We start from the raw sequence: 124,503 nt of genomic DNA, 5'->3' as shown, positions 1-124,503 counted from the left end.
AATGTGCTCAGATTCCTCTATTTGACTGAAAACATCCTTTCTCTGGCAGTCTGCTGTTGCCTTCTTCTCAACATCTAGATAGAACGATAACTTGATCACAAAAACGTTAATGAAAGGGGCACATGAGTGAAAGAAAGATAGAAAATATTACACTCTCCACCCTGTCATCTCTCAGCTTTATTCTCTAATCTCACTATTAAAGATTGGTTGTGTAGGCTGGAAGTCATCTCGCATGATTTTGGACAACCATGAGGTAGATGTCACCCTAGACTGAATTTTTTCCTAGTGAATAAACCAGGCAGTTTTAAGGAGAGAAAAAAATCACAACATTTATTTGAGGTTTACAGTAGGTTGCAAGATTTGTTGTAAGGTTACAGTAAATCATGAATGAAGAAAGAATCTCAGCATTGGTTCAGATCTAGATGTTGATGTTGGCATCTGTGGTCAGAAAAATCACATCCAAGAGAACTACCAGTGTGTCACAGAGGCTGCAAAAGCAGAGGGGCAAGGCCTGGGACTTCAGTCCCCAGGTTGCACATTTAATGCCACCAGTGTCAGAGGATGCAGGGGAAGGTTGTCTTCATCACTGCCTCACAGCTGAGGCACCTGGGGGACCTGTCAGTTTGTGTAGAGAATCAAGAAGTAAATAAGGAAACTCAATAATGATACTTAAGATGAACTCGCTCAAAATCTCATATCCTGGTTGTTTGGAATTTTTATTGATTCTAACTCTATAATATGTCTAAGGTACCACCTTTCCCATCTTCACAAAGCCAACATCTTAATTTGGGCTCAACATTCTTGATTTTGATTCCACTTTTCTCTGATTTTTCCCAGCTCGTAGATCTCCAGGGTGATGTTCAGGGCTCATCTCTCTACTTTGCCCTCTGCACTGTACCTCCAGCACTACACATTCCTTTACTGACCTGGTTAACTTCTCTTCACCTTCCAAATCCTACCCCCTATGCCTACCATACTTCATATACCACTTAACATTTAGTGTCTAAACTTGTTACATAGACCTGATTATGTCTCTTAATTTGAAATACCTCTCAGTACCATTCTCCACTTAAAGCTTAATAGTTTTTCAGGCAAGTACACTATGAGCAGAACTGATATTGTGTTAGTGCTGTGTCTTTTCATTTGCCTACAACAGTCTGTTGGGGGTTTTTTCTTCTATAGAGACTTTAAAACTGTTTGGGACAAGTTCAGAGTTTTCATTCATGTTTGGACAACACTTTGTCCTCAAGATTAGTGCTTCTGGCCATTACAGAAAAATAAAAATACTGATAAGCTATAGTAATCACAACTCTATGATGGCTTAAATAATATCCTTAGATTTGTATATTTCAGTCTTTTATGAGGTCTGAACTAAATACTGCTCATTGTGAAGTACAGAAGGGATGCCTAAAAGAAGAGCACAATGAGTCTGTATTAACGCCAGAGAGCCTGGCTTCTGCCTGTTTTTCTGAAGTGATAGACTCATCCTAAAAAAATGATAAAAACAAGCTCCAAACCCCTTAGAAAAACTGAGTTTTGCCTGTGAAGTGTTTAGTGGCTAAGATGAATGTATACAAATATGTACATCTATTTTTCCCCCTGCAATATTGACTTTGAAGGCAGTGAAAGCATTTTGTGTTCCACTCATCAATGACTCCTGGTTCTATTGACTTACTGCACATCAGCTCTGGTCCTTCTTTTATTTCTAGCCTTTTAGTCATAAACTCTACTAATTTTGCAGTTACACGTGGCAGCATAGGTACTGAGAGAGGAAATATAGACACATGAGAAATCCTGCTCATCACACCATTCCAGCCCTGCAATTTCCCTGGGTGGTGCAATGTGAGATATAAAAACTGAAGAACCAGAGCCCTGTGGTTTTTGAAGGTCATATCTGACTGCCCACTTGCTCTATTAATAGAGGTGCCCGTTTGCAGTGCAGCTGCAGCCCACTGATGAGAAAATGTCCTTTTTGCTGTTGATGTGCTCTGTAAAAAGGTGCCAGGTGGCTCTGCTCTCATTTATTCTAGCACAAATCAGAAGCATTTCCTCTGAAGCCAAAAGCTTTATTCCAAGCCCACAGTGACACTACACACAATTTAATTTGGTGCTTTGGCACCATGACAAAAAATTATCTTTTGCTGCTGTTAACTTTGCTGTTAGTGTTCTCTTCAACTGTAGCAAAGGGAGGTCAATTTTCCTGAGAAAGAATCAGTAAGTTGCTTGAAAATGGGCTCTGAGGAGGTTTGTGAGTACCTGCCCTGGAGCCCCAGCTGGCTCTCCCTGCTCTTGCAGCATGCACCCAGGTTAATATGCCTGCCTGTATCCAGTAGCATGGGGATGCTCTGGTAAGACAGAAACAATAAAGTAGAAACAGCAGTACCAGCATTATTCAGTATTTCCTTTATCGTTTATATCCTATATCCTTTATTTATGAGGATCGCAGACCCATATAGCCCCAGCCAACAAAGAGCAGTTCACATGGCAAGAGCACCAAGGAGAATCCAGAGCTGCAAGATGGAGAAAAGGCTCAACTCTGACTCAATCAGACATAGCCATAGAAAGTAATTGAATAATTGTGTAGGGCAGGTTATAATACTTATACTAAGAATATATATGAATTTAAAGAGGTAGAATGAATGTTGTTCTGGATTAGATTTGAAATAGGCTCTCCATGCTCTGCAGGAGTGGGATGGTGCACAGCATACACTGGACCTGCACTTCATGGTACCACAGTTAAATGTCATAAGGATGCTCTTTCCTTCTGTTTTCCCTATTTTCCCTTTTTTTTTTTACTCTTTATTTCCCTTTCTCTCTCCTTTTTATATATAATCCCTTTTCCTACATGCTCCAACTCTCTCCTCTGTAAGCTGACATCCTGTTGACCACAGGTTTCCCTCTCTGATGACAGCACACAGGTCATTGCCCCCAGGGACATCAGTGCCACTACCAAGAGACAGCCCTCTGGGAATAATCCCCATGGTTACCAGTGACACAGGGAGCACGGGGCACCCCAGCCAACACTCTGCAGAAGCACTTGTGGGGATGAGGGAAACTGCTGATAAAATACCCAGTGAGCTCTGCCTGTCCAGCAAGGACACACCCACTGCTTCCCTGTGTTCATCTGACTTATCACAAAGTTCATTTTATTTAATTACCTGAGTGCTTTGTCCAGGCATGGCACTGTGCCAGCCCCCCTGTTTTCTACAATGGCAATGAACCATGACCTGTGGCCAAGGGTTGTTTGTGATCCTAACAGAACAACACTGTCACTATTCAATATTAAAATAATTAGAGGTCTGTGCTTTCATTTTGCTGCTTTTGTGCAACACTTCTTTCTCATCTTGGCTGAAGGGCATTTCTCATCCCTGTGACTTCTCACTGGGGTTTGTCCAAGTATGTAATCAGAGCTATAAGCTCCTAGTATCCTTTTCCAGTACCCACAGGAAAATACTCTTATTTACCTGACCAAAAGGGAGAAATGTTGCTTCTTGTGATGGTACTTTTCCCTTCCTAAGTTGCCCTGAACTGCCCCTCAGGAATCATTGAATCAAAAAGACCCACAGAGTTCTACAATAGTTTGGGTTGGAAGGGACCTTAAAGATAATCTAGTGCCAACCCTCTTGCATGGCCAGGGACACCTCCCACTAGACCACGTTGCTCAAAGCCCCATCCATCCTGTCCTTGAGCACTTCCAGGGAGCCCATTTTCCTGGGCAACCTGTGCCAGTGTCTCACCACCCTCACAGTGAAGTTTCTTCCTACCATCTAATATAAATCTACTCTCTTTCAGCTTAAAACCATTCCCCTGATCTATCACTACACTTCCTGATGAATATTCTCCCCTCATCCTGTAGGCCCCTTCTGGGTACTGGAAGATGCTCCAAGGTCTTCCTAGAGACTTCTTCAGGCTGAACAACCCCAAGTCTCTCAGCATGTCTTCATAGGAAAGGTGCTTCAGCCCTCTGACCATCTTTGTGTCCCTCCTCTGGACTTGCTGCAACAGCTCCATGTTAGGAGCACAGCTTGTGTTAGGAGCTCCAGAACTGGACACAGGACTCCAGGCTGGGTGTCACAGGAGTGGAGCAGAGGGGAAGAACCACCACCCTTGAACTTCTGGACACACTTCTTTTGATGCAGCCCAGGATACAGTTGGCTTTCTGGGCTGTAAGTGCCCATTGCCAGCTCATGTTGAGCTCCTTATCAATCCACACCCCCAAGCCCTTTTCCTCAGGACTGGTCTCAATCCCTTCTCTACCCAGTCTGTAATTGTGGTTGGGATTTCCTGACCCTGGTGCAGGACCTTGCACTTCAGTAGTGAAGCCTTCAGTAAAGAAGAGCAAATATTGGGAATATCATGAAGAAACATGCATCTTGCCAAAAAACACCCATTGCATTTTTAAAGCTATTGAACATTTCCAGCAGGGAATGTTTCTGTAGTCCAGGGTGGTGTTTTTTTCCCTTAGAGACATGTGGCACAGCCAAGTAACCCATGAGAGACTGAAACCTCCTGTGAGAGGGATGAATGAGGAGCACAACAGTCAAGAGGTTAAGAGGAATCATGAAGTTGTTTTTCTTTTTATTAAAGGGGCACCATCCTCTCTAGCCATTTGCACCAGGGTTTGTGCCAAAAGAACAAAAAAAAAGAGAAAATCAATAGTAGTTTTGTGTGCGTATTTGTAATGTTACTAACATGTTCATGAGGCCAGGTTTGTAGGCAGAATCACTTGTTTGCTAGTAAAAATACTCACTTTGCTTATATCAGAGGAACTCATATATGTGAAAAAAATTGGAAATTTGGAAGTACAGTTGGTCTTCAGATCCTGAGGTCTGTGTGTTTTTTCTAGCTGGTGCTGGCTGGTTGAAGAAAGGATAACCCATCATCTTGCTGACCTGAAGTTGTTAGTTTTGGCTGACTGTGGGACAGAACAGTATGTTAAATCTCCACATAGCTTATGTAGCAGAAGGGTCCAAGGCAATTAGAGCAGTATTTCCCAAAGTGGTAAGTGCCTTCAGACATTCCTTAGAATTTCTCATGTTTCTAAAAGGGATTCTCTGCTTACACAGATGGCTGCATCACAAAAATTTCACTAAACTGAAGCAATCTATGTCTTCAAACTATTTATACTTTTCTACTCCTATGTTCACTGGAAGGCAGCTTCAAGGCTTTTTTGATGGTGAGGGGATGCCAAAGAAGGTGGACTTCAAGCATTTTTGTTTGCTGTGTAACTTTAGGTACAGAAAAGAGACATTTTCTATGTCTTTCCTCAGAAAGGTACATTGTGAAAAGACATAAACAGTCTGTCTCCACCCTTGGAGATCTGCCATCTCCATCCTTGGAAATATTCAAAAGCAATCTGGGCATGGTCCTGGGCAGCTTTGTCCAGATAGCCTTGGACCAGATAACCTTTGGCGGTCTTTGCCAACCTCAGCAGCTTTGTGATTGTCTTGCTCCATGAAGGACTGTGATACCCTGGAGAGGAATAACAGCACAGCACTGGTGTGGCTCAGGGGCAACTGCTCTGCCCTTTGCTCCAAGCACTGTGGTGATATTAGCAGTAGTGGCACGGTGTTGTTGTGGGGTTTGGTGCCTGTGGCAGAGCTGGCTTGAGTCAGAGCTCCTCCACAGTCAGCATGAGGAAGACATCAAAAAGCCAGACTTTAAAAGATGAACAAAATGTCCAATGTATGCTGCTGTCATTCCTTGGTGGTGTAATCCATTCTTTATATTAGGGTGTGGGCCTAAATTGAGCTAAGGGCAGGACATGCATTAACTCTGTGATGATGGCAGGACTCCAGAGGCTGGGGAGAAAGGCAAGAACATGGGGAAGTGTTAAGAGAGAAGGTACTGGGTGGAGACAAGATCATAAAAGAGCTAGGTGAGAGATGATCCTGCACACATAAAAAAAATAAAAACCTGGAGGGCCTCCTCCAGCAGGCACATCTTGCCCTGTACAACACCAAGGCTTGGTACCTGCATCTTGCCCCACTGGCAGCACAGGAAGGCAATGAAACACCAGCTATGTGGCTGTGAGAAGGAACCTGGTGAGAGTCTAAGCATGAAATGCAGACCTGGAAAGCTGAAACAGTGCATGGAGGACAGCTGTTTCAGCTTTTTAAATGTCTGCTTCTGTTGTGGTTTATGGCTATTATGAATTAAGGATACACATCCCTATGGCCTGTCAGAAACACTGCTGCCTCTTCCCTGCAAGAAGTGCTTTTTGAAAGAGACAGGAATTCTCCTAAGTGTAGTTTATTATTTTTATAACAGCGCATGTCTGGTGGTAGCTTGTATCAGGTATCCTCCTCCCAGCATAAGCTCAACAGAAAAAAGCAGCTGATGTTGTGCCAAGCTTTTTCACCAGCTGATATTAAATGAACTGGATGCTTTTACTTGTGAGAAAGCAAACTAGAAAACCATTTGGATTTGTACAGCAGTCAGAGGAATGTTCAGTGGTTGCTGAATTCACCCAGGACATTGCAGATCCAGTTGCAACCTTCTTTCACTGGTGGGATGAATTTGCCCCTGGGTGAGGAGGGGGAAGCAGATACCCAGCTGCCAGGCTAGCCTGGTATTCCCCTTCCAGAGTCTGCCTCCACCACTATTCATGCTCTGAATGATAGGTAGGTTAGCTGAGATCACTGCATCTCATCCTGAGCATCCCAGTCCCACTACACCCTTGGCCTTGGTCATGCTTCCCACCCCTCTCTGCTGAGCCAGCACCAGCACTTTCACAGCCATGAGTGAGAGGTTTCAGCATCTGGCTGGGAGCCACTTGGCATTTTTTTGCTCCCCTATATGTCTGCTTGTCTAGCCAGGCCTTAGATAAAGGAACAAATCACCACGGAGCATCTCATCACTGCGTGTTGCATGTGAACTCCCCTGCCCAGTGCCTGGCACCCTGGGGAGGATGAAAACTGATGGCGGGAGGCTCAGCAGACGCCTGGGCTGACACCAAGACCAGGCTCAATTCTGTCCTGCTGAACAGCTGATCGACAGCACCCTGTTGCTGCCAGGATTTTTTTTTTTATCTAAATACTTCAAAGTGTTCCATGAGGATTTTGATAATTTTTGAGTGAGTGTAGTATCTTCAGTCCTCAGGGCTGCAAAGCAAAACTTCAAAACTACTCAAAAATCAGAGGCCAAATAAGGACAACTCGAGTTTACCACCTTTTGTAAAATTCTTTCCCTTTTTGAGAGCCTGAGTTATGATTTTTAAATCCCCCAGAAGAGCACGATCGTGCTTTTTGGCTAGCAGGGCACTTTTTTAAAAAAGCAGCTGTTGCAAAACACCTCGTGGGCAGTAAGTCACCGCACGAACTTCTTGTCTCTGGGTTTGTGCTCCTTTCCTCGCTCTTTGTCTGATTTCTCTTGCTGGTGAGATTAGGAGCCCTGCTGGGCAGGGCAGGTCCCTGTCTGTGTATTTGCAGCGTGTCTTGCCACTTGTAAAGGAAGCGAGTAATCATCACCCTTGCTGCTTTCGTGTCTACTTGCACAATGGAAATAATTAAGAATAATAGCAAAGCTTTGCCTATCTGCGGCTCTTTTCATCTGAAGACCTAAAAGTGCTTGACAAGCATTAACTAAATTAGCTTCCAAATACCTGGAGAGGGAGTCAGATATAATAATCCCCACTTTGCAGATGAGCACACCCGAGGAGAAGCCAAGGTTAACTGAGTGTTTACAGTTAGTCAGCTAAAACCAAGTTTCCTTTGCTGGAGGAGGTTGCTCAGCACTTCTTTGAGGCTCAGGCTTTTTCCTCAGGTGCCCAAAGGTGCTGTTTTGTGTCCACTTTTTACTTCCAAAACATGCAGACTGTGTGATCTGCCCCAAGTCCTACAGAAGCTACAGAGGCATTTCAGGCACTATGATTCATGAAGTTTCCCATTCAAATTAGCCTGGCATGGGAAAGGAGGAACATCTCACACTGTATCAGCATCACTGTGAGCAGGCAAAGCCAGGGTGACTTTGGCTTGGTGCTGATTTCAGAAATATAAGTGGACTCTGGTGCAGAAACACTCCAGCTCTGCCCCAGGGGTGCTGCAGCCACATTTGTATGGTGCTGCCTTTCACAGATCTTCCTCCACCCCTCCTTGCAGAGAGAGATCTGAATCTGGCTTCACAGTCTTCATTCAGTCTTGTATGCGTGCTGTGGGCTTACCAAGCTGCACCTCTGCCATGGGGTTCATAAGCCCTCACTGGAAAGATGCCAAAAGCCCTGACCCAGCTCCAGAATCTTAATCCACAGTCACTTTGTCTTCTGCAAGTTCTGTTAAAAGAAGGGTGCTCTGCACCACCCAGGGTTGTACCCAGCAGGGAAAAGGGGAGATTAGGCAAGACCTGGGCAAAGGATACAAGAAATTCTCAGTAGGGACTATATACAATTCAGGGAATGATAGAACAGAAGCAAATGGTGTTTTGGAAGAAAACAGCAAGCTCTTAAACATGATGAGAGGTTGATGGTAATAGGTTGGTGTAAGGGGGAGAATTTTTTTTAATAGACTTTGAATTTTCTACTTCTGTAAACATTTTTTCCTCTGTAGTACTTGGTCTGAAAGGTTTCCACTCCATCCAACTGCAGTCTGACTGTAATGTAAGATTCTTCAAATAGGAAGCAACAGGGTCCCAAAAGAGTTTCAGGGCTGCTCTTTATTACATGGCTTTGCAGACACAGGCAGAAGACACTAAAAGAGTTGTCAGCCACCTGCAGATACCATAAATCCCAACATTCTGCTGTGAGCAGCTATCCAGAGTTGCACAAGGTCATCACATTTTCCCCACCTCCTCCTTTTCAGGCAGGGTAATGGGACAGAATAACTTGTTTGGACAGCAGATAGTTCTGTTATCTCCTTCACTGCACACAACACACTTCCATTTAAATAAACGTGCTCCAAGCAAAGTGTCACAAGTCTGCTGGGAATCTGGAGGTTTGTAACACTGCTGGGAATGGCAGACATGAGTTTGCAACACTTTGGAAGCCATTTGTCTGGATGCAATCACTTCTTTCTTTACTTCCCTCAATGCTTGACACCTTCCATTCTTCTACCTGCTTTAAATAGTCACAGAATCACAGAATTGTTTGGGTTGGAAGGGACCTTAAAGACCATTGTGTTCTAACTCACCTGCCATGAGCAGGGACACCTCCCACCAGCCCAGGCTGCTCAAAGCCCCATCCATCCTGTCCTTGAGCACTACCAGGGAGGGGACATCCACAACCTCCCTGGACAACCTGTGCCAGTGTCTCACCACCCTCACGGTCAAGAATTTCTTCCTACTATCCAATCCAAATCTCCCCTGTTTCAGCTTTACACCATTCCCCATTCTTCTACCATTTCATGGCTTTTTAGAAGTCCCTCCAGCTTTCCTGTAGCCCCCTCAGATACTGGAAGCCTGTTATAAGGTCTTCTTGAATCCTTTCTTTCTCCAGGCTGAAACAGTCCTAATTCTTTAAGCCTGTCCTCACAGGAGAGGTGCTCCAGCCCTTTGACCATCTTCATGGTCCTCCTTGGGACCTCATTCCAGCAGCTCATGTCCTTCTTGTATTGGGGGCTCCAGAAGTAGACACAGTGCTCCAGGTGGGGTCTCTGCAGAGAGGAGCAGAGGAGGAAAATCACCTCCCTCAACACTCTGTCCATGCTTCTCTTGATGCAGCCCAGGACACAGATGCCTTTCTGGTCCTGATTACTTTTCCAGTGCTGGGATTTCTTACTGTAACTCTTCTATTTAGCCAGAGAGAAAATGGAGCAATGATCTCATAGGAGGAATACAAAAGGGCCACATTTCCTCTAGAGTTAGTTTTGGGTCAGAGCTGCCAGATGTGATGGAAGAGGATCCCATGATGCCCAAGAGGTTGCTGGGGGAGCTGGAAAGGCAGTGGAGCTGCTCTGGAGAGAGCCACTGTGCCTTGGCACTGGCACTTGGCAGGCAGGCACCAAAGATGGGTATAAAAGGGTTTCACCATGCAACCAGGTCACAGAATCACCCACAAAGAATAAAAGTTCAATGAGACAGTAGCCCCTCTGCCCTCATGCACAGAAGGAAGGTGGTGGAGCAGGACTGTCACCTTGCTTCCAATACCAGGTGGGAAACCAGGAGCCTGGGCTGTCTTCCTGCACAAAAGCCTGGAAGTTACTGAGCCTTTCTCTTTCTTCATTTGTATAATAATAGTGTTAATAAACATGCTCTGCCTCACAGTGATGATGTAAAGTTAAACTCTTTCATGTTTGTTAGGTGCTACAATGGGCAGCACTGTAGAAACCCATAAATAATATACCTTGAAGTTCTGTTGCGGTATTAACCTTGTTTTTACAGTGCAGATGTTCCATGAGTTACTACATGCAATAAGCTTCTTTTAATTAGGATCAAAACTTCCTTTTTTTAGCTTTGCTGTAATAGCTTGTGAGGCTGAACACATTGCACTTGCCTTCTCTATCTGGCAATTTATTACAATCCTTTCAAGCTTGCAGCTCCTTTCAGTACACTGTTAAATGCCTTCTTTTTCATTGTTGCATGTCTTTACAATCTTCTAATCGAAATATCTTTTTTTTCCCCAGTATATAATTTATTTTCTAAAGTCTAATTTCAGCTCTTGTATCACACTTTGCCACTGGTGTGGCAGATACAGGATTTGGCTCAAGCCCATGAGGGAAAAGAGAGATCTGCGAGCTGCCTCTGATGTAACAGGAACTCTTTTTTCCATTTCACACTTTGGCTCAAGATTTTTCCACAGTTTGTAATGTACCAGAGCAGCTCTTTCTGCGTAAGAGCATCTTCACAGGGATGTACAGAGAAAATTATTCTGCCCTAATGATCTCCAGACAATCACTGTGGTAAATGCCAAATGTAACCCTAAGCTGGGTGCATGGACTGGGACCAAATGACTGGAGGGCAAAGTCCAGGAGCCATGCGGGCTCTGACGTGGGAATCTATAGGGCTGGGTTCAGAATCCAGCCTGCCACAAGGACATCTGGGCACATGTAAGGCAAGTCCACACTGGACCACCTGTAATACAGGATACAGCTGCCTTTTTATTAATCTCAGTGATCACAGACCCTTGGAGTCTCAGCAGTTTTTTGTCCTTCTGTCTCCAACTGTCTCAGTGCTCAGACTTGGAGTGCTCCTGGGAATCCTTCCTCACCAAGGTGCTACACTGAATTGCAAAGAGAAGGGGTAGAAGCCTTCAGGGCAGATGGCTTTTGAGATTTACAACATACCAGAGTGAACTCAAAAGGTTCACTAATTCAGATACAGATGGTGTGACTATCCCAGACCATAACATGTGGTTTGCCTTCTGCTAAATACTGTTGCAAATCAGAAAATTATTAGAAAGTGCAAATGAAACTATTTCACAGATGTACTATGAGGCTTTTGTATTTAATATGTATTAGTGGCTGGAGAGTGTGGGAAAGCTGAGGATGGGGAAGGATGGCTTTGTTAAAAGAGTGGTGTGAACTTGGGAGGATGTAACTCAGTCCCCAGCTTCACTACAGGCACCCTTTGCCACCTTGGGATGGTCTCATGCCAGAAACAAGCAGACTAATTCCCCAATCTGGATTGCAATGCAAACACAAATCAACACAGCCGAGGGATAGGGAATAAGTGTGTATGAACAGTAACTATCAAGAAGCAGAGAGAATAGGTAGCCAATACGCTTGAACATCAGCTCATCATCTGCTTAATGAAGAACGCAAGCTGGGTTTCACTAGTAGGCAGTCTGAATAAAATGCTCGACTCTGAACTCATGTCCCTAATTTCAAGGCACTGAGGTACAGTCAATGCAGAGGATCAGCACATCCAACATATCTCTTCATTGTCCTTGTGGCCATCTCCAGGTTAATTTGGGCATTCTGGTTAATTCATTAACATTAGTTGACGCAAATCTGAGCTTTAGTGGATTGCCTGAAACCAATTCTCAGTCGTTCCTGATGTGCTTAAAAGGAAAGCTCCATTGGTGAGACCTTTCAGGGCTCAATCCCAAACTGGTACTCATGATGTTTGCCCTTCAGACCTATGAACACTCCTCATTACAAAACTTCGAAACCCAGCCATGCACTAATTTTAGCTTTCAGAGGGACAGAAAGTCTTAGAGGAACAAGTAACCTTTCGCTGAAAGGATCCTGAACAAAGGGACAAACTTGATCCTATTACCCCACTGCCAGAGGGGAGCTTCCCAGAAATTTTCCTGATGCAAGGGCAAAACAGCTGTTCTTTCATCTTGTTCTGAGTCATGCCTACAGCACCTCTCCAGAACGCAAATGTGCCTGGGTTTAATGATGTGACAAAGTAATTAAGTGTTAATGTGTGGATGCAAAGGGTACACAAGTTGCCAGATCTAGCAAATGCTGAAGCCAAGCTAAGGCGTTTACCAGCCTTACAACACATTGCTGATACAGGGTGCTAATGTCCACACATTATTCCTGTTACACAAATGATTTTTTTACAGTAATAGACAAAGAAATTAACTTCATGTTTGAATTTTGAATAGCTGTTCCAGCAGGAAATCAACCAGGACCCAATCCTGGGCACATGAGAAGCAATAGAAAAACTAGGTCACAGCACCATTATTATTTAAATTACTATAGAGTAGTCAGGAGCCAGGTCAGAAATGGGCACTCCCCCTTCCTATTCTCCATTAGCTCAATCCACTTGAGTTATATAAATCCATATTTATCTAGATTTATTTTAAGCATATAACAGAATTCTTTACAAAGAAACAAACAGACAGAAGGACATACCAAACCTGTACCTGGTCTTTAAATATGTCTAATGCCATGCAAATGGATGATTTGAGCAACTGAGCTCTGCACAGGCTAATTCAAAGTACATGTTACTTTCCTATTCACATGCAAGTGTTAATATGTTATAACACTGAACATTTGCATAACAGGCACCCAGTTCTGTAAACTCAGGTGCTTAGAGACAGGAGCTCAAGCTCCAAGTTTGCCCTGGCTCAGGACAGCTACTCCAGACAAGGGATGTATTTCACTCCAGGAGGCTGCAGGGTCCCAGACCCCATGCAAAGATCACAGTGGGAACCTGCTAACCTGTCAAAATCCCACATTAGCCTTTCCACAGTTTCATAGCCCACCAGCTGACCCATCAGTCCCATCACAGTTGGATGTTTGACAGCTGTGCTGTCAGCTGGCAAAGCCTCTTCCTGTCCTGCAGTCAGTGTCTTTTCTTTTGCTTTTCTAATTATTCCTTTTAGGATCACAGTACTATTAGTTGGCATCATTTGAATTACTGAGTGACACAACAACGCAGTGGAAAAGGAAGATGATCTTTAACTGCTGGTATTTTAGAAGACAGGATGCAGGCTGATGTGAGAAGCTGAGAGGCAGAGTGTGTGGTTTGCAGCAGCACAATGAAGAGATGAACAAGGACTTCCAGGTTTTCAAGAAGTCTGTGGGTGTCACTTCTGAGGGTCAGGATTTCTCTGCATCTCTATTACCTGATCACTCCTCCTCCTTCTCATTGTTCACCAGTTATCTGACCTGAGAAAACAGACACCAGCATGGATCAGAGAGCAGCTTACAGCTGAGGGACTCTTGCTTTTACATCTATGCTAAGCTGACCACTGCCCTCTCTGCAAGTGTTCACGGCCAGGTTGGATGGGGCTTTGAGCAGCCTGGTGTAGTGGGACATGTCTTTACCCATGATGGGGGGAATTAGAAGTGGATGATCTTTAAAGTACCTTCCAACCCAAACCACCCTGTAATCCTGTGATTCTATGAGTATTTACAACTCCCTGCCCGTGTTCTTACCACCTATACTGAGATTCTAGTCCTCACAGCTGAAGGGATGCAGTACATAGCCTAAAGAAACAGAAAGCTTCTTCATTAAGATACTCTGTGTGTCAGTGTCCCTTGTGTCTGAAGTTAGATGAGATGTGGCTGGAGGCTGGGATGTTGTAAACCCCACGTGCTTATTGATTTCAACCTGTGACTTCAAAGCCACCTGCTTTGAGAAAACCACCAGTGATGGTGAGAGGTGGTCAGCACAGCTGAATGTATGTGAAGCTGTTGGTGTTACAGGACAAGCTGAATGTCAGGCCACTGCCATGCAAAAACACTCCCATCACTGAGCTAGGTTTTGACTGATGAGGTTTAACCTGTGGCTACCGAGTTAATTTGAGAAACCTTTTACACTCCTAGCTGTGACTAACCATTAGCTTCAATGGGAAGAGGTCAGATGGTTCTGGAGCTGGAAGGGGAATTTCACAACTGTTACACCTGGCAATGAGCCTCAAGTGTAATGTTGTGTTCCAGAAGTAAAACTTCTTAATGTCTTTAGCCAGGTAAAAATGAGTAAAAAAGCAGTATGCATTTTCACTGTTTTGCCACCCAGGGAATATTACCTAAAAGGCTTAAACTATCCTATCAATTCATACTTGTACAGGTTTACAGGTTGCTTTGCCAAGATGGTAACATGATGTCCTCTTAGAGGAGGCTAAGCTATAAAGAGAGGGGCTGATTTTTCTATGTGGGCACTTGAATTACAAAGTTTTATAATCTTTATGTGCCTCAATTCCTAGGTGTCCAAATGGAAAGACTTTACAAGGGCTCTAATTTCCAGAAAGGTTTGTAAAAGTGGGTCTCATTTTGGGCACTTTTAAACTGAATACATGCAGATCACTTGTCATCCTATTAATGGGTCAGGAAATCCTAGAAATTGGGGAGGTGCCACAGAATTCTCTTTCTCTGCTAATGCTGAATTGTAAAATAGTGTTATGCCACTAGAAAAAAACTAAAGAAGACATCAGGCTGCTAGTTTTAAAGATCTCAGGCATGATAAAAGTGTTAAATTAAAACAAAACAAAACAAAACAAAAAGAAGGCATTTTGAGAGGGATGGCAAAAATAATCAACAGAAAGCTGCTCCAATATGCCATATCACCTACTCTGGAAAAAGGAGGGAAAAAAAAATTTGAAACTTCCTAAAAGCCCCAACTGTCTCTATCCTGGACAGGTAAATGAGCAATTTAAGCACTCACCAAAGGATTGGCAAATGTCCTGCCAGGGCAGCAACCTCCTCCCTAGCCCTGCTCTGCATTGCTGGGCTCTCTACCTATCCCAGTCTTACCTGCTGGAGAGGAGGAGCTTTGCTCTGCCCATTCCTTATTTATAACTTGTCTAGAACTGGGAGGGAGGGGTGAGCTCTCTGTGGTGCATCCTGCTGCTGTTTGCCTGCTGCCAGCCTTAGGATCACAACCACAAATGCCTCCAGCCTGGCGTGGTGGCTGCCTTCATGTTCTTGGGTTCCTCTGGTTGTTTGCAGTGGTGGAAACAAAGACCAGAACCTATTACCTCGGGATTGTGGAAGAGAACTGGGACTATGCACCATCTGGGAAAAATCTGATCACAGGACAAAGCCTCTTAGAGGACAAGTAAGTCACTGGGGTCTCTGATAAACTGAGATGTATGGAGAGCTCCAAAGAAAATTAGAAAACTGGCTAACATGGTTAATATTGTTGTAAACATCATAAGATGGCCTTTTCCTTGTATTTCTTCCAATGATGTTGTCATAGGGAGGATTTCAGCTTCAAGTAGCCTTCGGTTGCATACTCTTCCATTTGTGGTTGGTTAAGCAAGGTGAAAATGTGTATTTGAAGGTGACATTAAGGAACTGGTATTTCTCAAGACTGTGTCAGGTAACCCAAATTCCCCTGTGTGTTTTTTCATGGAGATGCAGGCATTTCTGTGACTTGTGCAATAGCAAATTGCAACTTTACCACAATCAAACACAGCTCTTTGCAATAAAACATAGAAGTCTGCTTAACTGGCAAAAAGATTGTGAATTTTCTCCCTTTGAGATGATAAAAGTTGGGGGCTTGGTATAACATATCGAAATCCAGATATGTATAGTACCTATGAATGAGATACAAGTGGGTGGTCCATATATTCCTGTAATGTATCCAACCACGGAGATCTCCATTTGGGAAATCTATTTGGATGAGTGCTTAAATATGCAGTGGTGAATGGTAACACTGAAGTTGAGCTGCTCACCTGTGCTGAAGGTGGGAACTTTGGTAAGAATGGTGAGAAATTGTGCCTCATCCAGTGGAAAACAGGAATCTGTTCTTGTGCTCGCACTGCTGGGGTTCACCGCGTGTCCCTCCTGCATCAGGAGAGCTGTTCTGGACAGTGGGTGGGGATGGCACAGACCCTTGTGTGGGGACACTTTTAAGATTTCATTGATATCTCTGACAGCCTGGAGATAGTTTGGATGTCCTTCTTTTGAGCTGAGGCTTGGGGTGGGAGCTGTGAATGGGTGAGGAGGTCCTGGTGTTTGTACCAGGTCTGGAGTTACACTGGGAGCTGGATGCTGTGTCCCAGGAATTAGAAATGGAAGTGTCCTTCCTGACTTTTCAGGAAGTCCCAAGCAACGCTGAAGTTTTCTCTAGTGGCCACTGAGTTCAGAATTACTCTCAGATGGATTTCATAAAGGAAATCGTTTTAACACAAACAAAAAGCAAGAAAGTTTTATTTTTCAAAACAAACTCATGCTTATGTTCTTAACAACTGGAGGTCCCAGAGAATATGCAAGTCACTAGGTGTTACCTTTATAGTTAATATTCAGAGTATTAGTTTGTTTCCAGCCCATGAAAATAGGCTGTGCTGGAAAAGCTATTCTTCAGTTGTGTTACATGCTTGATTTTCTCACTTTCCTATTCTTTTTCATAGAAGATTTCTTCCTCCACTCCTTAAACTGGAAGATTTATCACTAAAAATAGTTCAGCTTTAAGTGAAGGGCAAGTATGTCTAAATTTACCCTGATACCACAGAGCAATATGTTCTGTAAATTGTGCTTTTAAGGCTGTCTGCACTATGTGTTCCTTGAACATCAATAGCACATTTACTTCAAAGTCTGTGACACAAATGTGATGCCTTTACATGGCAGGACAGGGAAGGATGATAGCTGAAGTCTTCAGTCATCGCTGCAATGTAATAATTAGAGAATGTTAATTTCAAAGTTCACCGACAGAAAAAATGTAATTTGGATTTTAGGTTAGATTGTACATACAAATCTGAGGAGGTGTTTGTAACAAGCTCCCTACACAAAGTCTTCTACTGCAGAAGAATAAAGAGTTTCCTGCAATGTTTATTCCATTTCCAAACCATGTTGAATTGAGCCAGATCCATGTGCTATATTCTGGAATAATAGTGTGTCTGAATAAGCATGTGGACTAAAAAGTGAACCATTAATAGTTCATTCTAGAATGAGACCAAGATTATTTATGTCTTTAGGATAACCTCTAATGTAAATTTAAAGCTGATGGGTTACTTTTCAGCTAATTAATTTGTTCCCGTGGATATTTTAAAAAAACATAGATCTGTAAACAAAATTTAAGGATCAGTTCCCCAGTAGAGACAGGAATGCATTTGGAGCCAGGTGTGCTCTGTGAGCAGCAATAGCTGGGCTAGCTGAGCCCAGCACTTCTCACCTTGTGACGCATCCTCACAGCACCCATCTGATGGGGCTCTGTCCCAGGGGTATTGGTAGGGAAGTGAAGATAAAGAGGTTGCAGATAAACTGATTATCTCTTTAAAAGAGTGGGTGCATATACATAAAGGAATCTCCCTTTGATTCCAGCTAGACCACAGAGATATAATCAAAACCACTTATTCTTCACTAATTAATAAAATGCTGAATGAGCAAGTCTGTACTGGAAAGTGTTACTCTACTTGGACCAGACAGTGAGATTTAAGAGATGATTTTCAATGTTGCTGTGGCAAAGTCAATGATGCTTTCCTCAGCCTTTGGTTTTTAGCAGTGGAGAAAAGAGACTTTGGTAGCTGAGGCACAGGGCTGGAAATGAGGTGGGCTGGTTCTGACAGAGCCAGGGCTGTGCTGGTGCTGAGTGAGCTGTCTCTCGAGCCAGGAGCCCTGGAGCTGCATCAGCATCTCCCTGGGTGTGAGCTGGAAAGGCTGCCTCTCACCAGAGCTGATTAACCCAAACACAGCCCTGTGTTAGTGTAACTATTCTGCTTGGATGCTAATTTTTATTATGCTGCAGTGCTCAAGGGCCAGCCAGTTGCTTGCACAGAGCAAATACCTTGCTTTGTATCACTGCTTCCTCTGTAAAGAGAGTAATGAGGCTGCTCACCTCTGCCTTTTGTCCTGTCTACTCGAAGCCTCAAGCTGTTCCACTAATTCTCATCATTTGGAGTGTTATGAATGAAACCAAGACATTTCAATCTGGGCTCTTCCTTTGCAAATTCAGCTGACACTTTCTAGGTGAAGCACCTAGGACTTTGAAAATCAGAGATTATGTTCACTGAGTAAAAATGAGCTGGGAGAGTGCTCAGCATCCCCTCCCAAACTGATTTAGCTTGTGAAAGTTTACATCATTGAACCATGGTGGACTGGACACAGGTGCAAGGTGCTGTCAGTGCTGCTGGACATGCTGCAGATTCCAGGGAGGTTTTGTGGGTTAGGACATGAATATGTCTGCAGTAGGAGGTGAGCTGAGATGTTGCCTGCTCCCTTTAATGGTCACACAGACTTTTTTGAGAGAAAAATACACCTAGGTGTTGTGGGGTTGACATATATCAATATTTCCCTCCCTATTGTGGCTCAGTCCTCAGGATTAGAGTTTGGTTGAATATTTCTTTAAAATTAATTTGGTATCAGTTTATATGATGGACATCACTCTGCTGGTGGTAGATGTTATTAAGTTTTGCCTGATGTAACAGCTCATCCCCTCTCCTTAGGGCACTAATCCTACATTTATCTGGGCCAAGTCTTGCACCCACCAACACTAACGGGTGTTTTTTTGTTACCACAGCATCAGACACAGTTTGTGCAATTTGCCTGTGAGGAGATGCCACCCAGATAAATGGCAGTGAAACTGTCATAATAAATGCTAAACTAATGGCTGAGTCATCATGTGGCCAAATGACCCAATTGCATCAGCAGAGATCATCGTGGGAAGAGTCAATATCAAAAGGGCACTTGAGGTGAAATTCTGGTTTTAATTAGAGGAGTTCAGGAGAAGGAGAGGTTTTTTTCTAGGAAAGAAATCATTATAGCCATACTGAACACTTCAGAGCTTCATCTAAGATTTTATGGGTCTAATTTACCTCTTCCATGTCTGGTATGGGTCACAAAAGTCCCAGAGCATCCTTTGAGGGTACTATGTCTCTTGCTCTTGAGGACACACAATTTTGTTTTTTGGTTCTTTGTGGTCAGGATACAATCTACAAATACAAGTTGGCACCACTGGTGCCTCTCCACTGACCAAACCTCCAGCAGAGACACTGCAGTGGCCTTAGCATGGGAGCCATGGCTTGGCAGAGGTTTTCCCTGAACAGCTTACATGATCCAGGAGTTAAAATGATTAGGGCAGCCTGGGGCCATGAGCACTGTCCTGGATTGCTGCAGCTATAGGAAAGGTGGGTAACTCAGGGGAAAAACCCAGCCCTAGAGTGTGTGAAGAGGCCAGAGTGTAAGGAAATGTTTCTCCACCAACAGATTTTAAGGAACAATCACATAAAGATAGTTGTTTATGTTGTTGTCAGTGTAAAATCTATGGAATAATGGTAATAAAAGAAAGTTTCCATTTGTCTACAGTTGCACCCAGGAGTGCACAGAGACTCTTTAATATATTAACATGAGAGAGAAAGTTTCTCTGCCAGAGAAAATTTGAGACTCCACATCTGGTAGTTAGTTATTCAATGTGCTGATTTTTCAGTGATGGTTACAGTGGTAAACAAATAAATTCATCAGGCATCAAAACCATGTCAGAGAGGGATCTGGCTACAGCCTAGTGAGGCTACAACTTCTAGTTCATTCCTTATTGCACACTAACATAGCATTCATGCAAGCACCTCTTGAAAAAAACCGGTTAGGTTGTAGCTCTGTGTCTTCAGATCAAAGGTAACATAAACACAGTAAAAATGTTGGCAAAATACTTCTTCTGTGTGACAAAAGAAATAGGTGTAGAAATTACACTAAGCTCATGGTCCTACCCTAACTCATGGTCTTATCCTGAGATGGCAGATTATCTGCATGCCTCGTCTTGATTTGAAGTAGAAGCTATATGACACTCTTTTATTCTTTCTCTCTTTTGGAAGAGTCACAGTGCTCATCATTGCAGGGGGATGGATGTCTGTAATTATGTTAATTAGAGATAATTCCCTATTAATAACTCCCTGTCCCACTCTTGTACATCGCCTACTTTTCTTGGAGCTTAAAAACTGCTGAGAGTGGTCAATTGGCAAAATGAAATCAGTCACAGAAATAAAGGCAGGATTTGCATGGTTTTCCTAGTTTGAACAGGGTTTTTTATGCCCTGATTAACAAGCCTGCTTATGTCTATCTGTAACCTCAAAACTGGCCTGACTAGAAGAGATGGAGGGGATTTAGGGAGCTTGAGAGAGTACAGCTCTAGAGGATGGAATGTTCCCCTTTCCTATAAGAAGTGGGACTGGCGATCATCATGACTTTCTGCATATGATGTGCAGGCTGAGGACTGACTTATGGGGAAATATTAAGGATTTAGAAGAACAGCTCTTAAATCTGAACAAGACTAGAGAGATAGAAGAGGCTCACAAAGCTGCCAGGAGGATGAGGCAGTTGGAAGTGAGCAGTGGAGAGTGAAGAATCAGGGAGGAGGTTTGTCTTCTTAAGATGAGAGGAATGACAGACAAGAGATGTTTTGGCAGGGGTGCACAGTAGAATAGGCACTGGAAAAAAGAGTCAAAGGCAGATTCAGAGAACTGGATGTTTAACCATTACATCATTCAGGGGAAGTGGTGTATTCTTTGGAAACTTGGGAAAGTTGAGTCTCAGCTCAATATGAGACATAGCATATAAGAAATAATATTAGAAGGGTAGGACCAGGTGATCCTTGAGGTCCCTTCCAACCTAACAATCTATGATTCTATGATCATTTGGATAAACCATTGCTGTAAATAATATCTTGGAAAGACAGTGGGTGGGAAAGTCAGTGGGTGGGAAAGGATGACACAGGAGATGCAGCTGAAGGGGAGGTTTAAGTCAGTGACTAAAAATATTAAGTGGTTCTCAGGAAGGAAGCAGATGCCATAAAAAAAAAGACAGGGATCAGTGTTTGAGAACTGTTGTCAAAGGCTGGAGATGAAAGGTCAGCAGGACACTATCCTGAAGACAAAAATGTCTCTGAAGGTCTCTGAAAATGCATGGTAAGGAAGTGCTGGTTGGGAGATGTCCTGGTACAAATGTCACTGGCAGAGACTTCACAGTGCACGGAGAAGAAGCTCTTGCCAAATGAAAGAAGGTAGGGATGGACCTCTGTGTCCCACTGATGGAGCAGCAGGGGCTGTGGTACTAAGCCTGTGCCAGCTCCCTCCAGTACAACCACTGTCTGCATTGTGTTACCTCACTGGGTAGAGATACCAGCCCTACAGTGTGGCCACATGCCCATGATCCAGGCATCTGGGATAGAAGAGAAGTCACTCACACTCAAGCATCCTTTCTATGAACTTCCTTTGGCTGATAACACTAGTTCCAGCTTGGGCAGTCTTTCTGCAAAGTACTTTAAACACTGTAATGTGCAACCCAGCAACACTTGTAAAGAGCTAACAACTACTTGCAAGGCTGACATGGGCATCCAAAAGTCCTCATGGGTAAAATGAGGAAGCCTGAACACTTTGAGTGGGACTCAGGGCAAACAGTGTGCTCTTTTCTCGAGTGCTGAGGGCAGTCAAAGATGTGTTGAAAATACATGTCTGTCTATGCAGAAGAACTGGACTCTACTCCTCCTAAACAGAAAGAGTGACCCTCATGTGTCTGCACTCCATTAAACTCTGAAACATCAGGGAATTTTTGGTAGGAAACTCTTCTGCCCTTTGGAGAGTGTGGATCTAGAAGGTAAGGAAGGAATGAAAGAGCCTGAATCTGTAGTACAACAGCAAGACCATCAGTGGCACGTAGGATTTGTCTCCTAGATTTGATTAGATGTTCTCTTTAGGACAATGATTAAACGAAACTCAAAATTACCCAGGGTGAAGAGGACAAGTTGCTCCTTCAATACCTTCTTGGCTCCATGACTTTTGCATTGCTTGGTGCTCTTCATGGAAGAGCATCACAAACACTGTGACTGGCTGCAGGTGATGTCCATTGGACAGAGAGTGGGCAGGAGGATTTTCCTTTCAGAAAGCTGTTGCTAAAAACACTCCTGGATGGCTTTAAGTAGGAGACAGGCACAGATCTAGCCAACATGGTTGTTACAGCATGGCTTTAGGCACAGAGGAAGTCTCAGGGTGAGTTCTTTAATGCTGATCCCAAACTGCATTTTGGCATCCCTTGATCTATGCATTTCAAGGAGTTAGGCTCATGTCAAGCATTAACAACACCTGATCAAGAAATGCATTTTCTGGTGCTCAGTTCTCCTTCTGCAGGAAGGATGGGGTACCCCAGGGGTACCATTTGGTGGCTGATAAAAATTGAAAAAAAAAAATCTGCTGAAAAATTATTTCCAAATATAACTATTTTCTCAAAGAAAAAGTTGATTTTTTCTAGAAAATATTTCTTATAAATCATCTTAAAAATTCTTTACAATTTGAATTAGGGCATTGCATACATTCCTGAGGTAAGCAAATGCATTTACACTGCACTACTACTGCCACCACCTCCTACTCTGTGATAAGGGCTATTGTAGCAGGAATTGTCCCCAGGCAGTGGAAGTTGTCTCCTCATCAGTGAGCATGGTGTGACTTTCCAGGTCTTGCTGTGCACATAGATTCTGCAGACTAGGAAGGTTGGTTCACTGAAAATCCAGACTTCTTGGCAAGTAATTTCTTGATCAAGATTTTTGGGTGTATTTGTCTTACATACATTACTCAGTGAAGAAGCAGATTGAGAAGCTTCCTCCCCTTCATCCAAGCCAACTGTTTCTGCCACAGCAATATAAACAGTGACATTTTTATTTGTGCTAAAATTGCTCTGGGCTTGTTATCAATCCCATTTTGAAATGGAAAAAGTTTTCTTTTTGGAGGCTTTTGTATCTGGGTCACTGCAGGGATCTGATTCAGACAGTGGTCCTGAAGGAGCAATGACCACAGATGGGGAGTGGTTTGAGTTCTGGTGTCCAGCAGAGATGCCTTACAAAGGGGGAGTAATGGATCTGATGATGAAAAAATTATAGCAACTCATACAGTCAACTCATGTGACATCCAACAATTCATTTTTTGGTACAAAAGCAGCTTAACAAAATGGGTTCAATCAGGTGAACTGACCAGTCACAAAAATTCACTATAAATATCAAATTGTTATATTTCTGCCTGGGGTACTTCAGGAAAAGCTTTTTTTATATGGTTTTATTATGAAGTGTGAAAGTTTGAACAATATTCCAAGGACGAAAAACTCACAGAGCAGCCAAATGTGGTGAAACTGGTCATACATGCCACTACTGGTTGTGTGGTTGTGTAGCAACTAATTCCAAGTTGTGTAAGAAATATTGACTGGGAGCACCTCTGGCTTTAGGTGGAATATTACTTGCCTGCTGTGAGAAGTTCTCTTGTTTAGACTTCAAAAGAGATAGAGAAATATTATAAGGCTTTCAGAAAAGACCTTCAGGAAAGATTTGTGACATAAATAAATTTAGTGTACTTGGTTTGTCCAGAAGAAGGGTAGGAGGAAATTTAAAACTCAGTTATTTAAAACTCATGCAAGTGTTTGCATAGAAAAGAGGCTCTCAATAGTATGTGGCTCCTTTGATCCAAGTGAGAGCTCAGTGGGAACCAGTGACTGGAGTGTGGAGCTGGATGATATTGGACTACAGATACAATTCAGGATTTGAAGGAAGCAGGTATTTAGTAGCTATAATATAACCACTGATCATATGGTGAGTTCTCCATCACTTGAAGTTGTTATAAACATTGATGATGGAACGTAGAAATGCCTTTTGTGCTCTGCTGGGGTATCAAACTAGTTGATTAGAATTGTTCTTCCTGGCTTTTGAAAAATTTAGTTTGGTTTTCTTCTTCTTCTGAACAGTCATGCTTCCAGATGTGAGGGTTTCAGACCATCAAAAGAGGGAGAAGCTGGTAAAGCTGTACAGAAAGGCCTGAGTGTCTGCTCCTCATGTGAAGACTTGCAGTAACTCTGCTAAAGCCCAGACCTGCAAATAGGATGGATGTCATGGGACAGAAAGGGGTTTGGACCCTGCTAGTACTATCCTGGTTTACTCCTCAGCTTTTTGTTCCACCAGCTATGGGATGTATCCCAGGGAACTACTTACCTGCACTGCAAACACCAGTTATTTGATCAGTTCTGAAAGGTGGTAGTTTTTTGTCTCTAAATTATTTTCCCTTCCCCATACCAGGTTTGCAAGGGTGTATGCAACAAGAGGACCCAACCGGATAGGACGTGTGTACAAAAAAGCTATTTTTAGGCAATTCACAGATGACACTTACTCCCAGGAGATCCCCAAGGCAGCATGGCTGGGGTTCCTTGGGCCAGTCCTAAAGGCAGAAGAAGAAGATGTCTTTATCATCCATCTAAAAAATTTTGCTTCCCGCCCATACTCCGTACATCCTCATGGGGTCTTCTATGACAAGGACTCTGAAGGTAAAAGCTGCTTTGTCCTTTCTTTTTTATCTTTCCCTTTCTTTTTCCCCTGGAGAAGCTAAAACTTTGTCCAGATATTGACTGTTCTGGCCATTGATATCAGAGGACTTGAGATCATCCTCTCAAAAACTCATCAGTAGTTGCAGCTGATGATTGCAAACAGGAACAGCCCCATCTTTTAAAACTTTTGCTACAAACTGACAATTCCTGGGATAAATCCAGTATTGAAGCAGTAGGTCTTTTTCCCTGGATTACTTTCCTGAATTATAAGTCACTGTAGCATATTCCAACTTTCCTTCTACTTCTACCCTGTTTGAATGGATGGAGTTCTTGAAGAAAGTGTGTTCCTTGCTTATAGGGCTGTATCAGGCATGAATAAATTTTCAGAATCCCAAACCTATGCATGTGCATTTTGGTTAGAAAATTGTGTAGATTTCCCTACATTCATTGCTCTCATTGGTTTTCTGTGAGAAGATCCAAAGTGTTAGCTGACAAAATGTGTAGATGCCTGATGAGAGTTACAAGCCAAAGAAAAATTAGTCCCTATTAATGCATTCTTAAAACTTTGTCTACAGATACATAGCAAATTTAAACTTGCAACATTTTTTGATGGTTTTACCAAAACATCTGAATTTTTTCACAATTTCTCAAGAGATTCTGTGTTATTATTTTATAGATACATAATAGAAGAAATCACACATTTATTTAAGGAAAAGTTAAGTGGGTGGATACCAAAATCTTCCTTTTTCTTTTTAATATATTAGGAGCACTTTACCCTGATGGAACTGGTGGTAAAAGCAAAGAGGACGACTTCGTGGTTCCCGGTGGAAATTACACATACACATGGCCAGTAAGGAAAGATTACTCCCCAACTTTGGCAGACTCAAACTGCTTGACTTGGATTTACCATTCTCACATTGACACACCAAGAGATATTGCATCTGGTTTAATTGGGCCACTGCTGGTTTGTAAAAAAGGTACTGAGCTAGAAATAGCAATGAAGCAAGTCCCTCTGCCAAGCTTGGCATCTTAACAGTAATTTTTGCTTACAGGTATAAACTTGATGGTCTAGAGTCTATCCCTACATAGCCCATAAAAAGGGGCAAGGAATAGCTGGGCCATTCCAGGAGCATCCCAGGGTAGGTATTGTAGCTCTGGGACAACCCCCTTCCTGCTCCCTTTTGGCTTCATGAGAGATTTGCCTTGGCTGGTGGAGGGACTGCAACGTGCTCTATGGCAGCCACTTATGGCCAAGACCAAAAATAAATGTCCCCATACTTGGATAACTTCAGGACGAGCAAAGGACTCATTGCCTAGGAAACAAAGTTAGGTCTGGGTGATTGGGTGCTGGGTGACAGCACTGCCAGTTCCACGTGTGAAACCCCAGTGATCTTTATAATGTTTTTTTCCCCATATGGATTATATATTTATTTTAGCTCACAAGTTGTATATCACAACCATATGGGAACATGTGCTGAGTAGCTGAGGTGACAGCCTGTCCCATTTTATAGCCTGCTCATTTTGTAGTGGGGCCAACAGGGACCAGTTACCAGCCCTCTCCTTCCTATCAGCTGAGCCATCATTCCCTTTGCCACCAGCACCTCTAACAGTACAAAACCAGCCCTGAATCTCTACAGAACATGCAAGTAAAGCAAGTTTTATTAATAAAGAAGAGAAAGACTTCATCGTGTAAAGGACAGGCCTGGCCTCCAGCTTAACTCACATAGTTTAAATGCCTCAGACTTTTTTCTCATGGGAAACCTTTGAAATCTGCAGAACTACTTCAATATGTGAAACTGAGGTGATAACTACAGGGTAATACATGAAACTAGGTGATAGCACACTCAAAATAATCCTAGCCTGAAAGGTCAGGTTATTTGCATACTCAGTCTTGAATTCAACAACGTGGAAATCTGCAGGATGCTTCTGCTGTAGTCCTCACCCAGCAAGGCTCTGGGGCTCCCTCCCAGGGGATACAGAGGAAGGAAAATTTTCATGGGTTCAGAAGTGGATCCAACAATTAGATGAAATCTAAACCTGCCAACAGTTCATAAAAGACTACTCAATTTAACCGCTCCTGCAGTCTCAGGTTGTTCCCTAAAAGGCCACTCAGATAATATAACTGAATTTAGCATGAACAGAGCATAGTCATCCTGCCCTCAGCCTTTTAAAATGTTAGTATCTATTCCTAGATGATCCTCAAGGCTTCCTCATTAGCCCATGGAGGGTGAGCCATGTTTAGTTGCTCAGTTCAACAGAATTTTTACTAATTCTTAGTAAAAAAGTCACTAGCTTCTGGCTGCATCAGGCCTGTGATCTGGCTCACTGGCCTGTACAGGCACAGAGATGCTGATACTGATCAAAGGGTAGGGTTGAGTGCAGTGGACTAAAGATGGGAAAAGTGTGACCAGAGGCATTGGCAGCTACTGGTGCATCAAATGAAGGAGATCCTGAAAAATCAGCTCGACTTAGATGAGATAATCTGCCTTCTGGAGATGCTCATCTGCTCAAAGTTTGGGTGGGTGTGTCAGGATGTCTCAGAAGAGCAAAATTAGGTGAGATTCATCCTTCCCTGTGGATCAGGGGCAGAGCACTGTGTTTCCTTGAGTGCTCCAAAGTTATTATCACTTTTAAATTCAATCCCCTCCAAGGCATTTTTTAGCACTTTCCTTTTCGTTTGCAATTTAGGAACTGCAGATGAGACCTCAATAGAAGGGACTGGTGCTGCTAACGCTTTTGCCCTGATGTTTAGCATTATAGATGAAAACTTCAGCTGGTACCTCGATGAGAATATAAACACCTTCTGCTTAGAACCAGCCACGGTTGACAAAGAGGATGAAGGTTTCCAGACCAGCAACAGAATGCACGGTGAGCAAATGGGGATTTACAGCTGTGACCTGGCTCTTTTCAGCAGGACTTGTGGTATCTCTCCTTTCTTTGTGTTAGCATTAAGTGGGTCAGGATATTGATCTACTGTGCTGATAAAAAGCCTCTCCCTAAATCCAGCACAACACTCGGGCTTGCAGACAGGAGATTTGGCTTTCAGAGCCAGCTCTGCCACCTGCTTAATGTTTTATCTTAGGCAACAGATTTAAGCCATTTGGTGACTGCTTAGCTCCTAGAAAAGGAGTCTGCAGAGCACTTTTGGATGTGTGTATTGGAAGAATTAAGCATTTCTCAAAAGGCCTTGAGGATGGTGGGCTGGCTGGCACAGCCACTCCTGCCCTTGAGATCCATTGGCCAATAGTACTTTGTGCCATCTGGAGATCTGGTGTAAGAAGATAAATCCAGATATTTCTCTGTGTTTTGGTTGTTCCATGGAGCCTAGGAGCAAAAATATTTTGCAAAATATGAGTCTCATTCTCCAAATGTCCTGGCGTATTCTCAGATATGAAAGCTGAGGAAGAAGGAGCTGACTAGACTAGCTTGACTGATAAAATAAATTTCAAATCTAAATTGCTTAAGCCTGTCATATAATAGTATATTTATGACTGAGAATAAGAGAGAATGGGTTTCAGACATGCTAAATAGCTACAGAACAAGTTAAGCTTATTATTAGGCTTTCTTGGTGATGGCTTTGCCTTTGCAATATATTAAAAGCACCCAGGAAACTTTTCACAGACCCAACTAGAGAATTTGGACCATCTGATCATCCAGAGCTGTAAGATAGCTGTTCAAAAACATTTTTCTTCAAGGAGCCTGTGAGGGCCTCACTCAGTGTAGAAATTCAGAGAGCTTCTTTTCCAGGTCAGGAAAGGTTAGAAATGAATCAGAGACACTTGGCACTTCTCTTTCACCTCTCATAAAGTTTCATACTTTTGTTTTTAGCCATTAATGGTTACATTTATGGCAATCTCCCCGGCCTGGAGATGTGTGCTGACAGTCCCATGTCCTGGCACTTGTTTGGCATGGGCAGTGAGATAGATATCCACGCTGCCTACTTCTACGGCCACACGTTCAGCAGCAGAGATCAGAGGGCAGATGTCATCGGGCTGTTCCCAGCAACATTCATCACAGCAGAGATGACTCCTGGGAGCCCTGGGAGGTGGCTGATAACCTGCCAGGTTAATGAGCACCTAAGAGGTATGGTGTTACAAATCCCCCTGACCTTTTCAGGACAAAGAAGTTCCAGTCACCCTTTTGCTTGGAAAAGAAAACGGAGAGGTGTTTCAAGGGGAAGTGGGATTTGACACTGGTATCTGACTAACTGAACATGTTGGAACTATTTCACCATATAAATGTCATGAATATGAGTTTAGTCACTGGTAGAAGTTACGTGTATTGGGCCAAATCTTCAGCCTGTGTAATTCATATGGGGAAGGCTTGCTAGACCCAGTGCTGGCACCACACTTGCTGTGTAAAATGGAGATGTTGATGAATGTTGAGAGAAGCCCTTGTCATAACTTTTCATTGTAAGGGATGTCTTTAGAAGCAGAATTTTCCCATAGTGATTGTGTGCAATTCCCATAAGCTCCTAGAGAGTTTTTAATGTGCATTTATATGAGTGAGATTGCTGGCTATGCATTTGGCCAAGGACTGTCTCCAGTCTCTTTCTCCTCCCAGGTGGCATGGAGGCACTGTATGATGTTCAGATCTGCCAAAAAAACCTGTCTCATCCTTCACCACTCAGCCACAAGAGAAGATATTATATTGCTGCTGAAGAAGTACTCTGGAATTACGGACCTGACGGTTATGATAAATTCACTGGGCAGGGTTTAAATGCCACTGGCAGGTAAGATTTCTTGTCCTCTCCTCTTGTGCTTTAACTTCAGGAGGTTAGGAGTCTGGGTGAGAGTTTCCCAGTGATTCACCAGGGCTACATCCTGCACTGTTATTAATTTCAATTGAAAGGGGCAGGGAGGAATGGATTTAAACAGTCCTGTCAGGAAGTAAGATTCATAACTGCAGTGCTCGGAGCTGCCTTCTGGAAACACTTATCTCCTTCCATTAGGTCCATGTCCCCATGTCTCCATGTCCCTAAGTCAGCCTAAAGTCAGCCTAAGTCAGTGAGATATGGAAAGTTTAACAGAATTCATGACCCTACATAGAGACTCCTCAGGCAGCTTTCACATTTACAACTGGCATACCTTGAGGTGCCCTAATCATAGCTTTCCCCCCCTGTTATTACTGATGGTGGTGAAATGTACTACAGTATCTGCCTGGGAAACTAAGGAGGATTAGAGATGCTCTGTGCACAGGTAATGGCACAGGTCTTGCCCTAAGTTCATTAGAGTTAAGTTGACATAGATGTCTCCCTGAGTAAACTGGGGTTACACATCTGAGGGTCTAATCATAAACTCATAGCATCATTTTAGTTTGAAAAGACTTGATAAGATCATCAGGTCCATCCATGGACCTAACTACCCATTCAGGTGCTAAAAGCCATCATGTTCCTAGGCATCTACATGACTTTTAAACACCTTCAGGGATGGCGGGATGGTAATTCAACCACCACCCTGGGCAACCCTTCCAGCATTTGATAATCCTTTCAGTGAAAAAGTGTCTTCTAATATCCAACCTAAACCTCCCCTGGCACAACTTGAGGCCATTACCCATTTGCTAGCTAATTTATAACTGTAGTTTAGACCAGTAATATCACCCTTTGTCTACTAGAAATGAATATGCAAACTAATAACTTGGGGTTCATTTCTCTTGGGCCTGGAGTAATAACTTTGTCTGAAATTAAGGGTTCTACCTGAACCTGCTGTTATTTAACCAGTCCAATTTTTTAATTTCACAGCGAATCTGCAACATATTTCACACAAGGGATTGACAGAATAGGAGGGCAGTACTGGAAAGTTCACTATGTGGAATATACTGATGCAACTTTCAGTACAAAGAAAATTCTGTCAGAGAAGATGAAGCACCTGGGAATACTTGGTACAGTAGTATATTATATTATGTTATATTATATTATATTATATTATATTATATTATATTATATTATATTATATATAAAACGTTATATAGTATATAATATTTTTCCTTTCTGTCATTATATCAGGTTTGAATGCAGATCCACTTGGATCCAGAGGGCAATTTTGCTCCTGAAGCTCCCAAGCAGCCTTCTCTTATATAGGTGGAAAGAAATTGAGAGCAGTTCTTCTAATACCTCCCTTGTTTGGTTTTTTTAAGGGCCTGTTATAAAAGCTGAAGTGGGAGATACAGTGCTGGTTACCTTTGCCAACAAAGCCAGAAGGAGCTATAGCATTATGGCCCATGGTGTGAGCTTCAGCAAGCTGTCAGAGGGTGCTCCCTATGCAGATGGTAAGTTTTGATAGTTCTGCTGTGTTCTCACATCCAGAATACCTGAGCCTAAAAATCTGTTGTTTCTCTTTGCTCTTTTTGTGGATGCTAAGGCACAGAAGGGGTGATTTGATAAGCTTGCCTCTACTCCATGTGTCTCAGCCCACAGTACTCCCCAGTCTGTCAATCTTCTGTTTTTTCCCATGGACCCATACCAGACAAGGCATCTAAAACTAGCTGAACTCCACATTGAGCAAAAGTCATAATCCAGTTTATATCAGTTCTAATCTAATATTGCTCACTGCAGTCAGTGGATCTCCTCTGGGCATGCTCCAGAATGATGAAGCTTAGATTCTGGCATGACGCCCCTGCTGAGTATTTGGATATATCTATCCACATAGTCTGGGTTGCTTCAATCCTGATTCTCCAGGGCAGGCATTGCTCTTGCTTCCCTGTCAGGATAGTCAGTGTCAGAAACGTCTTTTATCTGAGTGATCTGGAATGTGAAGCAGTCATATCCTTATTAATCCTCATAAATATGCAGATGCTGAAGTGGAACATATACCAAAGTCTCCCTCTCATTCTGTGCAAGAACAGGATCTTTATCACCTAAGCTTAATTATTAAATGTTAAATGTCACATTTAATTGGAAGGTATCCTTTTCTGTCAGTGACAAGAAACAATTCCTACAGAGAATAAGAAGTTCCATTTACTTTAAACATCTTTCTTTAGAAGACAGTAGGTGACAGTCTGGAGAAGTCTTTCTGGCTCTGTTGGTACAGAAGCAGCATAGAGTTTGGGTTAGGGACTAAGCTTAAGAAGGCTGAAGTACAGTGAGCTGAATCCCATCCATGTGTCTACAGAGATAATATTATGGTCTCTGAAAAAGTTGGTGCATTTTCAGCATTAAAAATAAAGGTAGGTTTCTATTTGTCTAAATTGCTTTGTTTCCACCACAACAAATCAGAAAGAAACTCACAAGACATAATGACTCTTTTGAGAAGTATACTAAGAATTAGGTCAACATGTACAACTCCTAATGTCATACAATAAAAGCAGTACAAAAGGCTTTATTAAATTCTGTTGTCTCTGTCTGCTGACTTTGCAACACAACAAATTTGCCAGCAGAGCTTATTGTACCCTGAAAAAAATGGCCTGAGATCAGCCTTGGAGTCACCTGCATACATCAGATAGAGTGACACTTCATTTAACACTCCCCATAAAAGCACCCATCAGCATTGCACCCTTTGGCATGGAACAAAATCAAACCAAATCCTGCAATTCAGCAGCAGTGTGTGCTGCCCATCTCTGGGGCTTTGGAGAGGACCCTGACTCGAGATACATCTCCTCCTAACAATCTTTTTGCCCCTTCTTCTCTCCCTGTAGCCCTTGGGGTTTGGATTTCTGTCATCCTTATCTACAAGTATAGGCAGGTAAAGCTCTTACAGGGTCTGTAGGCTTGAAATGAAGGTAAATGATTTTTCAAAGTTTTTTTATTGTCTGAATGCAGCTTATTCATGGAAAATACTACATAAACATATGTAGAGGCATCTACAGGTGTCAACAGGCATCTTTTTTCTTAACTTTTCTCTCAGGAGATATTCTTTTGAGTTGCATATGACAGTGGTCCATTGTCAGAAAGCTTTTAGCACCAAATCAATGTTCTTCTCCTTCCTGATCACTGTTGCAGGATGACTCCAGTAGCATCAGATAATGTTGCAGGAGTGCTCTACTTTGTATTGCAGTCTGTGGCAAACACCATGTGTGTAAATGTAATACTGGTATTTTCACTCATGAAAAGTTTCCAAGAGGATTCTCTTGGTGTATTACAAAGACCAGCAAAGTCTGCTGCTTCCAGACACATCTGGCTCTGCTAAAAAAATCCAGCCATGGGTATTTAAGTGTTAAACAAAATTTCTGGTTTGGTCTTCCTCATAGTGAAAACCAGAAAGATAACTTAATACTTTTTTCTTTCTTAAAAGGGTGCAGGGATAACTCCTTTTCCTGAATTTCCTTTCAAATCCCTTTTGTAAGTCCTCATTGAGAGGGTACTGATGCTCCTTTATGGTGTCTAAATCACATGAGTGGTGCTACATCCACCCTGTGCACGGCAGCAGACAATGGCCCAAATCCTTTAAAAGCAGCTTCTGAAAACAATAGCAACTGCTCTCTGGAGATTTTGTCCATTGCTACAAAATAAAAAATAAGCAATTACCAGGATCAGATTTGTTCTGAATTTCTAAGCATCCCCAAGAGCAGCTCTGCTCGCTGATGTAATCGCTTTGTTGGTGCTTAATGAAAAGTCTGTGTTTGTGTTGCAGATGAACCTCAAGATAGGGCAGGTAAGCTACAAACATTAGAAGAAGCTACTTAAGCACAAGGATGAGCTCTTTATGTCTTGTCTGACCGAATCCAGATAATTCAGATAGCGTCAGGAGGCGTCTGGGTGAAGCAGCTAAACTTGTTCTGCAGGGAACGGGCTTGGTTGTCCCCATGGCACAGGACTTCAGTGAGATGTCCTCCTGGCATAAGTGCCCAGACTATGAGATGGTGCTTGAGCTGCGGCTGCAGGGGGGAGCTTGTTCACAGAAACCAGCAGCTATGTCTGTCTCCCAGCTAGTGGTTATATTCAGGAAGACAAAACCTTCCCATAACCTCGATGCTTCTCAATTTTCTCCCTGCAGGATATCTGAAGCCAGGAGCCCATGTTAAACCAGGTGAAACCTTCACATACAAGTGGAGGGTGCCTGAAAATGGAGGTCCAGTAGGCAGAGACCCCCCGTGCCTGACCTATCTGTACTACTCAGCTACTGATGCTGTCAAGGACACCAACTCTGGTCTTGTGGGCCCTTTGCTGGTCTGTCGGAAGAATGCACTAAATCACGACGGGACACAGGTGCTCAGCCTGGACATCTGCCCATCCCTAAGAGCAGGATGGTGCTCTCTGGGGGGAGCTCCACATGGGCCAGTTTGCCTAGTTCCTAGCTCAGTTTTAAGAAATAAACCACATGGTAGTCTTCAGGGTAAAAGCTGACCTAAAGGGATGGTTACGAAGATAAAACTGTCATTCCCCAGTATTCTGGCTCACCCCGTAGTTTTCCTTCTTTTCCATACACTTCTTAGCCATGAATACATCTTTTCATCCTAAATAAGTAATGGTCACTTCATTTATCCTTCTGTCTGAGAGAAGAGTGCCAATCCCTGTCCCTTCAGGGTCACAGTGAGAAGGTGGCTGCAATTCTGGGGGGAAAGGAAAGCTTTGTTAAAAAAAATAGTAATTTTTACTTGGGTAATTCTGCACAGCCTGTTTTTAATGTCTTGGGTTCCTTCTTGGCTACAGAAAGGAATAGACAGAGAATTTTACCTCCTCTTTTCAATCTTTGATGAGAATGACAGCTGGTATCTGGACAAGAATATCGAAACATTTACTGGAGACCCTTCAAAAGTAGATAAAAATGATGCAGATTTCCAGGAATCCAACAAAATGCATGGTATGAAATGAATATCTTTTCATTATACCTTTTCTTCAGTGATATTAGAAAGACAAGTTGGCAGATTTTCTCATTGTTCCTGGCAGACTGGAGCACACTGGAGTGCATGTAGAAACCTCAGTCACATTGGCAATGAATGCACCCACCTACCAACCACACCTAGAGACAGGGAACAGCACTTAGCTTTTAGCTACAAACCTTGGGTCTATAAAAAGGCCTAATCCCAGAGTCAGGCACCAGCTTCAGAAGAGGCCAATGTTCACTGGTGATTTAAATTTCACTGCTGGCCTTGGCATTGACTCAGAACATGAAGATCTGCCTGCTCTGCTCTGTCAGCTCCCACCTAGGCAGTGACCACCTCCCACAGAAGAAAGGCAAAGACTAAGGGGGGTGGGCAATAATATTTTAAAATGTCACTTTTTGATCTAAGTATCTGACTACAGCATGGGCCTCCTCCAAATTATGCCTGACATGAGAGACTTGAGCACATCACATAACCTCTCCTTGCTCTAATCTTCTGAAGAGCACTGAGAAAATTTATTGTCAGAGAAACTCAGGACTTTCTGGACCCCTCTATTTTGTTCTTCCTTCATAAGGTGGCATCTCAAACTTCTTTCTGCCATTATATCTTTCACCCAGTGACCATACTGTTTGAGGATTAGGAAGTTTAGCCTCATAACACCTGTGAAAACATAACACTTGTGAACAGAGACACATTTTTGGAAGTATAAATAGAACTGAAAATCACATAGAAGTCTCCATCAGAGCTGAACTTGTAACTCAGACCCTTTTTGGCACACTTAATGGCCTTAATGAGCTGCTTATACATTCTCCTGAATGAAAGGTAGGCTGAAAGAAGGCACCTAATTTCTATAATGAACTGGTTTCTGTGCAGCACCCTGAAAAACTCAGGAGAAGTACTACATCATCACAAAGGGCTATTACAAGATTTCACAGGCTTTAAAAAAAGTAGAAACTCAGAGTTTGTAGGAACAGCACTGAGGCATAGTTGTGGTCTCCAGCGCTACCTTTGCTTCACAAAAAGCCCCTTGAACTAATTCTGTGACTTGCTGAGTCACGAGTCTCTTGCCAGAGATGCAGGAGGAGGATCTGGGATGAGTTTCCATCGACTGCTGCCAACCAGGCTCTTTCTTTCTTTCTCCTCCAGCTGTCAATGGCTTCTTGTTTGGTAACCTGCCAGGTCTGGCCATGTGCAAGGATGAGAAGGTCTCCTGGCACCTCATCGGGCTGGGTAGTCACTACGACATGCACGGGGTTCATTTCCAAGGAAATACCATCGACCTGAGGGGCACAACGAGGGACGGGCTGGCCTTGTTTCCTCATTTATCGGGGACAGCGCTGATGCAGCCAGACCGTGTGGGTACGTCCATCAATTTATCTTGCAGAAATCAGGCACCCAAAATAACCATTGGTGAGCTGCTCTGCTCTGCATGAGGGAGCCTGAAAGCATGGAGACTGTGGGCATTTGGCTTGGCTACTTTTCTTATTCTATAAATCAAATAGATATGTGCATCGAAGAGCAGAGGCCCTGAGGATCTTGGGACAGGCAGAGAGATTAACTAACAGGATGCTCACAGAATTACCATAAATTTTGAAACAGGCTTTTTTTTAGCAAAGATAAAGTTCATTGTGATGTAGCTAGTCACCACAATTTAAGAAATTTTAGGATTTAAATAGCAGGTTTGCAATACTATTAGTTCTTTAGAAGTGAATACATTAAAGGTAATATTAATTCCCATGTATAATCCAGTAATACATTCTTCAAACTCAGAGAATGTTTGTTTGTTGTAGATACCATGTAATATTTATTTAAGAATATTTACTTATGTAATATATATTTATGAAAAACAGTGCAACATTATCTGCTGCATTAGTGCAACACTGTTTAAATCAACACAGTCATCAGAGTTGTGCAAAGCTCTGCCAAAGCACCTGACAGAAATACCTTCTGGCCTTGTTGGACATACCAGGTTAGACCTCTGGCCCCTGTGCCTTTAGGAGAGCAGATTCTTCTCTTATGCATATTCTATACATTTCTACCATCTGCCATGAAACTGCACTGCAGGACTCACATTTACCAATATATTCTTGGAGACTTTTAATGTTTACCAGCTAACCTTCTGCTGGTAATAAAGGAAACTGAACAGTTTAGCATATCTTTACAATCACCAACATATGTTATTTTCTTTAACTGCATGCTGGTTTACATTTTTCAAAACTTTTGCCCTAGAAGCATAAGGAGTGAATTGAGATCCAGCCTGAAAAGAGCTATGGTTCTAATTTAGGTTCCATCACCAACTCACACACAAAACAGCTGTGAAAGTTCTTTCCTCCTTCACAAGAGTGCTAGCAGCTGGAGCTACACAGGGCTACTTTGTGGCCAGCTTCTTCTTGAGTAAATGAGAAGGAAGTACAAGTGTTAAAATCTTCCCATGGCATGCCAAAAGATGCCCCCACTGTCACTTCAGCTTTTGGCCATCAGAGCCACTAAACAAAACAAAAATAAAAACAGCAACAAAACAAGTCCATAGTGGTTTGGCCTTTCATGGAGGGAGAGAAAGAATCAGAAAGCTGCAGTTTAAATCAGCTGGTTTTATACTATGTAGGTGCACATAAATAAATAGTTAAGCAGCATGTTCCTGTTTGTCACAGGTATCCTCATATAATGGGTCTGTACCTGTCCTGAAAAGTCTCACAGAGGCCTCTATCAGCCTGCTTAGACAGAACAACTGCAGGGGTTCAGTGGGGAATCTCATGTCCCCAAGGCTGGCTCAGGGACAAGGAAACAGCATCTCTGAAGCACACACCCTGTTTCTCTCTGCCTTTATCAGTATTTGCACTCTCCCCTAAATCTTTTTGTGCTCCCTGTGGGCATCTCTGCAGGCTGGGTAGCACAGGTGAAGGCCAGACATCAAACTGATTCCTTCTCAGAGCTCCTTTGGCTAAATTAATCTAACTTAATGAGATAGAAATAATTTATGGAGATTTTTGGAGCAAAGATGGAGTAGTCTAGAGCTTCTGATGGAGCAGAAAGTTACATGCTGACTTATGGATCTCCATTAGTGCCTGCAGTCACGTTTTGCATTTAGCTGAAGAGCCTGTTGTAATGCTACAGCTCCCAGCCCTGCAGCGTCTTGCGTGCAAGTTTGGTTTTGAGCCTGAGAATGTCTGCTTGAATCCTAATCCTTTTATGTCTTTGGATCATGGCATACGTGGTGACTAAAAGAGATGAGTGGTCCATACCCATTTTGTCAGCTAGTTTCTTCTTCAGTCCCCTTACTTTTCCAAATCCAGCAGGCTCTGAGGTGAGCAGCTCTGGTGCCAGGACGATCCACAGGGAAGGGCAGGCAACTCAGAAGGACCACAAGTATGTCATGGGATCATGCAGGAAGGAAATTAGAAGGTGCAAAGCCCAAACAGAACTTAATCTGACTATTGCTGTTAAAGACAATAAAAAATGTTTCTATAAATACATTAGGAACAAAAGAAAGATTAAGAGAATCTTCATACTTTTCTGGTTGTCCAAGGAAACAGTGACAAAGGATGGGCACCTGGAATAAAATGAGGCTTACTAGCTCCCTTGGCTAAGTTAACCTAACTCTAATAGATGTGAATCCGATGAAGGGTGTAGAGCACAAGTCTCATGAGGAACATCTGAGGGAACTGTAGTTGTTTAGCTTGGAGAAAAGTAGGCTGAGGGGAGAGCTTATTGCTCTCTACAAGTACCTGAAAGGAGGTTGTAGCAAGGTGAGCGCTGGTCTCTGCAAAGCAACAAGTGATTGGACAAGAGGAAATGGCCTCAGGCCGGGTCAGGGGACGTTTGGATTGGATATTTGGAAAAATGTCTCACCAAAAGGGTTGTCATGCACTGAGATGGGCTAGCCCAGGAAGTGATGGAGTCAACATCCCTGAAAATATGGTAAGAGGTGTGTAGATGTGGTGCATAGGGGCATGGTTTAATGGCATGTGATGCCACATGGGGGCATGTGATGGGTTAACAGCTGAACTTGATGATCTTACAGGTCTTTTCCAACCAAAATGATTTTATCAATCTGTACAAGCATTCCCTTGCTTTACTTTCCATACAGCATCACAGATCAGGCTTAGCTGAGAAGAGATCAAAGATGTACGAAGCACAGGACCTAACTTGCTAAACTGCTCTTAAAAGTTTTATAAATTGCCTTAATCTCATGTGTTTTCCTTTCCAGGCACATTCAAAGTGGTTTGCAGGACTTTTGATCACTTTGTTGGTGGAATGAAACATCTTTATGAGGTCAGCAGCTGTCGTAATACCACCCAAGCCAAGAAGCAGAATGGAGCCATAAGGCTCTACTACATTGCTGCAGAGGAGGTGGAGTGGGATTATGTTTCAAATAAGAGCTCAGCACCCAAGATTTACAATGTCAGCAGCAATGAGGAAAGGTACCCAAAGAAAAAAATGCTTGTGTTCATGGGGCAAATTCATAGTGAAGGAGAAACTTTGTAGCATCCTTTCATGAAACCAGACTTGTACTTTTTAGGAGGTACTCTTAGCCAAACAAAAGAGAAAATATATTTATAAGTAACAACCCAACCTCTCAGATGATATTAGTTCATAGGCAGCATTTTGAAATGTTCTCTCAGAGAGCTGTAATGCTGTTGAACCCAAGAAGGCCTCCAAGTCCCTAAATCTATGTCCTGACTCACCTTTAGAGTAATGCTCCCCAGCTCCCTCCTTCCTCTCTCCCCAATCTCCCCATCCCAGTGCTCATAAAGAAGAAACCCTGTCCCAGACAAGAGCCCTCAAGCAGTGCAGAAGGATTAGGGAGGTGCTGAGCTGCTTCACTACAGTGCAGCATCCCCTGGAAAAGTCAGAACACAATAACCACAGCAAGTGCACCATGTCTACACTTCACTCTGTTAAGGAATAAAAAGCATGTGTAGAATTTACAGGTTCCAGATCATGCTGCATAGTGGGGTCTCTGATACCACCTTGGGGAAAGCAAAACGGAACAAGGAATATATTTTTAAAACAAACATTGGAAAAGTTGCTGAGTAGCTGCACCCTATAAAGAGGAAGACTTTACAAAAAATCTTCCTTTACAAAAAATATACCTGAATAGTCACAAGTGACAAAATGTATATAAAGAAAATACTAAGTTCAGTCTTGTCAAAGGCTGCTGCTGCACACACAATATATGATTACCATAAGCATCATTCCTGGGGCATGTTTTGCTTTTATCTAGTATGTTGTGAGCCAACCTCACAACCTTGGAGATGAGGTGCCAGGAGACTGAGCTGCTCTGGGCAGAGGGTGCAGGCTCTGCTCTGCAGCTGGTGCCGAGTGTCCTCTGCTGGCCAGGCAGCCTGCACAACAAACTGGGTGACTGCACAAACCTGGAGGGCACAAAAAAAGCATCTTCTGCCAGATGCAGAAAGAAAAATACACATCTCACTTTATTTTCATGCTGAGAAAGCATCCAGCCCTGCACAGTGCGCAGCAGCAGGAGGAAAGGGTAAATCACCCCCTCCCTTAACTCAGGTGATGGCATTTGCTTTTGCAAGGTCAGGCTTCAGTTTTCATCTGCCTGCAGCAGAGAGAAAAAGCAGCCATGGTGATAAGAGGATTCAGGTGTGCAGGGACAGAGTATATTTTGTTGAAGCAGAGGATGGAGCTGCAGGGAGTGGGTAAATCCACTTATAGCTTGAACCTCATCTCTATTCTGATAGCTCTGGTGAAGGATTTGTGTTCCCAAAAGTTTGTGGTGAGTGCCAAGATATGCTCAGATTTATTTGTTTGAAGAGGGTGTGCATTTAGTGAGGATTAGCACTGTTATTATTTGTTGTTTATAACCTCTTGCATCACCCAGGGTGTCATGTCACTCAGCACATTGATCCAAGCCATAAATTCTTATCACATCCATGGTGAATGACACAACAATTACTAGCCTTTAGATATGTATCATGCTTCTAATTTTGGCCTTTTTATTTTGCAGCTATGGGCATATTTTCTTGAGCCAAGAAGAAGATCTGATTGGCTCAAAATACAGGAAAGTGGTTTATAGGGAGTACACAAATGGCAACTTCACGCAGCACAAAGTGAGGACAGAGGAGGAGGAACATTTGGAAATTCTGGGCAAGTATCTCTTGTGGCTCACAGACAGAGCCTGATTATTGGATTTATTTCCAAAACTGGTTTTCCAGCTTTTTTAACATGGAAAAGAAGAAGTAATGCCTATTCCAGGTTATCAGTGATTATACACCCCATTTGTATAACTGCTGAGTGTAAAGATGCTTCCTAAATTAGAGAATTAATTCTCAAACATTAACAAGGAGCTTTCTAATCAGTACTAACAGGGAGGATGACAAAATGGCAGTCCCAGAATTCACCTTAACATCAGAGCATATAACATGGGGAAAGTCTTGTAGGCAGGTTAAATCAATATTAGGGGCTGGATACGTACCTGAAATTGGGCAAGACAAAATTTTATGTGTGTCAAAAAAACCCCATCAGCTTATGGTTTTTTTTGTGGGATGGATGATGAGGTCAACAGCTGATCATAAAGTAATCAACACTCTCTAGGAATACATTTGACATTTCCTTTTTTGCAGTACAAAAGTAAAAGAGTAGTCTTAAAAAAAAAACAAAAAACTGCTGCCAGTTGAAGAAATACACAAAAACCACCCATGAGAGTTTTCCTTAAAAACAAGCTGTCCAAAGACCTGTTCAGAGTGAACTCTTCCCATTGACTGAAAAGAAAAAATATTGGTTTTATATGTAGAGAGTTTTTAATCAGCCAAGAAAACAAACTGATTTTGATAGATTTGCTGAAAGAATGAGAAAATGTTGAAAGCTGAAGGGTTTTGAGAAAGACCTTGGATTCTCTCCCAGGCCAAGCTATTGAAAGTTTGTGAAATTCAGAAAATTAGCATTAATGACCAGCATCTTTTGTTTTAGGGCCATTACTCCACGCTGAGGTTGGTGACTCTGTACTGATTGTGTTTAAGAACAAAGCCACCAGGCCTTATTCGATAAGTGCACATGGGGTAGAAGAAGTGGGTTGTGAAGAACAACCTGAGACACCAATTACTCTTCCTGGTAAGGCTCCCTCCACTCTCCCACTCTCCCCCCCCCCTTTTTTTTTTTACCTTGGAGATAAAAAGACTGTATGTAAAAGCATTTAAACAGATGATAATCCCTCCTTCAAGCTTACACTTGTTTTTCCAGGGACAATATGCTCGATGTTTTTTTTCAGATTTGATTCCATGTTGTTATACATGGAGGTTCTTGATCAAAGGGGCATGTTTGGGCAGAGAATGAGCCTTTGTCCTTATCAGGGGTAGAAACAGGAATATAACACCACTTGATAAAAAAACAAAAACAGACTCATAATCATGGCAAGAGAACTACATGCAAGTGCTGCATTTGCTGTAGACTGAAACTGTAACTAAATGTTTTAAAAACTGAGAAACTTACTGGTAGAGTTGCTGCTGGCAGTGTTAATTGTGCCTTTATCTACACTGAACGGGTTCTTGCATTCAGAGCTGAGGTGTAATGTGCAAAATGTCACTGTCAAGTGATTTACATGTCTTTGAAAAAGTGTACCAAATATGCCTCAGTTTCTACTGTAGAAAATAGTGGGAAATAGTTTTCACAGAACTGGGATTTTTCATATAGAAAAATACCTGTTAAAATTTTTATCGGGTTTTATATTCTACTAGGAAGCCAAACTCAAACCCAGGCATTGTCACAGAATGTTTGGGGTTGGAAGGGACCTCTGGAGATCATGTAGTCCTATCCCCCTGCTAGGGCAGGTTCACTTGGAGCAGGTTGCACAGGATGGTGTCCAGGTGGGGTTTTAATGTCTCCAGAGATGCAGACTCCATCACCTCTTTGGGCAACCTGTTCCAGTGCTCTGCTTCCCTCTAAGTAACAAAGTTTCTCTTAGTGGGTGGAACTTTCTATGTTCAAGCTTGTTCGAGTTATCTCTTGTTCTGTCAGTGGACACCAGTGACAGAATTCTGCCTCTACCCTCTTGACAGTCATATGCGAAGTATTTATAAGCATTGGCAAAATCCCCCCCTCAGTCTTCTCCAGACTAAGAAGACCCAAGTCTCTCAGCCTTGCCTCATAAGAGAGATGTGCTAATCTCCTAATCCCCTTTGTAGACCTTTGCTGAACCGGGGGGCCCAGAGCTGGATGCAGTATTCCAGATGCAGCCTCACTAGGGCAGAGCAGAGGAAGAGGTGAACCTCTCTCGACCTGCTGGCCACACTCTGCTTGATGCATTCCAGGTTGCCATTGGCCTTTTTGGCCACAAGGGCACACTGCTGGCTTATAACAATCATGGGCACACTGTTGGCTTATGGTCACCCTGTTGCCCACCAGGATTCCCAGGTCTTTATCCACAGAGCTGCTTTCTAGCAGGTCACTTACAGTCAGCTCAAAATGTGCATACGTTTTCTTTCCATCACCCATGCACTATTTTCTATGGTGTTTGTGAGATTCAGTGTGAAGCTAAATGAAAAGAAATTCTTATGTAGTAAACCTCTCTGGAAGCTGAAATCTCTTTCCTGTAGGTAGCTGTATTGATACAGTGCAATCACAAGCAAGTTCATGGCCAAACATGAACCAGCATCTACTTTGCTGAAGTCTGATGAATGTGGTTAATATATGGGGAGGTGGGGGAGTGAAAAAGGCAGCTGATTTACATGATTTCCTTGTTTTGTTATCTGTTTTATGATTTATTGAACATATGTTTATTAAACATTGTTTATTAAAACAATGCTGTTTTATTGAGGTGTAACACTGAGAACACCACTGTCATGTCTTCTGTGTCCACATGGGAGCAGGCTTGGGACGAGTTAGGCCAGGGAAGGTGTGTGACAGTAAGACAAAAGAAAGGATTCTTCAGCAAGAGCCGTGACTTTTCCTTAGGAATTTGGAAACAGCAGTTAACAGGGAAAACAAGTCTCACAAAACAATAATAGTTCCTGGGCACTTCAGTCCCCACAACAATCATCTTGAAATTGTGGCTCTCTTCCTAGGACAGGCTTGACTGCTCCCCAAAGGCTCCCCAGAACCCATTTAGTTCTATTAAATCCTGAACCAGTCATCAGTCAGATTTATGGCCTGCTAAACTGTGCTCCTGAGAACATTGCAAGCTCCTTAGGATATTTGGGTGGTGTAGTAAAGAGGTGCACAGAGCAGATCCAAAGCAGCCTAATCCAACACAGCTCTGCTGAAACAGCTTTGACCTCACCCTGTCCATTATACCATTTACTCACCAGTAAAAAGGAAGAAAACATCCATTTTCCTCTTGTTTGTCAATCTTTCCCATGGTTATGCTTCATTTGCACTTCAAAGGTACATTTTTTATGTCATCTGAAGTGTCTCAGGCTTTAAGCAGAATGGGGATTTTTTTCCATCTACAGCCTCCATACATTCTGAATTAAGGAATAAAAAGCAAAGTAGTGGTAAATGACCATTACCAGGATCAATCCTCACATCACACACCTCTAAAAAGGTGATGCAGAACATCCATATGTTGATGGATGACATACTCCTCCTTGATGTGTGTCTCCATGGCATGCATGCCTCTGAGACTGAGAGGTTTCTTGCTCAGGTTTTCTGTCCTATTAGCATAGTGTTGTGTCCTGTTTCTGATCTCCCCTGAAGTACATGAGCCCATGCTGTAATGAACAGAAGGTGCTTGCCCTGCAAGATTAAAAGATGTCACAGCATTTACCTGACACTCATCTCATACAGTGTATTTCAGAGTCACCATTCCTTTTCTTTTTTTTTTTTTTTTTTTTTTTTTTTTTTTTTTTTTTGTAGTTATTGCTGTACAATAAACCCTACTATTGTATGATCCATCAGAGCAGTGTGACACAAGAGTAGGCTCAGTCACTTCATAACTGTTTGAGCTTGAAACCTCCCCCTGAAGCAGGCAGCTGTTGGCAGCTGTTGGGCTATGGCTGTACTAAGACTGTGGCCATGTGAGTTCCTTGTTTTCTGCTGGCTTGTTGCCTGTCCCCAGCTGCTCATGGCCCTTGTCACCCTGGAAGGCTTTTGGGCTGCCTGGCTTAACATTTTCCCACCACTTGAAAGGGAAAGTTGTTGATCACACCTTATAATCATAGAACAGCTTTGGTTAGAAAAGAACTTTAAGAACATCAAGTCCAACCATTAACCTAGCACTGCCAAGTCCACCACTAAACCATGTCCCTGTGCACCACATCTACACATCTTTTGAATATCTCCAGGGATAGTGACTAAACCACTTCCCTGGGCAGCGTATTCCAATGCTTGACAACCCTGTTAGTGAAGAAATTTTTCCCAATATCTGATCTTAACCTCCCCTGGCACAACCTGAGGCCATTTCCTCTTGTTCTATGACTTGTTACTTGGGAGAAGAGACCAACAACCACATCAATAAAACCTCAAGTAATTGTAGAGGCCTCCTACCCTTCCCTGCAGTACCATCAAAAAAACAGATGAAAAATCAAGCTGGGAAACACAGGAGAGACAGAGACAGACAGCTCATCTAAACACAGGTGTGTTTGTGTTCAGTGCAGAGAACTGGTCCTCCCCCAGTTCCCCATCAGATTGTTCTGTTCTTTTAAATCAGAGGTGGGGAATCTCTATTCAGGGAGGATGCAGCAGGGCTGATGTTTCTTGGAAAGGCACAGGGGTTCTTTGGCAATTGCTAGGGAGAGGGGACTTAGCTGGAAGAGGGAAGTAAACCCCTGTCCTCCCAGTCTGCATGATGATTTATATTCAGTTCTCCTCTCTTGACCCAGAGCTGTTACACTTCTGCAGCACTGTCTGCAAAATCCCAGGGACAACTGCACAACTCAGTGCCCTTTTCAATTGAGAAAATCCAGGAAATATTTTCTGGAGCTTAGCTCCTGACACTTTCAACTGATATTAAGCATCTACATCCAAGATCATTGATCCACTACAAGTTTTGCCTCCAGAGAAAGATGAAACTTTCTCCAAACTTCCCTCCAAGCGTTGCCACTGTTGCCAGCACCATTTGCAGACCTCCTTTTCTGGGGGCCATCTGCCCTCATTTACCCCACTGGAATCTCAGTGACCTCCTGAAAGGCAGAATCTCACCCGTATCCCATTCCTGCCTGCTTTCACAGATAGCTTTGATGCAGATCATATTTTGATGAGCAGATCTCAGTAACATACTATTCAAAGCTTCTCATACCCAGCTGTTTGTGATAAAATTGTTCTCTCTATTTCAGGGGAAATAAACACCTACAGGTGGAACGTCCCAGAACGATCTGGCCCTGGTAAAACAGACCCAAACTGTATCACTTGGGTTTATTATTCAACAGTGAATTTTGTAAAGGTAACCAAGAAATGGTCATTAAAGATTACATTGCTCTGGATAAAGCCTCACGCCTTGCATAGTGGTTCTGAAAGGATCCTGATTCTCATTTCTGTGTGGACCACAAGGATTTATAATTTATAGAGCTGGATGCTGGATGCTTTGTCATCTTTGATAGCAGTTGCATATACCTGGGTAACTGAATCTGCTGAAATACCCAGGGATATACCATGGTAATATCATTCCTTCCTTAAAGAACGGTTGAAGGGATTTTGAGTTAAACCAAAGCATTGCTTTGGTACATTAACATAGAGATATGTAGAAAAAGCTATCTCTAATCAGACAGTCCTGATTTTTTATCATCTGATAGGAAAATGGAAATTCAGCTTTATTTAATCTCTAATTAGACTATGTAATATCTTATATACATATCTATGTAATATCTATGTAAATTTTCTATGTAATAGAAAATTTGTAATGCATATATTTGTTTTATTTCAGGACACATACAGTGGTCTGATTGGGCCTCTTGTAGTTTGCAGAAAAGGAATCCTAGATGAAAGAGGTCTAAGGAAGGACATTGATCGTGAATTTACCCTTCTGTTTATGGTGTTTGATGAAAATGAATCCTGGTATTTGAAAGAAAATATTGAAACATACCTTCATAAGAATCCTGATGATTTTAATTCCACTAAGGACTTTGTAGAAGGCAACAGCATGCATGGTATGAAGGACTCGGTGGCAACAGCCAAGAGACTCTGGGAAGTAACTCTGGAAATAAAAAGATTTCATGAGGGCCAGCCAAGATATTTTTATATCAAGACTGAATCTAGGACAGCGAAGAGGCTGCCCTGCCAGACTTCCCTTACCATTTGGGAGATGTGATCCTTGTGGGTTTGTTCAGTAGGATTGTAAGGATGACATTTTAAAACCATGGCTGTAGTAGTAACCAGATCAGGAGCCAGGCAGAACAGACTGGACAGGGGGAGGAATAGCCCTGGGAAAGTGAACTTACATTTCTACAAATAGTACTCATTGTAGGCAACAACTCTATTCCCTCTTTTTCCAACGTGGCTTCTCAGATGATCCTGTGTGTTCAGGATTTTGATCTCAACTGGTAAAAAGCCTACTTGATGCTTTTCAAAACAGAATAAATGGTTGTTGCTGTATGGTTAGGTGATTTGGAAACTGCAACAAAAATGTGGCTGGCTCCCTGAAATGGCAGTGGTCACTATGGAGAGCCCTTGTTGAGGCCACATGTGTCTGTCCCCTCTGCTTGGGCACCACAGAAAAAATGTGAAGAATGCCTGAAGTGTAGGTTATCATCACCCATGCCATGGCCAGTTATTAATCAGTCCTATTTTTATTTTCTTCCAGCAATCAATGGGAAGATCTATAATGGTCTCCTGGGTCTAACAATGAATGAAGGTGATCGGACAAACTGGTATTTGATAGGAATGGGCAATGAAGTGGATATACATACAGTCCACTTCCATGCACAGACCTTCATCTTTAAGGTTGGTAAAATTAATCAAAGTAAAACCTTTACTGTGTAATGGGAATTTTCTGCAAAAAAGTCCAGGTTCTGGCTGGGTTTTGGAGCTTGGGTATGGAACTTGGGCCTGCTGCTGAGATCAGTGGGGTTTTTGCATGTGAAGAAAACACAAAATGAATTAGATCTTTGCAAAGCTTTTACCACTCTGAACCAGTCATGAAACATGAATAAATGTCACTGTTAGAGGACATGATTAGGTGGGTAAAAATATGTATATAGCCATGAGGGAGGAAATCAGAGGGTTTTGCCTGTTTACAGTAGTGTTTCATGTTGTGACAGAGTGACAGGAACAAGATTATCCTTGTTTCAAAGAAACACCTTTGGTCAACCAGCCCTTGAAGTCCAGGGTCTCCTGTCATTACTTAATTAATGGATTAAATAAGGGATGTCCACAGACCTCAGTTTCTCTGGGTGGGGCACACTCAAAACATGTAGCAAGAGGCATTTTATCTGTCTTGAGGAGCTGACAGCCCGACTGGCATATTTCAGTGCCCATGGAAAGTACTTGATGCATGACTCTTATAATGCTGGTTTTGCCTTGCCACAGACAGATAAGGACCACAGAGGAGATGTGTATGATCTTTTTCCTGGGACTTTCCAGACAGTTGAACTTGTAGCAGAAAATCCTGGAACGTGGCTTCTGCACTGCCACGTAGCTGATCACATCCACGCTGGCATGGAGACAACCTACACCATCAATAAAGCAGGTGCAGTATCAGAAAAACCTCTCCTTGGACTCAGAGGTGGTATCACAGCAGATCAGGTAGGAGCCAAGCCAGAAAAAGAAGTAATGTCACTGCTGTGCTCTGCGTGCTGGTGGGAAGCATCAGTAAATTACTGCCATGCACAGTGAGGTCAGAAGTGCTTTTTGAGCTGCTCCACATCACAAAATTTCACTTATCTCCTGCCTGGGTCCCCACGGTGTTTGCTACATTCCTCCCCAGGGCCTACAACAGCACTGGCAGGCACACCTGGTACTGTCACCCTGTAGCAGCTGGGTGATAAATGTAATGCCAAATGTACCCAAAATACTGCTTCCTTGGACAAGGTGAATTTATTTTATAACACACATTCATTCTGGCCATGAAACTTCAAATGTACAAGTAAATACAGAACAGCATCATAGAATCATGGCATGGTTTGGGTTGGAAGGGACCTTAAAGACCATCTGGTTCCAGCCCCCCTGCATGGGCAGGGATACCTCCCACCAGCCCAGGCAGCTCAGAGCCCCATCCAGCCTGGCCTTGAACACTTACAGGGAGGGAGCAGCCACAGCTTCCTTGGGCAGCCTGTGCCAGTGTCTCACCACCCTCACAGTGAAGGATTTCTTCCTAATATCTCATTTGAATCTACTTTCAGTTTAAAACCATTCCCCCTCATCCTACTACTACAGTAATTAGTGGCGTAATGGAGATGCCTCCAGAGAAGGACTTTGGCCCAGAGTAATGGCTGTGCTGATCTAATCAGGATTTCTGTTCAGATCAGTGAGGTAGAAAGAACTTAATAAAATCAGGGCTACTTTTCCAGATATAAGAAAGTGTTTCTTAAGACTTTTGACTCAGCTATGCCCTTTCTCCCTCTGCACAGAGTGGAAAGCTCCTTCAGGAGGAGGACTCACATCTGGAGCATATGATACAACTACTGCAAAAAATAGGACCACTGCAAAGGGTAAGGAAGTTTTAAAATGTCGTTTAAAACTCTTCAGATTTATGCATGTATTTCTCATGAACTACTTTTCTTTTAACAGATTATGACGGCAAAGGGGGTAATTTTTTTGGTAAAACTTTGAGTCCTGGAGATGCCAGCCTGATACTCACGGCCTTTTTTTTCATTGGACTTATTCTGCTGTCAACAGCATTAACTTTCTTCTGCCTTGTGACCCGCCAAGGAAGCAGGATCCACTATAAGGCTCTTGATGACAGAAGTGCACTTCTAGCAGATTCCCTGTAAATCCCTGCTTTTAGCATCATTCACAGAGCTGCACTGGATTTCATGAGAGGCTGCTAATACAACTGGAGCAAGACATCACTGCTAGTCCTACCCCACAGGCAGCTCTCACAAGAGTGAACATGAGCTGTAGGGTTTGAGTCTGAGAGCCACATACAATTCATCACTTTTTCCACTCCTCTGGAGTTCGGTTGAGTTCTGCCCAATATCAAATCTGGCAGCCAAGCAGAGCCCCGCTGTCTGCAAAGGATTTGTCCACAAGAATAAGGAGCAGGCAGCATGGCATCCATGCTCTCTGTGCAGAAACATGGGGTTCATGCTAGGGAATAAACACCACCAAGGTGGTGTTTTAAGGATGCTGGCTCCTGAAGGAGTAAGTGTCATTATGGATGTTCCTGTAGTTTCCCAAAGTCTGGCTCAATTAACTCACCAATGTTTAAATAACCTCCTTTTTATTTTATTTTTTTTTTTATTCCCCCTCCCCGTGTTAAATGAGGAAACCATGTACCAGGGACAGATTTTTAAAGGCATTTAGGGACCTAACATTATAGATGGAGTTCAGAAGAGCTCCTGCTGCTAGTTCCTAGCAGCTTTTATTAACCCCTTTAAAAATCTATCCCTCTGCAACCCCTAAGAAAGTTGTCTTTGTACTTTGCTACTCATTGTGATCCTCATTCTGCCCCTCTTCACACCAAGCAGCACCTCACTTTCTAGATGTGTTGAAGACATCAGGAGGCTGACCTCTGTGAGGAAGACAGGCAGAATCAGGCCATGTTTAGTGGTACTTGAATGTTTATAGGTAATTTTTAGTTAGGTAGTGCTCAGTCTGGCCTGTTTATGTCAGCTACAACTCTTGCAGAGGAGCTCAAGAACAAACCTGTGTGTGAAACTGTTTATCCAAATTTGATTTTGAATGTAAATTCAAGTTGCTGTTGTTTTTTTGGTTTTTTTTCTGATTGCATTTTTTTCCAGTTCTGTACTTTGAAGTATGTTCGAATGTAGGAAACTTTACTGGCCATCACTCCTTAATGGTGTCCTGGACTGGTGTTCATTTAACCAATATATTTACATTTTCTCGATGTTTCTCAGTTATTTCTTGGTTACTTTGTGTGCCTCAGTCAATCAAAAGCACACACTTGAGGTAGAACTGCAGGACTGAGCCCAAACAGGAGTTACCCCACAGCAATAAACACTTCCAGACTCCACTAAATCTTCTCTCTGAGATGGAAAAATACTATAAGTCCTTTCATCTTTCTGTTTTGTAAACACTAAAATTGAGGTCTCCTGTCCAAAAAACAGTCTGTGCAGAACATTTGCTCTCTGTATACTACCAAAACCAAAGCCTTTCACCTAAACATATATTGTTAATAAAGGAAATTACTCAGTATTTTCCTTTTAGAGTAGCTAATGCCTCTGACTTTTTAGAACAGAATCAAAACTGTATATTGACCGTAGAAACGAGCTGTCCAAAGTAATTGTAACAATAATTTTTAAAAGTTATTTGTATGAACATTCTGGCAAAGTTAATTTTTCCTGCCAGGCTTCTCAATTGGTATGGTTGCTGTGAAATAAGACTGAAGCCTCCAAAGGTCTCAGGGCCTCAGGACATTACTGCTGCTTGCTCAGGTGACACACCCTGCAAACAGAGTGTGGAGCATCACAGAAAGAGTGAAGTAACATCACCTGCCCAGCACAGGCAGCCCTGTGCTCAGCTGTGCCCTGACATCTGTGACAAAGGACAGCATCTCTGATGGCTTTGTAGGAATTAAGAACAGAGCAAACAAGAAAAAAACCTTAGTACTATTGTATAAATGTCAGGGGCACCTGCATCTTGGTGTGAGTCACATCCCCCAGCCCCATCCAGGAGAGGATACAGCAACACAAGAATGACACAGAGAGACAAAGAAAGGGAATCAGTGTTGTAGTATAGTTTCTTTATGGAGAATTATTTCCTTGGGTTTGGGAAAACAGAAGGAGTAATTGAAAGCAGATAGAACAGTAGTTTTAAAAACTAGGACTTTAATAAAGGAAGACTTTAGTGCACAAGGGAACAATTTGTCCCTTTCGACAGAAGCAGGATGAGCCAGGGGGAGCACTACAAACCAAACACACTGCAGAAGGTGGCTCTGTACAGGGCGGACAGTCACTTCCAGCACCTCCAGTGCTCCTGGCACTGAGTTCACAGTGGTTCAGAGACCAGCTGGAAAAATATGAGGGGCAGTGAAATGAATTCAGGGTTGCTAAAGGTGAAGGCACCATATTGGTTGCTACAAAAAGCATCTTGAGATGTGGTGATGGGGACCAAAGACTTTGAAATGCCACAGCACACACTGGCACAGGTTTCCCAGGGAAGCTGTGGCTGTACCCTCCCTGGAACTGTTCAACACAAAGTTGGACAGGGCTTTGAGTAACCTGGGAGGTGTCCCTGCCCAGGGCAGTAGTGTTGGAACTAGATGGTCTTTAAGGTCCCTTCCAACCCAAACCATTCCATGATTCTGTGATTAAGGGCTTGGAACACTTTCCAGAAGAGGTGGTGGGGAGAGAGCTCTTCAGCCTGGAGAAGAGATGACTCCGGGGGGTTTATCGGTGTGTGCAAACACCTGATTGTGGGTGTAGAGCACACCGAGCCGGGCGCTTCCCTGTGCCCAGCGAGCAGCCCAGAGGCGACGGAAGAACTGCAGTACGAATCCCCGTCCGGAGCCTCCCTCTCCGGGCAGGGGTGGGTGTGGGTGTGGATGTCTGTGTGTCTCTGTATGGCAGTAGGTGCATCCCCCTCGCTGTCCGGGGGAGGCCCACCCCGCATCCCGGCACGGGCGGAGCCGCGTGGGGCCGGACCAGGCCGGGCTGCGGGGGCGGAGCCGGGCCCAGAAGTGTCCAGTCCGGCCCAGCCGGGCTGCGCCTAGAGGAACCAGGAGGAGCCAAGCTCAGCCGCGGCGTGCCGGACCGTGCCGTGCTCGGCCGAGCCGTGCTCGCCATGGCCATCGCGCACATCGCCACCGAGTACGTCTTCTCCGACTTCTTGCTGAAGGAGCCTCCGGAGACGCGGTACAAGGGGCTGCGGCTGGAGCTGGCGCTGGACAAGATCGTCACCTGCATCGCCGTGGGGCTGCCGCTGCTCCTCATCTCCCTCGCCTTCGCCCAGGAGGTCTCCATCGGTAACCGGCCGCCCCACGGACCCCTCGGCGGCGAACAAAGGGCTCGGCGGGGCGGGGGCGTTGGGGAGGGGGGGGGGCAGCGCTCCGAGGAGGCTCCGGGAGGGGGTTGCGGTCGGGGCTGGGGGAAGAGGCTCCTTTGGGCTGTGGGAAGTGCGAGAGGAAGAGCTGCTCCTTGGGGCATTCCCTGGGCGCTGCCATTCTCTGGCACCTCCCAAGCAAGAGCGCCGTCGGCTCAGCTGCTGCCTCTCCTGGGCATGGGGTTGTGTGAGAAGGGCGCTGGAGCCGCGCCTTGCCGTTCCGTGCCGAGCCGTGTCGGGCCGAACCGTGCCGAATCGTGCCGCGCCGCCCTTTGTTTCCCAAGGCTGCTCAGCCCTGAGCGGGAGCAACCTGCTGAGCTCTGCCCCCGGGGGTTCGGCGGGAAGGTTTGCTGTGGTTCAGCAGCTGTCGGCGAGGAGTGCCGAGGAAAAGGGGGCTCAGGCCTCTGCGGGTGGCTCTGGCGTTTGTTGGGGCCGGGCACCTGCTCCTGGGGTGCGAGCAGGGTGGGCAGTAAAAGCCCTTACAAAGCTTTCCCCTGCTCTGCTGCGCCTCTGCGGCTGCTCCAGTTCTGCTTCTGGTGTGACTCGGTAGATAACGCTTTGTGCTTTACCGGAGAAGGGCCAAGTTTCCTTTGCTGTCTTTTTTTCCCCATCCCCCGATTACAGAATTGCCTGTGCGGCAGCCAAGCACCCGCCCTTTCGTCTGAAATGGTGAGGAGGCTTTTAAATCCAAGTGGCAAGGACTTGAAACTTGGAGGTTCGCTTATAAAATCTGTTTTTTGCTCTGCATTTAAATAGTGCTGTGTGAATAAAGATTTCTAAGGTGGACAATCAGTACTGTGTATTTTGAAACGGGATCAAAGGACAGAACTGAGAATCATAGGACTTTTACTCCTTCGGAAACCATTTAATTTACTGTGTGTATCTGTCTAATGGCATTCGGTGCTGTATATCTGAGATACATCATCTATAGGTTTTAGTCAGACAAAGAGAGTGGAAGCTGTAATGGCACTATGTGAATGAGTGCTGAATCTGTGCAAAAACGTAGTGAAGAGATGAGACCAGATACCAGGCTGCTTAAGAGATAAGATGCCCCAGACTGCTTTATTTACATCTGGCTACACATCTATTGCAATAGATGTGGTTTTGACCCAAAGCACTGAGTCGTGCAGTATCAGTGCACAGGAATCAAGAATGACCAGGCTGGGAATGCCAGGGCCAGATCTGAGCCCTCTGGGAACTCTCATCAATCAGAAGCCGGATGAATACAGCAATATTTCTGTCATCCAACCTGCTGCTTTTAGTTTTAGAACTGCTGCTGCTATATGCATTTTTCTTCCTCTTAAAGCAATAAAAAAGAGGACTTGCATTTCCATATACAAGCCTCTTAATTCTTCCTTCTGCTTCTCTGAAAGCTCTGGATCCTGTTTGAAACACTGCCTTTGTATCAAGGTCTCTTTTATGAGCTCTACAGAAGTACTTCTTTCATTTTCATTTTCCTTTCTCAGGTAAAGCTCCAACACATGGCTGAATTACAGAGTTTGGTAAAGTGTGTTTTTCTTTTGGATGAGTTCTCATCTTTGCTAATCAAACATTAGGGCCTCAGGGTATGCTATAGGTAAAATATTTTGGTATTAAACTAATTCAAAACAATCTGACTGCGGTAGTATCAAGAAGCAAGAATTAAAGTGTGTGCTACATCTTGCACGGAGCTTATTTTGCTTATAATCCTGACAATCTGTTAGAAGAAAACTTCAGGTTTAAAACCCAGCTCTTCTGTTTGAAAAATAAGTATGAAAATAAACGAGAAATACAGCAAGCCACTGCCGTGAATGAAACTACAGCACGTGGTATTCATACAGAAAGTGATACCATGTCAGCCTCCCTGCTGGTATGGCTGTCACCTATTTCCCACACAGTCCTGGCAGCTTAGCAGCCTGTCTGCTTACAGAGATCCCAAAGCTGTTTCCTTTAATGCTTTTTGGGGAATAAGAAGGTCCTGGGGACTGGATATGCCCAGTTCTCTGAGCATTAGTGTTCAGCCAGTGATACAATAGAAAGCAATGATTGGTTTTAAACACTTCCTGATGTAACTGTGCTTTGAAAAAGCTCAGGAGTGCTAAACCAAGAGCCAATGGTAGAGTCCATTTTAGGTATGAAAGATGAGTAACTCAGGATCAGAAGTGGTTGTGGAAGTGCTATTTGAGTCATAGCATGGAGGTGTCTTTGCCTCCAGCTGCAAAATATGAATGTCCTTTCCAAAAATGAATCAGCTCAGCTCCTATTTCTGTTTGGGTAATTGCATTCTTCCCACCTAGAATGCTTTTGGCACCTCAAGCTGTTATCCTCCTGTCATGCTCTGCCTTCCTGTTTTGTTGTAGCATGGTGTCAAATAACTGCAATTTTCCTCCTACCTGTGGTTGCTGTTAATTGTGCAAAATGATAACAATGTTTACGAAGGCTACAGAGGTTTTCTGAAGCCACCAAGTAACTTTTAGTTTTGATAGAAGTTTCAGGAAATAAATAAGAATCCAGTTGGCTGTTTCTCAGCTGCAGGCATGGAAAACCCAGCTGCCACACTCAGACAGTGAGCAGTAAACTCATGGGTTATGGGTTAGAGCCTGCACTGCACTTCAGCATCGTCCAGGGGCAGGAGGAGAACTAATCTAAGTTTATTCATGGTTGTATTTCAGAATCCTGTGGTTGTCTGCAGGTTGTAATGTTGGTAAGCTGGTTCTGGTAATGCTTGGATGTGATTGAGTTGTTCTCACAACCCTGGGAAGCTTTCCTGCCTGAAATTCTGCATCTGTTATCTCTTTACAGCTAGACCTTATATAATTTTATATAATTAATACTTGGAACTTGAAAATAGAAATAACCATAGAATTGTGAGGATTGGGTCGTATTTTGTTTGTATTTCCTATGTTATGGCCTGATATAACTTCCTTATGTTATTTGATCATTCTTGGGGTAAATATACCACAGCTTATCAGGTAATATGGGAGCAGAAACCATATAAATATTACTAAATTGCCCATTCCTCTTATAAAGGAAAAAAAAAGATAGGAGCACCTTCAACCATGTATAATCCACAAATTAATATATTTTTTCTGTCATTTTTCCATGACCGTATTTTAATAAGATTAGCATTGAGCCAGGATTGAATATGAATATAAACATATGATTATGTTCATATTGTGAGATATGATTTCTTACTGTAAAAAACTTGGCTATTTAGGTAAGATACATAGATACTTATTACCAAGGCATGGTTTGTAGATGGATACTGAGCAGGTACAGTCAGTTGAGCATAGAGGAAATTGAAACAAGCTGCTGGATTTTGGCAGAGGCTTGTTTCCAAGTTAGTTCTGGGAAAAATACTGGAGGCTGGCTTGGGATGCAGCTGAAAGAAAAACAGATGCACCAACTATTTGCATCTTTTCCCACAGGAAGGCAACTGGCAATTGCTTGTATGTGCTTAAACCCAGTGGCTGCTTGTCACCAAAAATGTTGTTTGACCTGTATATGACAGCTTTCAGGCACCTCTGTGCCCTGTGCTGCGTTCACTGCAGCCTCATGTGGGAGGTGATGATTGGGAAGGGAGATGAAGAGGGAGGGAGAGAGCTGGAGAGGGGAAGAGAAGAGGATCTTGTGGTGGTCACCGGTCATCCTTACTACATGTTCAGTGTGGGTGCTGGTTGTGCATGGCTCATACATAGCTGGTATGAATTAGTCCTCTTGTTTTAGCATCTCTGTTTGATCTGTAGTGCAATAAAACACCTTGGGAAACTTCCCAGGACATAGAAACCATTACGTGGTGAGTCAGGATACCTAAGAAAATTGGGTGAACTTAAAGCATGAAGGCCTGGGGAGCACCACTGGCTTATCAGTTGTTGTAGGATGCTGGGTTAGGAAGTGCCTAACCCACAGCACCTGCATGAATCTGCCAAAATGAACATTTGCTGCACTAAAAAAGTTTTATTTCCTTATGACACATCTTACCATTTCAGAGGGTGCTTAAAGGTGAGAAAATGAAGCTTTGCCCTGTGCTCTACATACCATGGGATTAATGTCCCCTTGGCTTGCCACACTCCATTTCCACCTAATTTCTGGGAAGAATTTTTTTCCTCAGTTTGTGTGTTTTAGTTTCCATCTCCAGACAATTGCCTGTCTGTGGGATCTGAGGTGCTTTGGCTAGCAGAATGCACAGAGTGAAGGGTGTTAGTGGGGAACTCTGGGTGCTGCATCCCAACAGCCTCAGTGGGTGCCCTGAGGGAAGTAGTGTCCATTTGCAGCATCTCTTATTGCATGTCCAGCTGAGCCTGCATCTCTCTGTATATAGATGTCTCAGCTGTGGGCTGAGATCTTGAGAAAACTTCTCCAAGTGCTGCTGAAGCAGGCTGTATGCTAATAATTGACATTTGCACATCTTGCACATTCAGGGGATGCTTTGAAACCTGGGGCATTAATGACAGGACTGAGTCAACACTTGTGTGAGTATCACCAGTTGGGAGCAGCCAAACTGTGAACTTCAAAGCAACTATTGCTAGAAGTGCAGACCCCAGAGAAGAGCAGCCTGGGCTGTGCTGCTCTTTGGCATGTTTTGAGTGCCCAGTAAATAGCAGAAATTCCCAGCACTGGGAGCAGGCCTGCCTGGAGAGTCAGGACAAACTTCTAAAAACATTTGCTTTAATGTCAAGTTTAAATTGCCTTTGGCTGAACATCTTCAGTTGTTGAGGAGATTTTTCTGTGTAACTTCTACAGAGCCAGGTTTACATTTCTGATGGAAATTATGTTAAGCTGCTTTCGGTGCCAGAGTTAATTTAAAAACCATCATGGCTCTGTGGTGCTGCCTGAGGTCTGGGGTACCACCAATGTTGGCAGTGAAGCCAGGTGGTCATCACCACTGTTTGGAGATATTTCGCCTTCAGGTAAACTTTATTTTCCTTAGATCTCAATGGTGGGAATATAATTTACAAATTTTCTCCCACTAATCAAAAATCCTTTTGCTCTGAAGTCAATGCTTGATAAACACCCATCTCTTTTCCCTCTGCATGATTTTGGGACTGCTTTGAGGCATAACTTGCATCCTGGTGGAGAGGGAAAGATGCTTGCTGGCTCCTTCAGTCCACTCCACTGTATCACCTGAGATTTAAGTTTTGCTGCTAATCCATTGCCAAAATAAACCTCAACATGTTCTTTTCTTGGTTGCACCTATTGTGTTTCTCCATACTTTCTTCTTAAACAAAGTGTCTGCTCTGTTTCACTCAACCTTCCACTCGGGTCCATGAAAATCATCTGTAAATCCAATAAAATAATTAATTCTGGACTTCTCTTAATGCATGTGTGAGCACCCACACATAAATTGCTTCTTCTTTGGCATGCACTGGGACACCTTTTTCCTATCTTAAAATATTTTTTAAGGTTGGGGTGGAGGATGTGCATTGGATGGTACCTGGCAGCCTGTACATTCTGTATGTGTCCCTTGACTTTCTTGTTTGTGGGTTTTTCTTTAGTGGCTGCTAAAGCACATAGTTCTCAGTAGATAAAATCAGGAATTTAGGCATTGTGGCAAGTTCATTTTGCCTTGTGGAAAATTATAGTAGTAATTAATGGCCAGGTTTTCATCCAAGCTTCGTCATGCAAATTTTTTTCTTTTTTTCCTTTTTTTTCTCTTTATTTCTTTTTTTTCTTCTTTTTTCTTTCCTTTTTTTTCTTTTTGTTTCTTTTTATTTCTTTTTTTCTTTATTTAATTTTTGTTTTGTCCCAGTGATTACAGTGTGTTTAGACATAAAATGATTACTTACTGAAGGTTTAATCCTGTCAACTACAACCACCTGATCCTGGTCTAGGAAAAATAGTTCAGCATATGATTAACATTGATTCTTGGAAGTACTCTGTGATTTGTAGTGTCTCAATTAGATGATTAATTCAGAAGAGGGGTGTTGAGCCAGTGGGGAGGAAACCAGTCCAGCTTGTTGGGTTTGTGCTCTATAAGGGATGCAGCCAGAAGAGGATGCTGAGCCCTCTGCAGATCCCACCTTGGACTCCAGCAGAGCAGCTGGATGCTGATTTGAGATTCTCCTTGGGATTCTGAGAGGGTTTTTTGTAGGTAAGTTTCAGGTATTTTGGAAAGCATCTACAGAACTGTTAGGGTGGAAACTGCAGAAATGGCTTGTGTCTGCTCATTTAGCATCAACAGAAAAATTTCCATTTCTGTTTGAACAAAAGGAGGAAGAGCAGGCCCAGCTTTGTATCTCATCTCTGAGAACTCCCAGCTGGGACTGGGACATCTTTTAGACATTGGATGACAGATCCTTCCCAAATGAGCTAGCAAGGCCTAGGCAAAGGAGATGAAAAGGTGTTACCAGGGACACACGAGCTCAGCCTGTAGGCAGCCCCATGCTGGTTTCCACAGTGCTGTGTGGGAGCTGCAGAGGATCCAGTTGCAGAAGAAAAGGCTTCTCCTGGTACAGACATGGAGGAGATATCTGGGGGGTGGTTGGCAGAGCACAGATGAAGAGGTGCCACAGCAGGGTGGGGTGACAGCTTGGCCAGGCTGCTGGGACTCAGCTCTGTACTCTGCACTCAGTTGCATGCCTGCAAGCAATTCCTGAATTCCTGCCATCAGTCACCAGCTCCATATGGTTATCACATTACACCTGTAAAACTGACCTTTTATCATATGTGGCTGCACAATTCTTGCTACCTCAGTTTTCTGCAGCTCTTTTGCATGGTTTCTCTTTAGGGCAACCACAATAAGTGGCATTTTTTAATCCTCATTTGTTTGCAAAAGCGTAAATCAAATCCCCATCACTCCTACAAAGTTGATTTAGTCCCAGGGAATGATTAAAAAAATAAAAAAGTGTGTTGCTAAGTATAATGATAACTTGACCAAAGAATGTTGTGGCAACTGCTTAACAAATGCAGGCATTTATTATTCCTCCTCCTTGCTGTATACTTTATCTCCCTGTTTTTGTTATGGGCTTGGCTGCTGCTTTTTTTTCCTCTTCTGTTACTTGGAGCAAAAGATGGGGAATAGCTTCATGTCACCAAGCCAAGAGGCTGTTCCTTTCATAGCAGGGCACCCTTAACCTTTCATAAACCAGGCCTCTTCATGCATGGGCGCACAGTGGATCTGTGGAAGGTGTTTGGCCCTTTGCCTAATTTCTCCTCTAATAAAAAATACAGGTTTTCCTTTTCAGTTCCTCCAGAATAGCCCAACATAAAGTAAATTATCTGTATAGATGTTTTGCTGCTACTCCTTTGGAGGGGAGGAGGGGGAAAAAAAAAGATGGAAACTGTGACTATTTTCAGAAGTATTTAGTAATCTGTGTTCTGTATAGAACATACACAAAACCCCACCTGCTTTATTTAAGTCTTAACATTACCACTGTTAGTGCAAAGTTGTAATTTACAGTAACAAGTGTTTACAGCCAAGACTTCAAAAAGTTAATTAAAAAACAGTGCAATTAAAAACCCCAGCTTCTACTTGATGTTGAGCTCTATCTGCTTGGCCCCCAAGTCAAAGATTTCCAACATCCCTTCTGAAACCCCAGGGATCAGGGGAGCCACGGTCACTGCAGCTATTCTGGTATGAAGTTGTCCATGTAATTCTTTGGAGAAGGAGTCTGGCTGCCCTTTTCCTCACCAATCTATTAAACACTGTCACTTTCAGTGGTTTCCCACCCATTGATGAGAATGAACACATGCAATGTGTTTCTTGTTGCAGATACACTGATGGGAATAGGACAAAGCATCTTTCTGAACACTCCTTTTGCTCCCCCATTCAAAGGGTCACTTGTTTGCTGCTTCACACCAGGCACAGCCAGCAGCAGGGGCTTTGTTAAACGATGAGAGCAGAGCATAAGTAATGTTTTCTACCCAGTAGTCCAGTAGAGAACACCAACACTGACACTCCAGACACTCCAATTGTCTGGGTTGTTTTTTTGTTGTTGTTGTTGTTTTGTTTTTTCCCCATTGTGTTATTTCTTGAACTTTCACAGTTGATGGAAGTTCTCTGGAGAGCAGAAACAGCTGAAGCTTTGGGAGAGTGCCTGTCTGGTGCCAACTTTGCTAAATCACATGAGCCCTGGGCTGATAAACAGTAACTTGTTTTCCATAAGGGAGGCTTGTGACAGGTCAAACCATGGCCTTATGATACTACAGGCTTAGAAATAATTATAATGGTGACTCATAAGGGAAGGCTTTTATTCATGATGCTCCTTGGCTTTGCTATGTTGTAAAAAGCCTATACAAGTTGCAAGGCAAATATGGTTGGCTCCTGTTAACAAAGTAAGTTCTTATTTTCTAAAAGCTAAACCAGCAAAAAGACACAGATTATAGAATTTTGCACAAAATGCTGTTTCCCTATGAAGTACACAGCAATGCCATTAGCAGTAATGTTGCTGAACATACTAAGAAAGAAGTAGTACTATTTCTTCCCTCTTGGTCCTTTGATATTGGTGTGTGTTGGAGGAAGCACTGGAGGTTGCTCTAGGAAGAGAGAAGTTCACAGAGGAGTTGTCTCCACTTTGTGTGATGGTTTGGGGAAACACTTACCTTGTTTCAATATTTAGGAGAGCCTGTTGGAAACATGTAGGGGGCTTTGCCTACACTACCAAGGTTTCAGAAAGAAAATCAAAACCCCTCCTTCTGTCTGCCTGGCTCTCATCCAGGGAGACACTGGTGCTCCACATCCAGGAACCACTCTTCCTTGCTGAAATATGTTTTGGGAAGAGCCCACGGGTGCCTGTAGCTGGTCAGAACAGAATTTGACCCTAAGGCTGAGGCTGGCTAAATAGCTGATCTTGCTGTCAGTCAGTGCCCTGATCTTCATTTGAAGCTTCCAAGCAGCTGAGAGAGGTGCTGGGAATGAGGGGGGAGGATGGTGGTACAGCATCCTTCACACCTGTGAGGAGAGGTCTGGCACCCCTGGAGATGTCTGGGGATCATAATTGCTCTGCCAGAAGTTACATGAGGAAATCCTTCTTTATACATTTTTACCCATCAGAACTCGCATGCAGGCTCAAAGGCAAAAACGTGGCAGCACCCTTGACTAGCCTGGCCCATACATCACTGCAAGGACTGTGGGCTACAGGAATGGGGTTTGAGGTCTTGTTTCAACTGTAGGTTGTACATTTGGGAAAGACAGAAAGATGGTAGGTGATGGTACCTTTTTTTCTCAGAAAGGTGGCCTTATCTGGTCACTGCTGATTCCCAGACACCCCTTTGGCCAACAGGTCTTAGAGGTCACATTCTCTGAAAATCTTATACAAACAGGCCTAAAAGACAGGGTTTCTCACCCCTTAGGAGACATCAGAGAGTCCCTGTGGGAGTTTTCTCTCTTTGGGTGCAGTGGCAACTCAGTGACTCTGCCCTGCAGAGCTGCTGTATTTCATTCAATTACTGTACAGCTTTAGATACCATGAAATCTTGAGTGTAAGCTTTTTCTTCCTGAATTTAATTTCTTGTTTTATTAATCTTTCTTCTGTTTTGTTTCCCCAGGTGCTCAGATAAGCTGTTTTGCCCCCAGCTCCTTCTCCTGGCGACAAGCTGCTTACGTGGACTCCTACTGCTGGGCAGCTGTGCAGCAGAAGCAGGCATCCCAGAACAACCTAGAAAACATTCCCCTGTGGCTGCATAAAGTATGTACAGATTTTCTTCTACTGGAAGGGGTGTCCCCACATAGAAACCTGCATTTGCCTCACTTTTCTTTCTCCTCTCCTCTGCTGTAGTCCTTGGCTTTGACTTGAATCTCTATTTTTAGAGAGAATGTTCTTTTTCCCTTACTTCCAAAGAGGGTAGTAATACAGGAGGTATTTTTTGTTTTTAAATAAAGGGTCTGTCATGCTAGAATAAAAATATCACCAGTTATATGACACAAGAGTAATGGTAATGTTCCTGTGTTGCCCTGGAGCTGAGGGCCTCACCTAGCTTTAGCCAGGAACTAAAAAAAAAACTATTATCCAGTGCAATGGCTGTGCTAGTGCCCATATCAAAAGCTTGTTTTAGGAAAACTGGGTAGTAAATCATGTTCTGTCTTTATTTTTTTACACTTGGCCAGTTGTTCATGGAGAGAAACTTACGGTGGACAAGCATTTTGGGAGAGATGGAATTTCATCACTGGTACCACCAGGTTTAACCCCAGTCCCTGGTGTGCACTTCTGCACTTCTACAGGGTGTCCCCTTGTAAGCTGTGAGCTGCCTTTCACTGCTCCAGGTGCAGCAGCATCATACTAAATGTAAGAGACTTATTTTAAGGGTAAAATTGCATTAGGTCCTGAGACACTTGAGCTGACTCAAAGTATTTAGTTGAGCTTTGGCAGGAGTTATAAACTGAGTAAATGCCAGTGCCTGGAGCTGACTCAGCTCGAGAGGCAGCATCACCCTGTGCTGATGCCAAAGCAAGAAATGCTATTGGAGCTCTGCAAGTCTGGGGTGTTGTGTGCTGTCTTCTTCATCCCTTTTACTACTTATCCCAGCAAATAACTCCCCAGGCAACTGGGAGCAGAGGAGAATCTGGGTTAGAGGGACTTCAGGTCTGGGACCTGCAGCATCTGTATTTCTGGCTTTTGCTGGTCTATCCTGTACCTCAGCTTTTAATATCCAGTCAGCTGGTGGTACCTTCTCTGAAAGACTGTTTGGGATTGTCCCTGATTTGTTGCCCAACACACATCACTACTGGAAGGATTTACTACTGCCTTCTCCAGTTAGCTTTACTCCTCACCTTGACCTAATGGTCTGGAGTTTTGTCAATTTTAAAGCCAGACTTCTTGGTTTCTGGCCTGAACTCTTCCTTGTTCAGCACTCAATTTCACTTCAGTCACACCTTCTACATGGGCCAGCTGAAGCTTCTGGGACATCTTGCAGTGTAGCCATTTTGTGTAGGCGGAAATTCTACCTACAAATGGAGAAAAGTTGATGCCCCTTTCTACTGAGGGATTAATTTCTTGATATCCAGTTCCTTAATGATGAATTTGCTGCCATAATCACCTGCTGACAGCTGTAGGTCTTCTAGTTTGCCATCCATGACTAATAGCTTAAGTAGCCAGGCTTTTATGATGCATCACATGTCAACTTGCTGACTGGTGCTGTCTCAGGAATTGATGCGGGGCCTTTCTTCCCACAGCTCCTCCATGATAGCTTAATAGTGTATGATGTTTCCTTGTAAATACCCCACAGCTGAGTCAGAGCTTGTAGCAGTGGCTGAGTAGCTTGTCGTAACTTCCTAAATCCATACTAAACCACCTACCCTTCTGAGCCAGGCACGGGGAGCTGCAGATGCTATTTGGAGGCCAGTATTAATTAATATCATTCCCTTGATTATTCATGAACTTCCATGCTTTATACATTTCCAGAGTGGTGTTACAGCTATTAAACACTGACCTTTGGTTCCTACTTTGGTGAGAACATCTGAAAGTGTTGTTTGCATCCAAGTCCACTGATGGGTGGCTGATCTCTTCTGTGGGAAAACAGGGCTTGGGTTGTCTCCCCAGCCTATGAGCTTATTGTTCTGCATATTTTGGCTAGATAACCATTTTTAAAATGGGCAGAGCAGAGCCTTTGTGGGAGCTCAGTGACATTAATGACACAAAGGAGCTCAAGTGAGAGTAGACTAGACTCTACAGTGCAAGGGCATGAATACATGGAGAGGGGCAGCAGGGATCATTAGGCGTAGTTTTTCCTAGGAAAACTCTTAAAGCTTTTGTACTGCTTTCTGGGCAGCAGTACTTTTATTGGTCAAGCATCTCAGGTTACTTCTAATACTTTGACTCACTTAGCATCTCACTGTATGGTTGTTCTGGAAGGCTCCATAAAAAATGGAGACATTATATTATGGAATGATGTAGAGAGACAAGAAAAACCAGGTGCCTCGAATTGCCAGTGAGTGGGTGTGAGTCCACCTGTGCCTGATTAGGACAGGCCCCTGTTGGGCATGAGCAAGATCAGGGGACCAATAAAGGTGGGACACACACCCACAGAAGGAACCACAGCTCACTCTGGTGCGAGGCATGGAGAGGCCAGCAGCTCATTGAGCCTCTGGAGCAAGAAAGGCTCTTCCCGCTACCCTTCTACCCTGGAAGCGCTGTGTGGTGGCTGGAGTCCTGGAAGAGACCAGCAGCTCGTCGAGCTTCAGGAGCAAGAATGGCTCCTCCTGCTACAGAATGAAGTTGTAGGTCTCAGTTCCTGATTGTAAAGACTGGATTTCCTTGTGGCACACTCTCTGTGCTCTGTCAGAAATGCTGTCAAAGGTTTGCATTTTAGGAAGTGCTCTGTGTGGCATAGAGAAGTAGGGCTGAAGAAGCCAGCCTGCAGCATCTTCCCTTGGTTTTCTTCTAGGCATCTGGTTGCTCAGAAGAGTTATTAAAACCAGGTGGCATTACTGAAAAACTGAATCCTTTCCACTTCCTCCCTATTTCAGAATACAAGTTTGCACTGGTGTGTGTGCATATATATATATTATCAGTAAAATGGCCAATTCTTGAAGCTTGGGTACTTTTACCTGCTGTCCTTTCTGCTCTGGGAGTTCTCCCTCAATACTTTAATTTTTCAGCCTGGAAGCTTGTTTTGGATAGGAGAGGAGGAATGTACTGCAGCCTTCTGGGTTCCCCAACTCTCTAGTGGTCTGTGCACTCCTAGAGAGGAGAGTGCATTTGAGTGTGCATGAATTCTGGGGAGCAGGAAATTTCCAGTGATCCTGGAATAACTTTTCACATTGGATGACCCTTACCAGGAGTACACAAATCAACAAACAAACTACCTGCCAATAGATAAATGGAAAGAAGAGACTGTTGTATGTCCAGTTTATATTCTTAACACTACAGTTTCCTCTTCTTTGTCAGTGAAAAAGCTGGTGAAATGATTATAGGGTTGAGTCCTCTGACAAGACTCATCCTCAGGATTGTCACTGATCAAACAGTCTGGTTGGGCTTTGCTTTTCCATTATCTCTATTTTCTTCTGGGGTTTTTAATTCAGGCTTAATTCCCTCAAGAGGTTTTTTGTGTATATCTGAGGTGTCAGAACAGAGATAGTGGTTTGTAAAGATGAGTGGTTAAGAGACAGTGATGTGGTGACACAGACAGTGCTGGTGTGGGATGGAGGAGCACACATTTGCTCCCTCTGTACAGATAGTTTGCTTTTTGTCTCTAAAGATGAGTGCTCCAACTGGCAACTTATTTTGATAGAAGTTAGCTTGATATTTAGCTGGAATAGTAGCAAGCTTTTGGTTGTTGCTAGTGGGCAGTTCTCCTCCAGTCTAGTGAAGGAGGAAACTGCACTGCAAAGACTTATTAATCCATAGAGCACTGAGAGATGTAAACAAACCCATGCAGGAGGACAGTGCACATCATCTTACTGGATCTTGACAGCCACCTGATGGAGTAATCAGGCAAGTTGAGGGACAGTGGGCCATTGAGTGATGGCCTCTCTCTAGCCTTGAAATCTGAATTGCTAGAATGGAGGTGCCTATGACCAAGAGACTCCTAAGGATTTTTTTAGTTACTCTATTTTTTGTCTATTATTATTTGGTGAGAATCAAGGAGGAAGATTAAGGTAAGCAATGAATGGGTAAAAAGAACAGATGGTTCTTTGGAAGAAGGGGTTGTGTACCAGTGTGAAATACTGACATCAATACTGACATCTGACAGCAAGAAAAAGAGCTCTTCACAAATGGCACAGCTAGGACAGGTCTGTTGTCTGGCTCAGTTCTCTGTAAAAGTGAAGAGCAAGTGCTATAGGACCTGCTTAAGGCATTGCATACCAAAAGTGGGTCTGAAGTCTTTATCTGCACGAAGTGCTAAAACTACTAAATTTTTGTAATAGAAGTCAGGTTGAGCGCAGAACTGTGGGTTGTTCTTTGAATTGCTTGTCTGTAAATACACAAAAAACCCACCTGGAGGTTCTTCCTTATGTTGTTGGCATGATTATAATTCTGATTGTTATCTGTTCCTCCTTACTCACTGTTTGCACAGTGTCTTAGTTCACTGAGGACTCATACCCATAGGGATTAAGGGCTGGAAACCTGAACAGAGATGCATCTTTGAGAGTGTAGTGTTAGAGCTACTTCACACATCTTAGACTTACTAACTGAAACTAGAGAAATACAGTTTTATGCTGTCATGTATGACTTGAGATTCACTTTCAGGTCTGGAGGCAGGATAGCATCTCAGCCAGAGTGATGAGCCATCTATAGCTCAGGTTCCTGTCCTGAATGTCAACAAAACATCTCTCATCAAACAGAAATAGGATCATATCCAGGGCTATCTTAATACTTTAGCTTCTATCTATATAGATATATAGATCTATATTAGATATCTATATATCTCCATCTCAAAGGTTTATTGAGTATTATCAGCTGCAGCAATACAGGAAAAAGGGCAGTTGAGCTTTTGGCTTCCTAGTGCTCTTCCAAGCTTCCTTGAAGGCTTGCTGTCCCACCTAGAGTGCCATCAGACTAAGGGACAAACAAGGCAAGTGAACCTCCTTCCATCATCTGTAGCTTTCAGGAGCTCAGCAATACTTAGCAAAAAACAGACACAGGACTTTAGTATGAGTCCTTGGGCCATGTGCTACCAGTTTGGCCGGTTTCATGCTGAATATTAATCACATGGTACCCATGCCTAGTGCCTTCCAGAAACTTGGCTTAGCCTAGCTGAAGGTCTGCTGCTCTGTTTTAGAGTGCTATAGTCAATGGGCTTTTGCCTGTCCTTTGCTCCTTGCAGCTGGGTGGAAGTGAAGACTCAGGGCATCCAGGTTGTTGTAGCTCTCAATGCACTTACACTAATGGCATTCAGAAGGGAGTATTTTGAAACACAGGATTTTGTATGCATTCTAATGTATCTGTTCTAATATGCTTTCACAGGACCTTTCTTCAGTTATGCAGTCTCAAACCATCTAATGTACATCATTGTGTACTTGGTGTTGAAAAGGAACTTGGTAACTAGACAACAAAGGAAAGAATGAGTTTTCCTTTTAGGCCAGTATTTTCCACCATCCAAGACTGGAGCAACATTTCCTCCTTGTATATTTGGTGCCTTGGAAGTAAATGAAGAAACCATAAAAGCAGGATGTATGGCACATTCTTATATGTTTATGGTTGCCAGAGTCCTCTTCTTAAAATGAGAAGTCATTATATGTGGCTGCAAAATGTAATCAGATGAGCTGGAGAATCTGAGTCTATTGCTCTGAAACCTAGGGCTCGTGCCAGATGAGTTTGCAGTTTCACTTCTGCCTGTCAGTTCAAGGCCTTAAATTTTAATGATTCAAACCAATTTGCTAGTTATCTAAACCCACTGCACAAATACAACAAATGCATCTTTCATTTTTTAAAAAGCCAGAAGCCGAGAAGGATGGAGTCCTGGATCAAGTGCTGTGGAAGGGCTGACAAACACAGGCTTTTGTTTGCAAACACAAAGGGCTGGACTAATGGTCATGCTGCTGCTCTGGTTTTGAGACTGTTCAGCAAAGAGCTGCATGGTGTTTTCTCATGCTGCCATAAGCAGCAGCTCTGGGCGTGATGGGAGCCCAGCAGACGTGTGATGAAGTGGGGGTGATGCTTCCAGGTGAAGAGGCAGTGGGGAAGGAGCTGGGGGTGGTGTAAGGGAAGATGCCAGAGGTTGGTCTTTGTAAGACAGAAGTCTCCGATGAGATGGGGGAGGTTGGAAGAGGATTGGGGCAGAGCAACAGGGCTGACGCACATGTGCTGTGCAAGTGCAGAATGTGCCCAGAGTGTTTTCTAGGTATAAAGGAGGAGATGTATACTGGGATAATAGAAGTTTTGGACTGCAACTCCAGTGTCTCAACTATCTCGCCTCTTGCTGCATGTCTTGTAGGCCTCAGGGTAAAGAGATTTCAAGGATTAATTGGATACTGCTGGTGGAATTTCCAGTTTTGATGATCAGAAAGGGAGTTAATGAGTTCTCTGATGCCTGTAAAATTTCAAATGAGTGAGCAGTAAAGCCAAGTGGTATAAACTAGTATAAGACTCTTTGGTCACTCCTTACTAAATCAGATGTTTCTTTGTTGTTCCTTTCCCTGCCTGGCACTGGTGGAAGGTTTATGACACTGAAGCCACACAGACTTTGCTGCAGTTTTTCACAAGCTGACATTTGTTTAAGCCTATGGAAGAAGTATTCCAGCAGCTATGGGGTACTTACATAAATTTAAGCTGTGTTCAGAGAATCACAGAACCACAGAAAGTTAGGGGCTGGAAGGGATCTCAGAAGATCACTGAATTCAAACCCCCTGCCAGAGCAGGGTCACCTACAGGAGGTCACATAGGAACAAGTCCAGGTGGGTTTTGAATGTCTCCAGAGGAGACTCCACAACCTCCCTGTGCTGAAGCCTCTTCCAGTGCTCTGTCACCCTCACACTAAAATATTTCTCCTCATGTTTATATGGAACCTCCTCCTGTGCTGAAGCTGATATCCATTGCCTCTTGTCCTATCACTGGGCATAACTGAGAAGAGCCTGAAGAGCCTGGCTCCATCCTCCTGGCTCTCTCCCTTTATGTATTTATAAACATTAATGAGGTCACCCCTCATTCTTCTCCAAGCTTTAGAGCCCCAGCTCACTCAGCCTTTCCTCATAAAGGAGATGTTCCACTCCCTTAATCATCTTGGAGGCTGCACTGGACTCTTTCAAGCAGTTCCCTGTCCTTCTTGAACTGAGAGGCCCAGAACTGGACACAGTACTCCAGATGTGGCCTCACCAGTGCAGAGTAGAGAGGAAGGAGAATCTCTCTCAACCTACTGGCCACCCCTCTTCTAATGCACCCCAGGATGCCATTGACTTTTTTGTCCACAAGGACAAAATGCTGGCTCATGGTCATTCACCAGCACCCCAAGGTCCCTTTCTCCTTCACTGCTCTACAACAGCTCAGTCCCCAACCTCTTCTGGTACCTGGGGTTGTTCCCACACAGATGCACAGATAGATAATTTCTGTTTCTACATAATACAGAATTCAGAGGACTGAAAGAGCCTGGACATGAAACCATAAGGCTTTGGGTAGGCCAAGGCATCAAAGACTTCGGCCTGTGAAATCTGGGGTTGTTTTCCACAATGATAAATATGAAGGGCAGATCCTAGAACCATAGGGTTTGAGTTGAGGAGTTGTCTACAAAAACATGTTGGACACACCAGAACTTTATGTCTCAATTGGGAAGGATAGATCTGGAAAAAAAGAAAATTATCTGAGGTTATCTGTAGTGTGCAAAGAGGCAAGAGAGGTGGTAGTGGAGCAGAGCTCTGCACAGTTCCTACAGGCTGCTGGGTTAGGGGAAGGATCGTGTCAGTGGTACAGCCACTGAAAGGCAGCAGACAGTGAAAATGTGATTGCTCAGTTTGGTAGAAAGTAGTTACCAGTTCAGAAAGAAGAGCAGCACCCACACCCAAGGACTGTCCTGGCTGCTTCCATAGCTTGGACCTCTGGAGGGAAGAAATTCCTGACGGTGACTATGAAAAATCCCTTCAGTGGTTTAGTGGTGCAGGAGATGATGTGGATTCAGTGGGAGTACCAGGCAGGCTAGCAGTCCCCAGCAGTTCCAGGAGATCAGAAGGAATCCCCAAATCCCTCTGGTCTGTGAGTTCAAGCCCATGCAGTAGAGAGGGGACAGGATGCTTGTTCCTTGCTGGTGAGGAAGAGCTCCCACCAGTGGCATGAATGGTATCATCACAGGCAGCTCTGCTTTGCAACGGCACTGAGTTTTTGAAATGATCTTGTTACTGGGTTAGCCCATCCCTGCAGGATTCTCATTACAGTTTTAAAGGTTCCTTTTTTGGGACCTTTGAAACCTCTTACCTAGACACTAAAGTAATAAGTTTGGCCAGGTTCAGTTATTTTGCTACAGAGCAGAAACAGTTGAAGTAGGAATTCGTAAGAAGGGTTCCAAGGAAAAGCTGACCTTTAGATACATCCTCCTGAGTTTATTGTAGCGATTTCATGCTTTTCATTGCTTTGCCTTACTGTGTGTCACAAGTTTCTGATGTGACTCATATGTAGAGAACGTGCCTATCCAGAATGATGGTTTATATTATAGTCTCCAGTTACTGATTATTTCCTTTAATAAGTCAGTTGATATTTATGTGCTAATGTGCTGTATGCATTCCTAGTGTTAACAATAACGTAGGATTCTACTTTAATCTTAGGTTATATTAGAAGTAGCTTTCCTGGATAAAATGTCCAATAACATAAAATAATTTATTTTGCATATACAAAACTCTATTCTCTCTTGATTAATGCAAACACAACCTAACATATTAAGTCCAGATTCTCATCTTATGAAGCATCTACAAATGTAAGTGCAGCTATTCCAGTTGCACTGATTCATGACTTCAGTCCCAGTTTCCGCTAAAATTCTCCATTGGCTTTTTCAGTGAAAGTGCATGTGTGCAGGGCTGTAACATGTAAGATGTCTTAAATCTGTTTCAAATTTATTCACCACAACTCTCCTTGGGGACTGGTGGTGGGTTTGAGCTAAGTGTGCTTGCTACCAATAATTGAAAGTAATAAATTAGAGATTAGCCCTAGCCCAATTTGCAGTCCATTTTGTTAACTCACTGCTTGTCTAGATTTTACATCATGACTCCAAATGGGTAATGTTACATATGAATGTATACCCTGAATTTAATGTCACAGTAGATAGAAAATACCATCTCTCCAGCAACTGGAGAGAATTAAAGATTGATCTCATGATGAGAAAAACATACTTACTGATGTCTAGAAGAAAGACAGAAAGCTTCAAGCTGTTGTATTTTATATCAGCCTCAGCCCTTTCTCTGAGCAACGAGGACTGTGTAAGGGCTGACTTCTCAGGGCTGCATTAACACCAGACCATTCTGGTGCCATATGTTGGTTTCCATTTAGGAGTTCTCTGGAAATATTTAAATACCCTTAAATACTACAGCCAGACTTACATCCTCTATGGTCCTTGCATGCCATGCGCTCTGAACCAATGTCATGTGTCATTGCAGCAGATGCAGTGCTAGAAAGAGTCTGTTCATTAAGCAGGAGAGATTTTGCTGCAGTTTGGAGCATTTTAGTTGCTATGAACAGTGTTGATATGTCTGGGAGAGAGAGTTACATGATTAAGTTATGTCTTACTTCAGTCAGCCTCTCTAAAAGCTGCTTTTGTTGCCTTTGCTATTTGTTGTTCTCCAGGTTAATGATGCTGCTTCTCTCAATTTCAGCTCCATCAGTGCAGGGTTTTTTGGTTGTTTTTGTGTTGCTTTTATTTTCTTCAAAGCTCTAAGCAGCAGCAGCCTTACTGGGCTGCTGTTTTAGTAAAACTGGGTTTTACTAAAAGCATTTGAATAAAATTTAATAGACAGTTTAATAGGCTTATAGAGAATTAGCTAGACCTCTAGAGAACGAGGGTGACTGGTTGACATTTTATATAAAGGTAGAACCTAATATGAATTTTTTCTCCCATCAGTTCTTCCCATACATCCTTCTGCTGGTTGCTATCCTGCTGTATCTACCATGTTTGTTCTGGCGTTTCACTGCAGCACCTCACCTCTCTTCAGACCTGAAATTTATTATGGAAGAACTTGACAAAGCCTATAACAGGGCAATCAAAGCTGCCAATAGCATCCGTGGTGGAGACCCTCGGGACCCTACTGATCTGATTCCAGCTGCTAATGAGAACTTGACACAGAGGTAAGATGCTGAGGCTTGGCTTTCATGCTCTTTTTCTTAAGCTCTTAACAGATACAACAGGTTTTAGAAGTTTGAATGGTGACCTGACACACTTTTAAATTTGGTTAAAAAAAAGAAGATATGTTAAATTATTACTGTGGGTACTGCGAGCTGGAACTTAAAACTTTCTTTTTAAAAAAAACACATTTGATGGGCTCTTCAGATTGCTATTTAACTGAGATGTCCTGATTTCTTTAGTTGTATTAGGTGTTAATTATTTTTACCCACCATAACATAAGGAGACAGGGATGGCTGCAGTCCTTGGTTCTCAATGTTCTTGACAGTCACTTGGTGTGGTGAGTGAAGTCTGTTACTTGTCATCTCCTGTACTTTCAGATCTAGGTCTTCAAACCCTCTGTTTAAAGAAAAAAAACAATAAATACCAAACCCCAAACCCAGCAAAAGCCAAAGCCCCCTCTCTCATCAAATTGGTGCACAGTTCTAAACAGATGCAGTTCCTGCTCCATCCTGGGTCAGGCTGCCTGCTTCTCTTTGCACATCAGGGTAGCAGCAATGCAGTGGGGACTTACATCTGGTTTTAGAATGTGGAGTTTGGTCTTGACAAGTAAAAAGCTTCCCTGTGTGCTATTATTGAAAAAGTATTTGGGAAGTCTGCTTTTCCTCCTGGATTTGCTTACTGGACCTGTTTATTATGGGAAAAGAATGATGTATTTCTTTTTTTTGCTGAAAAGGAAATACTTTTATCATCTTTTGATGTTTGAGTTCTTATCTCTTAAGAAGCTTTATTGTATTACAGTGTCAATAGTCTTAATTTATCTGCTATCCTGTTGATGTTCTGTTGCCTTCATAACACTATTTACCCCAGTAGGAGTGCATCCAATCTTATCTCTATTTTAGATAGTGCATTTCTTTAAGATTTGAGGTAGATGAACACTGCAGCATCCAATCCATGTGATTTGTTTTTTCCCTCTCTTCCAGTCTGTGGGAAATATCAGAAAGCCACTTTAAATACCCAATTGTGGAGCAGTACCTGAAGACAAAGAAGTCATCCAAATGCCTAATAATTAAATATATCATCTGCCGTTTACTCACTCTAGTAATTATTTTCATTGCATGCCTCTACCTGGCCTACTACATTAGCCTCTCCTCTTTGAGTGATGAGTTTCTCTGCACTATCAAAACTGGTATCTTAAAGAATGACACAACTGTTCCAGAAATGATTCAGTGCAAGCTCATTGCTGTTGGTGTCTTCAAGGTACTCAGCTACATTAACCTGCTGGTCTACCTTCTAGTGATGCCACTGGTAGTCTATGCAATGTTTGTTCCTTGGAGGTGGAATTCAGGTATTCTCAAAGTGTATGAAATTCTGCCAACTTTTGATGTTCTGAAGCTCAAGTCAAAGTCCTTTGATGACTTAAGCCTTTACCTCCTCTTTCTTGAGGAAAACGTGAGTGAGCTTAAATCATTTAAGTGCCTCAAAGTGCTGGAGAACATTGCAGTTTCTGAGAAGTTTGATGTCATGCAGCTTCTGGTAAACCTCGGCACTATTAGGACAGATACTGTGGATGGAAAGCCAGGGACAGCTGTGCTGGAGAAGCCTGAAGAAACAACTATGGAGGAGCTGGAAAATAATGCAACAGAGCTACAAGGTAAGGTGACCTGTTCTTTTTTTTTTTTTAAAGAAAAATCAAAGCAAGAAGCACCATAAAAAAACAATGTCCAAATCTTGTAGAAGAGATAAGGAATCTATCAAACCAAAAACTCATTAATGCAAAACAAAGCAGGTTAATCTAGAGGTGTATTCCTACCAAAACCAATTTACTATATTCTGCAAGAAAATGGATCTGCTCAGACCTTGCTACATTGTCTGCAGTATAGCAGCTATAACTTCATGGATGTGCCAGAAGATTGTAGTGTTGCAAGTCAGTAGCACAGTCTAGATGCTGAAATGCCCAGTAAGCTGGTGGTCCTTGCTGTTGTCTCTGCTTTAGCAGTAAGATGCTTCAGCTATCAGGATTTGAACTCCTTAAGATCACCTACACAGTAGAAGAGCACTAGATAGATCTATGGTAGGTTGTGCTTGAAGAAGCACAGTCAGAAAACTGGTGGTTTCAGGCCATTTGTTTTTCAGAGATCAATAGTAACTGATGCTCCAGCCAAAATGGTCTGAGTTGGTCTAGCTGTTGGTGTAGCTGTTCTCTGAATATTCCCACCAGTTCCTAGGCATAATCAGCTCTGAGCAATCACTTTTCCATGACATGTTGTCTTAGATTCTGTACCAAAAAAGTCACGTATCTTAAATGTGATTCCAGTTCCCTCCTCAAGTACAGAATTAAAGAGAAGCCAAATATCTGGGAGAGACACAAAGGGTTGGAAGAGCTTTTTTCCCATTTGATCAAAACATTGGTACTGTCATAGCTGTCCGCACAGAAGCAATAGGACAGCAGTCACCACATCCCTGGATGAAGGGAGGTTCTGTGGGCTGCCTCTTGAAGTCCTTCACTCATGGAAGTGAAGAAGCTTTAAAACATTTAGCAGCTCACCTGAGTAAGTGAGCACAATGATGAGGTTAAGTTAAAGAATTGTTTCAAAGGCAGGAAAAAAGTAAATCTACTTTATATTCAGAGAGCTATGCTCTGTGCTTGATGGGAAAGAAGCAGCAGCTCCCAGAGGATAGATGTTTCTCTGTACTTTGGTCAACGTCTTTCTTAGATTTGGAAAAGAAGTCCTTTTATATAGCAGAATTCAGAACAAACAAGCACACTTCACTCTAGAAGAAGCACTTCTGGCAGCCATCTGTAGCACTGCAGTCCTGAGTAATTCTGAAAGAAAATAGTTTTCTTCCTAAATATTTCTTTTTTTAAATGATACGTGTGTGGGTTTTGCTAGGAGAATTTAAGAGCCCAAGGTAGAAGTCTCTGCTCAAGGAGCTGAAGAAGGTAATGGAAAATCTGACTCATCGTTACCTGAAAGCAGAACTGTTGAGGCTGTTTTCATCTTACAAAAACACTCCAAAGACTTTTTTGTTTTCCTGCATAGCAGAACAAATTCATGCTTGAACCTTTGCTAAAGCACATTGCAGAAGAAGCTGCCATTTCATGACCAGCTCTGGCTAGTGCAGCCCTCTCCTTCTGCCTGGGTGGAGCTGCAGACGTCTCAACAAAGATTTGCCTGATTTTCTTCTGCCTGATTTGACAGATTTTCTTCTGTCATTAGTGGCATCAGCATGTTTTAATTAGTGTCATGATTTAACCCCAGATGGCAGCTACCCCGCACCCAGCTGCCTACTCAGTGTCCCTGCCACAGTGGGACAGGGGAGAGAACTGGAAGAGTAGGAGTGAGAAACTCATGGGTTGAGATAAAGACATTTTATTAGGTAAAGCAAAACAAAGAATTCATTCACCACTTCCCATGGGCAGGCAGGTGTTCAGCCATCTACAGGAAAGCTGGGTTTCCACCATGTGTAGCAGTTACTTGGGAAGACAAATAGTCATTCTCAACATTCCTTCCCTTTCTCCTTCTTCCCCCAGCTTCATATTCTGAGTATGTGATATGGCATGGGACATCCCTTTGGTCAGCTATCCCAGCTGTGTCCCCTCCCAGCTCCTTGTGCACCCCTGAACTACTCTCTGATGGGTGGCATGAGGAGCAGAAGGTCCTGACTCTGTGTAATGATAGGTGTGTTACACTGTTTCCAGTGAAGAAAATATCTCTCTCCCAGCCAAAACCAGCACAATTAGTACATGTGATCACAAACCAGTGGTAGATGCTGACTCTGGACCATTAAGGCAGGAGAGGCTGCAGGGCATTCCGTCAGGTACAGTGTGGCCAGCAGGTCCAGGGAAGGGATTCTGCCCCTGTACTCAGCACTGGTGAGGCCACAGCTTGATTCCTGTGTCCAGTTCTGGTGCTCTCAGTTCAGGAAGGAGATTGAGATACTGGAGCAGGTCCAGAGAACGGCAACAAGGATGTGAAGTAGCTACCAGTAAGACAAGAGGGCATGGACTTAAGCTCTGCAAGGGGAGGTTTAGGTTGGATATTAGGAAAAACTTCTTTATAGAGAGGGTGATCAGACATGGGAATGGGCTGCCCAGGGAGGTGGTGGATTCTCCATCCCTGGGTGTTTTTAAGAAGAGACTGATGTGGCACTCAGTGCCATGGTCTGGTAACCACAGTGGTAGTGGATTAAGGGTTGGACTGATGATCTCAGAGGTCCTTTCCAACCTGGATGATTCTTCACATTTCTGAAAAATTCTGTGTCTGGGCACTGCCTCCATACTGCACAGGGGCAGCAGGTCCAGCATGGTGCATGACAGCCAGCATGCAGCACCCTCTTGGTGTCAGTTCCTTTGTAAACAAGAATATGTCAGATGATTCGATGGCCCTTTCACTTCTCAAGTTCTGTTTTCTATTTAGTTTTGACAGACCATAATGCAAGTGGCCACATGAGTCCAAGAGAAGATAAGAAACTTCGCCAGCGACTTACGGACTCTTCCTGCTGATGCTTCCCTGCTGCCAGAGGCAGGAGCTTGGTACCACTGCAGGGTTTCTCCGCCTCCTCTGCCGCACTCAACACAAGGTGCTGCTCTCTGAGCACTGGAACTGTCTGGGCAGGCTGGCAATGCCTCAGAGGCCAAACTGCTTTACAGACGACTTGTATAGTAATCAACAATCATGTACCTGAAAAAGCATGTTGTAGGCTTTCATTATTTATTAAAAACAAAAACGACACACAAGGAACAAGAAGAACATAAAAATGAGATGGCCATGTTGTGCTTTGAAGTATTGCTCTGCTGGGAGCAGCCATCTCAGTTCTGGGGTTTTCATGAGGCACCTTGGGACTCTCTGCCCTGGAACATGGGCAAAGGGTCTGTTTTGTTTTTTTTTTTTAATGAGTCTGTTTAATCTCTACCAGGTGGTGGCTGGCCACTGGTGGTGGCTGTGTCTTCAGAGGAAAAATAGAGATTGCTCTGTTCATCCTAAGATACCTTGGTGTCAGCCCTATTAACATGGATGTCTGGGGCTGATTCTTGGCACTGATGAAAAAGAAACTACAAAACAAGCTTAGTGTAATGGGGTACTGTAAAGTTAGAGATTTTGAATTTTCTGTTATTCATAAGTCTTAATAACTTTTTTAATGGAATGATATATAAGCTAAATGTTAGTTTAATTTTTATTTCTCAGTTGTTCTGGGCTTCGAGAGTAACAAATCCACTTTGAAGTTTGGACTGAAGATCAGTGAAGTTGGTTCCATTTTTGTAATAGTTTGTAGAAGTTGTTTTGTATTTGTATGCGGAATTTGTATGCGGAATTTGTTTCAACTTATTTGTAGAATCAAACACAGTGTTAGTTGTGTTTCCACACAACTGCTTTCCAAACCCTCTGAGAGGACAGTTGTATCTGTTTTACAGTAGCACTTGAGTGCCTCAGTAGAGCCAAGCACCCCACAGCTGAAGTGAAGTAATTGTAAATATGATGGAAGGTTGTTCTCCCCACCACTTCATTTTATTTAAGATGCTAGAGTGAACTGGGACAGACAAAAGAAAGAGGAGCATTTGTAAATTGGAAAACTGTCCTGGTTTGTTATTGGACTGTTTTGGGAGGGTAGCATCCAGCTTTAATATCTCTCCCCACTGCCCAGGACCTCTACCTTCAATGAACATTAAAATGACCCTTGTCTTGAGTTTTAGCTACAAGTGGTTGGGGGTTAAACACCTCAATGGCAGTGTGTTTCTTTCACAAATGTTATATGCTCACTTGCCTTTCTGAAATGTCCATGTAACTGAAATGTTTTACCTGCCACATCTTCCAAGTTGTCTCTTCAGATGAAGAAGTAGCTCTTTTATAGCTAGGTAGGACTTCCATTTTCTGGTTCACCTGTGTCACCTGTTGTTGTGTTCTTGACTCTTAGAATTCCCCATATGGTTGAGGGTGAGGGGGGAAAAAACAAATAATCTGTGTAACCATCTTTGTACAGAACTGTTCATGTGCTGCAGAAGATTTTGATGACTTAGTGCACCTACTTGAATGTGGCAGCTGTTGTTTACCAAGTGGATCCCCAAGTGCTGCCATACTAAACTTTGGGGTAGTATCACAAGAACTCTTCAGTTGTTATATGGCTTTCAGCAAAGATCAGCCTTATTTTTTAAAAAAAAGTTTTTTAAGCCATAATGTTATGCTACCTCCACACAGGACAGCAGCACAGCTGCAGTCCTCATGCCTTTTGCATTACAGGGCTTGTGCTGGATACTGGTGGTCTGAAGTTCTCGATTTGATTGCTGTACATCTCCCAACAAACCTGCAACCCCTCTGACCTTTTCTAGATTGTTTCTGGATGGTGATGATACTTTATATGTGGGTAATGCAGGTGAGCATTGTGTGTTGAACAAAGAGCTATAGTGCAATACTAAGAGGTTGTGTTTTGGATGTGTTTAGCTGTTTAATGTAAGTAGAGTTCTCAGGCTTTAAAACTTAAAGCTCCTGAAAGCAACATGTCCATGTTTTGTGTTGGATATATACCTACATTTTTTATGATTCCCCTTTTGTATTTAAAAAGTATGACTTGCTGCAGTGAATCTCTTGTTGTCTTCTAAAGTGCTCAATAAAAATGTGTATCAATTCCTCTTGGATATTTAAATAAAATCAATTTTGTGAACTACATCATTGTGACTGAGGTTCCAGGCACAGTCACTTGTCACCATCAGAAAACCTGTAGTGCAATACACGTGGTTTGATACTAAACTCTGAGCAAACTTTCTGGACAGTAGTTATAACTGCATTCTTTTAACTTTTGTTCTTATAAGATTATCAGAGCAACATGGACTGATTCAAAATCTATTTAGTCTTTAAAAGCTGTTGAGGCAATATCATCCTAAAATAAATAACATACTGATTGGGTGAGGTACTATCTAAAAATTGGCCACAGTCTTGGTGCACTTTTTTTTAGTTGTATCTTGCCCTTTTGAGATGCAGTCCTGCAACTGTCCAGCTCAGTTCTATTCATATTTTGGTGGCACTGCTCCTTCTGTGTTTTACCATTTTCAAAAGATGAGCTAAATCCCAATTTAGGTCTTAAGGAAGAGATTCCATCTTCTGTGTCTTCATCACTACACTCCTTCGAGAAACAGTCAGATTTATTTGGATTATTTAAATACAATATGGTGGACTTGGCAGTGCTGGGTTAACAGTTGTACTCAATGATTCTTAAGGTCTTTTTCAACCAAAAGTATTCCATTATTCACCTCCTTCAGTGGTTGTCACTTCTAGACAGGTGTTTTCATGCTGCTGTGACGTTGCTCTGAGAGCTGGATTGAACAACTCAGTAGCAGGTACTCATAATGTCTGTGTTGAGCTTAAAACTATCTTGCTCCACTGTAGAGATCCCTGGTGGGTTTTTTGTGAGGAGTTTACATGCTAGGAGGGGTACAAGGGAATCCTCACAGTGCCTATGAAGTGAGCCAAAATATTGACTCACATTCAGGAGAAGTCTTTTTACTCAGATATCTGAAGAAGTGTAAAGTTTGGTTTTTTTCTAGTAATACCGAGAAGATGAGGATACAAGCCAGTAAGCTGTTTCTTTCCTCCTCTTCTTCCCAACACACTTTTCCTCCTCCAAAACTTTTTGCAGGAAAATGAGTGCACCTCATGGGGCTGAGTAAAGAACCTGCTGGTTCTCGAAGAGTGAGCAAGAGGTGGAGGTTGCTGAACTATTGCTGATAGTAAGTTTGCTGAAGATAATGAAGACAAACTCTGTGGGTTTCATATGACCTTCATACAAGATTTACAAATGATGTATCTGAAGTGACAGTAGGTCAGAGACAGCAGGATGTCACTAGAAGCTCATCTTCCACTAAAACCTAAAAAGAACCATGAAAGAAACCAACAAACAGGAGAAAGGCTGAGGCAGCAGGTCAGATGGAACAAGCCAGCAGTGATTGCTTGACTCTTCACCTCCATGTCTGAGGTAACAGTGAGGAAAGTCTGATCTCACCTGAGCCCTGCCAGTTACAAATATTTCCTCAGCTGTTTTGCTGCTATGGCTTTGACCCATAAGTGAAGGTAAGCAGTTCAGAAGTCATTAAATTGTCAGTTAATTAGCAGTTCTGTTGTATTTTCTTCCAATAAGGCCCAACCAACAAGCTCTCTCTAGAGGAGAGGTCAGCTGGGATGTTTGGTGCAGCAGGGAAGGGATGGACTATTTACAGGCAGGTAAAAAAAAAAACAAAATGGAATGTAATGCAATTGTCTGTCATTTAGGAGCAACTGAGACTCCTTCCCCTTGCATGGGCCTTGAGTACCCTTCAAGAAGGACTTGTTCACTATAGAGGCCTTGAGCTTGCTTGTCCCCATTGCAGCAGAAGCCTTAGGCATTTTCTGCACATGCTCAAGGAGTCTGCAGGATACAGCCTTGACTTTAAGGAGGAAGCTCCATTGAGGAAGAGCTACTGCAGAACCTGGGAGCCACTATCAACTCCTAGTACTAGGGACCAACCTCTGAAGATGTTTTGTATTGGCAAAAAATACCACCCCAAAATAGGATTTTTTTCACACAAAGGAGACAAGGTCAGCTGAACTGCTCTTGTGGCCCTTTAAGGCTAATGCTGGTATAAACAAACTCTGCAGGGAGGTGACAACCATTTGGAGAAAAATAAAGGAGGTCTGTGAGATATCCTGGCACATTTCTATTTGAAAAGCTCAAAATGTTCTCTCCATTACTTTGAAGATTAAATATGGTATAGACTCGGGAATGGGCTTTGTGCAAGGGCTGTTTTTAAGCCTTTTAAAAAGATTACACTTTTTTTGTGCACAGGAAGGTCAGGGCAGCAGGAGAAGAAATTCTAGAGGAACAAAGAGTCTGGATTAGGGCAAAATGACTGCAATAAAGAGACAGAAGGATGGAGAACTGGTTTGGAATGAGAAGTAAAAACTTGGGAGAAGCCAGTGATTGCAGAAGATGGAAAAGGTGAGACCCCTTCTAAGTATTGGGTGAGTCCTACATCTCATAATTTTCCTGCTGTTAACAAACATTTAAATCCCTATGCAAAACTTCAGTTTTTTGACCTGTTTCTGTAACTACATATGAAGGACCATTGTTGTCCTTTAAAAGAGGTGATTATAATCAATCAAAACTTCCAGCCTTTCTGAGAGTATACCCAGGCATCAATAAAATGACACACAAAAGAATGTTTATGTGTTTCTGTGCATGTTTTTGAACCACATTGCTCTCAGTGTCTTGGTTCCAGGCATCCTGAACATGAGAGGTATTTGCTCTTCTCTCTGCCTCAGTTTCCATTTCACAAAGCAGGGGTGATAACACCACTCCATCAAATGGGGGCATTCTACAGAAACGTTGTGCCACAACACAAGTGTTTCCTCAACTTCACTGAGTGCTACAAAAACCACTCTGAAGAAGTGAATGCCCTATTCAGAGCAATATTTGAAAAGAATACTTAACCATAGTTGATAAAAAGGAAAAAGAAGATATTAAATAAGTGGTTGTGAACAGTGTCCTCATCAGGGCATCATCAAAAACTAATGTGTAATCTCATAACTGAATGTTGTGTCATTCATGTACACAATGGGAAGCAAAATTAAGAGTGACATGGCAGTCTCACTTTTTAATATTATTGTTCTTTTAAAAGCAGTGTTTACATCTGTTACACAACATTGGCTTTTCCTCAGTATCACAAAAGTATTGACTACAGAGAAACGTAATCAGAGAAATGTATTGAAGTAATGGGGAAACTATAACAGAGTGCAAGATTTCAAGCAGGCTACAGTTGCCCAAAACATTTTTTAATTTTAAGCTGAGATGCAAGTTCCTCTATGGAAATTTTCCAAATGTTTTCATCCATGAGATTTTTCTCAAAATGCATCAGCATTGTTACGAACCCAGCCAGCTTTAGCATATGTTTTTAGAATTCCAAGTATTCCATACTGATTGTAAAATTTCACTTATCTGAGTAGCTAAGACATATAAAAACATAAAGTAGAGGGTGAAAGGTGGCTTTTCCTTTCTTATGATATTTTTCTGAAACAAGTCCAGAAGAATCTTTTGAAGGATGTCCTATTGCTTGTTTTGCTCTCTAGGTAGCAGATCAGGCAGCCAGCACTGGCTACAGTAAGCTGCAGGCACAGGCACAGATGCACAGAAAACCAATTAGAAAGTTGTGAACTTACTAAGATTTTACTGATTTGATTTGTACTGTGTTTTCTGCCACTCATATCTCCTTTCTCCAGCTTGTCAATCCAGGCACTAATGCATGAAATGTTCAGACTCCTGTTGCCAGCTGCAGGACCTGGTGACTGCAGATTTGTTTTCCTTCCTGCAACTCTTCAAGATCAGGTTGGATGAGGCTTTGAGGAGTTCTGGAGGAGGTGTCCCTGCCATTGCAGGGGGGATGGAGCTAGATGATCTTTAACATCCTTCCTACCCAAACCACTCAGTGATTCTACGATCTGTTCTACAGGAGTCACACATCCCACTTTCTGTTGCCATCACAGGTAGAAATGTTTTTGTGGCTCACTGGGAATGACAGAGTCTGGTGCTGAGTGACCACTGGATACTGGCACTGGCAGTGAGTGGTGTTCCCAGGATTCACAGGGAAGAGTAATAACAGCAAGCAATTCCCTTTCCCTTCCTTCACTCCCTCCCTGTCCCAGATGGTGTTTAATATTTCATCAGACGTAACCAAAATAGAAACAACTGATCTATAAGAAATTCAGTGATTTTTCATAATTATTACATTTAGAAGGCTTAGAAAATGGCATCTGGAAAGGAAAGTTGGAAGAGCTTTCATTTTTGCAGAAATGAGTAGGGAGAAGAATGATCTTCTCAAAAATCAGAATAGAGAAAGACAGCTCTTCACAAAGGACATGAAATAGATGCCATCAGATTAATTTGTGCAAGTGACATTTTGGCTTAAATGCCTAGCAAAGGCTTTACTTGCAAAACCTTTGACTGAGGGTACATTTTATCTTCACAGTACTAATGCTAAAAAGTGTCACATCACCAGGAGTGGTGTCATGAACCACAGACGGGGAAAAGTCTCAAGAGAAGGAGGAACTGAAAGCTGGAAGCTAAAAACCTTGTCTGAATTTAACAATTGCAAGAAAGACTTCAAGGGCCTGTTTCCTCCCACCGTGTGCTGTTCAGAATAGCACCAGCTGCCAAGTAAAACTGGCATCATCTTTGTTCTCCTTCAAGGTCTCTGCATAATTCTACGTGGAGAAAATTAATAAAAACCCAGGAGCACTTTTAGAAACACAGAATTAACATTCATAAATTCATAGAACTTATAAGTTAATTTTCACAGGCCCGTTGCCTTATGGTATTTCTCAAGGAAATAGAAACATAAGAAGACTGTGTAATACAAATAATGCCACTGTGTAATAGACAATATACAGCAAATCATGAAAGTTGTGGACCCAACCAATGAAGGTTTTGGAGACATTAATTGAGTTCCCTTATTCATATGCCAGGTGATGCATTCTCCAAACTCAGTTAATTTTTCCACAAAACTGGACTCAGGCTATGTGGACCTCCTTGCAATGAGCAGCTGTGCAGTGTCTGTGCTGTCAGATCCTGCAGACACCACTCTGCTGTGTCCACAATCCATGTGTGAAAGCTCCAGGGGAAACAACAGGGCCAGGACCAAAGGAATGACCAATGCTACTAACCCAGGAGATGAATGACAGCAGGTAAACTGGTGAGTTCTGGGCCAGAGCGTAAAGCTGTCAGCAGAAATGATGCCAAGAGGGTGCTGGTGCACCCCACCAGCTCTGCATGACCTTTTCAATGTCCTTCTCATGTTTGCTGTTTGACCAGCAAGAGAAGATGAGACAGACATTCTGCTGCACCAGTCTGAGCTGTTGGATGAGCAGCACTGGCAGAGATGTGCCAGTGTCCTCCACAGGTAACTGAGATAAATGACTGAGATAAATAACCATGGTGGTTGCTTCTCCAGAGAAGTTTTGAGACCCTGTGGTGTGATGGCCACAGGGTCATAGCATGTCACCTGTACCATCAGTCTTCCCTCACACCAACAGGAGAACAGTCTGTATCTATAAAGATACTGAAAGGAAAGGAAGCAAAAAAAACCACAGGCCTTGCCTAGGATTTATGGAAGCAGATTTTGTGGGAGAAGATAGGCTTAATAATAATTGTTGTCTCTTAAACGGTATAGAACACTTGCTTAGAAAACCAGATAAAAGTTACCTGCCCTTTCTATAGTACCTCATGTTAAATTGTGATTCATTAAATTCCAGAGGGGAAAGAAGAAAGGCCTTCCCACACATGGTCCTTACAGAGCAGCCAGACCCTTCCCACAGCAAAGTCCCCCACAGACTTACTCTTGCAGCTCTGCTTCTCTAAGGGTAGCTACTAAGCCTTCCATCTGATGCCCTTTTCAAAACACTGCACAAATACCAAAAATAAAAAGGTAGCAAAAAGTCCAGCTGCAGCAGGCAGACACCCAGAGAAAGGAAAATGACAGAATATCCACCCTGTGCATATTTCTCATTTTCTTATCAGTCAGACCACCCCTTTGCACTCAGGGACGTGGCATCTGCATGCTGTGTAGGAACCAATGGCTGTATTTACACTTGACAAGAACCTGTTGGTTTGCAACAGAGCTGAGGTAGAACCAAAAACAGACCACCCATGAAGCCTGGATGCTCAATTTAAATTGCCCAGGATGTGATGTTTTTGGAATAATTTCCATCATACTGCACTTGGCTTGCTCAGAGCACACACACACACCCCACACACACACCGATTTCAGCAGCATCAGTGAATGAAAAATATTTCTCCAGAATCCCAAATCAGACATGAAGAAAAAGAAAAATAGCTAATTAGGAAACACTCATGAGAAATCATGCTGTGCAGTGTTAAGTAATTTGCAGCACAGTGTGATACAGAGCTAGCAAGGGCAACATTTCTGGTGCTTTTAGGATGGGCTCGACTTCTTGCACGCTTCTGGCCTATTGTTTGTAAAATTGTACCTCTGCTGGCCACTGGCCATATGTTCATCTCTAGACCAAGCCATGAGGGCTGACTGTCCAATCTGCCTCTTTTCTTACTACCAGGTCCACCCTTCCTGTCCACTGTACATAAACCAAACACCTTCAGTGTTTCTTACGCCCCCTCTGTGCCCAGATACAGCATGGGTGAGTCTGGAGGTGAAAGATTCTCCTCCCATTGCAAGGGGACATGATCCAGAGCTGGAACTGCAGAGCCTTGATCAGACATGGAGGTGTACATGTGTCCTTAGGGACATGGTTTAGTGGTGACTTGGCCATGCTTGGTTAACAGTTGGACTTGATGATCTTAAAGATCTTTTCTCACCAAAATGATTCTACGACTCAGTAAGATGCATCTGGAACAACCATGGCTGTGAGTGGGCATTTGAAGATTTTGTCTGCTGGAGTTACAGCAAGTTTCTACATACGTGGCTCTCTTCAAAGCACAGTAATGGCAGCCAAAGAAGGCAAATATGAAGGTGGCAAATGGTTACCTTCAGCTTCATAAAGAACATCTTACTGAGTTCATACCATGAACTCCTGGCCCTAAAATTTAATCAAAGGATCTAGTTACAGATTCCATTATAACACATCCACAAAAATAATTGTGCCCTATTCACTGAAAGGGAATAAAAAAACAACCCTTGGTGTAAAACATAGCTTAGTCCAAATGATTCTGGCTTGGCAAAGATGGTTTAAAGCACTGGGCAGGCAAAGCATCACTGGAGGTTTACGACTGGGCTAGTCTGTCCCTCAGCCCCAATCAATCATTACCTGCAACCTCTCTCACACCAAAAGCTCCCTCAGATGAAGCTCCCAGTACATCCAACTTTCCCAGTAGGACATACAGCAGTCAGAGGGGTCCCCAGAATGTTGGGAAGTTAGCTGGCACAGGAGCTGCCATGGCAGTACATCCTTTTCCAGCAGGTAAACTGAGAGACTTTTTGCCCTCAAAGTTTTAGGCCCTTCAGTACCTGAATTGTCTGGTGCCTGTGGGATGCACAGAGTGTGAACTCCTGAAGGTCTCTGATGATGGTGAGTATCACGAATCAAAACCACTACTCAGACAAAATGCTGCCAACACACTAAAAGCAGCAATTTATGGGCAAGAAAGAAACTCTGGATACCTCACTCAATTGAGATGTCATTACACAACAAACAGAATAACCACAATGAAAGTCTTTGTGCTTGAGTCTTTTAAGAGACAGATGTCCTGGGAAAAAAACAAGACAAAAAGAAAAGATGGAACAGAAAAAAAGAGTACTAAAGCAGAGAAAGATGAATAAAAAATGCAAAGTACAGTTTTTCCTCTGCTCTTTGGTAAGACTGACAACAGCAGAATCATATTTGCAAACCCCTTGCTTCAGCCTTCTGCAGAGTTGCCCAGCCCTGTGCCCACTCAGCTCTCCCCAGCTGGCAAGTGATGCTGTGGGGACAGAGCCACGACCATGCTGGCCTAGCAGAAGCCACAAGAGGCTTGGGGATGTGCACAGGAGTGGAGATGCTTTGAAGGACTGGAGTAGAAAGTTTGAGCAAAATCAAACTTTCAGAAGCAGATTTCCAGTCAGACTTCCTCTCTCCAGTCACTGGTGATCAAATGAGAAAGAATCCTGCAAATATTGGGCATTATACAAAGATTTGAAACATTGAGTTTCCCTAAGGGCAGCTTCTTAAAATAACCCAACCCACAAGTAGAAATTGTTTTCCCTTTCTGAAGCCAGGTTACTCTATAGGTAAACCAAACAGTAGGTGTGACTATTTCCTGCTCTGAGAAGAAAGGATGCTTTTGGGAAGGCTGTCTTGATCTCTCACTCACCTCCTTCTTCCCAAACAAGGAAGTTCTTCTGTTCATCATGAGCTTAAGCTGAGAAAAGTAATTCCAGAAATCCAAGTAAAGAAAGATTTTTATTAATTATTACAAATTAACAAATGTGTAGCCTTTATTTTTTTTTTTCAACATTTATGAAACTGTGACAAAATTATGGTGGGGAGAAGACAGCCTTGGCTTCCTGACCTCTCCTCATGCCATTCCCTTCCCTTGTGTCCTGCCTCCTCCTTCCTCCACACACCCCACTCTTCTCAGCATCCTCCTCACTGCTCTTCTCTTTGCGACCAGTGAGTCAACACTTGCTGATAGAAACTGCACATAAACCCAGACCATTTTTCTTTTTACACACAGAACCAAATGTAGTATCTGATTTGTTGGTTTATCCCTTGACCATATGTGCACATGCATATTTTTCCTCTCTTGGGGAAATATTTTAGTATCTGGGAGAAATGTTTAAATCCTATCACATTTTAGAATATGATAAGGATGGCTACAAGGAGTTTTGAGGGACTCAAAAATTAAATTTGAGCTTCACAGTTACAAGGAAGGATGAAGCAAGAGGAAAAATGAAAGTATAATGTCCACAGAACAGACTTTGGAAGGGATGGGCTAACTTCCCAAACTCTGATGAAGAGGGTTTTCCAATATCTCTCTCACTTGTGGAGCAAAAATGGGTTGAGGCCCCTGCTTCTTTCTCATGCTCTGGCATGGTCCTTTAAATCTTCCTGTGCTGTACTTACATGAACTTCCTCTTTTAAGTGCATAATACTAGATTTTCAAGTACTCAACATTTCAAAAGGTTAATTTGTAGGTAAAGAGATGGAATCTGCTGTCACTGGGCTGGGGAGTGTGGTTCACAGGCTTGGCACATCTGGGATCTCCAGTAGAATTAGAATTTGTATGAGGAGAGGAGAAGGAGAGGGAGAGGAAAGAGAATAATTTCAGTTGGAAGGGACAGTGATCATCTGCCTGACCAGTTCACAGCTGACATGTTGCAAATGTTAAAGGAGAAAATGGGACACGGCTTAAGGAGTATAAGCAGGCAGGAGGAAAGGTTTGACTGTCCCTATCAATAACACAAAGTACTCTGACTCACAGGGCCTTGACACAGGGTGGTAAAATAGCCCTGGATTCAAAGTGAAGGACTGCTAACACCTTGTGAAAGGACAGGCTGGCTGCCAGGAGTGGGAGGCACTTCAGTCTCTTTAAATACTCAGGTGTGAAAGACCTACATGAGAACTAAAATTAGTTAAGAATTATAAGTTTATTACAGGACACTGGGAAAAGCAGTTTGTTGTGGGGTTTTTTGTTTGTTTGTTTTTTCCTGATTATTGTAATTTATAAATAAGATCTTTCTTGCTTCACTGCTGGCTGCTGCAAGTTGAATTGGCCACTCTGGTGTGACATTTGGGCTCCTTTCCACAGCACAGGACATGTTATTGCTTTCCTGTGTTATACAAGGCACAGAATTTGAAATGCCCATTTCTTTCATCATTCCAAATCAGATTTTCTTCTTCTAAGAACATGAAGTTCTGCAAACTGCTACAGATAGATGCAGCCACATGACTTTTCTTAGCCACCCCAAAAGGGATACATCTCTTGAGTCTTCAAATGCTCCAAAATTGTGCAATCACCAGGGGATGTATCTTGTACAGAAATGTTCCACTTTTATTACTTGCTAGCAGAGGTAGCATCTGTTCTCTCAAAGCAGTACATTTATGAAATAAATTTAGAGAGCTAACGTTTTAGTTGGGATGAAATGTCCCAAATGTTTGATCTGTGAAGTACCCAGATGCTTTACAGGGTAAGAGAGCCAGATTCAAAGGCAAATTAAGAAAAAGTCAAACTGTAGGATCCTTTAGCTGTCACTGGACAATAATGCAAATGTGCTCTGATCAAAGCATCCCAGTCAAGCTCAGAATAGTGTTTAATTACCCATTCTCCAATCATGGATGGCAATTCAAACATTGTCCAAACTAGCTTTTTGGATTTTAGCTCTACATTTGAAGAAAAGCTATCTGAATATTCATTACTTTATCTTAAGAAGAAAAAAAAAAATCTATGCAATTTAGCACTGGTGTCAGATGCTGAGCTAACAGGTTGGTGTTCACCATTTACTTATGCAAAGAACAGGCATCCATTTTTCTGCAACTCTTCAACTTAAGGAAAGGAGGAGGGAGGCCTGACGTGATTAGACAGTTGCTTTAGTGTTTCAGTGCCAGCAAAACAGACACGTAGCCCCAGTGGTAAAAAGGTGTAGTCATGAGGGCAATACACATGCAGAGAATCCTGGCCTGCAAGCCAACCCAAAGTCAACTTGACAAAGAGAATTTCTTCCTGGGAAGAGCTTGCAGCATTCTTCTCTGTAGGGGTTACACACCACTGTCATCAGCCCTGCATCAACCTCCTGTAGAAAGTCCTTCTTGCTTTCATCATGTGAGGTTGTAGGAGTCCCTAAGCAGTCCAAGGCTCTTCCCTCCATTTTAGCTGAATCTCTGTGTGATAATTATGGGCTTCCTGGGGCCACCCTTTAGCTCACAGCTACTATTGGCTCAACTGCAGAGATGTCTGTCTTTCCTGACTGGATGTTGGAAGCCGATGGAAGGACATGGGAAGCCTGCAACCTCTTAAAGTTGCCATTTTCTGGCCAAGCCAATCTGTGGGATGTGACCACAAAGGGAAGTGTCTGTTCTGTGGGCTCAGGAGGTTTTCTGCAGATGTTGAACAAAGCCTTCAGTTCGGATCGGAAGCTGTCATTGAGCCAGCAGTAGATGAAGGGATTGTAGCAGGTGCTGCTCATGGCAAACCAATGAAAGGCAAAGTACAGGGCGTTGTTGGTGTGGATGGTCTGGCTGGAGAGGAGGATGACATAGCAATTCAAGGGGAACCAGCAGACTGCAAAGAGGATGACAACAAGTAGCAGCATCTTTATGGTCTTCTTATTCTTTCTGCGAAGGGCCAGGTACTGCTCAGTGGTGACGTCCCCAATGACGTTGCGCAGCCAGAGCTTCTTGGCCACCGTGGTGTAGGCAGCAGAGATGATCAGAAGAGGCAGCACATAGAGCAGAATGAAGGTTGTCAAGTCGAGATACTGCCAAAAGAGGTCAGCAGGCTCAGGGAAATCCGGCAGACACAGGCACCGGGTAACTTCCTCACTGCAAGTGGTGACACCGGGCAGGGGGTGAGAGCAGATACAGCCAGGAGGGGTGGGAGAAATGCCTCAGAAAGAAGGAGGTAGGTGAGAGAGGGCTACAGCCATAAAGCCCAGAGGCAGGCAGGCCCTTCTTTTATATGGAAGAGTTAATGGGGCTCTGCTGTCCAAGGATGTGAGCCACGGAGCAGCCCGAGAGCAATATGGTAATAATTTCTCATGGGCATTCATGACCTTATGATAATTTTCTGAATTTCATCAATTATGAAATTTCCAGCTGCACAGAAGCAGGTGTTTACTCTCTGTTCTTTGGCAAACAGAAACAGTCTCTGCATATAATAAGGACCTTTCCCTCATTAAAGCACTTTAGAAATCTGAAAGCTCATGACAGCATTTTATGGAACAGGCAGCTGAGGCAGATTTTTTTCATTTTTGTAGGGCTACAGAGTAGATTAAATCCCTGTTTCCCCCCATTTCTGGTCTGCCCAAGCAGATCTGATTTACCTTGTGTAAAATGCCAGTGTACAGACACAGAGGGTCCAGGCCAGATCTTCTAATTTCTTAGCTTATTTCATGTGATTAGGGTGACAGAATGAAGATAAAATAATAATAAAAAAGAAACAGGGACAGGATACCAGCCACTGCAAAAACATTCTGGTGAAAATTATAGACTAGCTCCATATTTGCCTAACATCAACATGAGCTCAGGTCTTACAGTAGAAAATGCCAAAGAATAACCACTGAGAGTTTGGCCTTCAGGGAAACTGGAGAAAAGCACAGAAAGCACATACATTCCTTACCTGTATTCAAAAATAAAGAGTTTTTGGTAGATAGCATGTGGCAGAGAAAAACAAGTTGCCATGATCCAGATTACAGAGATGTAGATAACACCTTTTGCAGTAGATATGCGAGGTTTCAGGGGGTGCATTATAACCTGTACAAAATAAAGCAATATTCAGGCTTGTATCATTTCAGGAAACAATGGTATCATTTCTTCATATATTATCTTCCAGCCCTAAATCTATTACTTAATCTAGAAATCCAGCATGCAAGCACTTCTATCTTCATCCATCTCTCACTGACTGTAAGCTGCACATGAAAGCTTGATTTTATCTTCCATGGAAATGGGAAAAGTCAGATCCCAGTCCTATCCTCCCATGTCAGCACTTGCACCTAGGTGTGAGAACTGGGTATCATTAGTGGGTGCTACTGAACTGTTCATTTCCAGGTTCAGTTTACTTAGTAGGGGAAAATGGTCTCAGACTCAGACTTGAGTGACCTCAAGAACCATGGGCTGGTGATTTAATTAGATCTCCCTGGGGGTGCTACTGACAGCCTATGTATTTTCTGAAAACTCAGAAGCTTTCTAGCAGAAAATGTCAACTGTACTGGTCTGTTTTGTGTGTCTGTCGGGCAACTCCAAGCTGACAGATAATGCCCAGCTGGCCTCAGTTTTGTACTCATTATCAATTGCAAGCCACAGCTCTGCATGTGACAAACCCCAGTATGGTACAGCCACCGCTTCAGTATTTGGGGTAACAAGGAATGCAACATCCCTGGGCAAAGGGAGACAGAAATGTAGAACTGGACAGGATGTCCCAGCATCCATGATGCTGTTCCTCCACAGGCCAGACAAACCACCCTGGCAAAGGGTTGCCCCCATTAATTCCTATCAGAATCTTGGACTTCCTCCTAATTTGAGAGCTACTGGATTACCCACAGCAGAAAAGATCCCACTCCCTAGTTGGAAGAGATCATAAGGTGATGGACATCTCCCATCTAGCTGTAGGCTTGAAACTATTCTTTCTGTCTGACAGTAAGAACTTCTCTCCTACCCTGTCAGCTCCTCACATGTCTTATATCAGCCTGGGAGCTGATATGGAAATGACATAGAATAATCCTTTCTCAATTTAATTATGCCCTCCCAAGCTTTCCATCTGTCTGCTTCAGAGAGATCTCACCTGGTACCTGTCCATGGCAATGGCTGTGAGGGTCAAGGCAGAGACGTGGAGGGAGCAGTACTGTACAAACCTACTGACATGGCACATCCCTTTCCCAAATATCCAGGTACTGTTCACAAAACGAACCTAAAAGCAGAATTTCATTACTTTTGTGCACCCACTCACACCTCCACACATTTAAAGATATCTGCAGTACCTCTGGAACATAATCCCTTGTGCTTTGTAAAAGAGACTTTAAATAGAGCAGGTTCTTGGTATAATTGTGTAACTTTCTGGCTGCTGAACTCTGAAGAGGTAGGCTAGTGCCTGGCAATATTCTCCCAGACAATACAGCAGCACAATACTGAAGTTATTTTTTCTGGTTTATTAACAGTTTGTGCTTCTGTGGTCTAACTATCAAATCAATACATTATTTTTTCTCTTTTAAGCCCTCCTTACAGGACAGAGCTGAGATGTAAGCCTTTATCTTGCTTAAAAGCAAACTACAGCTTTTCAACACAGCTTGTAAAATGATGACAAGCATTAAACTTCTTTTCAAAAGGTTTGCAGTATTACCTTGAAAGTAGAGAAGTGGAAAACAAAAAGACCAGATACTACAAAGTGGTAAGCAATTACTCTGAGGTTATTATTGTTCAATTGATTATCAGGAGCAAACAGGTAATTTCAGATCTTCAACCAGATAGCAGGAATTAGAGAAGAAAAAGATGTGGAGTATTCCAAAGACAATTCCAATAATTGTAATTTGGACTGGACAGGTATCTGCAAGATATTCATGCATTGCCTAGAGTGGAGTAAAGAAGAAAAGGCAACCAGAGCAACTGTGAAGCCTTTATGGCCCCTCTGCCCCAGTCTTACCAGTGTGAAAGGCGTGTTGAGGAGGGTGATCATGATATCAGCTACAGCCAGGTTCATAATGAACAAGCTGGTGGCAGAGTGCATGCGCTTGGTCTTGATGACAACGTGACAGACCAGGACATTGCCGAAGAGGGAGAAGACAATGATGAAGGAGTAAGCCACGATGAGTAGGGCTTTCACCGTGATGCTTTGGGACTCTGCTCCATACCGGCTCCTGCCCACGAAACTCTGCCAGTCAGCCAAGCTGTCATTATCCCAGGAAAAGAAACCCGAGATGTTTGGGGTTACAAACGGCTTCTCCAGACTCCCATTGAGCAGCAACTTTCCTGGGGTGGCAAAAGCGACGACAACCGAATCGAGGAGGGAAAGCCAGACAAAAGAGGACAACATCTCTGGAGCGGACGCCGCTTTTGCTCCTCCGGTTTGGAAGCAGATCCTGTGCCAGCGGGCAGAGCCCACGCCGTGTGCCGGGAGAGCAGAGCAGAGCCGAGCCGAGCCGAGCCGTCCCGTCCCGTCCCCACCTCACCCCCACGGAGGTCCCCGCCGCCCGCTCCGCTCCCCGCTGCTCCCGCTCCTTCAGCCGCCTTTATACCCTCACGCAACCCCCCAGCCATTGGGCTGCATACACTGTTTCTGCTCTGACGTGCTGCTTTCCCATGCAGTCACGCTCCCCCCGGTGCTGCTCCCAGCTCAGCACAAGTGTGAGAAAGGCGAATCAATCCCTGCAGCCAGCACCGTCCCCGCACCCCGCCAGCTGCCCGGCCACGCAAACGCTGTGCTGCCTCCCAGCCGGCAGCTCCTGCGGGGCTCAGGTTTAAAGGTGTGCCAGGCAAGCTTCAGCCTGTTTCACAGCTTGACGCTGACGAACTAGAGCAGAACAGGGGTAACAGATGAACTGTGAATAACAAGCTGGCTTTACTCTGCTTACAGGATTTTTCCAAAGACCTTTTTTTCTCTTGGACAGAGAAATACTTAAGCTTTCCCTTGGCAGGGGTTTCCTCTTGGCCAAGGGAATAAAATATTTGATGTGAAACTGTGCTTTCTAGGGTTTGTAGAAATACAGAGGTAGTTACAAAGAAGTGATTATATGAGACAGGGATTGGTAAGGGCTGTCCCAGCCCAGTCAGGTCAGTGCAGAAAGGAGCAGGCAGCTGCACGCTGGGTCCAAGCACCAAGGCAGCAGCACGTGTGTTCCTTGTGCCTTCCTCCCAAAAACACAGCGGGACATTGGAAGTCCACATCAGGAGACCAAGAGCTACAAATCATATACAGCACATAAAGACATGGAAGGGTCTGCCCCTTACTTATTCTTTAAGTCCCTCTGCTGGGAATAGATCTGCCTGGGTGGTGTCAGCTAACCCCCAGCCAGAGCAGGTTTCATACACAAAAGGTTTTATTAAACCTTCAGTTTAAATGCTATTATCAGAAAAGTTTGCATAATTATAAGCTGGTCACTCAAGGGTGAATATTATAGTTCCAGAAGCTGCTTGTGACATCCTAGTGAAACACCCAGGCTGCTTCTCCTTGCCTCTGCTCAGGAGCTGAATGCAGCAGGACAGACAGCACAGGCAGCCCACTGAGTTCCTCTGCAGACTGCTGCCAGCACCACTTTCTTCTGCAAATTGTTCAATTTGACCGCTTTTGGCAGCTTGCCTGTCTCAGTGGAAGCTTTCCAGGGAACCTGCTGGAGCTGCTAAGGTGACAGTCAGAGAAAAGAAATAAATCTGCCCAGATCAGAAGTGCTGGGCCAGTAAGGATGCTCCCCATCTGATGCTGCCAGGTAACACAAAATAACACAATGCAACACAAAGAAAACAGCAGCAAGCAGGACAGGGCAGCACTGTGGTGGGGATTTGGGATGACAACAGAGCCCTTGGTGGCAAATGTCCTCTTCTTGCTGTGTTGCTCCAGCAGCTTCCAAGCCCCTCTCCCTTTTAATGCTGCTGGCCACACCAGAAGGGTGTTCTCAGTCTTCTGACTCTCATGCTTCAGCTCCTGTTCATCCACATCTATCACATTCTGTTCTATAATCCCTATGCCAGTAAAAATATAATTTTTTTTGTTGTCTATTTACTTCTCTTGATCTAAATCTTCACTTCAGCAGGGTAGCCTTGTGTGTGTAGCCAGAACCATCACTGCATTTGAAGACCAGGTGTTCCCAGGAAAGCAGGAGGCCTTCTCCTCACTTCTTCAGCGAGGCTCCAGGGAGGAGGATGGGAACCCCTTCCCACACAGCCCAAGGTCATCATTCTCTGAGCTGGACTCAGTATTTGTGATGCACAGGAGATTGTCCCACCACACAGCAGGCAGACCCACCCAAGAACCCAACAAACGTTCACAGAAAAAGTCCAGAGGAAGCTCCCATGTCACTTGTGTGTCCTTCTCAGCCTCACATCACCCTTCTGTCTTCATCTGTATTTAAACATACCCCAGTCTGAACAATTCACCTACCTGTGGTTGTTACTGGAGAACAAGCTGCTGTGGATCTCTCAGCTTGGTACATGTTCCTGCTGCCTTCTCCCTTGCTCCATCATTCCCAGCACCCACTGATAGCAAAGGAAGCAGCTGCACAGGAATGTCAGGATTAGGTAAGCTGTGCCTGCCTTTCCTAAAGGATATCTCTGAAATGATGTAATTTATAGAGTGAAAAGTATTTAGAAAATGTCTGACATAAAGTTATAGTGCTCATGAATTCAGGTAATAAAAACCTCATCAAAACCATCTGTGAAACAGCACTCTTAGCAAAATTATAATAAATTAGAAAACAGGCACAGTAAAAAAAGGGGAATAAAAATGATACCCAGACACATTAAAAAATGAAGGCTGGAAACATTAAAAAAAAAAAAGGAATAAAGTCTTTCTTATTAAATACACAGCAGAGTATCCATCCCCTCCCACACTCTGCCATTTCCTTGGGAACAATCTTCTTTCACTATAGTGGCTTTGCTAAATTTCTGAGCTTTTCTGGGGTACGTGGACTGAAAACTGCATGAGTGACAACTGAATTTTCAAAAACTCGTGTGATCTCTGAGAAATATTGTTGGTTTTCTGAGTATCTGGGCCCCCCTCCCAATAAACATCACATTTAAAATCAGAATTACTTGTTTATAGTATGGTCTTTCTACACACACCAGGCTTCATTTCCCCTTGAAATGAAGGATGTCATCTAGATCTGATATAAGACAATTTGAGAACTGCTACAGTTTAATACCATAAACAAAGCTGCTACGAATTTGACAGCTGACTGAAAAAAAAAATTGATAAGGGTAAAAAGAACCTTTGATATGATTCCTATTAATCCTATATAATGTTGCTGAAGTCTTTGCCTAGGAGATGCCTACAACGTTAAAAGATGGAGTCCCCTTAGGTCCTTAGTTAAACACTAAACTCAACAACACAAATCTTTATAGCAAAACAAGTTTAATTTGGTGTGGCAAGGTTGACAGAGGGCTGCCAGGTGCCCAACCAAACCACTCACTCTCCACTTAACAGGACAGGAGGGGAAAATCAGATTAAAAACTTGTGGATTGAGATAAAGGCAATTTAATGGAAAAAAACCCTAAACGTCATGCATGAAAGCAAAACATGAAGAGATTATTTTTTTTAATGTCACATCAGCAGGTGACATCCAGTCACCTCCATACATGTAGTGGTTGCTTTGGAAGACCAATACCTTAACAAATGTCGACCCTCCTCCTTTTCTTCAGCTGAGCACAACATCATGCAGTGTGGAGCATCTCCATGGACAGCTGGGGTCACCTGTCCTGGCTGTGTTGCCTTCTGATCTCTTGCCCATCTCCAGCTTAGTGGTATTTGCAAAGCACTGGAGAGACATCCCTGATGCTGTGGAGCACTGCTCTGCAGTAGCCAGATTTTTGTGGTACAAACACCCTAACCCAACAAATGCAGAGCACAGCATGGCCTGGGCTGCTATGAGTCAAGTTAATTTCACCCCAGCCAGACTCAGTGCATGTGTACTCCCACATAAAGCAGCAAAATATTTTTGAAATGTCAATCCCTCACATTCAATGTAGTCCATGCAACAGATATCCACAATTTACTTAACAGAAATAGTTTATTTAAAAAAAAATAACTCTAAACCCTCATTTTGAAGGGCATCTACAGCAGCTTTTTAATTGCATAGGCAATATTATAGTTTTGACAGCATTTAATGAAAAGAAAGAACCACACTTGAAAATTGTTTGCCGATAACTTAAGTGATAACCCTGCTAGTGTAAGATCTACACTAGATATTTGCAGGTCTTGATCATTCTTATGGAAGTGTTCAGGTAGCTCAAGGCTCTTTTAGGTTCCCTAAATGAAGCCAAAGTAACAACAGTCATGTTCAGAAAGAGTCAGAGAAATGTAACTGCCCAAACCCAGCTCTTTTAAGGAAAGTGGAAATGCAAAGGTCTGGCTGCAGCTGCTCAACAGCTGAAGTGCTTCTCTGACATGCTGGGGCATCAACTGGTGAGAGCTTCTGGCCTTTTCCTTGATCTGCTCTCACAGCCACAGCTTCAGAGCAGCACTGTTTGGGGAGTGGGGTAATATTTTAGAAGGGTTACTGAAGCAGTGGGCTGAGGAAACAGATACCTGAAAAACATCAGCTAAGAAAAAGACAAGAGGCAATGTCCTGCCCATTTCTGGCACACAACTGCTGTGTGCCTCAAGCAGCACTCCTTGTGAAGCTGTGAGGTTCTAACCCTTACATCTTATTTACTGGGTAACACCTGAGAATGCAATTCAATCTGAAGTCTTTGGCCCTTCTTGAATTAAAGAGCAGAATTCATTCCTGTATACTGACATTTAATAACGGTGCAATAGTGGGTTTAGTTTTCTTAGTAGAGTTGAAAGAAATATTTTCCAGATTCAGCACTGAAAACTATTTTGGGGTCAAAATACTACTCTTCAGAGTTTTCAATTTTATCTGTGGAAAATTAGAAATAAGCATAAGTTTCTTTATGCTGACTGAGTCCATGTCTGTATCCATAGTTGCACACTACTATAAATTTACTCCTCTGGAAAATTTAAGACTATGAGATGGATTTTTCTACAAAAGACATGAGTGTTATTTACATTATTATCATTGCAAGAAAACAGTCTTCTAGGAGTTTTAGGAAGAACTTAGTTTCAGGCAGAATGTTAGACCCTCCAGTTTGATGCATCAAGCAACACAGCACCTAAATTATACCAAATTTGGTTGTACTGGAAAAAAAACATAAAACCCAATCCAAAAACATTTCATATAAGTGAAAATAGAAGGCAAACCATCATTTACATAGAAATGTCATATAGGGAATGCCTTGCAAATTGCTTTCCATTTTCTTCACTGACTTTCATGGCCTCTCTTGTACAGAAAGTCTGAAATCACTTAGCTCTTCTTGATGTTGCAGTGGTTTTGAATGGATCAAATTCATCCTGAAATTTGCAAACAGAGATGAATTAGTAGCACCAGCATGCATTCTGAGACACAAAAAGTAAAGGCACCTTTGGAATAAAATAGAAAGCCTGGTCACATCATTGTGTGCTTTCTGACAGACTTTTTTTTGCTGGTTTTGATATGAAAGACATTACCCAGTGATTTAAAAGTCCAGATCACAAATGTTCAAAGAACAGACACTGACTTTAGGTCAATATAATCAGAACAGCTACTTTAAGATGAGGAACAATCTGTATTTTGCATGTTCAAGTCTATATGCATTTTTGCATTTCAGGTACAAGAATAGAGAACACAATGGAGAGAAGGGACAAGAATGAACATTTTCTCTGAAGTTGCCAACAGCTGCCACTGTTCAGGCTCAGATCCTGGTCATAGGAGACAGCTGGATGATCTGTGCTGGTCTGGCAGTGTCTGACAGTATCATGTGTATTCTGCTCAGGACAAAACTGTGAATAAAGTTCTCCTAGTTTAATTCTAGAAGAAACCATTTCCCAGCTGTTCAAACATATACAGCAATAACAGGTATGTTAAACCTTAGAATAGTGTTTTAACTTTTTTTTAAGTTGTGTTTAGATAATTTGCAGCAATACAACAATAGTGTCCTGAAAAATACCCATTTTAATGCAAAAATTTTGGGTTCTTCCTGTTTACAATAATACACAAACAAATGAAAGGACAAAGCCAAGCACCAGAAGAGATTATGATTACTGTCTTCCACAGGCAAAACAACCTATTCCATGCATTTCAGGAATGACAATTAACTGATAAAGAACAGAAGGGCACAAAGACTAGGTATTTTCCAGAGGTCCCTTCTAGCCCTATTTTTTATTATTATGTATATATACTAATTAAATCTTTCCTCTGAAATGCTTTATTTAAATAACTGTAAAACAGTAAACTATAGAAACTTATATTGAATAAAAGGAAATAAGACCACTATATACCATACCTCATCTGACTCAAAATCAACACCTCTAGACGTCTGGCTTTGTGAACCTCTTTTACTAAGTGAGGGTGTAGCTGCCAACCTTGAAACAGAGAAAAAAAAGGCATCAGCATGCTCTCAGTCACCAGATATTCCAATAACTTTCTGTTCAACTTGGATTTTGACCACAATACAGAGATTAAGATTTAATAGAAATAACGAGTACAACAAATCAAATTCTCAGCACATTAATTCTAAATGTCTGACCTAGTTTATTTCAATCAGTCGATCAAATTATTGTTATAGAAAGATCATCCACACTAACAGGCAAAGTTTTATATAAATTCTGTAAGTACTGTTTTAATTTTCTTAAAAATTTGTTTTTTTCAGGTAGTGGATCAGATCAATGAACTCTGATTCAAGTGTCAGAATAAGGCAGTCACAGTTGCATGCACAAAGCAAAAATACCAACCTTTGGTTTACTCTGGGAGAAGGAACAATAGAAATTTCTTCTACATCAGAGTCATCATCTATAATATCCTGAAGAAATGATATAGTTTATAGAGCTTTTTAATGGAATTTATTCTTACAGAGTCATCATGCATAATACTACAGTACTATAGCACAGAACATTAATTTTTTTCTCTATTTCAACAATATAGGTATCAGTTATAATATGCACTTGACAGGGCTCCAGACTAGAACTGCACAATGTAGAAATACAGCACAAGTTTTGCTCTTCAGATCTTTTAAAATACAGAAACCCCCCAAATACTCATGTATATACATTCTGTATCTCAGCCTACAGTCACAATTAAACATGGACTGTGTTTTTCTCAGACAGATCTCATACAAAAAAGGGTACAAAAGGTTTACAAATTAACAGGCTGTTCCACTTATTACTGGAACTGATAGCTTGGGACCATGTGCTGGTTTAGGCTAACACTTTGACTATATTTTTTATTTTTCAAACCAGAAGACAGCAAAAGGCAGCACAACTTCACTCATGGAAAATATTTCTTACCTCAGAGTAAGGCATAGATGAATTCAAGGAGGGCTTTGCCTTCAAAGACCTAAAGGCTAGCATAAAACAAATGTAACATTTTTAATGTGCTCACACAATAAAATGCAAACAATGCGATACAGTTGTTTTTTGTTTTTAAGACCTCCTCTGCACAATACCTTGTGAAACAAAGAAGTAAACCTTCTCAAACCCAAACCAAAACATAAACTAATGTTTAATTAATCAGCATCAGCAAGCAGGTGTCTGGCTGGAAAACCTTCAGTAACTTTGGTTAAGAAGTAGAGAAAACTGTTACTAAAATTGATGTTCCTGTATGTCTAACACTTCAGACAGCCATATAGCTGCTACAATTGATTTCTCTGCAGTGTTCTAGGTCATCTGCTGGCCAATACAGATTATTTGCTAATTAATTTAAAACTCACTTCACCTTCATGCATTTTGGGTGGGATTCATGTATAGAATTATGAGCAGTATTTTTTTCTTTAATACTCAAGCTTACTTAAACTGTATCCTCAGAGCCCACGCTCTGTAGCAAGGAAGGGCTGCTCTCATATATGGGGCTTACAGGGCAGGTAAACTTCTCTTCTCCAGTATTTCTGGCATTTCTAAAACTTGCTACAGTGTAAGCTTAAATTGATTTGCATTAAAGCTTAGTAACTTGCAAACTTCAGTAAAGTTTAAACTTTTTATCCACTGAGGAATATTCTGCATAAAATATATCATTGAATCACATTCCTTCTATGATTATTGCTTTAGGAATTGCACCCAGTAAGATGTTCCCTATTTCCAGTTCTAGTCTGAAGATTGTGGCACATTTCATTTTATTCCACAACAGCACGATACCACTATTCTTTCTTTTCACCTCCATTTTTCTTTCTCTTGTCACTGCTACTTATTCTATTTGACCAGGAACAGAAGAATCTCTCATCTGAATTGGACTAATAAAACCAGAGGCAATTAAGGCACTTCATCATCAAATAAACACTTTCATTACAATTTGAGAAAGAAGATGAGAGTAATAGATAGACTGAAGGCCTTACCATCCCTGATAGACATATTCTTGGCAGGCACAGATACAGCCCTGTAGCTTCTGCTGCTGGTAGCTGACTCTTGGGTAGTGCTTCCTGTGGGCATAACAAGCAACATGCAAATATGTTCAGTGGTTTGTTGGCCAGTTTTTTGCCTTTTGCATTACTGTGTGGGAAGTCACTTAAACAAACAAACCTGCATTTCTCTTTCCTCCTTCACCTTCTTCCTTGAATAAAAGCCCTCCTTAACACAGGGAACTGCTCTGGGTCAGGTGTTCAAAGCTCTACAGACACAGCTTCTGAACCCACCACCCTTGCTCTGATGGGATCACAACAGTGCTGGAGCACATGCTCACAGAGCTAATTTAGAGGCACTCACCAAATCAGTCCTAAGATGGCTGCCTCTGTTTCAACTCATCCTGCTCTTAAGACCTTTGGACATATTACTGAGACAACTCAAAGGAATATATTACTGCAAGCCCCCCCTGTCTTTTTTTACCTACTTATGTATCCATATATTTATATATAATGGAAGTAGCACTGTAAATTGCCCAATCACACATAGACATGGAGCTATTCAATTCATTTTGATAAGGAAACACTCCCTATTTTCTCAGTCACTAGAAACAATGAAATCTCTTTTAAGCTGCATTAGGATACAGACAATCTGTACCTCCTCTCTACACTGACCAAACTCATTATCTTTAGCAATAACAAAGGTTTGTCCATGCATTTCACTGGGCAAACCTTCCCAATAGTGCATCTTGGACGAGTCTTCTATGTTTCCACAGATGGGTAGCCAGATACTTTTCTTTTAGTAACCCTGTGAAAAAGTCACTGTGACCTACAGACAAGGGAAGTACAGTCAACAGTATACAATATGATACAAAAAATATTTGTGAAGAGTTCTTTTTTCCAGTAGGAGTCCTTAAGCCACAAATTTCCACTTGATGGAAGCATCAAAAAGAGTCTTTTCAAGAAAATACAGTCAGTAACTGCAAGTTTTTCCTACCTCTTCCCCTTCGAGATGAACCTCTTGCTGTTGAATTTTGTCCTCTTGCACCTCTTGCTCTGCCTCTTCCTCTGCCCCTTCCTCTGCTCACTGCTGGGGAAAGGCCATCATCTGAATCCCCAGTGCCTTTCATCCCCACATCCAGGAGTTCTTCATCACTGGAGGCTGCGACAAGAATTTCATCCTCAGTTCTGTGAGCTCTAGCCCTGGTCATAGCCTGAAATGGAACATTAAGTGCTATAGGAAAAACAGTCTCAAATAATGAAATACACAACTGCTGAATCCTAGTTGTGATGTATCATTCTAAACCATTAAGGCTTACAAAAGCTCAATCCACACTGCTATGGAAGCCAAGCAAGTCTGTCAAAAAGCAGGGATAGTATTTAGTTCATTTATTTTAGACGTGTGCAGATGTTTAAAGTAGTTAGCTAAGCTCTGGTGAATGAAGCTTCTGGATGAAGCTATTTAATATGACATGTTGTCAGTGGAGTTTGGTGAGCAGTTCAAGTCATCCTGTGTCAGCTATACACATCTGCTCAGAGGAAGCACCCTCTGGGCTCCACTAACTTCATCTTCATGGGTGGCAGTGGGTGCTTAAGACAACTTCACATGAAGATACCTCAGGTTGGGAGAAGTGAATCTCACCCCAGGTGTAATTTTTCTTAGTATTTCATTGCAGTCACAACTTGCAAACACAAGGAAGCACCAATGCTGTCAGTAGTTGGAAATTCTCTCTGGAAAGATGTTTGCAATCTAGATATAAATTCCAGGGGATCAAGCTTGCTGATGAGAACAACAGAACTTCAGGGTTTACCATTACTATCAATTTGTTCCAGTAGTATTACCCCACACTGCCCATCCACATGTCCACTGGTGATGAGATCACACACAGCCTAAGCTGGCAGATGTCTGAAGGTCACTTCCCTGGTCTAACCTCAGCTCAAATAAACAAAACCTGAACATTCAGGATCACAAATTTGCACAAGAAAAGAGATCTGAAAAGCCAAATCAAGCAGTAGCTTAGGCACATATTATACCTAGGAAGATTTTAAAAAGACTTAACTAATCTTCCCAAGGCAGACAGACTCTTTTTGGCAAGGACAGTGTTGAAGTACTGCTATATGACTTCATTCATATGCAGAAGCCACCATTCCATTCTTCAGCCTATGTTCAAAATTCAAGGAGTTACCTCACGAACTTCCTCATCTTCTTCTTCCGTGTTTTTTTTTCTACTCTCCCTGAATTTTCGCACCTGAATAAAAAAGTTCTCATCAAAATAAGTTCACTTAATACAATAATCAAACACAGTGAGAAGTCTTGATCATGAAATTAATAAGTCAAGCTTATGTGAGAGGTGAAAAAGTGCAAGAGCAACTTAGCAGTCTGTTTAGAGCCTTTTCATGTTGTCCTACAGTTTAAGAATAATCATGTTTTATTAATAACTGGAGCTACATCACTGGTAAGAAAAAAGCTTGGGACATGATAAAAAGCAGGAGATAACTGTGCTCAAGAGAAAAGGAATATACAGAGTTTGACAGTAAGGGACAGTGAAACATGAAAAACTGTAAGAGGTAAAAATGAAGAAGCAAGACAGAAAACAATGATACTGAAAAGAAAGAAACATTGCAATATCTGTACAATTAAGAAAACTCAACTTCTCAAGAACAGAAGAAGATACAACAGGTGAGAGGGAAAAAAAGCATGAGTTTAAAAGACAAAAAAATTCAATGCCAAAGTGGCACAGAAAGCCTAGTCACTGACTGGTTATGGTCTCTTTCAGCTCCTCATGAATTAAACCAATCAACAATAAAAAAAGGTCGATGTACCCTTCCTCCTCCCCCTGCAAATCATTCTTTACACAGTGCACAGTTAAGCTGCAGAACTGCTTGTCATACAATGCTTGAATATATCAACTAAGTACATGGGCTCAGGTGGAAGCCCAACAAGTTGACAGAGAAGTCTATTAAGGGTCACCAGATACACATAAACAAGGTTTGCCTCTGGGCCTCCTCAAGCAGTTACAAGCCAGTGGAACACCTGAAGGATACATTTCCTTTATGCTTGCCCTGTTCTTGTACTCTTCCCTAAGCCAATATGAAAAAGCTAAGAGATCATATCCAGCACCTTTCTCCCAGTGCATACATATATACAATTCTACATATATGACTTGACATGCATGTGCAAATAAAATGAGAATCATCACAAGCATGCCCAAACCCCATTTTCCAATACAGGCTTTTAAGTTATGCATGTGAAACACTGTCATTGTATTCATTAATTCCAGAAAATTACTAGAGGTGAGTGTTGCACATGCTCCACACTCTACTAAACTGGGTTTGAGCACTGTTATTTCTACTGTCTGTCTTGACCTTTCCTAAGGAATTAACATCTAACAGAACATTACCTCCTCATCTATTTTTTCTTCCTCTGCATCAGTACGACGCTCCTTAAGAAACCTCTGTGTTTTTTCTAGTTGAAACTTGACCAACTCTTCTATGGCATCTTTTTCTTCTTTGTCCACAAACTCCTGCACTGCTTCTCCCATTCCTCTTTCAGTTAGAAGTGAAAGCTGCACTTTCTTTATAATCAGGAAAAACATTTTGTTAAGAAGAATCTACTATCAAAGGAAGCGAGTAATATTCCTGCTACTTCAGATAAATATTACATTTAGTTGGTTCCAAAAAGAAGAACATAAATTGAAATTTTCAGAGAAAGGCACAGTAATGAGCAAACATGCTATTCACCATAACATAGTTAAATCCTCCTGCTACTACCATGCTACACCTACTTAACATTTTTTACACTTGTTAATGAAGCTTCAAAAACAGTAAAGAAACTACATTGTTAGTCATATCTAAAATAATTTGACATTTGACTGAAATGTATTGCTGAGAAAGAAAGCTATTCTTTCCCAGTTTCCCTTCTTTTTAAGCTAAAGTTTGGATCAACTTGGAGGGACATAAAATTGCTATTAAAAACAGCCCCTAAGTTATTACAGAGGCTAAATTGTTTAGTTTTGCTGCAGAATTCTAACATTTAAAAATGGCAGATACAGAGGAGGGTAAATTACCATTATTAAGCATTAAATGCCATTAAGAAGACTACTCTGATGAAATGCATTTTTGTAAATACCAATAGTTCTCTCATGTTCCCTAAAAGAAATCATATTCAGCACAATATTCCATATTAAGCTATTATTATAGACACTAATTAGTGTATTGCAGCCATTCTCTTCTGTACCCTTCTTCCCAACACAGCACAAGAGTCTCTGAGAATGAAACCCCCATATGGACAGTAATGTTTAAATAGCAGCCTCTTTTGTCTGCAAACAATTTCTTAGTAATAAATATTACATATTTCTGATCCTTCCAGGTGTCCTTCAGGAACTGTTTTAAGGGTTGCATTGGAAGCATAAAACTGTCCCTAAAATAATGATGCACAGAGGAGTTTTACAGCTATCATAAAACAATCTTATGAAAATGTAAGACCTGTGTCTCGAAAGAGGGACTGATTGTAATGATGCAGAACTATTAATGCTGTCAGCTATTAAGCTTTCTTTCAAAAGAAAAAGAATAAAAAGTTTCCTAGAGAGACAAATAGCAGTGACTTCAAATCCCAGGCCTCAGCTTACCAGCAACATGGGAACTGAACAGTCTGGTACTTGTGAGACATTTTTGGTCTAACATTTTTGGAACATCCAGATACAGCCCTGTGCCACCTCAGAGCCCAAGGATGCTTCTGCTCCCCAGATCAGACAAGACCAGGTGCCTGTCAGCCTGCAGCACAAGCTACCCTAGCACAACACTGAAGATCCCTATCATCATTTATGGGCACAATATGCTTTCACCCTCCTCCCCTTTTCATTACCTGTTTTAATTTAACACATACTATGCCCCTAGTGCAAGCTTTGCTGGAACAAAACAGATTCTTTCACACCCCTACAGATACTGAAGGTGGTCTCAAATGCAGGGACTAATAACCAAGCTGTTTATACAAGAACATACAAACAAGTTGGCAAGATGTTGTAACAGAGACAGTTTTGCACTATAAAGGAGGAAAAGAGATTAAAAGCAAAATTTATTTTTCATGAATAATACAGTTCCCTGCTGCCCCTCCCTCTGGGACTTAGGGTTGGCATTTATCTGAAGTGCCTACTTCTGAACCAGTTGCTGTAGGTTCCCTGTCATATTGAGAAGGCAAACAGCCCTCCCAGGGAGTCATTTATACCACTCTAATGCTAAAACCTAACATGTGCCTACGGTTAGGCAAGGTGATATCATTTTCCTCCCTTAAGAATATGATTCATTATTTTGTACAGAACAGACACTGCAAGTTCATACAAAGAGGTATCATCATGTTACATACCCTGTGCAATCTACATACAAGTTACTTGTTAAACAAAGGCACAAAGATACAGGAATTCACATACAGTTATAAATTAAAATAAATAAAAATTAAAGATTAAAATTAAAATAATTAAAATATTAAAATAAATTCACTTCTTGGTGAATACCAGAGTCTTTTCAGGGCATAAAACTTCCATTAAGAAAGGAAAAAAAGAAAACAAAAAAAAAAGTAGAAAGATACCTTCTCTGCTGTCTGAAAATACTGCTTTACCAGGTCTTCCACCCTCAGTGTCATCCCCTCAGAAGGTCTCCTAACCAGCTTTCCAAAATTAAGATCACTGTCTAGAACAGAAAAGCACAGTGGCACTGTCACCATCATTTTAATTATTATCATTCCACTGGCAGTAATAGGAAAAAAGGTTAATATAGACTTCAGAATTGTGGTCCTTTTTATATTTAAAGGCTTTTTGTTGTAACAGTAGAGCCTATTGTCTGGAAACAAAAGTAAACATAATGGATAAAATAACTGCACAAGACAACTCCACCTCTAGCAGATACAAAGTGTTCTTCTGACTACCAGATTTCTGGAATTAAAAACTGAACACTATGTTCTGAAGGTAATTCTAATTGAACTATAGAAAATCACAAATGGAAGAAAAATCAAAGGACCCATCAAAGCAGAAGGGTTTTTTATAAGTAGCTCTACAACCAGAGAACAAATTTTCCTCCAAAGCACATACTGATTTTCAATAGAAAATGTTCACAGTTCATTAAGGCTGCTTCCCATTCTCAGTCAGCAAAGTAAGAATGACAGAAGACTGAAAGAGGTGATCAACTGAGACTACCACACAGCAAGCAAAGTAACAGAAAATGACCACATATCACCCGCAGACATGTGCCAGGTGCAAGCACAACACACTGTTCTGTTGGCCTCGTTGTATGACCAGCTATGACACAAGAAACAGTAACAAATCCTGAGCTCAGGAAGTCTTAACATCACCTGTACAAAACCACAGCATTATGTGCACATGTACTGGAAATTCACATGCTTTATCAGCCACCTCCCTTGTACCAGAGGATATCTAATAAAGTAATGTAAAGAACTAAGGTATTCTTTTCACGTTCACTTCCTGAATGAAGCAGAGATGCACATTAAGTAGGAAAATTAAAATGTGCTGATGAAACATGCTGGCAGATGTAGTAGCTACCTTGTATTTAGAAAACATGTGATTATGCAATTATTAAACAAGCAACAAAGCAAAATAAAACAAGATCAATACAGCATGATTTTAAAATTCACACTAAAAGCATTTTTTATTAATGAAACATGATATTTGAACTCTATAAAACTGGCAATGTTAGTAAAAACTGCCAATGAAACTGGAGTACTTACAGTGCACTAATGAGAAATACTAAATTATTTGCCACAGTTCTTATGCAAGCTGTATCTTCATTAGTGACTATTACAAATTCAGTATTTGGGCAACATCTACCATTATTAAAAAAATATCCATATTAAAAAATTCTAGGCACAGTGAGAAGTGCTGTAATAGTAACAGCTGTTACTTGTTTTGCACAAATGCTTGAGCAGATATGTGCCTGGAACAGAGAAGTCAAGAGCACTTCATACACAAGGTTAGGGCAAATAAAATCCTGTCATATATCTGGACTGTTTTGTTTTGTTGTTTTTTTTTTAAATATACAAACATTTCTTAAGCCCGGACCCCCCCATTACTACTTCAAGTATAAAAAAAATGCTACTGTAATACAACTAAAAAACAATGGGAAAAAGCACAACACACAAAATCCATTTCTTTTCCTGCAGTGTTCAAAACCAATCACATCATTCTGAGAAGTCTCAGGAGTGAGATGTTTAATGCCTTTCATGGAAATTATCACAGAACTAAGGAATAGCTCAGTCTGTTTTGGGGCTTTATGAATTACTATAAGCAACACAGTAAGATCTGAGGCCAAAGAAAAAGTAATTATTTAGGAGTAACTGTCAAAAGATGGTGTGCTGAAAAGCAACATTTTAGACAAATTCAGGAATAGAACAGAAATACTTTTGCAATATATACACTTAAATGAGACTATGCAACTTTACTCCTGTAACACAGGATGGTAGACACCCAGCCTTTGGGTAACAAAATAAAAAAAAGAAGAATGAAAATCAAGGAAAGCCAGGGATCCTTCCTTTATAATTACCATTTTTCTCTTTTTGTTCACGATGCCTGAAAAAGTGTATGATGTCTTTTGGGTTGGCCACCCTATCCATGTACTTCTGGCTAAACCGATGGACACTGAATGGTTCAAAGCCACCTGTATAATCAACCTAGGAGAGGAAAGGAAAAATATAAATATGAAACAAACCAAGAGAAGACACACAAATCTAGATGAGTTTGCTGCCTTTCAAAGGGTCAACCCTAAATTCAATGCTTTATCTCACATACTATGCAGAATTTTTAATTGGTAATACCACCTAGGAATAATAATAGCAGAATAGCCAATAACAGCTCAGGTTTATTACTTGTTCCTAATTTTTTTCCATTTACTAGTATTCAGGAAAGCTTCCATAAATTAGGTTACAACGAATAATGCAACTTAAGAATGACTTCCTTGTAAAAAGCTGCTTTTGATGCTCTTACTCATGCCAGCGCCAAAGTCTGCTTATGATCAATCTCATCCTTTACTGTAGAGTAGCACTTATACCACAGGTAAAGAGAATCAGAGTACAAAAGCAATTTAGATTTGCCTGTACACAGTAAGAAATATTATGTGTTTATACAAAAAGCATGATTTTGCTCTGAAATTTTTCACAGTGACCTTTTAAAACAAAGCTACCCAGTGATCACTCTCTTACTCGTAATCTCACGAGAGGCTTCTCTGGCCTGTGGGGGTTTCCCAACCGTTCTCTTTCTGCATTGTCCAGCATCAACTCAACCTGGGAAGCAGAAATTAGGAATTCAGTTCCACTTTGTTCTCTTACAGACACCTAAATGCTTCAAGAACAACTTGAAATGCATCCATCTGTAGGGGGGAGCTATAAATATAAACTATTATAGGATGTGTTCTCATTCCTGAACACACACATGTGCCAGTATCCAACCTGAAGTCTTATGAGTGAGAAAAAAGTCACAGTGAAATGCTTATCTTTCAGATAAAGCATGGTTCAGCAGTATCTACACATCCTATTTTACTTTGTAGCCATTATCCTTTGCTAAATTCCTAGGGAAAGGCAGAAATTGACCTATAAAGTCCTAAGAACCAAGAAAAATTAGTAACCTTGTTTAGTAACTTCTGTCACTTTGCACTGCACAGTCCAAATCTCAGGTTTTAAGTGCATGTGTTTACTCTGGTTCCAAACTGCACATCCAACACTGCCCTACTTTTAGGCAGGAGCTCTTGTACAAAGATAATATGGACCCCCATAGAGCAGTTTCAGTCTCCTTTAACAGGACAGCCCAGTGAAGCAATCTGGACCCCAAGGCTGCAGTGAGTATCACAGAATTAGCTTCCTATGGCAACACTGCCTAAGCTCGCTCAAATAATACAGGTAAAGACACAAGAATCCTCATCTTCCAATTCCCAAACCAGCCACAGATCTCATTCCCTGTCTACACACTGTAACACATATATTGTTAGCATTGCAAATTACCTTTTCCATGCAGAATGCCTGTATTGCCTGAGTTACTTTAGGATTGTCAGGATTAAAAAGATCTGGATGATCAGCTAGAACAATATCCTCCATGTGGAAAGTTCGCACTGTCTCTAGAGCAATCTTCTGCATTTTCATTTTTTTCCCTTTAACATGCAGCAACCCAATGTGTCTAGAGGGAAAAAGGTAACTTACTAGAAGATAAACTTAAGAGAACTATGATACAAAGATTTGTTTTAAATTAATATTTACTTTTTAAGAACAAAAGTTTAAAATCCATAAGGGGTTTTTGAATCTGCACTTCAGTGTTGGCCCTGACAAACTTGATGTTCTATTAAATTTAGACTGTGCCTGTTCCACACACAAGCACATGTACACAGTTCTTTGTATTCCCATTTCTGAGGATGTAATGCCTTTAGATTAGCTCCATTTGCTTCAAATATTTAGTTTAATCTTAAGTAAAGCAAAAGTTATTCTAGGCACTGATTCTACCTGCTTCATTTGTTACACCACACTCTGAAGCTAATCCTCACACTTCAACACAAATCCTTTCATAAGTAACAGAAATATTTTTTCATTTCTCAACACAACACACTCCAGACATAAAGCAGGGGATAAACAAGAACAAAAAGAAACAAACAACATACTTCTTGACAGCTTCTCCAGGTGACAGAGATGTCACCACTGAACTTCCTGGCTGAGAAACATAGAAACACTGCTGTTCATTTTGGAGTGGAGCTATTTTGCACTCATGTTCATGACCCCACACAACAAGATTAATAAAGTCATCTAAAAACTGCTCTGGAATATAGTTGGTAGCTCCATGTTTGCTCCTGTTTAAGAAAAGAGAAAAATAATTAGAACACACACAGTGGGCAAGAGGGAAGTGAAGGAGGAAATAAACAAACATCAGTGGAATTTAAAAGGAACTCCAGCAAAAACATCTCATGTACATTTCATATGAGGGACTCCTCACACTTATTCCTTACACAATTGTTTAAAGTGTTTGGCTAAACAAAAAAGCAACTTACATGGCTAATTCTTTTTTGCTCCCCACCTTTTATTTGGTGGCCTTACTTTCTGGAGTTTGGTTTTTGTTTGTTTTTTTTTAATGCTGGTGTAAAAATCTGTGGTAAAAACCACTGAATTAAACAGAGATGGTTCACACCACCACCAACGGATTTGCAGAAGGGAAACTGAGGAGTGAGCTCCTTCAGCCCACTGGAGAGAGGTCAATACACAGGGTTCTCCAAGCTATTGTCCTGGTTTGGGTTGGGAGAGAGTTTTCTTCCTACTAGCTGGTATAGTGCTGTGTTTTGGATTTAGTATCAGAGCAATGTTGGTAAGACACTGATATTTTAGCTATTGCTAAGGATTGCTCATCCTAAATCAAGGATTTTTCAGTGAGCAAGCAGCACAAGAAGCTGTGAGGCAGCAAGGCCTGGGCAGCTGACCCAAACTAGCCAAAGGAATACCCATACCATAGGATGTCATGCTCAGGATATAAACTGGGGGGAGTTGCCCAGGAGGGGCAGATCAATACTTGGGGACTGGCTGGACATCAGTCAGATGATGGCAAGCAACTGCTTTGTGCATCCATTGTTTTTTTTCTTTGGGTTTTATTTCTCTCTGCCTTGTTGCAATCTTCCTTGTAATTACAATTGTTATTATTATGACATTTTATTTATTTTTTAATTTTTAAACTGTTCCTATCTCAACCCCATGAGTGTTTTTTTTTCCTCTTAATTCTTTCCCATCCTACTGGGGAAGAGGGAGAGAAGTGAGCAAGAGGCCGTGTGGTGCACACTTGGGGTAAAACCACTACAGTTATATTTGTTTATTTCTGCATCACCATTACTTGTGCATGAGGACTGGACTCTTACTGAAGAAAAACTGTAAGGAAGAATTTGGAAAAGAACTCTGCCTGTTCCTACTGCAATGCTGGGAGAAGTCTGTAGGCAAAAACCACATGCTACCCATGCTCTACTCAGGAGAAGCTGTAAAGTATAGCAGTGCAAATGAAGATAAGGGTACTTCTCAAATTATAGTTCAAACTATAATTGAAAATACAGGGTAGAAAATAAAGGGTAGAAAATACATTATGAACTTTTAGCTCTAACAAGCAGGCAAGACTTAATTATACATGTTAAGCTACAAACCATGCATTTACCCAAACTAGAAGAGTTTGGGAAGAGATTTCCCAACATCCCTTAATCATTAATTTCAAATCTCCCCCTCTGGTTTAAGAGCTGTAAAACAACACTTTCATTTGGGGAAATCTTAAGAATCCAGTTACCCACAAGAGGCATCAATTAGCATAGGTGGCTTTCTCACCTATACTTTCCAAGGCAGCTTAATGAAGCAATACACAAAGTTTAAAAGTCACCATAATCTGTTCCATGCTGTTACCTATTTTGATGAATCACAAACAAGTTAAACCAACTGTCTTCATCTTCCTTTGGCCTCAGCATGGTTACTTGTTTATTGACAAACATACGATACAACCTCTCATCTGGAATAGCTCCTGGAGTGGACAAAACAAAACATTCAATATTTTCTGGGGTGGCAAACCAACTCCTTATTTTATGGCACTATTATTAGCAATTCTATTAAAAATAATATTAAGAACACAATTTTGTGTGTTCTTAAGGCCTTCATTTTCATGATGATGGCACGTGAACATACAATGTTTAAGTTTTACATGAACAGGAAGAAGTAAGCTTAATATACAACAGTGAGGATTTAAGGGCATGATTGCTCTGACTCAATACACACTATTTAACTTAAGGCACTATTTAACTTAAGCAGTGTTCACTGAAGACCAGTAAAGTCACAGAAATAAAATTATTGAAGGATTTATGAAAAAAAAGCATAGAAAAAAACCTGTCAGCCAGTGATGAAGCAGCAAGAGAAGAAATGTGACCCTGTCACAGAATTGCTATGCTTTAATTTAGCATTACTTAAACCTTCATGTCTGTTGCAACATTATGTGTCTGTTTCAACTTAATTTACACCTATGGAACTTCAATTACACATGACCACTCCAGCCAGCCAGACTAATACTTACCCAAGCCATACAAAGCAATTTTTGTCCTACCCTTACGCAGTAAAATGGGACTAATATCTATTTTCTCCACAGAAGATGAACGTCCAAAGTGATTCAACAATCCTGCACAGCTTAAAATATCCAGTGCACACAGTGCATCTGTCTGTAAAAATAATTAGAAACAAATGTAAAAACTTAGAACAGAACATTTAGTCTTTAAAGGCTAAATGAAACAGTCTGAAAAGGGAATGTCTTTCTCAAGTAGCTTCTCCAGTTGAAAAACCCCACCACATATATTAGCTTCTATTTTAGTACTCACAGGTACTCAGAGCAAATCCCTTTTTATTAACAACTCTTGCTTCATTTGAACATGAAATTAAACATTAAAGCATTCTGAAAAAAACAAAGCAAACAAGCCTAAACAAAAAAAACCACTAAACAGCCTACATCTTCACAGTAGGTCTAAAGTTAAACTCCTGTTGCCAGAGCACTCATCTCCACGAAACACAATTTGATATCAAATGAAAAATTGTCAGTTCAACACATGTGCTTTGCTGCATTCTAAATCCCCTTTTCCTGCTTAAGTTTTAGTTGATTTTTAAAGTAGCATTCAATCACTAGAGTATCCCCCTTGAAAAATATAAAATTCTCATCCATTGCATATCAACAAGACAAAATATCAAAGTTCCAGTTTTTAAAGAAAAAAAGCTTTCAGTCTCTACAGATAGAATTTGTTCTAGAAACTTTCTGAAAGGCTGCCATTTCTTGGCATGAAAAGTGATTCTCTCCTCAATGACAGAAATCAACCTATATTAAGAATTCAAACACGCTTCATATGAACCCCTTAACTTCTTTGCATTATTTTTTAACATCACTCTTGTCACTAATTAACAGAATTCTTTAACATACACAAAATGGTTACATGAAAAGTGGAACAACCAACTAAACCCAGCCTGTTCTCCAATAACTGTATTTCTGTACAAGTCTCTATCTCTGTAATACAGTTTTCACAACACAACACAGTACAGTTTGGATAATAATTACCCCTGTGGGATCATCGTGATTGCCATGAATACTAAAAACTGGAATTGAAATGTTGAGGTTTCTATCCTGATAATTCACCCATGGAAACCTGGACAGGAAGAGGAAAAAACAGTTAAACTGTATCTGAAAAAAATTGTGGACAATTCTCAATATCCTCCTTAAATTAATATCATCACAAATGCATCATTACAGCAGCACAAGTGAGCACTAAGTGACTATGAATAAGCTCAAGCTGCACAGCATCAGAAGATCCTTACTCATGGACTGGAATGGCACTTCCCACCTGGAACTGGGTAGCAAGAAAAGATCCTGTTTCTTTAGAGCATGTCCATGAAAACATGCACAAGAGGTGTGGTGCATGCAAAAGCAGCAGACTGGGCTGTGCAACCTTTGTTTACACACAAAGAACTATGATGATTTTACAATATAGATACAATTAAAATAATTGTATTTACAACATAGATACAATACTTAAATAAATACAATTTAAGTAAACCATAAATTGGTTTACTTGCACTGTAATTGCATGTATATGACATAAACTTATCAAATTTATCAAAACACACTGAAGAGTTTCTCAAAAAGTTGTGGGCATTCCTTTACAGACTAAGATTATAAAAGATGCTAAATGAAGTAATCCTGAATGCTGCCTGACAGAAACAGATCTAAAACTTCAAGGTTCCAGTCATGGAGAATTTAAATCATAAAAATCACATGTTCACCCAATATACAAATGAAACCTTACACCATAACTTACAGAACATACTTACTTGCTACTATGAAAATTAACTGCCTGATCACTCAAAATCTCAAACTGAACAGGATGATCACCCATGCAGTATTTTCTCAGTGACTCCAAACAAGAGTGAAGTGTTTTTCTGGAAGGTTTGTTTTCATGAAAAAGGTCCCCACCTAATAAAATAAAGTCCACCTGTATGTAACAAAAAGCTCTATTATTTTAATAGAACATTTTGTATTACCCTGAAATACTTCTAAGTATTTTGTAAGAAATTATTTCTTCTGTAGAGTTACATTCACCTCCTTATAGAGAGTAAAGTAAGCTGGTAGTTGCAGACACAGTAATTAATTACCTCATGAAACAAACTTTAATTACATTATTCATTAAAATGAAAACAAACCCCAAAAGACCCACATCTCAAGTGCTATGGGGGAAAACGACTGACTGCTGAAAAAAAATACCAGCCAAGTATTTTAATAAGGGTCTCCAGTTGCTCCTGAACATTTTATTTGACAGGCATGAAAAGATATATTATTTCTTCATTACTGTGGTAACTATCAGGAAGGTATCAGTAGCTATTGCCCCATTGCTTTGAGAAGATTCTAGTTGCAGACTCTGTAGGTATTTAGCTTTTGAGAAAAAAAATTATCATCAAAAGTAAAATAATTTGACTAAGAAACATTCAAACTTTAAAACCAGAAGCAATTCTATTTCTACTTTCTGACTTGTCTGAAGACTTTGTGTCATTATGCTCACTCTCCTGTTCTTCCTCCTTATAGTGACAAATCCTCTCTAAATTCCCTGGAACTGGTACAGGTAATTTTAAAAACACCTTTAATGCAACCAGAGTCATAATAAGAAAGCTCTCACAGGGGAACAGACATTAATTTTGCTAAAACAGAAACATAAACAGTTGCAATAAATTGTTCAGTCATTTAATTTGATATTGCTAGAGATTTTACCAGAACTCAGCTTCATAGCTGCTGGGAGGCTGTAACATATTTTCCACAGTTTCATTAATTCACTTTCCAGAAAGCAGAACTTACTTCATGTTTTTGAGCATGGTCCAGAATTTCATTAAAAGTTACAAATGTATCATTTCCACGAACTGGATCCTTCTCCAAATAGCCAAGATGAATATCAGTAGCAATAAGTATTTTAAAGGTATCTTCATCATCCCTGAATAAGAAAACTTGTGTAAGAGAGCAATATGCTACAGGATTTCAACACAGACTTTAAGGTAAGCTGTTCTGCCCAAAGCTATTAAATACAGAAATTTGTTATAAAATGCTATCAAAATATTATTCCTGTAATACTCTCCAAATATATCACTACTTTAAATGCAAACAGCACTTCACCAGCACCAGCTTAAAGATTTGGTTATGCCAAAGATTTGGCAAGCTCTAGTAAGGAGCTGAAACCATTTCTCTGAATTACCTAAGGAAAACCTGAAGTACCCTTTGTATGTGCTCTGCCTTTAAAGAGATTTGGCTAAGAAACATTTAATTTCTCCCTTCAAACTGGTAATCCATATTTCTATAAAAGCAAGGATGATGCTCACAAGGAGCTGAGGGAAGACATAAAGGAAGATCCGAGTTTTTCGGAACTTTCAGCAAACAGACACAGGACTCACAACCTGCTCTGACAGAGCTGCAGACAACAGGCACTTACTGCGAGCTGACAGAACTCATCTTCGTGCCAAGTCCCCTCACAAAGACTCTGGACGCAGCTTCCTAAGTCAGGTCAGGAAACCAGTTTCTATCTTTACAGATGCTTTACCAAACCTAAGAGAGGAAGTCAGAAACTTATCAGAAGGAGGGGAGACGGGAGCAGCACGATCAGTTCCCCAGTCTTTGACTGGTAATTACTGGTTGTAAAAACAACCCTCAGGGGAAGATCCGTGCTTGGTTGAACTGCCTGCAGCTCCACAGGACCACACAACCCGTCCTGGGGCCCCGCCAGCCCTTTCAAACCGCCCGCCCGCGTACGGGGCGCGGAGCCGGCAGGTCCCTACGGAGGCCCTGCAGGAACACCGCGCAGCTTCGCGGGAACGACCGTAAAGCGTGACCGGGCAGATGGGCACGGCGGCACCGGGGACAGGCACGACCACCACCGTGTTCACCATCCGTACCGGCGGCGGGAACGGGCCTGCTCCCCCTCAGAAGTGCGGGGCGGCAGCCAACACCCGAAGTGTACCGGGGCGCTGCCCTGCTCAGAACGGAGGGCGACCGGGGAGACCACGAACCTCCACCGTCAGGCCGCGGCCAGGCAGAAGCAGACGCCCGGGACTCGGCTCGGCTCGGCTCGGCTCGGCTCGGCTCGGCTCGGTTCGGTTCGGTTCGGCTCGGTTCTGCTCGGCTCGGCTCGGTTACGGCCCTCACCCCGCGGCCTAACGCAGCACCCCGCCCCCGCGCGCCGTCTCCATGGTGCCGAGAAGGGCGGGGCCCGGAGCCCGCCGCCCCGCTCCTCGCGCTGCTCTCGCGAGACCCGCCCCGCTCAAAGACCGCGCGCCCGCTCGCTCGCTCCCTCCCCTCTTTCCCTCTCCCGGGGCCGCCGCCGTTGGTTGGTCGGTCAGGGCCGGAGCCGATGACGTCACATCCGCCAGCGGGCTGGAAGGAGCCGGAAGAGCTCACCGGGGCGCGTAGGGGCGGGCGGGCGGCCCCGGGCAGGCGATTGGCGCCGCCCCGGCGATTGGCCCCGCCCCTGCGCGCGCGGCTGGCGGGGTGGCAGGTGCGTGGTGTCGCGCGGCGCGACTGTAGCGGAGCAAAACGGAACCGGGGGGGGAAGGGCGGGGAGGGTGAGCGCGGGGGTGGGCGGGGGAGCTCCCGCTGGGCCCCGGTGTGCGCGTTGGGGCCCTCCCGAGGCCGTGTGTGTGGCACCCGCGGAGAGAGGCCTGGCCCGGCCGGCCTTGACGTGAGGGGAGGCGGAAAAGGAACATGGAGGGGGGGGTTGGTTGACACCCGGCTGAGTGTGAGGCAGCAGCGTGCCCAGGGGAACAAGAAGTCCGAGAGCATCCTGGCTTGTGTCAGGAATGGTGTGGCCAGCAGGGCAGTGATGGTGCCCCAGTGCTCAGCACTGGTGAGGCTGCACCTCGAGTGCTGTGTTCGGCTCTGGGCCCCTCGCTACAAGAAGGACATTGAGGTGCTGGAGAGAGTTCAGAGAAGGGCAAGAGAGCTGGTGAAGGGTCTGGAGAACAAATCCTGGGAGGAGAGGCTGAGGGAATGGAAATGCTTGGTTTGGAGGAGACTCTGGTTTATTGCTCGCCTGAAAGGAGGATGTGGGGAGGTGTGTGCTGTCCTCTCCTCTCAAGTGAACAAGAGGAGGACAGGACTAGAGGGAATGGCCTGAAGTTGCACCAGGGGAGGTTTAGATTAAATATGAGGAAGAATTTCTTTACGGAGAGACTTTAGAATGTCAGGGTTTGGAATGGGCTGCCCAGGGAGCTGGTGGGATCACCGTCCCCGGAGGTATTTAAAATCCGTGTATATGAGACACTTCGAGACACGCTCTAGAGGGCACGGTGATATCGATAAATATATTTTTTTCTGGGGGGAGAAGTTGGAATATTGCGGTTGGAGTCGATGATCTCGGAGGTCTTTTCCAACCGGGACCGTTCTGGGCAAGTTCAGGAAGAGGGCGGAGCGCGGGCGGGTCTGGCTGCGGGGAGGAGCAAGCGCTCAGCTCCTGCCCTTCCTGCAGTCGTGCGGTTTTTAAACGCGGAGTTCCCGAGTGCCGGTGCTCAACACCCGCCCGCGGTCTCGATGCCATTCCGCAGGGGCCGCCGTGTCCGGGGCGGGCACTGGCCGTGTGCCGGCGGAGCTGGGGAAGCCCGGTTGAGCTGTTGGTGGTTGTTGCTGGTGTCGGCATCATCCGTCAGGAGTTTTTATTGACAGCGAGCACTGTTAATAACGGATATTTTACAGATAATTAACGGATAACCTCTAAAAGTCATTATAAATGTTGTTCTGTATCGGCTACTTGCAGATTCTAACTGAAAATGAATAAAGGCAAGCAAATTGATGATGATGATGATGATGACAGCGATCAGTTTGAAGCCTTTCTGGAGAATTTTAACCAACTCGAACTGCTGGAGACTCACCGGCATTTGATTCCTGTAGGCACCCAGAGCTGTTGGTCAGGACAGTCTGATGATGATGATGATGACGAGCAAGAAAGAAGTGAGGAATGGTATGAAATGCAAGAAAAAAAAATGCAAAAACATCCAGAGAAGTTGTTACTCTGGGCAGCTGAAAACAATCGGGTAAGGCATTTATTCTGCTCATATGTGTTACTGACAACAGTAACGTTTTTTGAGTGGACATCAACAGTTTCATCTACAGACAGATTTACCTACTCTGTCCTTTATCTCTCTGAACTATTTTGATCTGGTTTTGCAAGCTGCTGTATGGAAATCCTCTCCCTTTGTAGCCCCTGCACATGAAATTACCTCAGGATCCATTAGCTTTCAAAAAAAAACCTTTGATTGTGGTTCAGGGTTAAAATAAGACTATAGTTAAACTCATTTAAAAAGCATGCCAGGCTCTTCATTCATAGCAAGTCAGCCTTTTGACAGGTGGAGAGTGATTATTTGAGATTGTATTTTCTCAAAAGTGCCTCATGTAGATAATTGGTGACCTTTTTTCTGCCTCTTTACGGGGGAGCGGGGAAAGATTTTTATCCTTGCAAGTGAAGGAGAGACAACCAAGCTAGCTAACCAAGTTAGCTAATTACAGCCTTGTGACCGTGTTACAGTCAGTAGTTGCACGTCTCTCACACACCAGCTCCATCTGCAGTCCTGAGGAGGCACTACTGTCCTCAGAGTGAATCCGGAGTTGTGCGGTAGTGGTACTCTTCAGACATTGCAGCTAATGTTGTAGCTCTTTGAAAACAAAACAAAAAAAGCACAACCCAGCCAAGACAAACCAAAAACCCCCGAAAGGCCCACCTCAGCAGCAGTAGCTGATTTCATTTCAAAATTTCTCATTGCACTACAGCCTTTTTGGGACTGATGGAAATCCCTTTTACTGCCCTAAAGCTTTAGGGAAGAACCACATACCTTGTTTGCCGAGTTCCATATACTAACTGCCCTGTTCACTCCAAACAGCTGAGCACAGTGAAGAGGCTCCTTTCTGAGAAGCTGGCTCCAGTTAATGCTCGGGATGAAGACCAGTACACTCCTCTCCACCGAGCTGCCTACAGTGGGCACTTGGACATTGCCCATGAGTTGGTTGCCCAAGGGGCAGACGTTCACGCGCAGACGGTGGATGGCTGGACACCTCTGCACAGTGCCTGCAAGTGGAACAACACGAGCGTGGCTGCATTCTTACTGCAGCAGGGTGCAGACATCAACGCCCAAACAAATGGTTTGCTGACACCACTGCACATTGCTGCAGGAAACAAGAACAGTAAAGAAACCCTTGAACTCTTGCTGATGAATCGCTACGTGAAAGCAGACCTGAAAAACAACTTGGATGAAACGGCCCTTGACATTGCCAGGAGGACTGATATCTATCACTACCTTTTTGAAATAGTAGAAGACTGCATAAATGCTGTGACCCCTTAAAAGTTATGGTCAAGCTTGTGAATGTGAGGTTTGCTGCCTTTTGTTTGTGTTCTGCATGCTGATCGGTGGTGGTCTGTCCCTTTGCAATAAGGTTTTCATTTAAAATAACTTCAGATTTCTCCTCAGGCAGTGAGCATCACTTCTTGCAGCTCAGCTCAGTGGTCTTATTCATACTTGAAGCATTGCAGTATTTGAGGTATTCAGAACGTCTTGGTAATTTCAATGAGCTTCCATTTAATTAGTGCAGATTTGGAGGGGCTTTTGTAATTTTCAAAGCAGGAGTGAAACTGGGACACTTACTTGATGGGAAAGAATTCTGGCTTGGTTATGCAGAGTTTATTACAGCTGACTTGAAAATTATTTTTTTGATAAATTTAACTTTTTGTAGACTGCATAAAAGCTCAGAATGAATGTAACTTATTTGGGTGATACACAAAATGTGGTCCTGGTGCAAGGCTTACTATAAAATAAAATATTTAACCCTAAGTATTTTGTTATTTTTTTAACTGAAAGCTCAGTTATCAGTTTAATCAGTTCACAAATCAAAAGCATTATTCCAAAATAGTTTTGGGTTATATTTTTCGGGTACTTTGCAAGGAAATCGCTTTCTACAAAGGTCCAAGTTTAGTTGTCCCTTCCAAATTAAGTTGAGTAAAGTTAAAATGTCATGGATGTGACAATTAGAAAAAATGAACCTGTATCCTCAGCTGTGTGAGGATAAACAGCCAACATACTGTTGAGTTGGATTTAGTTACAGCTAATTTAGTGCAGGACACAGTTGACAATGTTTCTCCTCCCCTTTTGAATCTTTGAAGGGAGTCCCTCATTCCAACTCAAATATTAGGACATCAGCATAGTTTAAAAGCTTTATTGGTATTTTTCCTCAGAATTCTTCAATTTCTACACCATTCTTTTATTTTCTAATTCCATGTCTTTAATTCATGATACCTTGTATTGCTCATCCTAGACATTCTCATCTGAGTTAGGCTTCCAACAGTTCTAACGGAGATTTGGCTGCACTCAGGGTTGTGGGAGAGGGTTGGTTGGTTTCTTCATATTTGAGGCCTTCAGCACATACTTGAGCTCAGCTTGTCTGAGCAGCCATGCCAGATAGAATCTTGCAGGTCTGCAGTGAAGTCTTAGGACCATTTATCTGAGGCGTTCTTAGCAGGCCTGAGCACTGAGTGCTCGTTGGTTCAGTTTAACAGAAAAATGTTAATTAATACTATAAGAAAGAGCAAGGAGGAGGACCCAGGCAACTGGAGGCCAGTCAGCCTTACCTCTGTCCCTGGAAAGGCTCATTCTGGAGGTCATCTCTAACCACTTGAAAGAAAATAAGGTTATCAGGGATAGCCAGCATGGATTTACTAAGAGGAAATCTTGCTTGACTACCCTGATATCCTTCTACAAAGGCATGACCAAAGGGGAATGAAGGGAGAGCAGTAACTGTCATATACCTTGACCTCAGTAAAGTTTTTGGCATGGTCTTCCATAACATAACCAAAATCAAGAAATGTGGGACAGACAACTGGACTGTGAGGTGGATTGGTAACTGGCTCAACAACAGAGTTCAGAGGGTTGTGGTCAGCAGCACAGAGTCAAGTTGGAGGCCTGTGGCCAGTGGTGTTCCCCAGGGATCACTACTGCATCATTCAGTGTCTTCAATATTGTTCGGTATCTTCCTCAACAGCCTGGATGAGGGGATGGAGTGTACCCTCAGCACTGGTGATAGGAAGCTGGGAGGGGTGCCTGGTGGACCACAAGGCTGTGGTGCCATCCAACGAGATCTGTACAGGCTGGAGAGCTGGGCTCTCGTGTAGTTCAATAAGGACAAGCATAAAATCCTGCGTCTGGGTACAGATTAGTGCTCATCCCGCTGGGAAGCAGCTTCACGGAAATATGACTGGAAATGGCGGCCCCGATCTGCCCCCCTCGGGCGCAGGTGCGCTCCCTCCTTCTTGGTCCCGTCCAGCACGGCGGAGGGTGGGCAAGGTGGGCACCGCCCGTCCTGTCCCGTCACAGCCCGGCCCTGTCCCCGCCCTGTCCCCGCCCTGCCTCCCCTTGCCCGCCGGGGCTACGAGCGCGGCCGCCGCCCCTCCGCTCCGCCGCGCTCCCTCCTGCCGCCGGCGGATGGACCCAGACCGCCCCTCCACGTCCACGCCCGCCCCTGCTCCCTGGCAACCGGCACGCCCGAGCACGGCGGGGGCCATGGCTGCGACCAGCGCGGAGCTGGCGGAGGTGTCGTCCTCCGAGGAGGCGGTCAGGAGACAGGCCCGCGGAGAGGTGGCGGGAGGCTGGCAGTCCTGTGAGCCCGGCGGAGGGACCCCTCCTCACCCCCCTCCGTTCCCCTTCCCCACCTCCCCTCTCGTGGTGTGTCCCCCTCGGGGGAACCGAGCCGTTCCCCCTGCATCTCCCCCGCTGATCCCCCTTGGCCACCAGGCTTGGTGAGCCCTCGCCTCCTCCTCAGGTCCCGCGCATCCCCCCACGGAAGGGGTGGGCAATGCCCTGTCAGGGAGGGACCTTTCAGCCGCTCTGAGTGCCCCAGTCCCTCTTCGGTCTCTTGGAGACCTCCTTGAGTGAGGAGATCTCCTTGGGACTGGCCTTGCCTTGGGTCTGTCACAGTGGTGAGGCACCATGTCCCCCCAGTGCCCTGGGGTGGCCTGGGGTCCCTCCTGGGACAGACCCCGCCGTGCTGCAGCCCATCAGCACCCCGGTTTTGGATTGCCCAGCTGTGGTCCTGTCGTGGGGAATGGCTACATTTTGGGGAGCAGGGCCTGGCTGAGCTCAACCACCTGCTTGTAAATTATTTGGCTTCAACTGTGTTGAAGAGAGAAGTAGAGCAGCATAAATTGACATTTGGCAAAGCATGTTAGTGTTCTCAGGGTTTAAAATAACTGGCTCTCTTTTAATATTTTTTTTCTATATTTTTTTTAATATGTTTTGCTAGCAGGGAAGAAATCGGAACGTGTTGAGCCATGTAGGAGAGTTAAAGAAATACTGGAAGAAGAGACTTGTTTTTGGAAAGAAAAATGCCATGTTAAATATCCATCCACAGGTTGCTCCTCAGCAGAAAATGGCAAGTGTTGCCAGGGCACATTATTTTGAGGAACTGTAGCAAAATTATTATTTTTAAAAAACATCCCAGAACATTTATGTAATAGCCTAGGGAACATTTAGAAACAGCAGAATTGCATATAGTCTTTACTAATTTTTGTGTGTGTGTCTGAAATCACAGGACCATAGAGAATATGATTAAGTTCATGTGATTTATCAGGTTAATAAAACGAACACATGCCTAGCAGTAGGGAAGTTTTGTTACCTTCTAATTTGACATAAGTGCTGTAATTATTAGAATACTTTGTCCTTTTCTGCTGCTAAAAATTGAAGTTGGTGTTGGAAAGAATGAGTTGCTAGTAAGAATGATAAGGGTAAATAAAGGGGGAAAACAGTGAAAACAATTAAAAAGTCAGTCTGTTTAGGCAACTTAAGGGTTATGGAGAGTGTTGATTACAGTAGGAAAAATAAGAAATGGAAGTCCTAGAGGGAATAAGGTGTTTGGTCTAGCTAAACTGCTAGAAGTTTTGAGAACTGGAGGTAAAAATTATGTACGACCAGAGTAAAACTAATTAGCATTTTTTAACAAAAAGAAAAAGAAATGCTAGAGCAATTTAATAAAAATGACTTAGCTTCACCATTTTTAATGCACACTTTTAGTATCCCTAAACCATTATTGCTGGTGTAAGCTTATTTGCTAGTCTTGGAGTCCCCCAATGAAATATAGCTTACAAAGGCTTAAAATAGTGAAGATAATATAGAAACACTACCAAAAATTTGTTACAAACATTTATAATATGGATGTATAACAAGCTCAACATAGAAATAGCAT

The 124,503-nt window shown here is 42.6% G+C and overlaps 5 protein-coding genes across 5 annotated transcripts; 3 read left to right on the top strand and 2 right to left on the bottom strand.

The window, feature by feature from the left end:
* Positions 1-15,214: 15,214 nt before the first annotated feature.
* HEPHL1 (hephaestin like 1) lies at positions 15,215-49,135 on the top strand. Its single transcript, XM_030458380.1, has 20 exons — positions 15,215-15,384; positions 24,307-24,551; positions 25,316-25,528; positions 27,240-27,419; positions 28,380-28,634; positions 29,115-29,283; positions 30,292-30,431; positions 30,687-30,818; positions 33,482-33,693; positions 34,138-34,288; positions 35,457-35,669; positions 38,518-38,731; positions 40,285-40,424; positions 41,247-41,387; positions 45,545-45,651; positions 46,132-46,354; positions 47,008-47,147; positions 47,733-47,892; positions 48,773-48,853; positions 48,933-49,135. Exons 1-20 carry the CDS (start codon positions 15,215-15,217, stop codon positions 49,133-49,135), a joined length of 3,489 nt encoding a protein of 1,162 aa, XP_030314240.1.
* A 2,955-nt stretch (positions 49,136-52,090) lies between these two features.
* On the top strand, positions 52,091-76,913 carry PANX1 (pannexin 1). Its single transcript, XM_030458302.1, has 5 exons — positions 52,091-52,287; positions 61,830-61,969; positions 71,757-71,980; positions 72,959-73,629; positions 76,397-76,913. The coding sequence occupies exons 1-5, from the start codon at positions 52,107-52,109 to the stop codon at positions 76,480-76,482; spliced, it is 1,302 nt and encodes a 433-aa protein (XP_030314162.1). The 5' UTR covers positions 52,091-52,106; the 3' UTR covers positions 76,483-76,913.
* Positions 76,914-89,358: 12,445 nt separating this feature from the next.
* On the bottom strand, positions 89,359-93,185 carry GPR83 (G protein-coupled receptor 83). The gene is made up of 4 exons (XM_008500486.1): positions 92,796-93,185; positions 91,941-92,066; positions 90,780-90,913; positions 89,359-89,983 (listed from the first exon to the last, which is right to left on the bottom strand). The coding sequence occupies exons 1-4, from the start codon at positions 93,183-93,185 to the stop codon at positions 89,359-89,361; spliced, it is 1,275 nt and encodes a 424-aa protein (XP_008498708.1).
* Positions 93,186-96,863: 3,678 nt separating this feature from the next.
* MRE11 (MRE11 homolog, double strand break repair nuclease) lies at positions 96,864-117,380 on the bottom strand. The gene is made up of 20 exons (XM_030461868.1): positions 117,300-117,380; positions 116,726-116,838; positions 116,101-116,233; positions 115,086-115,246; positions 114,316-114,403; positions 113,293-113,434; positions 112,635-112,749; positions 110,873-111,058; positions 110,226-110,397; positions 109,431-109,511; positions 108,776-108,902; positions 106,812-106,912; positions 104,629-104,802; positions 103,414-103,476; positions 102,225-102,441; positions 101,225-101,308; positions 100,185-100,240; positions 99,633-99,700; positions 99,185-99,263; positions 96,864-98,213 (listed from the first exon to the last, which is right to left on the bottom strand). The coding sequence occupies exons 2-20, from the start codon at positions 116,743-116,745 to the stop codon at positions 98,163-98,165; spliced, it is 2,118 nt and encodes a 705-aa protein (XP_030317728.1). The 5' UTR covers positions 116,746-116,838; positions 117,300-117,380; the 3' UTR covers positions 96,864-98,162.
* A 318-nt stretch (positions 117,381-117,698) lies between these two features.
* ANKRD49 (ankyrin repeat domain 49) lies at positions 117,699-121,103 on the top strand. The gene is made up of 3 exons (XM_030461879.1): positions 117,699-117,784; positions 119,039-119,315; positions 120,159-121,103. Exons 2-3 carry the CDS (start codon positions 119,052-119,054, stop codon positions 120,615-120,617), a joined length of 723 nt encoding a protein of 240 aa, XP_030317739.1. The 5' UTR covers positions 117,699-117,784; positions 119,039-119,051; the 3' UTR covers positions 120,618-121,103.
* Positions 121,104-124,503: the final 3,400 nt, after the last annotated feature.

Source organism: Calypte anna, chromosome 1 (genome assembly GCF_003957555.1).
Source record: "Calypte anna isolate BGI_N300 chromosome 1, bCalAnn1_v1.p, whole genome shotgun sequence".
Classification (NCBI taxonomy): domain Eukaryota; kingdom Metazoa; phylum Chordata; class Aves; order Apodiformes; family Trochilidae; genus Calypte; species Calypte anna.
Note: the sequence above shows the minus strand (reverse complement) of the source record. Positions and strands in the feature narration are given on the sequence as shown.

Bases quoted from the DNA above. Each gene is read 5' to 3' on its own strand.
- HEPHL1 (XM_030458380.1), top strand. From the start codon at position 15,215: ATGCCTCCAGCCTGGCGTGGTGGCTGCCTTCATGTTCTTGGGTTCCTC. The intron at 33,694-34,137 runs GTGCTCAGCCTG...TCTTGGCTACAG, and splicing joins TAAATCACGACGGGACACAG to AAAGGAATAGACAGAGAATT. The intron at 48,854-48,932 runs GTAAGGAAGTTT...TTCTTTTAACAG, and splicing joins AAATAGGACCACTGCAAAGG to ATTATGACGGCAAAGGGGGT.
- PANX1 (XM_030458302.1), top strand. From the start codon at position 52,107: ATGGCCATCGCGCACATCGCCACCGAGTACGTCTTCTCCGACTTCTTG. The intron at 61,970-71,756 runs GTATGTACAGAT...TTCTCCCATCAG, and splicing joins TTCCCCTGTGGCTGCATAAA to TTCTTCCCATACATCCTTCT. The intron at 73,630-76,396 runs GTAAGGTGACCT...TTTTCTATTTAG, and splicing joins TAATGCAACAGAGCTACAAG to TTTTGACAGACCATAATGCA.
- GPR83 (XM_008500486.1), bottom strand. From the start codon at position 93,185: ATGTTGTCCTCTTTTGTCTGGCTTTCCCTCCTCGATTCGGTTGTCGTC. The intron at 92,067-92,795 runs GTAAGACTGGGG...TTCTGCTTTTAG, and splicing joins TCAACACGCCTTTCACACTG to GTTCGTTTTGTGAACAGTAC. The intron at 90,914-91,940 runs GTGAGATCTCTC...TATTTTGTACAG, and splicing joins TTGCCATGGACAGGTACCAG to GTTATAATGCACCCCCTGAA.
- MRE11 (XM_030461868.1), bottom strand. From the start codon at position 116,745: ATGAGTTCTGTCAGCTCGCA. The intron at 114,404-115,085 runs GTAAGTATGTTC...CTTCCTGTCCAG, and splicing joins GTTAATTTTCATAGTAGCAA to GTTTCCATGGGTGAATTATC. The intron at 99,264-99,632 runs GTTGGTATTTTT...CTCTGTTTCAAG, and splicing joins TCTCCCAGAGTAAACCAAAG to GTTGGCAGCTACACCCTCAC.
- ANKRD49 (XM_030461879.1), top strand. From the start codon at position 119,052: ATGAATAAAGGCAAGCAAATTGATGATGATGATGATGATGACAGCGAT. The intron at 119,316-120,158 runs GTAAGGCATTTA...CACTCCAAACAG, and splicing joins GGGCAGCTGAAAACAATCGG to CTGAGCACAGTGAAGAGGCT.